The sequence below is a fragment of the Lontra canadensis genome, unplaced genomic scaffold, assembly GCF_010015895.1.
Source record: "Lontra canadensis isolate GAN:19392208 unplaced genomic scaffold, GSC_riverotter_1.0 scaffold101, whole genome shotgun sequence".
Classification (NCBI taxonomy): Eukaryota; Metazoa; Chordata; class Mammalia; order Carnivora; family Mustelidae; genus Lontra; species Lontra canadensis.
The window spans coordinates 5914191-6057390 of NW_022631095.1; the positions used below are offsets into that span (position 1 = coordinate 5914191).

The following is a 143200-nucleotide window of genomic DNA, read 5'->3' on the forward strand; positions in this document are numbered from 1 at the left end:
GGGGGCCTTATAGGAGTTTGGGCATTGCTCTGAGGACAGAGAAGGACGGTTAGTTGATTTTAAGCAAGGAGTGATCGGATTTGTGCTTTAGAAAGATCACCCTGTGTATGCCAGCGAGACACTTCCCACACGTGCAGAAGGAGGTGTGTACAAAACCCGCTTTGCTGGTGGTATAGTTAAACAAGTGAAAATGGCAAACTCGAGTTGGATGTACCCTCATGGATAAACCTCGTAAACCTAATGTTGGGCGTTTTTTTTTTTTTTTTTAAGATTTTATTTATTTATTTGACAGACAGGGATCACAAGTAGGCAGAGAGGCAGGCAGAGAGAGAGGGAGAAGCAGGCTCCCTACTGAGCAGAGAGCCCAATGTGGGGCTTGATCCAGGACCCTGAGATCATGACCTGAGCCGAAGGCAGAGGCTTTAACCCACTGAGCCACCCAGGCGCCCTTTTTTAAGATTTTATTTATTTATTTGACAGAGAGAGATCACAAGTAGGCAGAGAGGCAGGCAGAGAGGTGGGGGGGCGGGAAGCAGGCTCCCTACTGAGCAGAGAGCCCAATGTGGGGCTTGATCCCAGGACCCTGAGATCACGACCTGAGCCGAAGGCAGAGACTTTAACCCACTGAGCCACCCAGGCGCCCCTAAAGTTGGGCTTTTAAAAAAGCAAGTTACGAAGAATGGATACAGTACAGCTACTTGTATACAGTGTGTAAACATCGATACGTTATGCGTTGTTATTTATAGGCACAAACTGGTGGTGAAAATAAAAAGTGTGTGTGGAAATTCTATACACCAGTGGTTCTTGGGCTTTAGTGTGCATCCGAATCCACTAGAAGACTTGTTAAAACAGAGATTTCTGGGTTCAGGAGATTTGGAGAGAGGATTTCACCTGAGAGTTTCTGGTTCAGGAGATTTGGAGAGAGGATTCCAGAACTCAGATTTCTCAGAAGTTCTTAGATGCTGCTGCTGCTGCAGGTCCTGGGACATCAGCTTGTGGATGGTGGTTCCTTCTTGGGAGGGAGCAGAATAGGACCTGGAGGGGTCCAAAGGGGCTTCAACTATATATATAATATTTTATTTCTTTATTCTTTATTTCTTTCTTTATTTCTTTAAGAAAGATCTTGTGATGCACCGTTACTTGACAAAGCTGGAGGGGTGTTCATGATCTTACTTTTTAGTTTTTTCTGTGCTTGAAACATTTCAGGAAGGAATAAAGTATCTATTTGCTGTGTGGAGAATGGACTGGAAAAGAGAAGGAAGTGGGTGTTCCTGCAGGAAGCTTTGCAGAAGCCCGGGTAAGAGTTGCTGGAGACTTAGACCAGGGGTGGCAGGGGAAGGGGAAAAGTGAGCAGAGCTGGGAGAGGTTTGAGTGAAAGAATTGACTGTGCATGGTGATTGGTCGGTTTGGAGGTTGGGGGAGGGTGGAACCTGTTTTGTGACTTGAGCAAGTGGGCATTGTATGCTTGTGACAGTGAGGGAACCCTGGAGGAGGGGCAGAGGACAGAGTTAAGTTCTGGACATCCCAGGCCTTGACAAACCAGCTGAGTGAAGTGTAGGAGAAATACCCAGGCCACTGTAGAGACTTGGAGACCAGTGCCATCTCCATGCACGTGAGCAAGATTATACAGAGGGAAGGCGCAGGATGGAAGGCTAGTCTGCAACAGACCCACAAGAATAGCACCACCCAGTGCGGGACTCAGCCAGCCTCTGCCTGCCACCTGCGTTTGTATGACCTGTGAGCTAAGAATGCTTTGTACCTTTTGAAACGCTGGGGGGGGAATCAGAAGAGAAATAATCTTATGTGACACATGAAAACTTTCTGAAATTCAAATTTCATTGTCCGTATGTAAAGTTTTATTCAAACACAGCCACGCTCATTGTTTCTGTAATGTAGGGGGCGGCTTTCACACCCAGGTGACAGACCTGAATGACAGTGACAGAGAGTTTGTGGCCTGTCATGGCTTTACACTGCCTCTTGGTGCCCCACAAGTCACGTGATGCAGTTGTCACTGGATTTCACCTTTTGCCCCTAACCCTAATATTTACCATCTGGCCCTTTACAGAAAAAAGTGCTGTTTCTTGACCTGAGGTCTGAGTTGAGACACACTTGGTCTTTTTGAATGTTGTAGAAGAGAGATGACGGTGGTTTTATTCATTTCTGTAAGAGCACCTTCTAAGAATCAGGTACCAATAGAGGAATCCCATGAGACCGTGAGGGCTGAATGGGAAAATTCATCATAGTTTTAGTCAAAGGCCCTGAAGACAGGAGGGAATGGGCCAGAGAGAAAGACACGGGCCCTGAGTCTTTGTGGGAAAGGTGAGCGAACAGCCATCACAGCCCCAACAGGCACAGCTGGGAAAACTGAGGGGCAGGTGAGCAGGTGGCACTAGGTCAAGAAAAGGCGGAGACTTGAGTGAGGCTGGAACAGTGCGGTAGAGCCAGGGTTTGGTGGACAGCTCGTAATCACAATGGGGATTTGCACAGCAGCATTTTAAAAAAATTAATTAGGAAGAACTATATGGGGGTTTGGAACCATCCATTACTTCTAAAATGTCTTGCTCAGAGAAAGCAGTGTTGCTCTGCTGACCCTTGGTGGGGGTCACTGGGGCTGGGTCACTGGAAGAACAGAGCAGTCGAGTGTTGAGGGTCTGAACGCTGAAAACAGCAGATTTGTAGGGAGGGGGCAGACATTGTGTTTGGGAAGCATTTTAGTTATCTGTTCACGTTGAGATAAAATTCACATACCATTAAGTTTGCTCTTTAAAGTGTACCATTCATTGATTTTTAGTATATTCACAAGGTTGTGCAATCTCCACTAATTCCAGAACGTTTTCATCCAAAAAGAAATCCTGTGCCATTAGCGGCCACTCCCCATTTCCCCTTTCACTCAGCCCCTAGCAGTCACTAACCTGCTTTCTGTTTGTATGGATGTGCCTGTACGTACATTTCATATAATACAGTCCTACAATACAGGACCTCTTGTATCTGCCTTAATCTCACTTAGCATCAAGTTTTCGAGTTTCATCCATGTTACAGCAGGTATTAGTGCTTTATTTCTTTTTGTGGGTGATTAATACTCCATGTCTAGTTATGGCAATTTTATTTGACCATGTATGGACTTCAGGTTATTTCTACTATTTGGCTGTTAGGAGTAGTGCTGCTGTGAACATTCATGTACTAGTGACTAGGGTTCATGCGAATGTACGTTGTCAGTTCCCTTGGGCATATACCGAGCGATGGATTTGTATGGCTAACTCCATATTCAACCTTTCGAGGAATTTCGAGACTCTCTTTTCCACAGAGGCTGCATCATTTTATATTGCCACCAGCAATGTATAAGGGTTCTATTTTCACATCTTCGTCTACACTCGTTCTTGCCTGACTCTTTGGCGACAGCCATCCTGTTGGGGATGAGGCGGGATCTCATTGTGTTTTGATTTGCATTTTCCTGATGACTAATAAAGTCAACGTGCCTGTTGGCTATCTGCCTGTCTTTTCTAGATAAATGTCTGTTCAAGTCCTTTGCCCATTTCCAAATTGAGTTATTTGTCATTTTACTGTCGAGAAGAAGTAGTATTTTGAATTGTCCGTTGGGACATCCTAGTAGAGATGTCAAGTTAGCGGGACTGGGGCTGTCAGCAGGTGGGGACAGGGAGCCCGAGTCTGGATAAGAGCACCCAGGGCATGAGTGCAGAAGTCTGTCCAAACCTCGGGCTCTCCAGCAGTCTGTAGACAAAGGCAAGAAGAGCCACCAGAGTGCACCTCCCTGGGAACCAGGTCACAAAGGCATTTCAAGGAGAAGGGAGTCATCAGTCATGCCAGATGCCACTGAGCGGTCAAGCCCGTGAACTGACTGCTGTGTTCAGCAGTAGTGAGGTCCTGGCGATTTGGTCACTGTGGGTGGAGTAGCCTTGGGTTCTAGAGGAAGAGGGGGAGTGTTGGAGATAGTAAGCATAGATAGTCCTTAAAGCTTTAAAGTCTTTATAGCTGCAGTGTGAACTTAGGAGAAATGCTGTTTTCTGTGAACCTTGCACCCGGCTTGATGGGTGTGTTGTCCCAGTGCTGTGAATGGTGGGTGGCCTGACTCTCTCCAGGAGAAGGTATGAAAGAGCTGTCTTCAGATTTTCTTCATGGCTGTCGCCTGTCAGGCCTCTGGTCTCGGTGCGAATCCTCGGAGAGGTGTTCTAGGACTGCTTCATCCAGGGATTTCCTCTCTGCTAGTCTCTATCCTTAAAAGCTCATCACAGTATACAAGGAGAAGATTTTTTGTTTCTTATTTATTGTCTCTCTCCTCCACTGGTTTCTCCCTAAGGTCCAAGAGGACAGGAACCATATCTGTGTATTTACTCACAGATCCCCAGGGCCTAGAGTGGGGTTGAGCATGGGGAAACGGCTTCATGAACGTGGAGTGAATAAGTGGTTGGAGTTTGGTGATGGAGGTTAAGGGAGCGCAGGGGTGGGGGGGGTAGGGGGGTGGGGACGGGGCGGTGGGGACGGGGCGGTGCGGACTCTGAACTCAGACCAGCTGGCAGGGTGCCACGATGGCCACCAGGCTGTCAGAGGACTTCCTGCGGCTGCTCTCCATCCTGGGGCTGGAGGGGGACGCCCAGACCCTAGGAGGGCCCCAGGAGAAGACCATCTGAACTGTTGCCGTTTGTCTCTGTGCAGAGTTGCAGTTTTCCTTCAGCAAACCTCCTTTTTGGTACTTCGTGGCAGAGTGTTTTCAAACCCATGCCTGGGACCAGTCAGGACACTGAGTGACCCAGGTGTCTGGGTGGAGGCCTGAGCTGGGAGAACGAAGGCGCTCCTGGAAGGTAACCCTTCATGTCACAGTCATTTCAGACACAGGAAGCACAGGGTCAGTTCTGTCACTAGTGTCCCCAACACATCCCAGTACTGACACTAAGAGAGCACACCGTTATGCCTGCCCATCATCCTAATCAAAATATCGACACGCTTCCACTCTGGTTCACACGTAGCTTCTGCCTCAGGCACCCTGAGTGTCAAGCACCTGACCTCCAGGGTCCTTCCGGCCCTCTCCCGTCCTAGCCCCTCCGCCACCGCACAACTCGGCAGGAATGCCCACCTCCACCGTAAGCCTCCCACCGGCACCAGCGCTAGAGCTGAGCCACTGAGTGTCCAGCCTTCTCGGTGGTGCCTGGTGCAAGGGTCACCTGCGCGTCGCCCTCACTCCGTTCTCACGACTGTTACTCCAGCTCGCATGCTTCTCAGCTCAGACCCCACACGACTGCCGGAGCCCTTGACCCAGTCTCCCCACCACCATCTCTTCCACCCCGACACATCTGTCACGCCTGCTGAAGAGGAGCCTTGCTTCTTACAAATGTTAGGGAGCTTTTTAGTATCTTCCACGGATTATCCCAATTCCTTAGCTGGTTCAGGAGGCTGTCAGCATTCTTGCCCTCACCCCCACCGTATCTGATCTTGGCTGCTCTCCTCTGTCCATCTGTCCTGGCCCCACTGGACTAACAAGTGCGGCTTGCTTTCATTTTGCTCACTCCTGTGGGAGGGACACAAAGTCAGACACACACAAACACCTTCCTCCTGGTGGAATCCAGACGAGCTGATACTAAGACACTGATTGTGCGAACAGCTGACACTGAGCATTTAGAATGAACCTAGTACGGGATACCTTCTTTAATCCTCCCAAGGACCCGAAGGCATGCAGGATCCTTGGGCATAAGAGGACTAAGAGGCTGTGCCTTCTTTTAACCCCTTGTCACTCAGACACCTTCATGATTACTTCTTGTTTGGTGTCACATCGCAGGAACCTGCAGAGGTTAGCAGCATGGACGGGAAAGCCCAGGACAGCAGCAGAGGCCTTCCCCGCAGAGCGGTGCCCCCAGCCGTGGGGCTGCTGCTCTCCATGGCTCTCATGAATGCTCTTCTCTACCTCTGCCTTGACTGGTTTTTCATCGCCCCTCCCCACTCCACTCCGGGCTCCACCCACTGTCCCCACGGACATTTCAGAATGGGACAGATGAAAAACTGTTCACCGTGGCTGTCCTGCGAGGAGCTGAGGACAGAAGTGAGGCAGCTGAAGCGTGTCGGGGAAGGAGCCGTGAAGAGAGTGAGTGCTGGCTTACATCTGAGTGTTAATGGGGTGACCTTTCAGGATGGCAAATTGGCATTATGTGTGAAGGGTCCTCAAAATATTTCTGCCTTTGAGCTCAGTGATCTCACATCTGGGACTTTATCCTAATCCAATGGAAGGGAAAAAAGCTAAATGCATCAAGGAGTATTTTGCTTTGTTATTTATAGCAATAGAAAACCAGTAATAAAAACTATTGGATATAGTTAATTATGGGCTAGCCACTTGATAGAATATTCTGCAGCCATTAAGTGTGTTTAGGAACCCTGTGTAGCAGCAGGAAAAAAAATCTTATGAGGATAAGTGAAAAAAGCAAAATGCAAAACTGCATAATACATGATTTTCAACTGCAAAATTAATGTGCTTATGTAGAAAAATACAGAAACGATAGAAATTGTGCTATGGTAAAAAGATTATGGGCAGTTTTTTTTAATTCTTATTTTTCAAGCCCTGGCATGGGATTATATTGACTTTTTAAAAGTTTTTTTATTAAAAATTTTTTTTTTATGTTAAAAAGAGAAACCAAAGGGGTGAATTCAGATGCCTCAAAAGCTGTTGTCTGTAGGCAACCAGTGTGTTGCCTGGCTGCACCTGGTGCCTTATTGGTTCTGTGGGAGCTAAGGCCCACTGATGCCTCTAGAGGTCAGAGAAGGATTGTTGCACAGAGCTCCTTTGTGAGGATATATTGAGGGACTGGCAGGAGGGAGAGGGAACAGAAAATGCATCCACATGGACAGCTGGCTTTTGTTTGGGGAGACCAGTGCACCATGAATGTGGAAAGGAGACTTTTTTTTAAAGATTTTATTTACTTACCTGAGAGAATAGTGATAGCAAGAGAGATCACAAGTGGGGAGGAGAGGGAGAAGCAGGCTCCCCACTGAGCCGAGAGCCCAGTGAGGGGCTGGGCTTGATCCCAGGCCCTGGGATCATGGGTAGACCCTTAAGCAACTGAGCCACCCTGGTGCCCCAGAAAGGAGACCTCTTGAAGGAAGAAGTCCGGGAAAAGGGAATGGAATTTATGCAAAGTAAAACCATAGAACAAGGTAACTTTTTAAAAAAGATTTATTAAAAAAAAAAAAAAGATTTATTCATTTATTGTAGGTGCTGGAGCTGTGGCAATGAATAAAACAGAGCCTGTTGAAGCTTTCTAGTTGGGGGATGAGACAATGAATAAGAAATAGATGCTCAATAAAATATGTTAATGACATGTGCTGGGAAGACAGCAGGGTGAGGAAGGAGCCACGGCTCACTACTCTAGGTGGTCAGAATGATCTGAGAGTGAGCCCTGTGGCTATCTGGGGAAAATATGTTCTAGTAAGAAAGATGGGTACCAGCAGAGTCCGAAGATGGAACATGCCTGGTTGTTCAGGGACCTGGAATGAGCCAGTGTCACCAGAGGGCAGGATGAGAAGGGAGGTAGCACATAAAGTCAGAGGAAAGCCAAGTGGTGGCCAGAGCATGTGAGGTTTGGTGGGACCAGGAGAGCCACTGGAGCAATTTGAGTAGAGGTAGAATGTGTTGTATGTGTGGAAAGGAGGCTGAGGTGTTGGTGAGGATGGAAGACTGGATGGGTCTTGCAGGGGAGAGATGGTCACAGCTGGACAAGGGTGTTAGCAGTGAACCTAGTAAGAAATCAATGGATTCTGGTCATGTCTTAAAGGCAGAGCCAGTAGGATTTCCTTTTTTTTTTTTGTTTTTTAAGATTTTATTTATTTGACAGAGAGATCACAAGGCAGAGCAGCAGGCAGGGGGTTGGGAAGCAGGCTCCCCACTGAGCAGAGAGCCCGTGGCGAGGCTCGATCCCAGGACCCTGGGATCATGACCTGAAGCCAAAGGCAGAGGCTTAACCCATTGAGCCACCCAGGCACCCCCAGTAGAGTTTCCTATTAGATCACTTCTGGGGTGTAAGTGAGGGAGAGGGTGACCACAAGGTTCTAGGTCCAGGCAACAAGAAGAGTAGTGCTGTCATTACCTGAGCAGGGAAGAATGGAAGAACAGATTTTGTGTGTATGAGGTGAACATGTTAAGGCAGTGAGTGAATGTGAAGGTTGGATATACAAGTCTAGCATTAGGGTCTGGGGCAATGGGTGGGAATATATATCTGGGATGATGCTGAAAGCATTAGGATGTGAAGAACACACCAGGGGGCGATGTGGGTAGAGAAGAGGACTTAGGCCCGGTTGATTTCTGTCTTCTTCATGACCTGGAGGGGCTGGCCGCCCACTTGTTTCCAGGTTACTGCTCAGGTCATTTTTGGACTTCTTTTTCAGAATTGCTCTTTACCTTGAAGGATATATTTTTGGGTAGATAGCTTTTTTTTTTCCTTCTTAAACTATTTATTTATTTACTTGAGAGAGGAATAGCAGGGGGAGGAGCAGAAAGAGGGAGAGAGAGAGAGTCTTTTAAGCAGACTCCGTATTGAGTGTGGAGCCCAACACAGGGCTCAATCCCATGACCCTGAGATCATGATCTGAGTTAAAACCAAGAGTCCAATGCTTAACCTACTGCCCTATCCAGGCACCCCTTCAGTAGGTAGCTTTGATGGTGGCGAATTGTTGTTGTTTGAGGACAGATTGGATTTGGGGGATGCCCTACAAATCATGCCCATGCGAATATGAGGTTTAGAAATGTGGATAATAACTCTGAGTAATGTAGCTTTGTTTATTAAAGTGAAATAGGACTGTAAGGCCATTACATTGATTTTCTTTTGTCTTTGGTTGAAATTTGCCCTCAGGGCAAGAGTATTTTGTGCACTGGATATTTGCATCATCAGTGATGAGTCTCGTCCGTCCCCCCACCTTGAGCCCTGGGGCCCGGGACACATGGGGATCCCAGCACAGGGAAGCCTCTTATTCCTTTGCATAGTCACTTATTGGAACAACTCGCTGCATGTAACGTGTTTCCCATCACTGGAACCAGCTCCTCCACGCGGGCAACACTCCGCACCCTAAGCTGAAGGCATAAGCTTCCTCAGTAGGAATTTCTGTAACCAGAGTTCTTGGCATCCTGCTCACTGACCACCTCCTCTCCCAGCGCCCTTGCTTCAGTAATTTCCTCAGTTTATTGGGACCTGTGTGTTGATCCCATGGTGGTTGCACTGGGTCTCACACTGACCCAACAGCAGGGACTCTGTGGCTCTTAGCCTCAAAGTCAGTCTTGTGCAAACATATCGTGCCTGGCTGGGGAGCCCCGAACCTGGTTGACCCCAGCTGTGCATCTGCATTCGAGCAGTTGCCCTGGAGGTAGAGAGGTCCCACAGCCCTGTGGTTTCATGCGCGACCACAAACCTCAGCCCTGCTCTCACCACAGCCCAGCGGTCCTATCATGTTCCTTCTACGAGTTTTCCTTCCCCCTTGCCTTAGTTCATGGTCTTGTTGCATAAGTTGTTATGGAAACAGGAGCTTCCCAAACAAAATTTCTTCATCTTCAGTCACCTGACCTGTAAGCCCTCCAGCTCAGGTGTCATGACTTCTCATGATGTCTCTCCCGGAAGCTGTCCACTCTCTCCTGCACCCTCAGTCTTCCCTACTCTGAGGGTCATTCTGACTGGCACACAAACACACACCCTTTCTCACAGAAATCCCTTTCCCCAATTCCCTCTTCCTCGGAAGCTCTATGCACGTTCTCTTTCCTCTGTAATGAAATTGCCAGAGCTCTGTCCCTACTTCTCTCCTCCCATTCACTTGTCTTCTGCCGGGATGGCTTCCAAACACCCTCCTGCAGAGAAACTGCCCTTATCCAGAGACCTGCAAACCCTGGGTTGGTCATTTCTCTGTCTTCCTTGATCTTTTCTGCAGCCTTTGATACAGTTGGCTCCTCTGTCCTTGTGCCTCTGGCTCTCTGTGCCGCCACCTCTTTATAGTTTTCCTACTCCCTCACGGGCCATTCCTAATTATCCCTCTTGCTGCCTTCTGTTCCCTATCTTGCCCCTAAGTCAGCAGTTCTCCACCAGAAGTGATTTTGCTCCTAGGGGGAGCGTGTGGCCAATGCTCTCTTTCCCCAGACTCTATTTGTGGTTTGTGTTTGCGATTGCCTGGAGCAATCCCAGTTTGACTGAAAGGTAGATTGACCCATTCTTTTTCTTTAATTTTCTTTCATTGTAAAAACAGTACATTCAATTCAAATTTACAGAAGGAGGTGAAGTACAAAGTAAACTGTTCCCTTCTACCTCTTGTCCTCCCCATCTCTGATCTTATTCTCTGAGGATAACAGTGGGAGATTTATCCCTTTTAGATTTTTTTTTCCAGTGAATTTTATTTCATGTGTATCTTTTTTTTTTTTTTACATTTTTAAAATTAACATATAATGTATTATTTGCTCCAGGGGTACAGGTGTGTGAATTCTCAGACTTACACATTTCACGGCACTCACCATAGCACATACCCTCCCCAATGTCCATGTCATGTGTATCTTTTTATTAAGTTTTATTTATTTATTTATTTATTTAAAAAGTTTTTTAGATTTCTTTTCTTTTTTTTTTTTTTTTAATTTGACAGAGCGCAAGCGCGCACAGGCAGACAGAGTGGCAGGCAGAGGCAGAGGGAGAAGCAGGCTCCCCACCGAGCAAGGAGCCCGATGTGGGACTCGATCCCAGGACGCTGGGATCATGACCTGAGCCGAAGGCAGAGGCTTTAACCCACTGAGCCACCCAGACACCCCCATTTGGAAGGATCTTACATGATCTATGTTTAATGCTCTGGGCTGTCTGGAAAACAGATGTTACCTGAATTGTGTATATATATATTTATTTATTTTTATTTAGAGAGAGGGCACATTGGAGTGTGCCCACAAGTGAGGTGGGGGCAGGACAGAGGGAGAGAGAGAATCTTTTTTTTTTTTTTTAAAGATTTTATTTATTTATTTTACAGAGAGAGATCACAAGTAGACAGAGAGGCAGGCAGAGAGAGAGAGGGAAGCAGGCTCCCTGCTGAGCAGAGAGCCCGATGTGGGACTCGATCCCAGCACTCTGAGATCATGACCTGAGCCGAAGGCAGCGGCTTAACCCACTGAGCCACCCAGGCACCCGGAGAGAGAGAATCTTAAGCAGGCTCCACACTGACCCACAAGGGGCTCAGTCCCACAACCCTGAGATCATGACCTGAGCCAAAGTCAAGAGTCAGACCCTCAAGCGACTGAGCCACCCAGGTGCCCCTGAGTTGTATATTTAGAGTATGAAATAATAGTGTTCACTTCTCAGTTCCTTTTGCAAGGTCTGCCTCCTCATCCCTTTTAACCTTGGGTCATTCATGTATGCTCACTCCTTCCCTGGATGTCTTCAGCCTCTTGCCTTTATCTATAGCTAAGACCTCTGCCCTGAACTCCCCAGACTCTTTTTTACAGCTGCCTACCCCACATCTCCACTTGGATGTCAGAAAGGCTTTCACACTGAATGTGTCCCAGACCATCCCCTCATCCTCCTTTTCATTTATTCTTCCCTGTTGAGGTTAATGATAGCTCTGTGGGCCCAGGTGCCAGGCCCCTGACCTGGGAAGAAGCATCCTGACTTCTCTCTTTTTTTCACATCCATGTTGAATCCATTAGCAAGTTCTATTGTCTCTGCACTCAGTGGAGATCCAGGATTTGACCATTCCTCAGACTTCTACCCATCTCCCGTCCTCCCTCCGCCCATCCAAGCTTCGTAGCTGGATTATTTCGGTAGCTTCCCAGGTGGGCTCTCTGCTTCCACGCTAGTCCCCTCCCATCTCTTCAGTCTGTTTACAGAACAACAGCCAGAATACTGCTATTAAATTCTAAGTCAAAGAGCATCTCTCCTCTGTCCAAAATCCTCCAGTGGCTCTCTGTGTCTCTTAAGTAAAAGCCAGAGTCCTTTTACCAGCTTACAGGCTTTAGAAGGTCTGTACCCTCTTCCAGCCTTATTCCTGCTCCATTCCCCTTTGCTCATTCCACTCCAGCCACCCTGGCCTTACTGACCTGGCAGTCTATGGTCATTCTGTCACCCCAGGGCCTTTGCCCTTGCTATTCTTTCTGCCTGGGATGTAGTTCCGCGCAGGTAGCGTGTGGCTCATTCCTCTACCTCTTTCAGGTTCTTGCTCAAATGTTACCCCAGTGAGAGCCTTCTCTAACCCTATTTAAAATTTAAACCCTTCCCTGCTTAATTTTTCTTCAAAGCACATTTATGTATACTTTATATATATCCTGTTTATTTTCTTTATTGTCTGCCTCTTGCACTACAATGTAAATTCATAGGGGCAGGGATTTATTTCATTTTTTGGGTTTTTTGTTGTTGTTGTTCTTTTAAGGTTTTATTTATTTCAGAGAGAGAGTGCATGAGCAGAAAAAAGAGGGAGAGGGAGACACAGACTCCCTGCTGAGCAGAGAGCCTGATTGGGACTTGATCCCAGGATGTTGGCATCATGACCTGAGCCAAAGGCAGATGTTTAACTGACTGAGACACCCAGGTGCCTCCCTGTTTTGTTTTTTAAAGATTTTATATTAAAGTAATCTTTACACCCAACATGGGACTTGAACCTACAACCCCAAGATCAACAGCTGCACACTCTACCAACTGAGCCAGTCAGGTGCCCCAATTTCTTTTTTTTTATTATCATAAATACTTATTAAATTTATGAGGACAGATTTGACTACATAACAGTTAATTTTTTTACTACAAAAGACCACATAAACTATTTTCTAAAATGTATCCTTTACATTTATATAATAAAACGTCACATGGATAATACATAAGGAGTGCCCAGAAATTAATAAGCGTAAAACAGCCCTACAGAAAATTGGATAAAGGCAACGAACATACTTTCCACAGAAGACCTACAGAAATGCCAACAAAGACGAAAAGTGCTCAGTGTCAGAAAATACAAATGAGCTGGAACAGTAAAATGTTTTCATCATCAGGTTGGTACAGAGTACAAAGATTGATAACATCTAGTGCGGTTAAGGCTGTAGAACCTAGGATTCGTTCATGTAAGAGTGGAGAGAGTGCACGGTGGCACAGACTTTGGAGGGTTGTGATAGAGTCCGTATTCTTCAGTTACCCGTCTACTTACCCAGCTTGTAGAAATGCTTGCCGACATGCAGAGTTGTGAATATAAGGTTATTTATTGTAGCACTGTTGTTAATAAGAAAAGAAGGGGAAATAATTTAAATGTTCATCAGGTAACAGTTCACATAAAATCATACTAAATATTATAGACCTGCATATAATTTCTCTATTATAGAGAAAGAGCCTCATGATCTGATTCCTTCCATGACAAATCTCATGAATTTTTATTGTATTATACTTTAAAGAAAGAAATGATCATCTGCAAAACCTCACTAGCATGAGTAATATACCCAAACTGTGAAATGTTATGCAGCTTTAAACAAAGGACTTATACCTGTATATATACAGACAGGAAAGTCTGAGGTACCAGTTAAATGAAAAAAAAGTTGCAGTGTGATATGTATGTTATAATCTTACTTTATGTCACCCCAGTCTCAAATGCTATTTGTAAAGCATACATTAACATGTATGAGAGCACACAGAAAGGTCTGGGAGATTACACACCACTTAACAGCTTTCTTTGGGTTGGGGAGTAAAAGCAGGGGAAGGAAATCTCCTCCTGCATTTGAATTTTTGCCAAGAAGAATATTCTTTTTTTTTTTTTTTAGAAGTGTTTCTTGTTTCTTTTTTCTTTTTTTTTTTTAAGATTTTATTTATTTGAGAGAGAGGCAGTGAGAGAGAGCATGAGCGAGGAGAAGGTCAGAGGGAGAAGCAGACTCCCCGTGGAGCTGGGAGCCCGATGCGGGACTCGATCCCGGGACTCCGGGATCATGACCTGAGCCGAAAGCAGTCGTCCAACGAACTGAGCCACCCAGGCGTCCCCCAAGAAGAATATTCTTGATTAATTTTATAATTTTCTTAAAAAAGGTAAAACTGGTCTAAGAGTTTTAGAAAGTGTTACAAAGCAACTGAGTTAGAGATGCTGAGAAATGATTCTTAAGCAATACCTGACTTGCAAATATTTAACTTTGAAAGTTTCAGGTATTTGAGAGTGATCCCAAAGACTAATACTATTTAATAATAAATAGTATTTAATAATCTTTCATTTATCTGAGGCACAAAAATTCAACATAAACAGGAGTTCAGGAGGATTCATGAGGCCTGTTGTTGAGCTTCTCCCACCACTTCTTGTTGAATAAATGTATGTATCAATAAATTGTAGCAGCTTCCCTAGAGTGATCACTTGTTTTTATGTGAAAAATGGGCCTATGATACCAAAGCCACCTGCCATTGCTGGTGGGCACCATGAGGAGGTGGGTCTAAGGAAGTGATGGCTTTCAACAAAAAACACAATTTTTGTGTTGAAGTCCAGTGTCAGATTCAGTGTTAACTCAGGTCTATGGGGAAAATGTGTTCCACAAAAGGGGCACCTGGGTGGCTCAGTGGGTTAAAGCCTCTGCCTTCGGCTCAGGTCATGATCCTAGGGTCCTGGGATCGAGCCCTGTGTCAGGCTCTTTGCTCAGCAGGGAGCCTGCTTCCCCATCGCTCTCTCTCTGCCTATTTGTGATCTCTGTCTGTCAAATAAATAAATAAAATCTTTAAAAAAAATTTTTCAAATATAACTAACACAGTATTATATTAGTTTTAGACATACAAGCAAAAGGACTTTTTTATTGCTATTTTTTAAAATTTTACTTTATTATGTATGTCACCATACAGTATATCATTAGTTTTTGATGTGGTCTTCCATGATTCATTGTTTGTGTAGAACACCCAGTGCTCCCTGCAATCTGTGCCCTCCTTAATACCCACCACCAGGCTCACCCATCCCCCCCACCCCTCTCCCCTCTAAAACCCTCAGTTTGTTTCCCAGAGTCCACAGTCTCTCATGGTTGCAAAATGACTTTTTAATAGAAATTATGATCCAGGGCGCCTGGGTGGCTCAGTGGGTTAGGCCGTTGCCTTCGGCTCAGGTCATGATCTCAGGGTCCTGGGATCGAGTCCCACATCCGGCTCTCTGCTCAGCAGGGAGCCTACTTCCCTCTCTCTCTCTCTGCCTGCCTCTCCGTCTACTTGTGATCTCTCTCTGTCAAATAAATAAATAAAAATCTTAAAAAAAAAAAAAAAAGAAATTATGATCCAGGGGCACCTGGGTGGCTCAGTGGGTTAATCGTCTGCCTTTCGGCTCAGGTGATGATCTCGGGGGCCTTGGATTGAGCCCCGTGCCACACATTGCATGTCGCTCGTGGGTCATCTGCTTCTTCCTCTCCCTCTGCCCTGCCCCCTCCGCTTGTGCTCTGTCCCTTGCTTTCTCTTTCTCTCAAATAAATAAAATCTTTTTAAAAATAATAAACTATAATCCATAGTGAAATTTCTCAATTTGGGGTTTTTGAAAAGGTCTTAAAAGATTTCTCTTTTAAATATTAAAGGTCAACTGTGGGTATCTGGGTTTTTCCACTAATGAATTTCCCCTGTCAGATCCCAAAGAAATCTCACAGGTCTTTAACTTACCTCAATTTGATATATTTTTGAGTTCTTTTAAAAAGTGTTTTTAGGGGCACCTGGGTGGCTCAGTGGGTTAAAGCCTCTGCCTTCAGCTCGGGTCATGATCCTGGGGTCTTGGGATCAAGCCCCGTGTTGGGCTCTCTGCTTGGCGGGGAGCCTGCTTTCTCTTCTCTCTCTGTGCCTGCCTCTCTGCCTACTTGTGATCTCTGTCTGTCAAATAAATAAATAAAATTTAAAAAAAAATTGTTTTTAAATGTGAAATCATATACATTGATTCTGGAAAAGTTGGAAAATACTGAAAGGCATAAAGAAAAAAAATCACCTAGAATCTTACCATATGAAGAGAATATATGAAGAGAAACATTAGCCTGTTTCCTTTGATTTCCATGTAATTTTGTCTTGTTATATGCAGTTAGAACAGTAACATAAAGGAAATTTTATATCCTTTTTCATTTGTGACATTACTGTTATCTGTGAAGACTCTGTGAAAACTCGGTCAATATATGCATTTTTGTTGACCACATTGCACTATTCTGAGTGATCTTGCCATTCTTGCCCTCCATTCTGATGGATGGGTAAGTTCCAGTTTATGCTTTTGTAAGTAGTGCCAGATTTTTATTCCTGGAGCTTTTTATCTCTTTCAGATTATTGCCTTAATAGATCTTGGATTTGATGTTACAGGCACTTGATAAATACTCCACATTGGTTCCAAAAACCATAAGCTATGTTTTAGCAGTGAGTAAGTAGCAGCACAGAGAAACAGCCCGCAGGCGGCACACGCAGCCTAGGGCAGCCAGTCCTCCCTACCCTCACTTCTGAGCCTGTCTTCTCTTCCGCAGTCTTAATGCCTTCCCTTTGGAGATTGAAGCAGGAGGTCAGAAGTTCTTCATTACAGTCCTTCCTGCAACCCTTTCCTAGCTAGCAGAAATGGGGAGTTTAAGGTGTCCTGTTCAGGCACTCGGTGGGGGGTCTGGTCTAGAGTCTGCGGGGCACTTTTGCTTCTGCTCTTACAGCTGAAGGAATACAGAACCACACCCCACTTAAAACTGTTGTCCTGGGGCGCCTTGGTGGCTCAGTTGGTTAAGCAGCTGCCTTTGGCTCAGGTCATGATTCCAGGGTTATGGGGTCGGGCCCTGCATGGGGCTCCCTGCTGAGCAAAGAGCCTGTTTCTCTCTCTCCCACTGCCTGCTGCTCTGCTTACTTGTGCTCTCTCTCTCTGTCAAATAAATAAATAAAATCTTAAAAATAAAAAGATTTTATTTATTTATTTGACAGATGGAGATCACAAGTAGGCAGAGAGGGAGACAGAGAGAGGGGTAAGCAGGCTCCCTGCTGAGCAGAGTCCGATGTGGGACTCGATCCCAGAACCCTGGGATCATGTCCTGAGCCAAAGGCAGAGGCTTTAACCCACTGAGCCACCCAGGCACCCCAAATAAATAAAATCTTAAAAACAAAAACAAAAACTCTTGTCCTGACCGAGAACGACTCCTGTTTGTGATGTACTTTGCTACCTTTGAGCTAAGCAGGTGGTGGTGTGATGTGTGATGGGCTGGCTGGGCTTGACTTACCACTTTTCTAGTCGTCTCCCCTCCCCCCCATCCATTTGTGCTGCAGGTGTTTGGAGCTTCCGGTCAGTTTTTCACTCCATGCCTTTATCCTCCAGGCCCCTCTCCCAGGGATGCACTTCCCATTCTCCACATCTGCCGGGCCAACCCCAGTCATCCTCTAGACCAACTCCCAGGAGCCTTCCGGCACCCTCACCCGAGTCCATCCCGGGCCTATCCTGCCTTCTGCACTGGGTGCCCGTGTTTGCTCATCGGTGAGCCTTCGTAACCAGACTGAGCGCTTCTCCGGGACTGGGTCTCTGTCTCCTTGTTTCTGCATTCTCTGTACCACCTCTGGCGCTCGTTGGGGGTTTCTGGCTCTCTGATACAGGTGACGGTTTTCAGGGTTGATGGTTTTCTGTGGCTTTGTTTCAGGTCTTTCTGTCTGAGTGGAAGGAGCGTAAAGTGGCGCTCTCCCAGCTCTCCCGGCTGGAGATGAAAGAGGATTTCCTGCATGGGCTGGAGATGCTGAAAGGTCTGCAGAGTAAACACGTGGTCACCCTGCTCGGCTTCTGTGAGGACGACAACACTATCCTTACCGAATATCACCCCTTGGGCTCCTTGAGCAATCTGGAAGCAACACTGAACCTTTCCAAGTACCAGAACCTGAACACGTGGCAGCGCAGGCTGCAGCTGGCCGTGGACTACGTCAGCATCATCAACTATTTGCACGACAGCCCCCTGGGCACACGCGTCATGTGCGACTCCAACGACCTGCCCAAGACGCTGTCACAGTATCTGCTGACCAGTAACTTCAGCCTCGTGGTGAACGACCTGGACGCCTTGCCCCTGGTGAACCACAGCTCCGGGACGTTGGTGAAGTGTGGCCACCGGGAGCTGCATGGGGACTTCGTGGCTCCAGAGCAACTGTGGCCCTATGGGGAAGACACACCTTTTGACGATGACCTCATGCCCTCCTATGATGAGAAGATCGACATCTGGAAGATTCCAGACGTCTCTAGCTTCCTTTTGGGGCATGTTGAAGGGAGTGATATGGTCCGGTTTCATTTGTTTGATATTCATAAAGCCTGTAAGAGCCAGACGCCGGCGGAACGACCAACAGCTCAGGATATTCTCGACACTTACAAGAAGGTTTTGAATTTACTCAGAGATACCATGGTGTCCCAGACAAGAGAAATGCTCTAGAAACCCGTCCTATCAGTGAAGGATGGGCTTTAGGGAACAAATGGAAGAGATGCAGCAAATCTTGCTCTGATGGTGAGGTTTTTGCTGTTCAGCTGTGTGGTCCTTCCTCTGCGTCCACGTGCACCCGTGAGTGGTGTTCACCCCCCGGGGACAGGGGCAGAAGTTGCTGCAGGCACACTGGGTTTGGCTGAAGTCCAGCCTCCCTCTCTCATGCGATCACTCCCAGCCCAGCGGAAGAGGAGAGAAGCAGGAATCTAGCCACAGCTGAAGGAAGTAACAAAAATTAGCTACAAAGAGGCTTCTCTTGCCCTAATTACTGAATCTGGAGGCGTGTAAGAAATGTATATAGAAAAGGTTTTTAAATGGATATGAAAGAAACATGCAGTAGTTTTCCAAAGAATTGTTTTCCTCATGTTTTTAGGTGGTGGTCAACATGACCAGACATAATTCAGTTCCCAAATTCAGGGTCACAGGAGTATTTGTGATGTTTCACATGGTGTTGATGAGGCCGTCTTTAGTATTTTAAATGATTGTTTAAATGTTTATTTTAATGAATGTGAAATTCTTATGCCATCCTCTTTCCAAAAACCTAAAGGAGAACTGTGATAGCAGGCTCCTTGAAGTTTTGAATGGACAAGGAATATTTAGGACAGCAAGTACGAGGGAAATTATATCCGTGTTCCTGCCTTGGATGGTGCTTATGAAATTCCTGTTTACCTTCCAGCTCAGTTTTCTGTGTCCAAAGTTAATTATTAGAACAATTTATATCAAAAATATCACTCATGGGGCGCCTGGGTGGCTCAGTGGGTTAAAGCCTCTGCCTTCGGCTCAGGTCATGATCCCAGGGTCCTGGGATTGAGCCCCGCATCGGGCTCTCTGCTCAGTGCAGAGCCTGCTTCTCTCTCTCTCTCTCTGCCTGCCTCTCTGCCTACTTGTGTTCTTTGTCTGTCAAATAAATAAAATCTTAAAAAAAAAAAAATCACTCGTTACTGGAAAGTGTCAAACCCTTCCACTTGAGTTGCATAATGGAATCCTTTAGAAAGTTCTTTCTTGGTCACTATCATCCTCATTTGCAGAGGATGATGGACTTGGTGTGTATTAATTACCACCAATAAGGTGGTTAAAGCTGACATTGAGGGGCAGAGGTGCCCGGCAATAGACGCTGCCTTCCCTTAAACTTGAGCAGGTGTCGGAATCACCAGAAGCAAGAGCTGGGCCCCACCCCAGAGGCTCTGACTCAGTAGGTCTGGGACAGAATCTGAGACTTTGCATTTCTGACTGGTGCTGCTGGTCTTGGGACTACATTTTGAGAGCCACTCTCCTTAACTGTTAGGGAGGGTACCACGGGCAGTAGGATAGGGCAGCAAAATTAGTATTATGTCCTAGTCTACCACTTTTGGGGCTGATTGGGTCATATGGCTGAGCAGAGAATATAATTCCCTAGAGTATTTTAAAGGTCAGTTTTTGCTATTAAAAACTTTCCCACATGGGGGCGCCTGGGTGGCTCAGTGGGTTAAGCCGCTGCCTTTGGCTCAGGCCATGATCTCAGGGTCCTGGGATCGAGTCCCGCGTCGGGCTCTCTGCTCAGCAGGGAGCCTGCTTCCCTCTCTCTTTCTCTCTGCCTGCCTCTCTGTCTACTTGTGATCTCTCTCTGTCAAATAAATAAATAAAATCTTTAAAAAAATTAAAAAAAAAAAAAACTTTCCCACAGCAGTCAGGATGCTGGAATCAAGAGGATGGATGATAACAAGGGTTGTCGAGGATGTGGAGAATTGGAACACTCTGGTAGAAATGTCTTCTGGTGCAGTTGCTTTGGGAAACAGTCTGGCACTTCCTCAAAAAGTTAAAAAAATATAGCCTGGTGGTGGGTATTATGGAGGGCACGTATCGCATGGAGCACTGGGTGTGGTGCATAAACTATGAATTCTGGAACACTGAAAAGAAATTTAAAAAATAAAAATTAAATAAAAGTTAAAAATAGAATTGCCATGACCCAGGAATTCACTCCAAGTATTCACCCAAGACAGCTGAAAACATGTCTACACAAAATCTTGTACATGATCATTCATAATAGACGAAAGATGGAAATAACCCAAATGTTCATCATCCGGTGAATGCATAAAGAAAATGTGGTATATCCATACAGTAAGGTCTTACTCAGCCGTAAAGCAGAATGGCGTACTGATACATGCTCACTCCCACATGGTTGGAGTTTGGGAACATTCTAATTGAAGGAAGCCAGTCACAGAGGACCACACGTTGTATGCTTCCATTTCTAGGAAATGTCCAGAACAGACAAATGCATACAAATAGAAAGTAGATGAGTGGTTGCCAGGGGCTGGCAGGGGGTTAGGGGGGAGGAATGGGGAGTACTTGCTAATGAGTACAGAGTTTCTTTTGGGGGCAATGAAAATGTTTTGAAATTATATAGTGATGGTTGTAGAACTCAATATATTAAGTAACTGAATTGTATAATAGGACAAACTTTATGCTATGTGAATTTGTATCTCAATAAAGCTGAGGGGAAAAAACCCATGTCTGTGCCAAGGCTGTGTATCCGTTATGACTCTTCACTTGATGTAGGTGGTTATTGTGTAGAGTTATTGGTTTTATTACCCTATCCAGGATATAATTCTTGTTTGAGGGATTTTCTTAGCTTTTGGACTTTGCATTGGAGCAAAACCATCAGTTTAAACAAATTTGTTTTGAAATATTGACAGTAGAGCTAAAATAAACAGCACGGTGTGTGTTAGGGCCAGAAGACCAGGGTTCTAATCCCAGCCCTGCCTCTGATTCGTTGTGTGCCCTCAGACTACCTGATCTCTAAAATGAGAGAGTTGGTGGGAACCATTTCCTCCACATACTTCTCTTAAGTTCTCTCAGATGCTTCATCATGCCGGGGCCAGATGCCAACCAGAACCTGGTCTGTCAGGGTTCAGTCATTAGCTTGTGCTCAGACATAATTCAGTACCCAAAGAACTGCAAAATCCTAAGAGCAAGCCTAGCTAAAGCCTCGATGGGAGTTCATGGCCCAGTCAGCTTGCTGCCTGGCGCTCCACAGACGTGTGACCAGGAGAGGAGGTTGCTGAAGTGAGCCATTCTCAAAGCGCAGCCAAGGATTCAGTGCTCTCTCCCTGCTTACCTGTTGCAATCACCACCACCCTGTGGTTTATAATGGGCTTTCTCATGTCATGTGAGGCCACGAACATTCCAAACATCTGGTGGCATGCAGTGACTGTTAGTGATTCGGCAGAGACAGAACGCGGGGCTGTTTTCAAGGGAGGCACGTGGGGATGGGAGCGAGGTGGAAATCTCTGCAGCTCTCTGCAGAAAGGTCCTGGTGGTTTCCCCCCGACCTTTATTTTAAAAACAAACATCACTCAATTTCAGTAGTCACTATTCTCGCCCGAGTTTTGATCATTTAAGAGTAATTTAAAATGTGAAACCATGCTTTCCTACCCCTTTGTAATCTTCTGCGAGGGTCAACAAAATGAAGGAAATAACTTGGATTTTTTGGAGCGCGACAATGTTGTTTGGAATCAGAACTCCGAAGAAGGAAGTCAGCAAGAACACTGCGTCCAAGTGTAGTGTTTTTATTTATACCGTAAGCACGAGTCAGAGTTTTGCTACCTGAAATTAACTCCTCTGGAAAGAAAATTTGATTCATTCACTCCCAAGTCCATGTGATCGATTATGGAGTATCTCGCATGGGTAAGGCACAGTACTCACTTTCACCTCTGAAAGGGACCTAGTGCCTACGAAAACAGCACTGTGTTTCCAGTTTGTTGTTGTCGTTGCTGTTCTCTTCTATCATGAGTGGACAGGACTAGCCTGTGACTGTGGAGATCCCCCAGAGTGTTCTTGGGCTCCAGGATCACCTCTGACCCTCGAGATTCTTCAAGGCAGTGCCAGCAACCAGAAGTTCTTATACCTGCAGGGTCATTGCCAAGGTTGGATTCAGAAATTTGGAAATAGGCAGCTGAAGAGAACTGGAACTCTGGACCTCAACTGTGAAGCTCAAGATAAACCCTTTATCTTGGGTTTATTTTTTTTCCTTAAAGCGTAAAAACCATATGTGTAATATGTAAACTGTAGCCTATGCTAGACTGTGTTCTTTCCTTTTTTTTCCCTTTAGCCTGACAATTGTTATTAACCTTTTAAATGGATTCTTAGAGACTGAAGAAAGTCATCATAAATTGTCAAAAATCAAATCCAACTGTTTCAGGTGCTAGAATTTTCTTATGAGTAAATTTTTGAGGCTTAATTTTGACTTATTTTGTTGTCAGAATAGGCTTTTATCAGGCATTCATCAGGTCCCTCCAATAGGGATTTCATAATTTCTTTTCCTGGATTATTTAAGGACTAGTATTTACAGAATTATGTCAGGATTCACTCCATCACTACTGGGTTAATAGAGTTCAATTACATAAAGGGACCATATATTATGGATCATAAAACACAGGCATACAGTATGTGTGTGGTATATTCCCCTAAAAGCAAATAAATTGACTTTGTCCTTGCAGATTATCATTTAAAACTTTCAGGTGGGGCACAGCTCTATTCCGACATCTAGATGGTTCTTGATTTGGGTTCAGGTCATGATCTCAGGGTTGTGAGATTAAGTCCCACATTGGGCTCCATGCTCAGCAGGGAGTCTGCTTGTGCTTCTGCCCCCACCCCAACCTGCTTGTGCTCTCCCTCTCTCTCTCTCTCAAATAAATGAAATCTTTTTTTTTTTTTTTTTGACAGAGAGAGATCACAAATATGCAGGCAGGCAGAGAGAGGGGTAAGCAGGCTCCCTGCTGAGCAAAGAGCCTGATGCAGGGCTTGATCCCAGGACCCTGAGATTGTGACCTGAGCTGAAGGCAGAGGCTTAACCCACTGAGCCACCCAGCGACCCCTAAATAAATAAAATCTTAAAAAAAAAAAAAGACCGTTGGGGGTGCCTGGCTGACTCAGTTGTTAGAGCATGTAACTATTGATCTTGGGGTTGTGAGGTTAAGCCCCACATCGGGTGTAGAGATTACTTTAAAAAAAAAAGTAGACCATTGGGTTTTATCATGTTTATCATGTGTTTAACCATCGATGGATCACACACATTTATCTCTGCTTCCTTCTGAAACCAAGTTAGAATGGCAGAAAAGAAATAAAAAGATATAAACATTAAGCCAAACATGAAGCAAGACCATTTGTTACTCAGAATTCTGTAAAGCTCTAAAATTGGAGAGGCCAAGTTCCTTGGAAGGTGAGAGTAAGGAGTGGGCTGAGAGCCACAAGGTTTGGTTGAAAGTTCCTATACAGAAGAGTTAGACTCCCGACTGCCTTCACAAACCTGATGTATAGTCAGGATACCGCCTCTCTATGTTCCACAGGAAAAAAAGACAATTTGTAGGAGAAGGAACTAAAGAGCTAAATGGGAACCCCAGATGTAACATATGTTGGGGGTAAGATTCAATCATGAAAATGGAGGGATTTCCTGAAACTCTACAGAAAGAATGGTAAGAGGCCTCAACCCGCATTTTCCACTCCACCCCACAAAGTCCTTCCCTGCCATGCTCACAGCCAGGCCTATTACTGTGACACCAATCAGGAGACTGGAAGATTTCTTTCTAGGGAAACTGTACCCCAAAGAAGAAGCTTACCTCCCACTGAAATTTCTGGCTCTGCACCCAAAACTCCACGAGTTAACAGCACACCTTCTTGCAAGCATACCCACATTTTCCATTTTGCTTTTCGGGCTAGTTTGCTATTAGGTAGTCTACTCTAGATAATTCCCACTAACTGCAATATGATGCTTCATGTTCATTTTGGCATTCAAGATTCATTTCATTTTAATATATGCTACTCTGAACTTTATTATAAGTAAATCCTGGATGAAAGTTTTATAATCATTCAAATATCATATACAATTTATACTGTCCATGTATAAATTTTGCATATTTTCTATAGGCTATTCCAAGTTCGTCATTAGGATTTAGCAGTGTTGAGTTTGGTTTTATTTTGTTTTGTTTTTGTTCTTTGTAAAAGGCTTAAAGTCAAAATTTGGCCAGAATTCCATTTTTCAAACTGATTTTAATATAGTAATCAGTTTATTGTCATCTGTGTTGTATAAATCCATATCAAAATGTAAGTCATTTTCATTTCTTCTGCAATTTCTTCTGTGATTGGAATGTACATTATTTTCAATATGTTTTGCCTGCCTTCCTTCCTTCCTTCCTTCCTCCCTCCCTCCCTCCCTTCCTCCCTCCTTTCCTTCCTTCCTTCCTTTCTCCTTTCTTCCTTTTCTGTAAGCTCTACATTCCACATTGGCCTTGAACTCATGAACCCGAGATCAAGAATCGCATGCTCTACCAACTGAGCCAGCCAGGTGCCCCCTTTCTGTTTCTTTATTAAACAGATTAACAGTGTCTTCTTTTTTTACACATTTTACACAACCTTCACGTTCACAGGCACATGGTCTACATGTTATAACAGTACTTCACTGTCTTTTGTAAACATTTAACACATTTTTAAGGCTTAAAAATGGCTTGTATTTGCTGTGTTTTGCACATCATTCAAGAACTTCTTTATAGTGTTGACATACTGCATTATGAAGGTTTGCCTTAATTTTCTTGGTCTGGACACTTATCCAACTTATCATTTTTTTTTAAAGATTTTATTTATTTATTTGATAGAGAGAGATCACAAGCAGGCAGAGAGGCTGGAAGAGAGAGAGGAGGAAGCAGGCTCCCTGCTGAGCAGAGAGCCCGATGCGGGGCTCGATCCCAGGACCCCGAGATCATGACCTGAGCTGAAGGCAGCGGCTTAACCCACTGAGCCACCCAGGCACCCCCAACTTATCATTTTTGAAGCTAAAATTATCCTGGGGCCTGAAGCCTGGAACAGACTATGCTCCTTCATGGGAGCTCATCACAGAAACCACAGTAACCTCATGGGAGGGAAAGAAACATGCAGGGAAGACCAAGATGCCAGCAACTGTCCTTCACAGAGTTGATGCTTCTGTCACTCTCAGTCGCACTTCTACACACTAACAAATTCAGAAGGGAAAATTAAGAAAATAATCCCTTTTACGATAGCATCAAAACCAAAGAGATACTTAGAAACAAATTTAACCCAGGAGGTGAAAATAATAAGGCTGATGAAAGAAATTGAGGAAGACACAACTGAAAGATACCCTGTGTTCATGGAGTGAAAGAATGAAGATTGTTAAAATGTCCAAAGTGATCCAGAGATTCAGTGCAATTCTTATAAAAAGTCCAATGGCAGTCTTCACAGAAATAGAAAAAAAAAAATCCTAAAACTCATATGCAATCACAAAGGACCCCAAATAGCTAAAGCAATCTTGAGAAATAAAGGAGGAGGCATCACAATTCCTGATTTCAAACTCTGTGTAAAATTTGTTTAAAAAAGTACGGTACTGGCATAAAAATAGACGTGTAGATCAATGGAGCAGAATAGAAAGACCAGATAGAAACCAAAGCCTATATGGTCAACTAATCTTTGACAAGGGCACCAAGAATACATAGTGGGGAAAGGAGAGTCTCGTCAATAAAGTGTTGGGAAAACCAGACAGGCACATGCTAAAGAATGGAAATTGCCCCCCGTCTTACATCACTCTTGAAAATGAGCTCAAAGCGAATTTAAGATTTAAATGTAAGACTTGAAATCATAAGACTCCGAGGGGAAGACAGGGGCAAAGCTCCTTGACATTGGTCTTGGCAGTGATTTTTAAAATATTATGTCAAAAGCACAGGCAAGAAAAACAAAAATGAGTGGAACTACATCAGACTGAAAAGTTTCTGTGCAGCAAAGGAAACAAAATGTAAAGGCAACCTACAGAATGGGCAAAAATATTTGCAAACCATATATTTAATAAAGGGTTAATGGGGCGCCTGGGTGGCTGAGTGGGTTAAAGCCTCTGCCTTCCGCTCAGGTCATGATCCCAGGGTCCTGGGATCCAGCCCCGCATCAGGCTCTCTGCTCAGCGGGGAGCCTGCTTCCTCCTCTCTCTCTCTCTCTGCCTGCCTCTTTTCCTACTTGTGATCTTTGTCTGTCAAATAAATAAATAAAATCTTTAAAAAAATAAATAAAGGGTTAATATCCAAAATATATGAACAAAAAATTAAATAATCAGATTTTTAAATGGGCAGAGGACTTGAATAGACATTTCTCCAAAGAAGACTTACAAAACAACCAAGGGCTACATAAAAAGGTGCTTAATATCACTCATCATCAGGGAAATGCAAATCAAGACCACAATGAGATTATCACTTTATACTGTTAGGATGGTTTGTTTGTTTTTTTTAAAGATTTTATTTATTTATTTGACAGACAGAGATCACAAGCAGGCAGAAAGGCAGGCAGTGAGAGGGGTGGGGGAAGCAGGCTCCCTGCTGAGCAGAGATTTCCCCCCCGCAATGCGGGACTCGATCCCAGAACCCTGGGATCATGACCTGAGCCGAAGGCAGAGTCTTTAACCCACTGAGCCACCCAGGCACCCCAGGATGGTTTTTATAAAACAGACAGTAGAAATAAATAAAATGTGTTGGTGAGGATGTGGAAGAAAGGGGACTCTTGTACACTGTTGGTGGGAATGTAAATTGGTGCTGCCACTATGGAAAACAGTACATGGGTTCTTCAGAAAATTAAAAATAGAGGGGCACCTGGGTGGCTCAGTCAGTTAAGTGTCAGACTCTTGATTTCTGCTCAGGTGTGGAGCTCAGGGTCATGGGATTGAGCCCCATGTTTGTTCCTGTCCTGAGCATAGAGCCTGCTAAAGATTCTTTCCTTCTGCCCCTCCCTGCCCCTGCACTCTCTCTCAATTAAATAAATAAATAAATAAAATCAAAACAGAAATACCGTATGACCCAGGGATCCCACTTCTGGGTTTATAGCTGAAGGAAACAAAAACAGTATCTCAAAGAGATACCTGTACTCCCATGTTTACTGCAATGTTACAATAGCCAAGATATGGAAACAATCTAGCTGCCCATCCATGGACAGATTAATGGTTAAAAAAGATATGTGTATGTGTGAATATTTATATATGTATGACCATACAGGACTATATATAACTATAACTGTAACAAATTATATGTAATATATGTATATTATATTTAATGTAACATTATTCAACCTGTGAGAAGAAGGAAATCCTACCATCAGTAACAACAGGGATGAAACTAGAGGACATTATGCCAAGTGAAATCAGCCAGCAGAGAACAACGAATACTGCATGATCTCACTTGTATGTGGCTGGGGTTGACATGGGAGGAGATGGAAGATGTTAGTCAAAAGGTACAAGCCTTCAGGTCCAAGAAGAGTAAGCCCTGGGGATGGGATATATGGCATGATGACTATAATTAATACTATGTGGTGTACTTGAAGCTTTTTTCTAAAAATTTTTATTTATTTATTTGAAAGTGAGAGAGAGAGCACGAGCAGCGGGAAGGGGTAGAGGGAGAAGCAGGCTCCCCACTGAGCAGGGAGCCCAATGTGGGACTCGATCCCAGAACCCTGGGATAACGACCTGAGCTGAAGTCAGACACTTAACTGACTGAGCCACCCAGGCGCCCCATATTTGAAGCTTTATAAGGGAGTAGACCTTAAATGTTGTCACTACAAAGGGGGAAAAAAGGGTACGTATGTAAGGTGATGAATGTATTAACTAACCTGTTTATATCACTTCACAAAGTATACTTATGTCCAGTCATCATGTTGTGCAATTCAAACATATACACTTTTATTTTCAATTATTTGTCAGTTTCCCTCAAAGCTGAAAAAGAATCGGAACATTTTCATCACCTAAAAAAGAAACCCCGCACTCATTACCTGTAGTCCCCTATCCTCCCATTCCTCCCAACCTCTACGTTTAAGCGACCACTAATTGATTTTCCATGTCTATGAGTTTCTTTATTCTGGACTTCATACGACTGGAATAATATACTATGTGGACTTGTGTGTCTGGCTTGTTTCACTCAGCATGTTTTTGTTTTTTTTTTTTCACTCAGCTTGTTTTCAAGGTTTATCCAAGTTGTTGTATGTATCATTATTTCATTCTTTTCTATGGTCAAGTGATAGTGTATTGCATGGATAGAACCCATTTTGTTTATCCTTAATCCACTGAGAGACATTTGGGTTGTTTCCACTTTGGGCTATTATAAATAATGCTGGTAAAGCATTTGTGTTCAAATCTTGTTTTTATTTCTTTTTTAAAAAATATTTTATTTATTTATTCGATAGATAGAGCACAAGTAGGCAGAGAGCCAGGCAGAGGGAGAGGGAGAAGCAGACTTTCTGAGCAGGGAGCCCGACGTGGGGCTCGATTCCAGGACCCTGGGATCATGAACTGAGCCGAAGGCAGCCACTTAACCAACTGAGTCACCCAGGTGCCCCCTTTTTATCTCTCTTGCTATACAACCAGGAGTGGAATTACTAGGTCATATGGTAATTCTACGTTTAATCATCTGAGGAACTGCCATTAAACAGACCATTTTCCAAAGAAGCTATACCATTTTACATTCCCTTCAGCAACATGTGGGAGTTCAGATTTCTCTACATTAGCTGACTTTTTGATTATAGCCAACCTAATGGGTATGGTGTGGGCATCTTACTGCGGTCTTTTTGGAGTGGGCTTTATTTAATATATTTTTAGATTTGGTTTCTGAAACTTGCAAATTTGAATGTCCTTAACTGTGAAAATTTTCTCACGGATCCTCAGTTCTTTCTTTACTTTTTTTTTTTTTTAAGATTTTATTTATTTACTTCAGAGAGGGAGAGAGAGAAAGAGAGAGTGCGTGAACGCAAGCACGTGTGTGGGGGAGGAGAGGAAAAATCAGATTCCCTGTTGAGCAGGGAGCCAGATGTGGCACTTGGTCCCAGGACCCCAGGATCATGACCTGAGCAGGAGGCAGACGCTTCACTGACTGAACCACCCACGTGTCCCAAGATCCTCATTTCTTTTCTTTCTTTCTTTCTTTTTTTTTTTTAAAGATTTTATTTATTTATTTGACAGACAGAGATCACAAGTAGTCAGAGAGGCAGGCAGAGAGAGGAGGAAGCAGACTCCCTGCTGAGCAGAGAGCCTGATGCGGGGCTCGATCCCAGGACTCTGGGATCATGACCTGAGCCGAAGGCAGAGGCTGTAACCCACTGAGGCATCCAGGCACCCCCAAATCCTCATTTCTTAAATGTAAAATAGAAATAGCTTTCTTCCAGGATGGTTCACCCCTTCCTTTTTGTAGTAAAGTGTACAAAAAATGTATCATTTTAACCATTTTTTTAAAAGATTTTATTTATTTATTTGACAGAGAGAGATCACAAGTAGTTGGAGAGGCAGGCAGAGAGAGAGAGAGAGAGGGAAGCAGGCTTCCTGTGGAGCAGAGAGCCCGATGCGGGACTCGATCCCAGGACCCTGAGATCATGACCTGAGCCGAAGGCAGTGGCTTAACCCACTGAGCCACCCAGGCGCCCCCATTTTAACCATTTTTAAATATGTAGTTTTGTAGCATTAAATATACTCACATTGTTGTTCAGGCATCACCACCATCCATCTTCAGAACCTGATTTCATCTTCCTCAACTGAAACTCTGTACTCGACAAACACCAACTCATCAACCCCCTCTCCACCCCCATGAGTCCCTGCACCAACATAACGCTATTATAAACACAAGTGTACATATATTTGTTTTGATTCCCTGCTTTAATTTTTTGGGGGTATTTTCCCAAAAGTGGAATTCTGGGTCATATGGTAATTCTATGTTTAGGAACATATTCCATAGGTGATTCCATCTCACATTCCCACCAGCGATATGCACAAGGATTCCAATTTCTCTACATCTACATCGACACTTGTTATTTCCTGGCCTTTTTTTTTTTCCTTTTAAAGATTTTATTTCTTTATTTGACAGAGAGAGAGAGATCACAAGTAGGCAGAGCAGCAGGCAGAGAGAGAGGGGAAAGCAGGTTCCCGACAGAGCATAGAGCGGGATGTGGGGCTCGATCCTAAGACCCTGAGATCATGACCCAAGCCGAAGGCAGAGGCTTAACCACTGAGCCACCCAGGCACCCCTCATGGGCCTTTTGTTGTTTGTTTTGTTAGCTACCATAATGCATATGAAGTGGTATCTCGTGGTTTTCATTTGCATTTCCCTAATGATTAGTGATGTTGAACATCTTTTCATGTACTTATTGTCCATTTGTATATCTTCTTTGGAGAAATGCTTATTCAAGTTTTTAGCCCATTTTAAAATTGGATTGCTTGTTTTGTTGTTGTTGAGTTGTAGGAGTTCTTTATATATACTGGATATCAATCCTTTATCAGACATATGATGTGCAAATATTTTCTCCCGTTCTGTGGTTGCCTTTTCACTACTGATCATGTCCCTTGATGCCAAAAGGTTTTTAATTTTGATGAAGTCCAATTTATCTTTTCTTTTGTTGCCTTTGTTCTTGGTGTCATACTTGGAACTGACTGCTAAACTTAGTGTCATAAAGCTATTCCCATATACTTTCTTCTAAGAATTTTATAGTTTTAGCTCTTATGTTTAGGTCTTGGATCCATTTTGAGTTAACTTTTGTACACAGTGTAAGAAAGGGTCCAACTTCTGTTTTTGTTTTTGTTTTTGTTTTTGCATGTAGATATCCAATTTCCCCAACATCATTTGCTGAAAACATTGTTCTTTCCCATGTTGAAAATTATTTGAGTATATATGTAAGTTGATTCTGGGCTTTATATTCCATTTGATTGGTCTATATCTCTGTCTTTATGCCAGTACCACACTGTTTTGATTACACAGCTTTTTTTTTTTTTTTAAGATTTTATTTATTTATTTGACAGACCGAGATCACAAGTAGGCAGAAAAGCAGGCAGAGAGAGAGGAGGAAGCAGGCTCCCCACTCGATCCCAGGACCCTGGGATCATGACCTGAGCTGAAGGCAGAGGCTTTAACCTACTGAGCCACCCAGACGCCCCTGATTACACAGCTTTGTAGTTTTGGAATCCAGAAATATGAAACCATCTACTGGGAGAAGCAGACACCCTGCTGAGCAGGGCTCCCAACTCAGGGCTCAATCCGAGGATTCTGGGAACATGACCTGAGCCAAAGGCAGAGTAATAACCCTGACTGAGCCACCCAAGCATCCCTTAATGAGTTTGGATATATTTATGTACTCATGTCACCTCCCTTATAGATGAAACACAAAACATTTCTCTCTCTTGGAATTTCCTATGTGTCCCATCACTTTCAGTCCTTCCCCCACTGCTGGCTCCAGGACAGAACCCTGCTTTCTTCCTAGAAAGATTAGAATTTCTTTTCCAGAGTTTCATATAAATGGAAACAGGCAATATAGTATATACCTTTCTTTTTTAAAGATTTTTCTTTCAAAAATTTTATTTATTTACTTGAAAGAGAGAAAGCAGGAGTTGGGGGAGGGGTACTCCTACTGAGCAGGGAGCCAGACCTGAGGCCTGATGTGGGACTGGATCCCTGGACCCTAACATCATGACCTGAGCCGAAGGCAGATACTAAATTGATGAAACCAGCCAGGTGCCCCTTTGCGCATTTTTAGAGTCATTTGCTTATTACTGAATTGTAAATGTTCATTACATATTCTGGAATTAAGAGCCTCTTATTAAATATGTTTTCCAAATCTTATCTCATACAGTCAGTGGGTTTCCTTTTCTTTTTTAAAGATTTTATTTATTTTTTTTATTTTGATAGAGAGAGATCAGTAGGTAGAGAAAGAGGAGGAGGAGGCAGGCTCCCTGCTGAGCAGAGAGCCCGATGCGGGACTCGATCCCAGGATCCTGAGATCATGACCTGAGCCGAAGGCAGAGGCTTTAACCACTGAGCCACCCAGGCGTCCCTTCCTTTTCTTTTTTAAAAGATTTTATTTATTTATTTGAGACAGAGAGAGAGAGAGCATGTGCACAAGTGGGGAGGGGTTGAGGAGCTGAGGGAGAAGGAGACGCAGACTCCTTTTGAGGAGGGACTCTGGCTGAGCAGGGAGCCAGATGCAGGACTCAATCCCAGGACCCTGGGATCATGACCTGAGCTGAAGGCAGATGCTTAACCAACTGAGCCACCCAGGTGCCCCTTCTTTTCTTTTCTCTTTTTTTTTTTTAAATTTTTTTTTTTTTAAGATTTTATTTACTTATTTGACAGACAGAGATCACAAGTAGGCAGAGAGGCAGGCAGAGAGAGACAGGAGGAGGAGGAGGCAGACTCCCTGCTGAGCAGAGAGCTCTATGCGGGACTCGATCCCAGGACCCTGAGATCATGACCTGAGCCGAAGGCAGCGGCTTAACCCACTGAGCCATCCAGGCGCCCTTCTTTTCTTTTTCTTAACAGTGTCTTTAGTTTTTTATTTTTTAGGGATTTTTAATTTAAAAAGAAAAAAGGTTTATATACTATTTAAGAAATCTTTCACCCAATACCTAACTGGTTCTTCTTTTAATACATGCTATGAAAAAAAGAAAGGAAAAAAGAAATCTTTGCCTAATCCATGGTCATAAATATTTTCTCCTATATTTTCTTCCAGAAGTTTTATAGTTTAAGCTTTTATGTTTAGGTCTTCAATCTATTTTTTTGTTTGTTTGGTTTGTGGGTTGTTGTTTTCTTGTTTTGTTTTGTTTTGGTGTGTGGTATGAGGTAAGGGTCACAGCGAATCATTTAATTGTAGCATCATTTGTTGAAAAGAATATCCTTTCCCCTATTAAATTCTTTTGGAAATGTGGTGAAAACCCAGTTGTGTGTGTTTATATCTAGGCTTGCTATGCTATTCCACTGATATGTATTATCTTTACACCAAAGACACACTATCTTTTTTTCTTTTTTTAAGATTTTATTTGTTGGGGCACCTGGGTGGCTCAGTGGGTTGGGGCCTCTGGCTTCGGCTTGGGTCGTGGTCCCGGGGTCCTGGGATCGAGCCCCGCATCGGGCTCTCTGCTCAGCGGGGAGCCTGCTTCCTCCTCTTTCTCTGCCTGCTTGTGATCTCTGTCTGTCAAATAAATAAATAAAATCTTAAAAAAAAAAGATTTTATTTGTTTATTTGTCACAAGCAGGGGGTATGACAGAGAGGGAGAGGGAGAAGCAGGCCTCCAGTTGAGCTAGGAGCCTAATGTGGGGCTTGATCCCAGGACCCTGGGATCATGACCTGAGCTGAAGGCAGATGCTTAACCAGCTGAGCCACACAGGTGTCCCCAAAACACTCTGTCTTGATTACTATAGCTTTATAATTAATCTTGAAACCAGATAATGCAATTTTTGTAACTTTTTCTTTTTCAGAATGATTTTGGCTATTCTAGGCCCTTGGCATTTCCATATACATCTTGGAATCATTTCTCAATTTCTTCACATGTGCAAAAAAAAAAAAAAAAAACCACCAAAAAAACCAACCAAAATAACCTGCTGGAATTTTGATTGGGATTGATTGATTTGGAGGGAATTGGCATTTTTTTTTTTTTTTTTTTTTTTTTTGTCATAGAGAAGCGAGAGCGAGCACAAGCAGACAGAGTAGAGTGGCAGGAAGAGGCAGAGGGAGAAGCAGGCTCCCCGCCAAGCAAGGAGCCCGATGTGGGACTCGATCCCAGAACGCTGGGATCATGACCTGAGCCGAAGGCAGCCGCTTAACCAGCTGAGCCACCCAGGCGTCCTGGGAATTGGCATCTTAACAGCAATGATTCTTTTAATGTATGAAGATGGTATTTCTCTCCAACTAGTTAGGTCTTCTTTAACTTTCCTCATCAATGTTTTATAGTTTTCTATGTTCAAATCTTAAGTTTTATTAAATTTGCTGCTATATATTCATTTTAAAAACTCTTTTGTAAATGCTATTTAAAAATGTCAAGTTCCAATTGTTTATGTCTGGAATATAAAAGTAGAGTTCTGTATATTGACTTTGAGTTCTGTGACCTTGCTAAATTCACTTTGGATTTCTAGTAGCTTTTTTGGGGTAGATTCCTTGAGATTTTCTACAAATTCAATCATACCATCTCTGAATAAATACAATGTGTAAGCTTTTAATTTCTTTTTCTTGCCTTTTTGCACTCATCAGGACCTCCAGAACAATGTTTAGTAGAAATGGCGAGGACAGACAATCTTGCCTTGTTCCTGATTCTAGGAGGAAAGCATTCAGTCCTCCAAATGTCATGTTAGCGCTAAGGTTTTCATAGATGCTCCTTATCACATTGAAGAAATTCCCTTCTATTCTATTCCCTTCCATTAGCTGAGGGTTGAATGGATATTGAATTTCCTTCAGTGTCCCCCCCCCCCGCCCCCCACATATGTTCATTGCCTGCGGCCATGTGACTTGATCTGGATGCTAAAATGTGAATTCAAGTCACAGGCATCTCTTTAGAGAAGGAGTTTAAGAGCCAGTGTGGGGTTTGCTACATTATCTCCCCACTGCTGCAAGAGTGGTAGAAGCTCCTGTTGCAATGAAGCGTTGGGCATAAGTGTGAGCAAGAAGTAAACTGTTGAGATAAGCTAAGAGATTTGGGGGTTGTTCATTAGTGCAGCATAGCCTAACAGAGGAGGTTCTTGTCCTCAAGACAAACTATTTGCCTTCATGGAGCTTACACTCTAGTGCCAGAGAAACAGATAAACAAATACATACTATAATGTCAGGTGGAGATGAATACAAGGAAGAAAACAAAGCAGATACAGTGAGGCACAGGGATAGAGGATGTTTTAGCTTTAGATAAGGGTAATGGGGAAAGCCTCCTTGAAAAGCTAATAGTTGAGCTGAGACCTGAGTGAAGTGAGGGAGGGAGCCAGGAGGTATCTGGTGGAAGGGCACTCTAGGTAGACAGCCAAGCACTGCTCTAAGACAGGAACTGCAGGCTCTCCTGGCCATGGGGAGAAAGCTGAAAGAGCTGTCCTCAAGGAGAGAAGGGAAAGGGATACATCTACCCAGTGGTCCCTGTAGCCCATTCTGGTTCTGTGGAGACCAGAAGCAGCTGTTGGACAGCAGACAACAGTAGACAACTGCTTCCCCTGCTTGTGATCTCTCTCTGACAAATAAACAAAATCTTTAAAAAAAAGTAATATGGGTATCACCCATATGCCTATCACCGTAGCCCATACCGTAGCCCGTATCACCCTGTAGCCCATTCTGGTTCTGTGGAGACCAGAAGCAGCTGTTGGACAGTAGACAACTTGGTGGCAGTGGACTTGCCAGATGGCCTAGACACCACTGTCCCTTGAGTCTTGAGATTCTGAACTGTGGGGCAAAGAAGAAAGAGGGAGTAACTGAACTTTTTCTGACATTCAGGCATAGAGGCTTGTTTTCTCTGAGAAAAATAATGTGACGACCTCTGTGAGACAGTCCATGACCATCATTTTCCTGAAAGTTATTCTCCACCTTACAACTCATCAACAGCTTGCTATGGTCCTTAGGAAGAAGCCCAAACTCAATTACTTTTTTAAAAAATTTTATTTATTTTTGCAAGAGAGAGACAGAAAGAGATGGAACAATTGGGGAAGGGAAAGGGGCAGGGGCAGAGGGAGAAGCAGGCTTCCCGCTGAGCACAAAGCCGGATGTGGGACTTGATCCGCAGACCCTGGGATCACAACCTGAGCCAAAGGCAGATGCTTAACCAACTAAACCACCCAGGCACCTGCACAAACCTCATTCTGTTGACTAGCTCTGTCGCAGAATTCTGCTTCAGTTAACACTGGGTTCCTGCTTTCGGAGCCTGTGCAAGGGCTGTTCTTTCTGTTAGGAACACTTCCTCCTTTGCCCTGGCTAACATCCCTCAAACTTGGTTTAAATGTCAGTCTTCCTGGGAGTCTTCCCAGACTAGCTTGCGTGCTTCTGTCAAATGCTATCTTAGCATCTTGTTCTTCTACCAGTTCAGCACTCATCATACTGCGCTATCGCTTTAAAAAATTGTCAGGTAGGGTGCCTGGGTGGCTCAGTGGGTTGGGCCGCTGCCTTCGGCTCAGGTCGTGATCTCAGGGTCCTGGGATCGAGTCCCGCATCGGGCTCTCTGCTCAGCGGGGAGCCTGCTTCCCTCTCTCTCTCTCTGCCTGCCTCTCTGTCTACTTGTGATCTCTCTCTGTCAAATCAATAAATAAAATCTTTAAAAAAATTGTCAGGTAATTCAAACATACAGAGAAGTATGAAAAATAATATGGGGAGGCACCTGGGTGGCTCAGTCAGTTAAGCATCTGCCTTTGGCTCAGGTCATGATCCCAGGGTTCTGGGATGAATCACCGCATGGGCCTCCTTGCTCCCTCTCCCTCCTGCTTCCCCTGCTTGTGATCTCTCTCTCTGACAAATAAACAAAATTTTTAAAAAAAAGTAATATAGGGATCACCCATATGGCTATCACCGTAGTTAAGTAACGAAACATTGCCAGCCCAAGCCCAGGGTAATGACATTTTGCTCCCTCCCTACTCCCAACCATTCCTTGAATTGAGTGTTTATCTTTCCATAGGTCTCTATACTTTTATTACATGTGCATATATATCTAAACAATACATAGTATTGTTTTTCTTGGCTCTACACTTTACATATAAGTTATTCCAAAGGTATTTGTGCAACTTGCATTTTGCCCTCAGCTTTATTTTTGTGCCTCATCCATGTTGATACCCGAAACTCGAGAACATTTCTACAGCTGTATATATTATACCGCAGTTTACCCATTTTCTCCACTGACAGACGTTTAGAGTGTTCGCAGGTTTCTGAAATTCCCAAGCACTCTGCTACAAGCATTACCGAACGTGTCTCAAACGTGTGACAGTTTCGCGGGTGCACAGGAGCGCACCTGCGGCGTTAGCGTGCCCGCGCGTCTCTAACTGCACCGGAGACCGACACAGAGCTTCAGGGTGGGGGCACCTTACGGTGGCTTTGGAGGCGCATCTTTGCCTCTGGAGGGTGAACTCCCTGGGAGCTGGGGTTCTGCCTGTCTTGCTTACCAAGGCACTTCCAGAACCGGGGGCAGAGGACACTAACGCCCGTTTGCACCCGGCGCTGGGGCAGAAAGTTGCTCAGGGGAGTGGCCAGAGACTGGAGAGCCGAGGCTCCTGGCCTTCAGGCGGCCAGTGTCCGCGGGACAAAGTGCCCGGCGCGCTGGGAGAGGCTCTGGGCTCCTCACTGCGCTCGCTGCCCCGCCCGACGCCCGGCCGGGTCCCCGGAGCCGCCCGCGCGCCCGCGCGCCCCGCCCCCGACTCCCGCTTCGCCCCGCCCCCGCGGGTGAGTCAGGCGGCGGCGGTGACGGCAGCTGGGAGGGAGGCGATGACGGGCGCGCGGCCGTGCGCCGCGGAGAAGCGCAGGGCCCGGGAGCGCGGCGGCGGCGGCGGAGGAACGGCGTCCGAGGCGGCGGCGGGCGGCATGAGCGGGGCGCGGGGCGCGGGCCCGGCGCTGGCCGCGCTGCTGCTGGCCGCGTCGGTGCTGAGCGCCGCACTGCTGGCCCCCGGCGGCTCCCCGGACCGCGATGCCGAGGCCGCCCCGCCGCGAGGTGAGTGCGCGCCGCGGATCCCGCCCGGGCTGCTCGGCGGACCCCGGGCCGCTGCGCCCCTCCCGCCGCCCGTTCCGCTGGGGCCGCGCGACTGTCCCCTCCCCCGGGACGACGCGCTGCCCCCTCCCGGCTGGGCAGCGCCGCGGCCGAGAGCTCTGGAGAACCGGCTCCGGAACTAGTTTCTGTTCGCTGTGTGCCGTAGGGCGCGCCCCCCCGGGCCGGGGGTCTCGGCACGTTTGGCCGCTGTCGCAGACACCGCGCGCGTTAGCCTCGCGGGCTTGGGGGCTGGTGCCGCTGAGGGGCCCGGCCGCAGCGTCCCCAGAGCGCCACCCGCACGGGAAACACGCGGGAGGGCCGCGGGCAGCCGGGAGAGCCGCGGAGCGGGGCAGCCCCGCGCCCCCTCGCCCGCGCGCGCGCCCCGAGGCTGCCGGGCACCCAGGTCTCCAGGCGACTTTCGTCTTAGCTTCTGATGGTGAGACCTGTTAGTCCCCACACGCACAGCTAAGTAAGAGGCGGACCGGCCCGGAAAGGGGTGTGCGCGACGTCCCGCCCTCCGCCAGCTTCTGTCTTCGGGGCCCCTGCGCCGGCGAAGCCCGCTCCGCGAAGGGACAGAGGACGTGGCTCGTGCCCGCCCTGGGCGGGGAAAGTTGGAGTTAAAAACTCCGCCGGCGGCGCGGGGAGGGCGTCGGTCCCAGGCACTAGCGAAACTCGAACGCCCGTCGCGAGCGCCCGCAGCCACATTTTCCGGCTGAGGTGATTCGAGGGACAGTCGCGGCCTGGCTTCGCTGGGAAGCCACGGAACGAGGTTCTTGGCCTGGGAGGGGCCGCGCGGGATGTTTTTACCGGGGGTGAGTCTCCTGCGCGGCTGGGAGTGTCGGCACTCAGCGCCGCTCGTGTTTTCCTGATCTGCCTGGTTTCCCGGTTCTCCGGGGGGTATGGTGAAAAGTACTCCCCTAGAGCCCCCGAAACGGGCATCCCAGGGCCCCGTTGGGACCGGATGGCCCCGATGATAGCCCCCAGCTCCTCCCCGGGGGATGCTTTGTTCAGCGATTGTGGGACCCGTCAAATGCAGCAAACCCTACCTACTTGGTCAGGGTTTGGGGAAAGGTCTGCCTGTCCCCCGCTGCCTCTCTTCCCCCCCTCCTCCCATTCCCCTTTCTGTTTCAGAATGGGGGGTTTGGCGTCGGTGCGTGTAGTTCAGACGGCCCCTCCTCCCCAACCAGAATCTTGTAGGGCAAAGACAAAGTGAATTTTGGGAAACCATCTTAGCTGATAACATTTTGTATTAACTGCCTCCCCCACCCCTGACTCTGTCTCCTCTACTCCCCTTTTATATTGGAGGAAACGGACCCTAAGAGGTTATGTAATCACGCCAGTCCTAAGTTGTCAGGAGGCAGACCTCGTGCAATGCTTTTTCTTTATACTTTAGCACCAGTTAATAGCAGGAATTATTTTAGGATTTATTTTAGGAATTATTTTAGCAGGAATTATTTTAGGAAAATTATTTTATTATTGTAGAAATGGTTTGTATATAGTAATTCAGTGGAGTGAGGGAGAACATATTAATATTCTTAAGTGATACACTCCAGAACCTTCATGAAGCTGTGTTGAGAGGACAGCTAAGCTTTTAGTGCCACCTGGAGTTCAGGTTTGGGCTGGACAACTTCCTCCTAAGAACTCCCATCTCTGCTTGATTTGAGGACTCCAGTTTAGTAGAAAGAAAAAAATAATAGTAAATAGACAATGTCTTTAAAAATTTGTCCTGCAAAGAAACTCATGAACAGAGAGCTAGAACCAGAAATTAACTATTTGGAAACAAAATTCTAATATATAAACAGCACAGTTACTCAGGCACAGGACACTGTAGACAGAGGAGGAGAGAATTGTTTTGGATATAATACTCATTGAGTGTTGCCCTGGTATTTCTAAGGTCATCAGTATCAGAAGTTGGCAGCTTTTTCTTGAAACTGAGCATCAAGTTCAATTTAGATATCATAGTGGATGGCTTGGGAGTTGCATCCTTATGACCTGTTAAAGTCTAGGAGCACCTGTGTGGCTCAGTTGTTAAGCATCTGCCTTCGGCTTGGGTCATGATCCCAGGGCTCTAGGATTGAGCCCCACATCGGGCTCCCTGCTCGGTGGGAAGCCTGTTTCTCCCTCCCCCACTCTCCCTGCTTGTGTTCCCTCTCGTGCTGTCTCTCTCTCTGTGTCAGATTAATAAATAAAATCTTAAATTGTTAAAGTCTGAAATTCCTATGGAAATTGAAGTATAAAACAAGAACCTTACTCCACCCACTACCAAAGAATCAAGAATATGGATAAAAGCATTAGTTATTCCAACTATGAAGGGGTGATATTATGTAAAAGAATTACAGAGGAAAAGCTCAATGGATAGTGACTATAAATTTGAAAATGAAAACTATCAAAACTGAACAAGGGAAACTAAAAACTATTTGAAAACATGGTATGACACATATCTTTGACAAAAGATTTGACATCTGTGCTATGTAAAGAAATGATACAATCCCCAGAGCCTGAAGATGGAAGGGGTGTTAAATAACAAAACTCAGCTGGGTAAATGTAAAGATCAAATTGGCTTTATTCAGTAATTCATGAATTGGCCAGTATCCCATCTAGCAAATGGAAGGAAGCTCCCTCCAGCAGCAGAGAAGGGAACGTTTTAAAAGGCAGAGAGAGAAAGGAAAAAAGAAAATTATTAGCAGGAAAGGAAAAAAGGAAATTATTAGCAAAGGATGCATTTTAGGCCAGGATGTTCTTCTAGGGTAATGGAAGGGGTCCATCAGTGGATTACCTTCCAGTGCTGACCGGGAAGTTCCAGGTTGGCTGCTTGAAGGTCACTTTTCTGAGAGGTGAAGGTGCAGTTAGGTATTAAGTCTTGGTGGGGTGTACCATAAGTGACTGCATTTGGGGACCGCTGTCTCCTTGTTAACAATTTCCACCTTTCGATCAGATTTTCGGCGTAACTGAGAGGTGTGATTTAAGTATAAGGCTGTAATGGCACTCTCGGCTCCAAATCTGAACAAAATCTGAAATTTTGTTGATTTTTTTGTGTGGTATGCATAGGTCATGTTGTTTTTTGTTTTGCTTTTTAGATTTTTTAAAATTTATTTACTTGACAGAGAGCACAAGCGGGGGAGTGGCAGAAGGAGAGGGAGAAGGCTCTCCACTGAGCAGGGAGCCGATGATGCACAGGGCTCGATCCCAGAACCCCAGTATCCTGACCTGACCGAAGGCAGACACCTCACCAACTGAGTCACCCAGGCGCCCTTGTTTTAATCTTCATGAGATTCATAGGCCACAATTTCAAGGTTTACGGTCTTTTAAGTTGGTCTTTTTCTTCGTTTCTTTCTGATGTTCATGTATTAAGGAGATCATTTGCGTGGTGGTTAGTGGCTGTAAACGTGTATTGAGAGCTTTTGAGAGGCTAGAACTACTGTGATTATTACAAGCAGGGTAATTCCCAGTGCATTTCAGAGCCATATGGGTCCCCAGGTCCCAAACTAATCAAAATCAAGGTCAACTGAGTCAAAGAAAGACCCCGGTGAAGGGGTGAGCCAGGAGTAAGCCAGGTGGTTTGCTCCATGATCATATGTCCGCGTTTCAACTTCCCCAGAAGTGTGAATGCATGAATGCAGATGCAGCCGGTGGTTTTAGCCATAGTTCAGACATCGCTTTTTTTTGGCTAAAATATAACCAAGGGCTATCCCGTTATTAAGAATACAACTTTCTATAGGATCTTTATTGGGCAGCTGTTGTCATTAGCACTGGATTTTGCACTATCTTTAAGAGTTTAGGAGAGGTTTCTGATCATATTCTCGTTGACCTGTACTCCTAACCAGTGAAGTGTGGTCCTGCCAAAGGACGTGAGTTGGAGTCGTGAATGCCTTCTGGTAATTCCTTTCTAACTGGACAGTGTCAGTCCTGGAGGGTGGACCGGTGAGCTGTCTTAGTTCATTTGGCCTTAGTTCTTAGGCCCACAGTTAGACAAAGCAGCATTCATAGTGATAACCACCACAGATAAAGACAAACTCTTTTGGGGTCCAAGGCACTTCCTCCTACGGGGGCGTGGTGAATGGATTCATTCACAGGGATTGTTTGTATTTGCCCGTTCAAGCCAAAGGGTCAGCTAGGTTTCCTCTTAGCCTAACATAAAAAGTTGTTGTAAATTCTAGAAGTTACCCACCTTAGCAGTGGCCTGGGAGATACAGATGATGGCGTGATCTTTCCAGGCCAGTGCCAGAGTAAAGGACAGAAAAGGAGGAAGAAAGAGTTTCACTTTTGAAGTATGAAGTGTTGATGTGGCATCTTGGGAGGAAGCACTTTGCTTTGCTGTCAGCTCCTTCCCGTCCTGTTCAGTTGAATCTGGAAGTCTCCAGGGCTTGTATAGGACCCCATGTCAGGTAGAGCCCTTTTCAGCAGTAAGATGCATTTCCAGGCTTTAAGTCCCTGAAGTCTGGCTGCCATCTGGGTGGTGACAAGGACCTGGAGTACCTCCCAAGGAGATCCAAGGGCAGTCTTTGTTCTTGGTGATTCCAAATCAGAAGGCTGGGAGAAAATTGGAAACATTCGTTTCGAGAGTCAGAGCCAAATTTTTGAAGAAACTAGAATAATTCAGGAGCCAGTCCAACTTAGAACAGAACCTCAAAGACAGTTAAGAGGATTAGAATCTAATACAGACAAAAGGGTAAACATTTCTTCCCTCTACAGTTATACCCTTGTTTTAAAGAGTAAAACTAATTTCTTTGCTTTAAGCTTTGCCAACAATAGTGATTGACCATATAAGCTCTTTCTTTTAGAAATTGGTTATAGGTTTTTTTCTCTTTTTTTAAATTTATTTTTAAATAAGCTCCGTGCCCAGTGTTGGGCTTGAGCTTATGACCCCAAGATCAACAGTGCATACACTCCATCAACTGAGCCAGCCAGGTACCCTCCCCTCTTTTATTTTTTAATTTTTAAAAAATATTTATTTATTTATGGGGGGGAGGAGAGGCAGAGAGAGTCCCAAGTAGATGCTGCACTGAGTGTGGAGGCCAGTATGGGGCCTAATCCCATGACCCCAAGATCACAACCCGAGCCAGAACCAGGAGTCCATGCTGAACTGACTGCACTATCCAGGCATCCCCTCCCTCTTTAAAAAAAAAAAATATGTACATATATAAAATTTGGATTATATAAGCTCTTTTTTAAAAAAATTAAAATTATTTTTTATTTTAAGTAGGCTTCACACCCAGTGTGGAGCCCAGTGCGGAGCTTGAACTCATGACCCTGAGATCAAGACCTGGGCTGAGTTCAAGAGTCCCATGCTTAACTGACTGAGCCACTCAGGTGCCCCAATATAAGCTCTTTTTAATACTACTTTGCTGGAATCTTGTAAGCAAGGTGTTAGGTCAGTTTTGCCAAGAGGCTTTTTATTGGCTCTGCAAAGTCAACCTTGATGTAGAGAACAAAGTCAAAAGAAATATAGGGGGAAAAAATTAAACTTTTTATAACTTATAGCCCATAGATAAATACTTGGGACAGGCAGAGTGACCTTCCTCCAGGAACTCAACTGCCTAAATGTTAATACTTTGCTACAGGCAAAAGACAACCTTAGCTTGACAGTAGCCAACCTCCCTAGATCCTATAAGTCTTTAACATAATGTAAATCCCTTTAGAAGCTTACTTTAGCTCCACCCACCCTCCCAAGGTGTATGTTAACAATCTTCCTCTAAACATGTGGCCCACAGATACCATCTGAAGGGTCTCATGACTAAGGTTTTACTAGACAGTAGTAAACAACCTTTTCCTGACAACAGCTAGACCCTCAAGGTCCTGGAAGCCTTGCTTCCAGATTCCTTAGGGACTTAGGCTATCCCTAACTAACTCCCAACTTGAAAGGATGTAATCAGTCACTCCTCACAACCCCAGTGTAGCTCTTTCTTCCTGTGTGTCCTGTCCCCATGCTTTAATAAAACCATTCTTTTTGCACCAAAGATGTCTCAAGAATTCTATCTTGACTACTCTCAGATCGCAACAGTTCACATCAACCTTAGTTCTTTAAAGAACTGTTTGGTCATAGCTGAGTGTATGCGTCTCTCTCTCAAATATGATGTGCTGGTCAGAGCTTTAGTAGTCTAGCCAAGGTTTCCAGTGGTGTCTGGTTACAACAATCAGACTCACTGAATCTCTGTAAATATGGCCATGAAAGGAGTACCCAAGAGGTTTCCAATTCTGGAGGAATTAGGGAGAAAAAGTAAATATTTCATCTTTGTTCCCAAAGGTATATCTTCTCAATTTGTTGATACCTTTAGAGAAAAGAGAAGGTGGTTTTTTAAAATCTGGAAAAGCAAAATGTTAGAGAACCATGGGCACGCGCGCGGGCGTGTGTGTGTATGTTTTAAGATTTTATTTATTTATTTGAGAGAGTGTGAGAGAGAGTAAGAGAGGGGAGGAGGTGAGAGGGAGAAGAGACTCCCCATGGACCTGGGAGCCCGAGGCAGGACTCCATGTGGGGATTCCCGGGTCATGACTTGAGCTGAAGGCGGTTCCTTAACCACCTGAGCCAGCCAGGCACCCACCAGCAGCATTTTAAACAAGAAGTCACAAAAATTTTATAATCCTCCTGCTTGGTTCATTCAGTCCCATGTTATTAATTTTTGTCCTACTTGAATACTGTTTTCCTAGTTCTGGAATTTTTTTTTTTTTTTTAAGATTTTTTTATTTTTAGAGAGAGTGTGAGTGAGTGGGGGAGGGGCAGAGGGAAAGGGAGAGAGTTCCAAGCAGACTCCCGACCGAGCACAGAGCCTGATGTGGGCTCAGTCTTATGACCCTGAGATCATGACTTGAGCCAAAACTAAGAGTCGGATGCTCAACGAGCTGGGCGCCCCAGGTGCCCCCCCTTTTGTTTAAAAGATTTATTTGTTTTAGAGAAGAGTGCATGCATGTGCTTGTGAGTTGGGGGAGGGGCAGAAGGAGGGATTCTCAAGCAGATTCACAGAGCCCAGTGAGGGTCTCAATCCCATGACCAAGAGGTCATGACCTGAGGTGAGCTAACACTGAGTGTGATGCTTAACTGAGCCACCCAGCTCATAGTTCTGGAAATTTTTACCCAGTTCAGTTGCATGATCTGAAAGTGATCAGAAACCTGTATTCTAGAGTACTTGTCAGATTCTTTTTTTTTTTTTTTTAAAGATTTTATTTATTTATTTGACAGAGAGAGATCACAAGTAGGCAGAGAGGCAGGCAGAGAGAGAGGAAGGGAAGCAGGCTCCCTGCTGAGCAGAGAGCCCGATGCGGGACTCGATCCCAGGACCCTGAGATCATGACCTGAGCCGAAGGCAGTGGCTTAACCCACTGAGCCACCCAGGTGCCCTACTTGTCAGATTCTTTCCATGAATTTCCTCTAAGATAAAAGACATTTTTTTTATTTGACAGAGATCACAAGCAGGCAGAGAGGGGTGCGGGGAAAGCAGGCTCCCCGCTGAGCAGAGAGCCCGAACCTGGGATCACCTGAGCTGAAGGCAGACGTTTTAACCCACTGAGCCACCCAGGTGCCCCTAAGATAAAACACATTTGCAATAAGCTTTTGTAAAAGCATCTGAGTAAAACAACTCTCTGTAAATGACAAAGGACTTAATGCGCATTAAGGATCTGATAAAAGTTCATTACAGTAGAATTGACAAGGAAGTTTGGTTATTTTTGTGATTACATTTTCAGACAATAACTAGAATTACAAGTGTTAACATATCAGTGCCTATTCTATCTTCAGGAATTTTATACAGTTTCTGAAACACTTATATTAATAACATATATCATGCAGGTATAATCCAAGAAGGTTTAGCATCATCTGTTTGATGGTGCTTCCCATGTAATGTAACATACCAGATAAGCCTGTTAACATCTTCCCTTTTATAAAGAGAACAAATCCTTTGAGGTATTCCAAGGGACTGTCTGGAAAACCCAAAGCTAGTTAAAGGTCAAGAAGACTTCATTTAGAGTTTGATTTTGGGGACCTTTGTTAAGGTATCAAAAGGTTTGGGATCATAGGTCACTGTGAAACAATACTTAGTTTCCATTTCACCAAGTTACAGAGACTTCACAGGCAAATACAGAAAGTCAAATAGTTGTACAAAGCCATGGCTATTTTAATATTGAAAAGACCCTGTTTTTTTTCTAACTAATTAAAGACCTGATAAAGACAAAACAATTTTTGTCTTTCTAGGCAGATTACATTAAAGATGAAGAAGAACCTTTGCTTATAATTTATTAAGAGCAGACCAATAACCCAAAACAACTTTGTCCTTTTAATGGAGAGAAAAACCAAATTCTGACTTTGCAGTAGGGTACTCCTGATATTTAAACTCATTTTTAGGGGCTCCTGACTGGTGTAGTCGGTGGAGCATGTGACTCTTGATCTTGGGGTCCTGAGTTGGAGCGCCATGTTGGCATAGAGATAATGTTAAAAAAACAAAAAACCTCACTACATTTGATACTAATGATGTACTGTATGTTGGCTAATTGAATTAAAAAAAAAACAACCCTTACTTTTAAATAGATTCATTTTAATTGTAGCCAGCCTGACCACACATTAAACTCCTTTCAAAGATTCCTTTTTCACAAGTCTTCGACATCTTTCTTTCTTTCTTTTTTTTTTTTTTTTAAAGATTTTATTTATTTATTTGACAGACAAAGATCACAAGTAGGCAGAGAGGCAAGCAGAGAGAGAAGAGGAAGCAGGCTCCCCGCAGAGCAGACAGCCCGATGTGGGGCTCCATCCCAGGACCCTGGGATCATGACCTGAGCCGAAGGCAAAGGCCCTAACCCACTGAGCCACCCAGGTGCCCCATATATCTTTCTTTTTTACTATCAGATTTTGTCCCCCACTGTCTTAGAGTCAATCCAGGGTGGTATGTTGCTGGCTCTGGGCAGTCGTTATTGCTTGAGAGGGATATTGCAGAGGATGCTTTGCCCTCAGGGTCTTCCCCTTGACCCAAGAGACATGCTGGAAAGAAGAACCCAAGAGAAAGTCTGAGGTCAAAATGGAGGCAGCTGAAGTCCTCTTTCAGGCAGACTTATAAATGTTATGACTTCTAGAAACAGGTGCTTTTTTCATAGAAAATTTCTCAGGGTGGCATGAGGCATGTTTACTAATAGACTCAAAGATCTTCAGTTCTTCTGTAAAAGGAAGCAAAAAGTGGTCAAGCCTATATTCAGTACTTAATGTTCCAGCATTTTATCTTCGTTGGAAATGATCTGGATACTCAGTGAATTAAACTTGATTTAGCAAAACTTTAAGGTTTCGGTGTTACCAAAAAGATTTGGGAAAACTACTTAAAAAGTTCACATAAAAAGTTTTTATCTACCTATTCAGTTTACTTGTTCTTTTTTTTTTTTTTTTAAAGATTTTATTTATTTATTTGACAGAGAGAGATCACAAGTAGACGGAGAGGCAGGCAGAGAGAGAGAGAGAGAGAGGGAAGCAGGCTCCCTGCTGAGCAGAGAGCCCGATGCGGGACTCAATCCCAGGAACCTGAGATCATGACCTGAGCCGAAGGCAGCGGCCTAACCCACTGAGCCACCCAGGCGCCCCAGTTTACTTGTTCTTAACAGTGGTTAGAATACCCACAAAACAGCACAACTCAGATATGATATTAGACAGCCACTGTTTCTTGTTGACAAATTTAGTAACAGATAATATGAACATACTTGATGAGTAAACCTTGCTATAATAAACGTGTCCTACTTAATGTTGAAAACTCTTTAAAGACATATGTATTTTAATTAAACCAACAAACATAAACCATGTTTAATAATGAATGTCTTCCCAGATCATATGAACCTGAAAAAGCACTTGAATTAGTTTCTATTCTATTTCTGAAATTTAGAAATACTTAATTTATAAGCCAATTAAGTAGACCTCTTTACAAGTTAATTTTAGCAATTTAGCATTTTTCAGAGGTAGAAAATGCCACCCATCTACACCTACACGTAGATAGATAGATACATAGACAGATAGACAGACGTTAACATATAAACAGAAACCTGGGAGTTATTATTTTTAAATTTGTACCATAAGACAGGTAGGATAATACAGAACTCACTAGTTTACAAAAGAACAGTTGGTTCCTAACTTTTTCTGGCAGATGGACTAAGTTAAGGTTACAGGCTCCTTGACTAAAGTTTTTTTCTGTTAATATTTGCAAAGGAGATACATGATTTTTCATTTATCTAAGTTTTGGATGACTTTTACTCCTTTCATTCTACTTTTTTTTTAAATTTAATTTATTATATATTATATATTATATATATTATATATATTATATATAATATATATAATATATATATAAATAAATAAAATTTAATTTAAAAATTTAATTAAATTTAATTATTATTATTTATTTATTAGACACACACAGAGAGAAATCACAAGTAGGCAGAGAGGCAGGCAGAGAGAAAGGGGAAAGCAGGCTCCCTGCTGAGCAGAGAGCCCGATGTGGGACTCGATCCCAGGACCCTGAGATCATGACCTGAGCCGAAGGCAGAGGCTTAACCCACTGAGCCACCCAGGCGCCCCCTTTCATTCTACTTCTGATAAGAATTACCCCACTGAAGTTTGTCCTTTTGGTATTTTCATCTCAAAATCACAGGGAAAGAATGCAAGTTCCTCTAAGAAGGACTTTGGTTTCCTTTCTTTCTAAGATTTTATTTATTTATTTGACAGAGAGAGATCACAAGTAGGCAGAGAGGCAGGCAGAGAGAGAGGGGGAAGCAGGCTCCCCACTGAGCAGAGAGCCTGATGCGGGACTCCGGACTTTGGTTTTCTAATGACAATAATTTACAAGTCTTCTGAGATAAATGGGGAAGCTTGGAGATCAGTGAAATAAACAGGTTAGCTTTTTTTTTTTTTTTTAAGATTTTATTTATTTATTTGACAGAGAGAGATCACAAGTAGGCAGAGAGGCAGGCAGAGAGGGAGAGGAGGAAGCAGGCTCCCCGCCGAGCAGAGAGCCTGATGCGGGACTCGATCCCAGGACCCTGAGATCATGACCTGAGCCGAAGGCAGAGGCTTAACCCACTGAACCACCCAGGTGCCCTAAACAGGTTAACTTTGAATTGTCTCTCCATGTGCATTTCTAGTTTTGTAAAGATTTTTAAGATAAGGAGAGTTGCTTTTAATTCCTCAAAGATTCAGGTTATAGTCTGGATGTGAAAGGACTGACCTATCCATCCACCTATGTGGGAATGCTTCTCTTTCCCACATTTAGCTTAGAGAAGGACTTAGCCAGCTTCCATCTGTTTTTCCAGGATCCCATCTGTAGCCTGGGAATGGGGTTTAAAGCAGAGAGTTAGTAGGTCTGAAGTTTGCTAGAATTTGGGAAGCTTTTCTGTTTTGTCTTGTCTTTTTTTTTTCCTTCCTTTTTTCCTTTTTTTTTTTTTTTTTTGAGAGAGAGAGAGAGTGCACATAAGCGTGGGGGTGAAGCAGTGGGAGAGGAAGGGAGAGAATCTTAAGCAGCCTCCATGCCTGATGTGGGGCTGCATCCCAGGACCCTGGGATCATGACCTGAGCCGAAGGCAGATGCTCAACCAACTGAGCCACCCAGGTGCTCCTCTTGTTTTATTTCTTAATTTTAGTTTTCCCTTGGCTGTTAAAGGGAATAATGTAGCAGTTTATCAGGAAATCCCTGAGTCTTGTCAACTCTGAGAGGAGCACATAAGGGGAACCCTCCTTTGACAGTAGATGCGGGGATGCCTGTAAGATCATTGACTTGGTGACTCTGTTCATGGTTAAGTTAAGTTACTTCAGAGAGAGGATATGAGGAATGAGCACTCAGATAAAGGAGGCTGGTAGAGCAGCAGGAATTATATCAGTACTGTAGCCTTTTGCTTTAGGTATCTCTTTTTAAAATTTTCATTAGTCTTTTGCAATAAATAATTCAGTGGAGTTCTTTTGCCATTTGGAACCTTTTGGAGGCTTCTGTATACCAGTTAAAATTGTGTATCACATTCTCTTTGTGTAATTTGGGAATCTCTTTTTTTTTTTTTTTTTAAGATTTATGTATTTTTTTTTGTTATTTGACACAAAGAGAGAGATCACAAGCAGGCAGAGAGAGACGGGGAAGCAAGCTCCTAGCAGAGAGCCCAATTTGGGGCTCGATCCCAGGACCCTGAGATCATGACCTGAGCCAAAGGCAGAGGCTTAACCCACTGAGCCATCCAGGTGCTCCTGGGAATCCTTGCTTTTAAGAACATTTCTTTTCTTTTTTTTTTTTTTTTAATTTTTATTTATTTATTTGACAGACAAGAGATCACAAGTAGGCAGAGAGGCAGGCAGAGAGAGGGGTGGGGGAAGCAGGCTCCCCACTGAGCAGAGAGCCCGATGCAGGGCTCGATCTCAGGACCCTGAGATCATGAGCTGGGCCAAAGGCAGAGGCCTAATCCACTGAGCCACCCGGGCACCCCTTTAAGAACATTTCTTAAATGAGCTGATCTAATTGGAACATTACTCAAAATGGCCACTGTAATTGTAGCTTGTCGTTAGTAAGATTTTGCCATTTTTGTAGATATTTATAGCTTTTGGACCACAATTCTTAGACATAAAATAAGCAAGTATGCCAGATGGTGGCACACTTCACTCTTTGGAAATTAAGGATCCTATCTTTATCTTTATTATTATGTATTATTTATTTTTTAGCTTAGCCTTTGAGTTGCTCAGAGCCAGATTAATACCTAAGAGGGATGAGCTGTGGGGTTGGGGTTGTGTGGTGTTTCACGGTGTACCTCATTGCACAGAATTTTTCTTGAGGTTGGCAGGTTACCTACTGTCAACCCTCCTGGTTCTGTGACTAGCTTGTCCTAACACAGGTGTCTTTGGTCTAAGTGGTGAGCACTCCAACAGTTCTTAAATGCTTGACTCCTGCTTACCAATTTTTGTGGCTTTTTTGGCCTCCCCGATTCCCATGAGCAGTTAACCTTTCCATCATGTGCACATTTGCAGAAACCAGTAGTAGTATCTGAGGAACTGAAACTGTGGACATGAGCCGTAACCAAAGAACTGGGGGCGGGGGAAAGTGTTGAACCAGCAAACCTCAAATCAGGCCTATAGACTGATTCCAAACAAATGGGAACTGCAGCTGCTCCCCACAGGCATGGAATCTGGGGAAGGATTCCCAACAGAGAACAGTGGACTAAAATGTCAGCACTTGCCGGAGTGGAATCTGAGACAGAATTGAAATCCTGGGTTTGGCAGTTTCTGTGGAGTGGCCAGTAGAAGGCCCTGTGTGCACCACCAGCAGTCCCTGTGGAGCCTTGGCCTGGGGAAAGGGTTGAACCAGCAGAGCCCAGCAGATGGGGATTGCAGCCTGGAGGCTCCCCATGGTGGGGAACTACATACCGCTATCAATAGTTCCCACACAGAACTTGGGACAGGATTAGGGGATGGGGTTTTCCACTCAAAAAGCCTGGGATTGTGGACTGCAGAGGCAGTTACTTTGAGGGCTTGATGCAGAGAGTGGAGCACAGAACCAAGAGAGAACTTACCCCGGCATTTGGACATGATGAGCAAGACCATGAGCTCAGAGTGATTGTGGGGTACCATGCCTGTGTTTCCCATTTTCCCCGGAGTCATCGGAAGGCTCCTTCAATCCCACCACTGCCACCAAATGTGTTAAATAACAGACAACTGAGTAAATTTAAAGATCAAATTGGCTTTATTCAACAACTCATGAATTGGGCAGCATCCCATCTAGCAAGTACTGCAGAAAGGAACTTCATTGAGCTTCAGAAAAGGAAAGGTTTTTAAAGGCAGAGAGGGAGAGGAAAAAGGAAATATTCACAAAAATTTGCATTGTTTTAGGCAAGGTGACCTTTCTGGGAGGGGAACAGAAAAGGGTCTGCCAAAGATTACCTCCTGATGCTGACCAGGAAGTTCCAGATTGCCTAGTTGAAGGCCCCATTTCTGGCAGAAGCTGAAGCTGCATTTGGGGTAAGTCTTAAATCTAGGTGGGGTTTAGCCTATGTGACTCCATTCTGGGCCTACTGGCTCCTTTTTAATGGGAGTTAAGTAGTTAAATAAAAGAACATTCCAACAATTCCCATGAAAGGAAGATACTGATGGGAAACATCTGGAAAACATTTCAAACTTGTCAAGCATTATTTCAAAACTAAAACAATAAGGAAATTATATCTTCTATACATCAGTCTCAAAATGAAAAAATTAAAAGGCTAAAAATTACTGGCACAGCTTCTAGGCAACAGATCTGTTTACCTGACTCAGGAAACTCAGGTCACAAAGGTCAGGTACTGGTCATACTGCCCACAGCCTAAGTCCTTAAGGCTGATGGGAGACTTGAGGCAAGTTGTTTGACCTCTCCAGGCCTCACATCCCTCATCTGGAAAATGGAGACATCAGTAGCTATTTCATAGGGCTGTTGGGGCCTGGTGCACATTCAGGTGTGTAATTTGTATCACCTGGGAGCACAAGTGACACAATTGTCATAAATTGCAGCTAAATTAGAGAGGGATTTGGCAGTGGCCTAGCAAACGCTATTTAAAAGGCTATAAAATTTCCCTCCTGGAAGTTAAGGAACTATGTCAACAGGAGCCCATGTTAATTTTCATCTGTCTATGGCATCATTTCTTACATTAGGAAGAAAGAGGAAATGGGAAGAAATTGGAAATGAAGTTACATGGAAAGAGCAGAAACAACTGTGGAGAATATTTAACCATACAGTCCTAACGCTGATTCTGCATTGGTTGGCTGTGGCCTGGACGTTACCATTATCCTGTGTTGAACAGTTACTTAGTTTCAGATTCTACACTGACCAGATTACTTATATTGTCAGCCGTAGCCTTCCCAACAGTCCTATGAAGTACACAGTATTACAACTTGTGATACTGTGGCTTATATGAAGAAATAGGTATTTGGTCTTCATCCCCATTTCTTGTGAATTTCCTCAGCGAGGAGAGCAGGGCCAAGGTGTCTTTGTTATGTTAATGAGGTAACCTTTGTGCTGCACCTGAGGATGGGGCTGGTTGCCAGGAGAACCAACCCTGTGATGAGAGGGCTGGAGCTCAGTCCCCGCAGCCAGCTTCCGGGGAGGAGAGGAGGGGCTGGAGGTTGAATCAGTCACTAATGACCAATGATTTAATCAATTGCCTGTGTAATGAAGCCTCCATAAAAATTCAGAGACTGGGGTTCAGAGAACAACTGGGTTGGAGAACAATTGGAGATTTGGGGAGAGTGGTGGCCTAGGAGAGTACATGGCAGCTCTGTGCTCTTTCCCCTCATCTTGCCTTATGTATCTCTACCATCTGACTGTTCCTGAGTTATGTAGTTTTATAATATACCAATAGTGTCCTAGTAAAATGTTTCCCTGAGTTCTGTGAGCCACTCTAGCAAATTAATCAAAACTGAGGAGGGGGCTGTGGGAACCTCCAGTCTCTCACTGGATGGTCAGAGGCATGGGTGGTAACCTGCACCACCCACGTCTGAAGGTGGTGGCGGTCTTGTGGGACTGAGCCCCTGTCTATGGGACCTGACACTGTCTCCAGGTAAAGAGTGTCAAAATTGAGTTGAATTGTAGGACGCCCAGTTGGTGTCTGAGAATTGCTTGTGGTGTGGGAAGCTTTGCCCCACAATAGAAATTGAGTGCAGAACCTCTAGACTCTTAATTTATTGGTGAGGAAGCTGAGACAGGGTGGGATTCAAATTCATGTTGGTGTAACTTGGGGTCCAGACGCTTAACCCACCATGTTTTATCCCTGGTCGTAACCACTGCTCCTACTAGAAGAAGCTCTTCAGAAGGTTAACAAAGAAAAGAAAAAGTGATGGGTATAACTTTATTTAGTCTAGAGAGGGAAAAAATTTTCAATAGATTATTAAGAGTTATATATTGTTGGGGTGCCTGGGTGGTAAAGTGGTTAAGTGTCCGGCTCTTGGTTTTGGCTCAGGTCATGATTGCAGAGTCCTGGGTTTGAGTCCCATGTCTGGCTCCCTGTGCTTAGTGTGGGGTCTGCTTGAGATTCTCTTTCCCTCTGCCCCTTCAGCTCGTGCTCTCTTTCTCTCTCTCAGATAAATTAAAAAAAAAAAAGAAAGAAAATGATATATTGTGGGTTTTGTATTTACGGAGAGCTAAATAAGGGTAAACACAGGTAAATTTTAAAATGAGTGATTTAGAAAAATTTCCTGAATTAACCAATTAACTGTTCACATGAGTTTCCGGGGAGCCCAGAAGGAAGATTCCATATTGCAAAATAAAAGAGGCTAGATTAGGGGCACCTCGGTGGCTCAGTCAGTTAAGCATCTATCTTCAGCTCAGGTCATGATCCCAGGGTTCTGGAATCGAGCCCTGCATCAGGTTCTCTGTTCAGTGGAAATCTGCTTCTCCCTCTTAGAAAAAAAGAGTCTAGGGGCACCTGGGTGGCTCAGTAGGTTGAATGTCTGTCTTTGGCTCAGGTCATGATCCCAGGGTCCTGGGATCGAGCCCCACATTGGACTCCTTGTCCTGCTTGTTCCTCTCCCTACCCCACCTGTGCTCTCTTTCACAAGTAAATAAAGAAAATCTTAAAAAAAAAAAAAAAAAGAGGCTAGATTATTACCTTTCTCATTGTGTTATTAAATAGTTTTTTGGCCTACAAGCTAGAGGGCAAATTAATTTCTCTTTTCATATAATAGTATAAATGGGTAGGTGGGTCTAAATGAAACATTTTGCTTTCACTTTAGCCAATAGTAGTTTTCTTTGTTTGCCTACCAAGTTGGCAGGTGAAATTTAGACTGTTCATGATGGTGGTCTTTAGGTCATCCTATGAGCATCTAGTAGATTGCTGAGCTCTAAGCATAGGGAATACAGAGCAGTGGGTCTTTCTTCCTTCAGACTGAGGCTCATCCTCTGTTCTTACTTCAAATCTGCCGTGGAAACCAGAAGGAGATTCAGAAGTCAAACCCAAGTGATATAAGGCAGAGCTTCGCAACTTTAAAGTTTATGCACATCCCTGTAGAGCCCTGCTGACCAGGCATCCTGACTTCTGAGTTGCATTCAGAGTGGAGTAACAAGGTCCAGGAAAGTCTGGGCTCTGGAACTACACAGACTGGGTTCACACAGTGATTTTGCAGAACTCTGGCCATGCGCAGTGATCAAATCCTTGCAAGCCTTAATTTCTTCATCGGCAAAATGGAGAAAATACCAGCTCATGAGATTGGCATATTGTCAGATAGAAGATCTGTGAAACTAGTAAATTCAGTACCCCTCACACTTTAGCAGTCGATGAACTTGGTCCCACATGGTCCGTTTACACACAGGATGTGAATGGTGTTAACCGAATCCTCATCTATAGTGGTGGCATGTGTGCAAAAGTGTACCTGTGTGTGTGTGCACATGCCCATGTGTGCAGAATCATTCAGTTGTGTGTCCACAAAGTAAGGGACGAGAGACCCCAGAGCCCCTGAGCGCAAGCCTTCCAGAAGCATGCCTGTGAAGCCACACTGTTCACACAGGTGCACTCTGTCTCTAATGTGTCTTTCAGATGCTTTTTCTTTTTTTTTTTCTAAACTTTCTTTTCCTAATTCTTACCAGACTTAGATAAAAAAAAGCATGTAGAGCTGAAGATGGATCAGGCTTTGCTGCTCATCCACAATGAACTGCGTGGAACAAACCTGACTGTGTTCTGGAATTCCGAACGCTGTTACCACGTAGGTATTATGTTCATGCTCACAGTGTTGTTTGCTTTGGGGCTGTTTGAAGTGATCCCCAGTGCTCTCCTGCCTGAAGCCCTTCACGTGTTCACTTCAGTTTTATAGGTAAGGACACAAATAGAAAGAATCAGGAGACAGATCATCAGGGGGAATGCCAGCAGTGAACAACGTCAGTCTCTTACCTTTCCCCCTCCCCATCTTTTAAAAACTCAGTTCTTGGTGATGAGTGAAAGTGATAGACAGACCATGTTTTATTTTACTCCTCTGCCTGATGCATAACTCCTTGGCTAAACCAGAGAAGGAAGAAATGAGAACCTTGGTATTCTCCAAGGGCAGAGGTAGTGATGACAACTGGGAGGCGTAGGTTGAAGTATGACACTTATTCCAGGGATCTGCCCTCCTGATGATAAAGGCTTTATTTGTTTTTATTAAGTTTTTAATTTTAATTCCAGTACAATTAACCTGCAGTGTTACTATTGGTTTCAGGTTTACAATGTGGTGGTTCAGCAGTTCTGTACATTACTCAGTGCCCTGTCCCCCCACTCATCTGCCCTCTGGTAACCATCGGTTTGTTCTCTATAGTTAAAGAGTCTGTTTCCTGGTTTTTGCTTCTCTCTCCTTTTTTGCTTTTTCCCTCCTTTGCTTGGTTGTTGATAAAGGATATATGGAAGGACACTTATGAGCCTGTAAAGGTTGAACAACCAGAAAATGCTATCGAGACATAACCTTTTAAAAATTATGAACATTAATGATAATTTACAAATCTTTAACCAAATATAGAGACAGACGTTCAAAGGAATGCAAATTATAATAATTTGTATTTTGTAAACCAAATAATAAATATCTGGGAACTATGGACTAACAGGTGAAGGAAATCAGCTATCTGGTTAAATTGAGAATTTTCTTTCCTCTTTATCTCTCTTAAAGTAGAAACACTTAAGATACAAACACGTTGAAAAACACATAAACATATTGAAAAAATGTGTAGATTTCATAGCTTCAAGAAGCTAAAGGTACCTGAATGTGTCAGCAAGTGCTTTTCAAAAGAGAACCAAAATTGGAGGAAGGTTTGTATTGTAATGTTAACTATGAGTAATCACTACAACTGACTAAATAAATCTAAGATGTAAATGAGAAAAAAAGAAAAGAAAAAGAAAATTGCTTTTTAGCATCCTAAACAGTATTCCTTGGGAGATCTGGAGGTGGCATAAAGAAGGGAGAAGCAGTGAGTGGGAGACAGAAATCTGGGCTTTCATTGCAGTGAAGGTGATCTGTTAATTTTGACTGTTAATTATTTTCAGATATAAATTAGAATAAACAAGGCCATTTCATTTTTTAAAGTAGACATGTATGTATGTAATATAAGTAGACATGTAAGTATGATAATATAATAGTTAATGTATCTTTAAAATATTATCAGAAAAGAATATGCAATATGGGAAATATATAAATGACAAAAGAAGACAATAAAAGTAGAGGAAGGAATTCAGGGTGAGCAAGTCTAGGCTAATTGCAACAAATACAATTGGATTAACTTGCATAAAAATAAGATTCATTTGTATTAAAATATTGGGAGTAATTTCAAATTCCTTTTGGAAAAAGGAAAATTATACATAAATACATTGACTAATAACATATTAAAGACATATTGTACTTAAAATATAACATATTGTACATAACATATTATGCTTAAAAAGAATACATTAAGAACAAAAGACATATGCATTGTTACTTTCATGAGGTAGATGTGGGAATAAAGGGGGCCGGTCAGTCTTTAGTATTTGCATACTTGATAAATGAAATGTTAATATTAAAATAGAAGCACACCAAATGAAAAGGCTTGGAATTGAGATGGGCCTCTGCAAAACATGGAAAGTCATGGTAGGGGGCACCTGGGTGGCTCAGTCGGTTAAGCATCCGACTCTTCAGGTCGGGATCTCAGGGTGGTGAGATCAAGCCCTACATTGTGCTTTGCACTCAGTGTGAAGTCTGCTTGAGATTCTCTCTGTCTCTTCCTCTGTCCCTCCTGCTCATGCTCTTTGTCTCTCTCTAAAATAAGTAGAGTGTCTGGGTGCTCATTTGGTTAAGTGGCTGACTCTTGATTTTGGCTCAGATCATGATCTCAGGATCCTGGGATTGAGCCCCATATCAGGCTCCCTGCTCAGCTGGGGAGTTTGCTTGTGGATTCTCTCACTCCTCTCCCTCTGTCTCTCCCTGTGCTCGTTCTGTCTCAAAAATAAATAAATCAATCTTTAAAATCAATAAATCTTTTAAAAAAAAAAGTGATGTTAGAAACTACAGAGCAAAACTGTGGTGAGAAATAAGCATTCACTATTATCAGACTCAGTGGGGTTTAGGGATTAAACTGGTGAATGGAACCAGACCAGAAAGTGGTAGAATGGAGTGGTTTAGAGCATGGATTCTGCCAGCCAGAGCACCTGGTTTGAATCCTGCCTCTGGCACTTCCTGCTTGTGAAAATGAGAGAAAAATTAACATGAGTCGAGAGATGATTTTATTTTGTTTTAAGTAGGCTCCATGGCCAGTGTGGAGCCCAGTGTGGGGCTTGAACTCACAACCCTGAGCTCAAGACCTGAGCTGAGATTAAGAGTCAGATATGTAAATAACTGAGCCACCCAGGGGCCCCAAGAGATTTTTTTTTAAGATTGTATGTATTTATTTATTTATTTATTTATTTATTTATTTATTTATCAGAAAGAGAGGGAGAGATCACAAGCAGGGGGAGCCGGGGGCAGAGGAAGAGGGAGAAGCAGGCTCCCAGGGAGCCTGATGCAGGACTCAATCCCAGGACCCTTGGGGTTAAGCAGATGCCTAACTAAAATAAGCAACTCTGGTACCTCCCCCCCCTTTTTTTGAGAGAGGGAGAGAGAGTGAGTGGAGTAGGGGGTAGAGGGACAGAGGAAGAGGGAGAATCTTTAGCAGGCTCCACGCCAACACAGAGCCCAGTGTGGGAGCTCAGTCTCACAACCCTGAGATCATGACCTGAACCAAATCAAAAGTCTGATGCTTGGGCGCCTGGGTGGCTCAGTGGGTTAAGCTGCTGCCTTCGGCTCGGGTCACGATCTCGGAGTTCTGGGATCGAGCCCCGCATCGGGCTCTCTGCTCAGCGGGGAGCCTGCTTCCTCCTCTCTCTCTGCCTGCCTCTCTGCCTGCTTGTGATCTCTCTGTCAAATAAATAAATAAAATCTTTAAAAAAAAAAAAAAAAAGTCTGATGCTTAACTGACTGAGCCACTCAGGCACCCCAAGAGATGATTTTTTAAAAATAAAAGTTGTATAATTGACAAATTATTGATAAATAGAAATGAATAAAATTAGAAATTAGGATATGGATAACCGCTATAATTAAAATAATTATGGTCAAATGAATAGTTTATAAGCTGATATATTCAAAATTCAAGAATTGATTTCCTTCAAAAAATATGATATGAAGATTGATTCAAGAAATTGAGAACCTAAGTAGATGAGTCACTGATTAAGAAATCTGGAAAGTTGGGGCACCTGGGTGGCTCAGTGGGTTAAGCCTCTGCCTTCGGCTCAGGTCATGATCTCAGGGTCCTGGGATCGAGCCCCGCATCGGGTTCTCTGCTCGGCAGTGAGCCTGCTTCCCCCTCTCTCTGCCTGCCTCTCTGTCTACTTGTGCTCTCTCTCTCTCTCTCTGTCAAATAAATAAATAAATAAAATCTTAAAAAAAAAGAAAAAGAAATCTGGAAAGTTATAATGAATTTCTCCACCTAGAAATACAGTATTTTTTCTACATTTTCAAATAATAAAGAATTATCAGTTTATATAAACTAACCTAAATATAAGCTCTCTCCCCCCTGTAATGATAGCTCAATATCTGATTTATTCTGCGGTATAGATAGGATGTTAAAGTCTGGCAAAGACAGGAAAAGAAATGCAGGTCAGACTTTTTAATCAGTGTGGGTACAACAGTCTTAAATAAAATTCTGTCAAGTAGAATAAGTTAGCATTTTGAAAGATTTATTTATGATGACTTATATTTTTATCCCTGAGGATAAAGTTCATGAACAGAGTTCATACATAAAGACCATAAGGAAATTTTAGGACAAAAATACAGGTTAAATGGAGAGATAGCCAATATGATATGAAGACTAAACATAGAAAAAATGGTGGTAATTCATACTTTTAACACAGTTGCCGTTAACATAGCAATGGCTACTTTATAGAGTCTATATAAGTCATTCCCACATTGATAGGAAAAAGTAAATGAGCAAGAGGATCAAAAGATGGCCCAAAAGAACAGGCAGTGTGGAAACTTGCTATACCAGATAAGATAGATTACCAAGTCACAACCACTTGTGTAGCCAAAAAAGAGAAAGGAAAACCAGTGGACCAACGTAAATATAAGAAGTGAAATCTAATTTACTCTGAGAATTTAACATAACATGTTAAAACTGAAACCATGAGGAAGGTATCTAGAATTATTATATACCATCTGTCAAATACTCCAAGTGGATTCAAGTTAAAATAATCTCCATAAATGTAAAAAATAATTAAGAGACAAAATACGTTTTTAAACTAATGAAAGAAGAAACAGCAAGCCAGATTAGTATGACTGTATAAAATATTAAAAACTTATATTTAAAAATAAGAGGATATAACAAGATGAAAAGGAAAGCAGTAGAGTGGGGAAATGTTTGAGACAGTTAAAAGTTTAATGTTGCAGTATGAGGACATATTTCTAAGATTATGTTCAAGGGGATTTGTGTCTAAGAATGGTTCATACCATAAGAAATATAAAATAACAAAAGAATATTGAATTACTTAATTTACTGATAATTTAAAATGTAATCTTAAATGCTGTGATATCATAAGTATTTAGTACATGAACAAAAAAGATGATCTTTAAATCCTCTTAAAGCTAATGAGAAACAAATATACTGTAATTTTTCTTATTTGAGTACTGTTTGGCCACATAAAACAAGAACCATTAAAATGATTTTTTTTAAAGATTTTATTTATTTATTTGAGAGAGAGAGAGCGTGAGAAGGGTGAAGGTCAGAGAGAGAGGCAGACTCCCCATGGTGCTGGGAGCCTGATGTGGGACTTGATCCCAGGACTCTGGGATCATGACCTGAGCTGAAGGCAGCTACTCAACCAACTGAGCCACACAGGTACCCTAAAATGATTTTTTTTTTAAAGATATATTTATTTATTTGGAGGGGAGAGGCTGAGGGAGAGGGAGAGAGAAACCCAATGGGCTAATCCCACTATCCTGAGATCATGACCTGAACTGAAAACAAGAGGCCCTTACCTGACCACATTACCCAGGTGTCCCAAAACAATTATTTTTTATTCAGTAACCTCATTGTTGGAAATTTATTTCAGGGCAAGAATTTAAAAGAATAAGAACATCATTGGGGTGCCTGGGTGGCTCAGTCATTAAGTGTCTGCCTTTGACTCAGGTCATGATCCCAGGGTTGTGGGATCGAGCCTTGCATCCGGCTCCCTGCTTGGTGGGAAACCTGCTTCTTCCTCTCCCACTCCCCCTACTTGTATTCCTGCTCTTGCTGTCTGTCTCTCTGTCAAATAAATGAAACCTTCAAACAAACAAACAAACAAAAAACGTGTAGATCTTTGAAAACAAGCTAATTTATATAAATTATATTTAATATAAATTATAATTATGTATGGTATATCTTTAAAAAACACAATTTATATAAATGTTACACAAAAAGATAAAACAAAAGCTTTGAAAGCAGCCTAAACACTCAAAATTCTAGCATTTAAAGGATTATAATGCAACCATTAAAAGTTTGAATATGCAAATTAGGCAGAATCATGGAAATTTACATGTATGTAATATGTAAAACAGTGGAATGCAAGACAGTATATGATGTATTTGTTAATTAGGTGAAGAATTTACACATAGTGATACAGGCTAATTTTATCTAAGTTAATGGAATTTATAAGGACTTCAGGTGGATACTCATCTGTGCCAACAACCGGTGGCCTTTCAGACACCTCTAACAGGTTGTGTTTCTGTTGCACAGTGCTTATTTCAGGTTCTGGTCAATGTTTCCTGGAGTGGGAAACCCGGGAAGCCTAGCATTGCCGTGGTGGCGGTGAGCACCCAGCATGGATCTCTCCTGCAGCTTAATGACACCTTGGAAGAGAAAGAAGTTTGTAGGTTTGTACCTGCTTTGATTTGACCCTACTGGCATGACGCCTGCAGTTTCTGTCTAGTTTTTGTCCCGTATTTGGTTTTTAGCTTTTACTTCCATCAAAATATTTTTTTATATCTTTCCCGGTCTGCACTCAGGAATGCCTGTCACTCTGCCTTGATGACATTACCATAATCCAACTCCTTATGTTCTGCTCTAACCATTTTTCTTAATTTTACCACATCTTCGTAGGCTGGAATATAAATTTGGAGAATTTGGAAATTACTCACTCGTGGTAAAGCACTCCCATAATGGAGTCGGTGAAAATGCTTGTGACATAGTTGTCAACAAGAAGCCAGTCGACAGTAACCTTCGTACGTATAGGCTCTTCGTTGATTTTTTTTTAAAATTTGTGTTTTACAGGTTTTAGTTTTTGAATAATTTTTGCAACACTCTGTGTACTCTAAAACTTGGATTAAAGGTTATCTATCTTATTTAGTTGTGGTATATTTATAATGTATTGATTGTGTCATGGGTGTATACCAAAAAATTATGTGATACATAAGAAAATTATATAATCAACATCTTCTCATAGATGTTCTCTAGTGTAATGATGAAGCATAAATAAGCCAAAAAAAGTTAGTGCAATAGAAAGAAACTAGAAGGGACGCCTGGGTGGCTCAGTTGGTTAAGCAGCTGCCTTCGGCTCAGGTCATGATCCCAGTGTCCTGGGATCGAGTCCCACATCGGGCTCCTTGCTCGTCAGGGAGCCTGCTTCTCCCTCTGCCTGCCATTCTGTCTGCCTGTGCTCGCTCTCTCTCCCTCTCTCTCTCTGACAAATAAATAAATAAAGTCTTTAAAAAAAAAAAAAAGAGGGGCGCCTGGGTGGCTCAGTGGGTTAAAGCCTCTGCCTTCGGCTCAGGTCATGATCCCAGGGTCCTGGGATCGAGCCCCGCATCGGGCTCTCTGCTCAGCAGGGAGCCTGCTTCCTCCTCTCTCTCTCTCTGCCTCTCTGCCTGCTTGTGATCTCTCTCTGTCAAAGAAATAAATACAATCTTTAAAAAAAAAAAAAGAAAGAAAGAAAGAAAGAAAGAAACTAGAAATAGGGCAAATGACTGTCAAGTATCTTTCGTCGTTTTAGGATAGAGGGCACAGTATTCCCTGTGTGGGTCTTATAGGGACAGTTCAGAAGTCCCTGAGATTAAGGAGGGACTGTTTATTCTCTAATAACTCCACTGAAGAAAATCTGTCAGTCCTTCAGCTCAGGTCACGATCCTGGTGTCCTGGAATTGAGCCCCGCATCAGGCTCCCTGGTCAGTGGGGCGTCTGCTTCTCCTCCCTCTACCTGTCCCTCGCTGCTCGTGCTTTCTCTTGCTTTCAAATAGATAAATAAAATCTTGAAAAAGAAAAAGAAAATCTGTTGGTCTGAGCCCCCCCCATTAGATAATCCCTGTGGCATTAATAAGTACTGTGTACAGCGAAGCTTTTGAAGACCATAGGGTCATGTCAAAAGAATGGAAGAACCAACATGAAAGGGCCAACATGAGCCAGTTCAAGCATTTGAAAGAATAATGAATGTAATGGATGGAAACACATTGAATCTACAAAAACCAGTGAGTCCCTTCTGAAACTTAAAAGAACAGAGCCACTTGCCTAAACAAAGGCAATATTTCAGTTGCCTTTGGAGGTAACAAGGACACCTGATAACCGGAGTGACTTAAAATCATTAATTGAAAGGGAGGATCTAAGCATTTATCCTGCATTTCCTATTTTAATTGTATTTTAGGATAACTAAGTAGGCTGAGATGTTGAGGGTAAATTCTTCAAGGAGTAATCCAGCTATTACATGTGGCAGAATGGCACACTGTTTTGTAACCCTTAATGAAGGAATTGATGTAGATGAAAATCGTGAGTGGATGAAACCATCGTATGAAAGAGGAACTGGGACAGGAGGGCCAGGCTTTCCCCATCTGACACGGGCATTGAGCATATGGTCAACCACCCCAGGTGCGCCTGATGTGGGGAGTGGGAAGGACACAGCACCATCTGTGAAGTATTCTTCCCCCCAAAAGTTGAACTTTGTTAGTCAAGCCTCTACAGCTAATTGCCCATATGCAGAACATTGGATGAATAGAACGAGTTCAGTGACACCATGAGGAAGCAGACCGACAGATCTAGAACATGAGACATCCTCATAGATAACTTGTTTCGAACAAGTCAATGTCTGCTTTTGTCTAAACACAACTAAAGAGACATAAAGAGCAAATAGAAAATGTGAACCTTGTTTGTATCCTGACCTGAACACACTAACTACAAATAGCATTTTTGAAATAATTAGAAAAATTGAAATATGGACTCTGTTAGAGAGGAGTTGTTAATGATATGGTAGATGTAAATATGTATATAACAAAAGGTCCATTTTTAAGAATATTTTAATTTTTTTTTTAAGATTTCATTTATTTATTTGACAGAGAGAGACACAGTGAGAGAGGGAACACAAACAGGGGGAGTGGGAGAGGGAGAAGCAGACTCTCCTGTTGAGCAGGGAGCCTGATGCGGGGCTCGATCCTAGGACCCTGGGACCATGACTTGAGCCGAAGGCAGATGCTTAACGACAGCCACCCAGATGCCATAAGAATCTTTTAATTTTGAAATTATTTTAGACTTAAAAGAAACATGGGAAAAAAGCGTTCCCATAAACCCTTTTCCCAGCCCTAACCCTAACCCTAACTCTAACCCTAAAGCCCTAAACTATATAATCATAGTATAGTACATAGTATAGTTACCCATATATAATGCTTGAAACCAGGACGCTAACATTAATATAGCGCTGTTAACTGATGAAGGCTTTTCAGATTTCTCCCATTGTTCCTTCAAGGCCCATTCTTTGGTCCAGGATGCAGTCCAGGATCCCACAGTCCTTTTAGTTGTTAGGTTTCTGCAGCCTTTCTTTGTCTTTTTTGACCTTGACACTTTGGAAGAGGACTGGCCAGTTATTTTGTTATTTGCACTTGCATGCTGTTTTCTCTCAGCTAGGTAGAAGGCATGCATTTTCCATAGATGTCTCCAGAAGCCGCCTCAGTGGGCCACGTCAGGGGTTGCACGATGCCAACACGTCTTTTGTGAGGCCTGTGCTTTAGAGCTACGTACTGAAGGTGGACGGAGAAAATGACGTCATGTCTGGGATTTGCTTAAAAATACTTCCAGCAAAAAACCAGAGGCAGAGTAGCAACAGATGAAGCAAGAGTGACAGTATCTTGATAATTCTAGAATCTGGATAATGGGTATTTGGGGGTTTATTATGCAAGTCTCTGTTCTTTTGTCTATATTTGATATTTTTCATAATGAAAATGAGTGCTCCTCTAATGATGAATGTTCTCAAGTGTTTTTAGGAAAGTTAGCAGAAGAATATAGGCTTTTCCCTTGTTTTGTGTGCATTTTTTAATTTATAGATTAAACTTAATGACCTGACAGCTTCCATGCTTAGGATGACACTTTGGTGATATGGTGTTTTCTTTGATTTTTTTTATAGCTGTGTGTATCGCGTTCCTTATTGGTGTGGCACTCATCATTGCAGTATCCTTTCTGAGGTTTTTGTTGAGGTAAGCAAATGTTAGGGGAGGGCACAGTTGGGGAAGGTAGAATATAGAAAAAAATAAATTCAGGAAGGCTAGTTTGGCCCCTTCAGTGACCATTATCCTTTGATTAAATGAATACTTAACTGGGTCTACCATGCCCAGTCCAGCCTGGGGTATGAGGGATCAATGTAGAATAAGAGGTGGTCCCTGACTTCAGGGTCATGATAACCTAGTTCGAATGGATCTTTGCCTTCCGTCCTCCCAGATGGCTGAAAAGAGAGAAGAAAATGCTTGAGTCATTATTCCCCAAAGCATCTCACAGCCTGCTTTGGTAGTGAGTAGGAGTTGGCCTGGGCTGATCTCAGGAGGCAGATGCTGCCTTACACTTCTCCTGTCCTACCCTGAGCCACGAGGCCACCCCTCTGGTCCAGCTTCCCAGCTCCTGCCCTCTGGGCATCAGGCAGCAGAGATGGAGACTGGGGCGCTGGATCTCCGGACCTTGGTGTGGACTCGCTTTTCCCTGCTTGAGACTGGCAGCTTGGCGAGGGGTTCCTTCTCTGTCTGCCTGGTTAACAGCGAGTCCACACGAGATGAGAGAGTGAAAGTGAGTGAATGGACTGGGAAAGAAAAAGTCACATAAATATAGGCCAGCAGGTCACCTTTTAAAGGAAAGTTCTTTCATATTTTTAAAGATGTAAGATTGATGGAATTTTCCTATGCTCAGCCTGTTAGGGTCAGGAAGGATCGCAAGATTTTATTTATGGGTGAGCCGAATTCAGACTGGAAGGGAGAAAACCTAGTATTTCAAATCTGCTGCCTTGAGGAAACCTAGCAGCTTGGGGTAGTTCAGACACCCTTGACTTTCTTCCTTTGTGCATCCTAGAAATACAAGGGTCTGTAAGGGTAAAAGGACTACTTCTTGCTCAGAAGCAGATTTTTAACCTGACTGCGTTTTAGGGGCAGAGTTGTTTATTTGAATTAAGATATTATCTAGTCAATCTTTTGGTAAGATGCAGATACTACTCCAGTTCATTAATGTTTTCATTTGGTCCCTTTAATATGAATGGATCTTTGACATCACTTTTTAAAGTAATTGGTAGCTGATCTTGAGCTCTTGGAAAGGGAACAAACCCCACCTCATTCCACTGTGGAATTGAAACTCCTCGTAGCTTGTGGTTCACCTCTTCAGCCTTGCGGGCAGAAGGCTCTGATGGCAAAGCGGGAGTCCCTTGTCCCTTGCCCCAGCACTTTGCAACGGGCCCCTGGAAGTCCAGGGATGTTCAGGTGTGTCGCAGGAACCAGAACAAAATCTGAGTTGGTAGTAAGAATACAGGTTCTCTCTCCTTTCACTGGGAGGACAAGCATGGAAAAGGAAGTCAAGCGTGTTTCTAAAATTTTAATTTTTAAATACCTTACCTTCTCCTTTCCCCCTTCTTAGATGTCTTGATTTTAATAGTTTTCATGTGATGGTGATGTTACCAGTGCTGAATAAAGTAGAAATAGGAGTGAGTTGTGGGGAATAAAGAGAAAAAATAAGAATATATGTCTTAGATATGTGGGTCATGTTTAGAGGCTGATTTGAGTAATTAAGAAAAACTTACGAGACAGAAATTGAACTGGATCTTTTATGATAATAATTACTGATAATAAAATTATTGATAATAAAACCAAGGAATTATTGATAATATTTTAAAACTGAATAATGGAACTGCAGTTCTGTTAAAAAAAAGAGGGGTCGTTTATTTTTTAGATCTACAAACTGCAGTATTTATGGATTAAATGACACCATGTTTGGGATTCTTTAATAGTCAATCCTAAGGCAAGGGGGTAAGAGGTGGGAGTGTGGATGAAGTAAGACCCACCACACTTAAAGACACTTTAAAATGTTTAATTCTTTGACTTGTATAGAGTATGAATTTAGTGAATTTTTTTCAGTACAGTACACAATCATTTTGAAAATTCTGCCAAAGAAAATAAATTAACTGAGCTTTTTATTTATTTATAGTTTAGACGACTTTCATAATTGGATTTCTAAAGCAATAAATTCCCGGGAAACTGATCGCCTCATCAATTCTGTGAGTTATTAGAATGCAATACGTGTGGTGGTTTTCTCTATTTGGAATTTATAATTCCCTATTTAATAATCTTTATTATCTGGCTTAATTAATCTTATTTATATTGTGGAAGGCCAGGTCAGTCGTGTGTTCTGTAGCCTTCATAAAGAGAGGCAGCCTTATCTGCAGCTCTGGTGAAGGGCACCATCCCCTTCTCTTTCCTGGTGAAGCTGGAACTTTGGGTTGCATTATATGCATGGTGTGGAGACATTTTTCTCTCTGCAGGCTGCACTGTTGAATCGATCCAGTTAAATAGAGAATATCAAGATGAAAACAATAGAGCTATCAATATGAAATCTAAAAATCGATGGCTTCCTGTGGTAATTAAATATATTATTTATTTTAATAAATTCATTATGGACATAGATATGTCCATAAATGGGCATATTTGCTTGTCCTCTTGTACCAGATGTGCTTAGGGACCAGGTCTTTGTGGTGGTTCATCAGCATGGCTTGGCAGACAGCACAGAAATCAACTGTGAAAAACTAAACCTCTGGGTGGGACCTTTACAAAAGCAAATTAAAGGATTATTTGGACAATGGTTTTTAGCTCTCCCATCTGTTAATCTCTTCCCTAAAAAACCAGAAAACTGAAATTAACTCACTATATTATCAACTGGCATGTTTCTCTCCCCGTTTTTCTGAAGGAGCTGGGGTCTCCAAGCAGGGCAGCCTCCATCGGTGGCGATGCTCAACCGGAAGCATGGCGTCCGCCCGCTGCAACGCCACGCCTCCGCTGTATAGACACATTCAGGGGGTATGTGGGGCTTCCATGGGGCATGGTGGGCACAGGCAGTCTAGAATTACATGTTTACACATAAACACGCTTTTAACTATTTTACATAACTTTTACTTCGTAGGATAGGCAGGACTTCTTGGTGTGAGAATAAAATCAGTGGCCTCTCTTTACTCAAAAACTGTCATGATAGCAAGTATAAAGTTGCTGGAGAAGAATCAAGGGATGAGGCCAGAGCCAGTTTGCGCTAGTACGGAGATTCTGCTGAGTTAAGGTCATGTGGGCAGGCAGTGGCACGTCCATCTGCACCCCCCTGTCCCATCAGACAAATGAAACACCAGCGTGCGCCAGCCCCAGCCCTTCCCCACTGCTAGCAAAACAGCTTGAATATCAAGCCCTCTGGGAGACAAATCCAGCGTCCTGCAGCAACTTGTTATTTTAGAGTTTGGGTAGAAGTGTGAGGGCCAGGACCCAACTCTGGAAATAAAGTTTAGAACCATATAGCTGAAAATAAACATGTAGGTGTTAGGCCTTCCATTTCTACCCATGGAGGGCTTTCATTTTTTATTTTTTTTTATTAAGATTATTTATTTATTTGATAGAGAGAGTAGGAGATAGAGGAGAAAGAGTAGGAGAAGCAGACTCCTCACTCAGTGAGGAGACAGACCCTGTGGAGCTTGATTCCAGGACCCTGGGATCATGACTTGAGCCAAAAGCAGACACTTACCTGACTGAGCCACCATGTGCCCCTTATGGAGGGCTTTGAAACTCTGGTGATAATTACAGTTCTGTCCCAGCCTCCTCAGACACTGAGTGCTCTGGGGTGCATGTTGGAAGCCAGGCAGTAATAAGAATTAAAACCATTGCAAAGGATTCTTGAATTCTCACCCTGTGCCAGGTACTGTTCTTACTTGTCATAGTTTATTCAATCTCTTAACAATCCCATGAGGCATGTCCTTTTAAGATGTCTGTTGTACAGGTGAAGAGACTGGGCCACAGAGTTAAGTAACATGTCTGAGGTCACTTGGGGATGATGTGGGATGGCTGGGATCTGACTCCAGGAGTTTGGCTCCAGAGTCCCCACAGATAACTGCAGTGACACACTCAAGTCTTCATTCTTCAGTATCTTACAGAATCAGCATTAAACAGTAGCATATTTAGAGTCTGTTTTATCATATTCCTCTTTCTTTTTTTTTTTTTTTTTTTAGGAGAGGGACAGGGAGAGGGGCAGAGGGAGAGAGAGAATCTTTTTTTTTTTTTTTAAGATTTTATTTATTTATTTGACAGAGATCACAAGTAGGCAGAGAGGCAGGCAGAGAGAGAGAGAGAGAGAGAGAGAGGAGGAAGCAGGCTCCCTGCTGAGCAGAGAGCCCTACGTGAGGCTCGAACCCAAGACCCTGGAATCATGACCTGAGCTGAAGGCAGAGGCTTTAACCCACTGAGCCACCCAGGCGCCCCGAGAGAGAGAATCTTAAACAGACTCCACACCCTTCATGGAGCCCAACGTGGGGCTCGATCTCACAACCTGAGATCATGACCTGAGCTGCAAGAGTCAGAAGCTTAAAACAGCCACCCAGGAGCCCCTATTCCTCTTTTTTTCTGATTCTCATTGCCACTTTTAGAGATGAGATGTTAGCTGGTAGATAGGAACTAACATTTGTTAAGTGCCTAAAATGTGCCAAGCGCTGGTTAGGTGCCATGATATACATCATTTTCCTCAGTGGTTCCAGGGGTCCCTGTGGGTATGTTCCCTGTCTTACAGAGGAGCACACTGAGGTAACTGATGAGAGTTTTGCCCTAATAAGAGTTGAGGGCCCATGATTCGAGCCTTCAGCTCTAATGACTATATGCCTTCTACTACAGTTCTTTAAACCTGCAACATCTAAGTAATTAGCACAGAGTGGAGTGATGGGAAATGTTCTGCTTTGTTTTCAAGTTATACAGTTCAGTGTCAGTGTAATTTTCTCTTAAGAAATCATGTTGGTGGGGCGCCTGGGTGGCTCAGTGGGTTAAGCCGCTGCCTTCAGCTCAGGTCATGATCTCAGGGTCCTGGGATCGAGTCCCGCATCAGGCTCTCTGCTCAGTAGGGAGCCTGCTTCCCTTCCTCTCTCTCTGCCTGCCTCTCTGCCTACTTGTGATCTCTCTCTGTCAAAGAAATAAATAAAATCTTTAAAAAAAAAAAAAAAGAAATCATGTTGGAGGGGCACCTGGGTGGCTCAGAGGGTTGAGCCTCTGTCTTTGGCTCAGGTCATGGTCTCAGGGTCCTGGGATCAAGCCCCGCATCGGGCTCTCTGCTCGGCGGGAAGCCTGCTTCCTTCTCCCTCTCTGCCTGCCTCTCTGCCTACTTTTGACCTCTCTCTGTCAAATAAATAAATAAAATCTATTAAAAAAAAAAAAAAAGAAAAAGAAATCATGTTGGAGGGGCGCCTCTGTGGCTTAATCAGTTGAGTGTCTGACTCTTGATCTCAGCTCAGGTCTTGATCAGGGTCATGAGTTCGAGCCCCGCATGGAGCCTAGTTAAAAAAGATCAGGGGGCGCCTGGGTGGCTCAGAGGGTTAAGCCTCTGCCTTCGGCTCAGGTCATGATTCAGGGTCTTGGGATCGAGCCCCACATCGGGCTCTCTGCTCATCAGGGAGCCTGCTTCCTCCTTTCTCTCTGCCTATCTCTCTGCCTACTTGTGATCTCTGTATGTCAAATAAATAAATAAAAATCTTAAAAAAAAATTTTTTTTAAAAATCAGGTTGGAAATGTTGGCAACAGAAGGGCTTTGTGTAGGGCCCAAATTGTAGTAATTAGAAATAATAGTTTCCTGCTCTTTAAGTGTATCTGTGTTGTGACTGCCCCTGTGAGTGTAAGTGTGTCTCTTGCAGTTGGGCCATTCCCTGTCACATGGGCAAGCCCTGAAAGTGTGCTCCTTGCTGCTTTACAGGATAGCTCTCATCCTCATGGTCTTCGTCAATTATGGAGGAGGAAAATATTGGTACTTCAAACACTCAAGTTGGAATGGTAAGATATTTCCTCAAAGTGGTATTGTTTGCGTAGGACCCTCAGAGAAGTGTGGTCAAGAGAACCTCTCAGCATCCTCTCAGGAGCTCAGAGACAAGGCCCCACCAGCCTCCTCTGAGTGCTGATCTCCTGCCCCCATACGATGACCTTTAGATGATGCTGTTAACCCTTTTGTTTTGTTCTTGGCTTTCCTGTGCTGTGGCTTTGTAATGCTTCACTGTGATAACACGCGGATGCCCAAGACTCTGCTGCAGGGCTATGGGACTCTGCAGAAGCTGTTAAGAATTTAGTTGTAAATGGTTCTTGTCATCTTCTAGATGCACCTTTTATTACAGCCACACGGGAGTTCTACCTTCTAAGACTCATGGTCCTCCTCAGGGTGCCATTGAACTCAGGTTGGTCTGAGTGGTGTTGAGTAATGGCTGTAAACCTGGCTCAGTAGTTGGTTTAAGAATGGATTTTGAATAACACAGCTTGAAGATAACAGACTTGTCCACAGACTTCTACTCTGGTTTTCCCCTGCTCAGTCATGTTCTTAGGAAATGCACCAGGCCTGGTGACTGGGTCGAGGGTCCCCAAGGTCTGTATGTTACCTCACAGTGTTTTCCTGCAAACTCCCAGTGTGAGTTTACTTTCCATATATATCAGTATGTAAAGGAGCCATTCTAGTTTTAGGAAGTATTTACATTCTAGAGTCTTTTTCCTTACTCTTGTGCTTGTGTTATTCTCCAGGACTGACGGTGGCTGACCTCGTATTCCCATGGTGAGTTGCAGTCTACCACCAGCTCTTCCATAGGTCATCCAAGTGTCCAGCTCATGCTGGAGCCTTTCTCTGAGACCATCCTTGAGTTCTGGGCCACAGGTCTATGTTGCTTACAGGTCCTTCCAAAAGTTATGTTACTGGATAGTTCATATGCTTGGTAAGAGGGCGTATCTGAAACCTGCATATAAAAGATGAATGATTTCACAGGGAACATTTTGTTTTTGTAGATATGGTATATAAGATCTTGGGATCTTATAGGAAATCATAAAATCTGAATATGTGGTTAAATTCCACTAATACTGAAAATAAGTATAAAAGTCATATTTCCTAAAAGAAATTATAGTATATTGGCATCAGGAAATTCTGATAAGTATGTAACAGGGCAATGATAGTATTAAATTAAAATTAAAAGTAATACAGGAATGACCTACTCTGTCTCTGACCTTGTTAAGGGACCCCGACTTCTTGTATAATGTGGGATTTGTGTCATTGCCTCTGACGCTTTGAGTGACTTTGTCCCATTTGTAGGAAGTAGTACTAGCTATTGGTTTATGTCTTTGGTCCCTTGTGTTTCATCACAATATGAACTCAGGGTTTCTTGTGGGGGAGCTGCGGTTCTTGCTTGAGGTGGTTTTGGGTTTGAGGAAGTTTTACATGCCTGAAGACCTGTAATTATTTATGTACATTTTTTTAAAGATTTTATTTATTAGAGCATGTGCATGAACAAGGGGCAAAGGCAGAGGGAGACGCAGACTCCCTGCTGAGCAGGGAGCCCAGTGCATGGCTCAATCCCAGGAAACTGGGATCATGAATTGAGCTGAAGGCAGACGCTTAATGGACTGAACCACCCAGAGTTCCCATTTATGTACATTCTTTATGAGATTCCCTGTAGGAAATGTGTTCCCATTTCTGTTAATAGACACTTTTTATCCAATTAGGTGACCCCAAGAAGGGAAGCCAGGGGATATCAAGAAATGTGGCAAGGGCAAATTCTCACCTCTGTTAGACCTCACACTCAATCATTGGAAAGATTGCTATTCCAACTTTTTTTTTCAAAGAGTTAATTTAGTAAAAGGGAAGAAAAGAGGTATGTGGCTCAGACAAAATTAGGAAAAGAAATAGCTTTCATTTTTCTTTTAGGAGAAAGAGTGAATTTAGAAATGATTGATGTGTGTTTGTTTCTCAGGGACTTTGAGGGTGTGATGAATGTCTAGTTGTTTCGATTCTAGCATCTTCATCATTGTTTCTCTCTCTCTTTTTTTAATTTAATTTAAAAATTTTATTAACATATAATGTATTATTAGCCCCAGGCGTACAGGTCTGTGAATCGCCGGGTTTATACACTTCACAGCACTCACCATAGCACATACTCTCCCCAATGTCCATAACCCAGCCACCTTCTCCCTACCCCCCCACCCCACAACCCTCAGTTTGTTTTGTGAGATTAAGAGTTTCTTATTGTTTCTCTTTAATAATAAATGGGAAACTTGTCCTTGGAAATTGTACTCAGCCCTGAAGAATTTTCCTTCTAGGATATGACTTGATGGTGTACAAACCTTATAGTCCAACATGGTTTTGTTCTGATTCTTTCTCCAGTGTTACTTTCATAATTGGCCACTTTAGAAAAATAATATATCGCTGCTTTTATGTAGTAGATTATAAAATATTAATGATATATAGACAAAAAAAACCCCACCCTAGAAATGATCACCTCTTAATAGCTGTCTTTTTTTCTAGGTTTGTATTTATTATGGGATCTTCAGTTTTTCTATCAATGACTTCCATACTGCAACGAGGATGTTCAAAATTCAGATTGCTAGGGAAAATTGCATGGAGGAGTTTCCTGTTAATCTGTATCGGAGTGGTCATTGTGAACCCCAATTATTGCCTTGGTCCATGTAAGTATTTTTTCACCTCTTGTTAGCATATATTGTGGTTGAAATATGGAAGCTACGTGTCATAATTTTAAAAGAAATATAACTCCTCCATCTCAGATACCCGCAAGTGTATACCTGCTTGTATAACTTCAGCCATTATTGTTACTGTCTTTGGACTTCAGACCTGGGAAGAGCTTCTAAGACCAGTCAGACCCTTCTGCTGTACAGAGGAATACTCGGAGTCCTAGAGAGATTGAAGTGCTTTCTGTGGGTCTTCTGAGGCAGGAACAGAGTAGTAGGGCCAGATCAGGTCACCTCGTTCTGGACCCTGCCTTCCTGCCACTTTGGATTCATCAGCTTCCATAAGGAGATTGTATGGTAGTTCAAGAATCCACCTTTGTCATCACTTGTATGCCCGCTGGGTTGCTGGGAAGGAATATCTTTGTTATTGTTTTAGCAGTGAGTGAGATGGGAAGGCCAAGGGAAGGACGCATACCCCGTGCTTGCGACCTGCATCAGGGTCAGGAAAGGCAGTAGTTAGCTGTACTCAAGGGTCATACAATGGCATTAGCAAAACAGGACACAGTTATCTGGACAGTAGCCAGATCGTCCCTATGGACAAGAAGCACTAAGAGTAGCCATTAGGGGGAGATAGAGGTCGCTTCCAGTTGGGGTCAGAAGGGAAGGTATCATTGAATAGTTGATTCGATGCATCTCAAAAAAATGAGCCACTGCTCCCAGGAGAATATATGGTAGGATTCCTTACATGGTCCCACTCTTCCAGTGATGTAGCCATGAAGCTTGTAAGACAGGGAGAGTCTGTTGGTGGCCTGTGCTGGCTCTGCAAGTTGCTGGTGGATGTGAGAGTCGATTGAATCCATACCCAGAATGACAAAGGGCCAGGAGAGGAACTTCAGGGCCCAGGTAGTCCTTGCTTTATCTCATACTGAAGGAACATGTGTTCTTTTTTTTTTTTTTTTTTAAAGATTTTTATTTATTTATTTGACAGACCGAGATCACAAGTAGGCAGAGAGGCAGGCAGAGAGAGAGGAGGAAGCAGGCTCCCTGCTAAGCAGAGAGCCCGATGCGGGGCTCGATCCCAGGACCCCGGGATCATGACCCGAGCCGAAGGCAGAGGCTTTAACCCACTGAGCCACCCAGGTGGCCCCCCCCTTTTTTAAAGATTTTATTTATTTATTAGAGAGAGTGAGAGAGAGCCTGAGAGGGGAGAATGTCAGAGGGAGAAGCAGATTCCCCATGGAGCTGGGAGCCCGATGTGGGACTCGATCCGGGGACTCTGGGATCATGACCTGAGCCGAAGGCAGTCGTCCAACCAACTCAGACACCCAGGCACCCGAACACATGTGTTCTTATCCCTGTGTCCCAGCTGGCCACTTCCTACTATGAGTTTGAGCCAAGTCCCCTATGTATTCCTATCTCCAAGGGCCGAGACAACAACTTAAGTGCAATAGAGGTATGCTTTCCCCCCCTAGAGAACAGTTATGTTGGCTAGGGCAGGAGGAGGAATGCTGGCTAACACTTCACCAAATTTGTGCCTTCTGCAGTGTCTTGGGATAAGGTACGAATTCCTGGTGTGCTCCAGAGGCTGGGGGTGACCTACTTTGTGGTTGCTGTGTTAGAGCTCATCTTTGCTAAACCTGTGCCTGAAAGTTGTGCCTCGGTAAGAAATCCTACTTTTAAACATGGGGTGGTGAGGGGGGGATGGTGGGAATCACTGTATGATTTTCAGAATCTTCTTTAGTTCTGGGCAGAATAGTGTATCTCAGTAGACTCCTTAACTCTGTTAGTCAAGTGCATTCTTTTTTCCTTCAATTAGTTATTTTCCTTTAGTCTTTACATCAATCCTTTTTTCTCTGTTGTGGGGAAGAAAACCACATACCATGAGATCTACCCTCTTAATACTTTTTTTTTTTTTTTTTTTTTTTTTTTGGCCAGAGAGAGTGAGCACAGGCAGACAGAGTGGCAGACAGAGGCAGAGGGAGAAGCAGGCTTCCTGCTGAGCAAGGAGCCTGATGTGGGACTCGATCCCAGAACGCTGGGATCATGACCTGGGCCGAAGGCAGCCGCTTAACCAACTGAGCCACTCAGGCGTCCCTCTTAATACATTTTTAAGTGCCCAGTAATCAAATGCATTTTGATGGCATTAAATAATATCAGCTAGTTCGCTAGTTCAGTCTTTGGGGGCATTACTGCCAGTTTTTCCATTTTGTCGTAGTACAGGATATTTAGAAAACTCACAAAACATTTCAGTATCTATATGGATGCTGTGAAGATTAGAGGAAAAATGCCAAAGTAGGGTAGAGGAGAATGACAGTATTATCCTTGGCTGTTTGGCTACTTCATATTTCTTTTTTGTGGGAAGTATGAGAGCCTCACTTCTTTCACGATTGCTTTTTATCTTACTATAAATTACTGCAGATGGAGCTTTTTTTTTTTTCCCTGCTAGAGACAAATATTCAGGAAGAAATGTTTAAATTTTTTTTTTTTTGGTTTGTTTATTTATTTAACAGAGATCACAAGTAGGCAGAGAGAGAGGAGGAAACAGGCTCCCTGCTGAGCAGAGAGCCCAATGCGGGGCTCGATCCCAGGACTCTGGGATCATGACCTGAGCCAAAGGCAGAGGCTTTAACCCACTGAGCCACCCAGGCGCCCCAGAAGTGTTTAAATTCTTCCACTTGGGGTCCTTCTTAATAAATTAATAAAGCTGTATTTGTTTTCTGGCTCATTTCCATATATGTAACTAGCAAATTCATTACTAAACTGATTTTCTTGGCTCTTCCTGTAATGATTGCTTGGTCATATATCCTTGGAGTGCATTGGATCATTATTCATTTACCTGCTCTCCCTGCTGTGTCATTGTTTGTGTACCCTCTGCTGTGGATTTTCTTGAGATGGAGCGAGATGAGACATGAATATGGGCTTGGTTAGTCATGTGGGACCCAAGGTCTGTGGAGGCTCATCTGCCACCCCCACAATGGAGCGAGGGTTTGGGTGAGATACCAGGAATAGGTAGGCTGTACTCCTTCCTTCAGTCAGGACAGCTCCAAAAGTTTAAATTTCATTTTCCTTTCTTAAAGTGTGTTTTTTATAATAGCTTTTTAAATGGCAGCTTTATTGAGATATATTTCACATACCATAAAACTCACAAGTTTGAAGTGTGTAATTCAATGATACTTAGTATATTCACAGAGTCGTGCAGTCATCACCACTGCCCAATTCTAGAATGTTTTCTTTACCTCACAAGAAACCCTGTATTCACTACCAGCCACTTGCTGTTCCCCGTGACTCTCCCAGCCCCAGGCAACCCCTCCTCCACTTTCTGTCTCTGTAGATTTACCTGTTTTGGACATTTCATATAAATGGAATTATATAACATGTGCCTTTCTGTTTGGTTTCTTTCACTTAGCATATTTTTCAAGGACCATGTATTGGTGCTTTATTCCTTTTTATTGCTGAATAATACTCCATTTTATGAATGTACTACTTTCTTGATACATTCATCAGTTGATAGGCATTTGACTTATTTTCATTCTTTGGCAAGTATGAATAAAGATTCCATGTATATTTGTATATAAGTTTTTGTGTGAACATCTGTTTTCAATTCTCTTGGATGTAAGAGTAGAATTGTCCAGTTAATTTTTTTTAAGATTTTATTTTTTTATTTAGAGAGTGAGCATGAGTGGGGGAGGGGTAGAGGGAGAGGGAGAGAGCAAATCCCAAACAGACTCCATGCTAAGTGCAGAGCTGGATGCAGGGCTTGATCTTACCTGAGCCAAAATCAAGAGTTGGGCACTTAACTGACTGAGCCATCCCGGTGTCCCATCCAGTGATTTCTTCTTAACTAATGTTTTACTATATTTCATGGAGAGGGGCAGGTAGACCACATAATGTATATGAAATAAACATGCATCTGTTTTTGTATTACTACCATAAAGGCCAACAGAAGAATCACCAGGAATTTCCCAAATATGTTTACTGCATATTTTTTCCTCTTCAACTTAAATGTAGTTCATTTTTGTTTTTTTAATAACTCCTCACTCAGGAGAGAAGCTGCTTTTCCCTTCGAGACATCATCTTCAGCTGGCCCCAGTGGCTCTTCATTCTGATGCTGGAAAGCATTTGGCTGGCTTTGACATTCTTCTTGCCTGTTCCTGGATGTCCTACGTAAGTGAGCCCATGTAGGTAATCCCTTTTTGCATGTCCTTTTCTGCCAAGTCAGAGCTTCTGGGGTGAGAACTTGCAGATTTCCAGAGGAAGAGGAACTTGCTTTCTCTCTCTCTTCTCCTTTGAGCCATCATGTGTATTGGGAGAGGAGTTTGGTGTACGTCCAGAGGACTGTCTCCATGAGGCTTTTTCGGGGTCTGTTTGAAGGGAAGTTGGGCTGTCCGCCTTAGCTTGTGGGGAGTAGTCAAGTCAGAAGAGCATCCATGAGGAGTGCGTGGTACCAAGGAGTCTCAGTGTTTGAGGCTTCTTGTTGGGCTGTGACCGTTGCCAGGATAAGCCTTATTCGCACTGAAGTCTTGTCAATTAAGTACATGTTTTCACTTTCCCAGTGGTTATCTCGGCCCTGGTGGCATTGGAGATTTGGGGAAGTATCCAAATTGTACTGGAGGAGCTGCTGGCTACATTGACCGCCTGCTTTTGGGAGATGACCACATTTACCAGCATCCTTCTTCCGCCGTGAGTGAGCCGACCTTGCACTTTCAGTGAGACCCTTGGGAGCTCTGAAGTGAAGGAAAACAGAAAGGGCCAGACAACTGGAGACTCTGTCCATTTAACAAACTATCATGGGAACTAATTTTTATTTGAAAAGTTCACTGATGTAGGAAATGGAGTGTTTATTATGGGTCTGTGTATCTCAGTAACTTTGGATTTGAAAGTGCAGATGCAGTGGATCAGGCATGTGGTGGCTCAGCTCAGACTTCCTGGCAGCAGACTCTGAGGCCCAGATTGGTGTGTAGGAAGCTTACAGGTCATCCTTTCGGAATCAGCCCCTGCTCAGGATCAGAGGAAGCAGGAACGAGCAGAAGGGGAAGTTGGACTGGCTGGTAGTCACACAAGGCCTTAGCTAATCTCCTGCGGGCCTAGACTGGTGCTTTAGAGTGATTCTGAGTGAGTCAGGGATCGGGCCATTGGACGTGGACCTCCCCCAGCAAGGGAGTGTGGCTCCTGGAGAGGCAGCTCTCTTCAGTCAAGGACAGATCCAGAAAAGGGACTTGGCTGAGAGCTTTTGACCAGTGATATTTCTACCAGCTTAGGGAATGAATACTTCAGTCCTAAGAGGCATGGGCAGGGGGATATCTGAGGGATGCACTGTGGCAGCCATCGCACTGTTTCCAAATTTCTGCAGTAAAATAGTACAGATATATATTAAAAAAATTTTTTTTTTAAGATTTTATTTATTTACTTGAGAGAAAGAGAGCACAAGTAGGCAGAGCAACAGGGAGAGGGAGAGGGAGAAGCAGGCTCTGCTGAGCAGGGAGCTGGATGTGGGTCACGATCCAAGGACCCTCAGGCAAAGGCAGATGCTTAACCGACTGAACCACCCTGGCGCTCCCCCCCTCCCCAGATAGATAGATATAGATATAGATATAGATATATATGTATTTTTTTTTAAAGATTTTATTTATTTTATTTGACAGACAGAGATTACAAGTAGGCAGAGAGGCAGGCAGAGAGAGTCGAGGAAGCAGGCTCCCGGCCGAGCAGAGAGCCCGATGCGGGGCTCGATCCCAGGACCCTGGGATCATGACCTGAGCCGAAGGCAGAGGCTTTAACCCACTGAGCCACCCAGGCGCCCCCCCAGATATATTTTTTAATGTTATTTGCCGTAAAGGAAGTTAGGAAGGAACAGCCTTTTTTTTTTTTTTTAAGATTTTATTTGAGAGAGAGCACAAAGGGAGTGGGGTGGGTTCGGGCAGAGGGAGAGGGAGAAGCAGGCTCCCCACTGAGCAGGAAGCTGAAGGCAGCCACTTAACCAACTGAGCCAGTTCCAGGTGTCTCAGGAACAGCTTTTTGATGTTATAGTAGTGTTGACTAAAGGGAATAAACCTGACAGTGATGAAGGTATTCTGCACAGTGTTGGAACCAGTTAGGGATGCGTCAAATCACTGGCCCCTGAAGTTGAAGTGGCTGCTCTGGGTCATGGCTCATCCCTGGGCTCTGAGGTCCCTTCTGGTATCACACACCCCACACTTTATTGATCAGAAGTATTCTGCCTATAATCCCCACAAGCTGGCCATGAATTTCTGCAGCAAAAATGAAAACAATTGAATTCTGGAGTGTCTTCAAGTTTGTGTTTGATCTCTGAATTGTTTGTGTGCATTTTGTGGTCTGAGTCCTGCCTTCTTTTTCTGTTTTGTTAAGGTGCTTTATCATACCCAGGTGGCCTACGATCCAGAGGGAATTTTAGGGACCATCAACTCCATTGTGATGGCATTTTTAGGCGTTCAGGTATTTGTTCATTTCATTAGGGTGTACATCTTTCTGACCGTTCATGATTATTCATCACTAATTCAAAAACTGTTTAATTAAAACAAGTAATTGGAAGCATACCTTCTATGGTCTAATAAATTCTGTTATGTGTGACAGATTGTCAAAATCAGAAGTTGCTAAAATTCAGCACATGGAAATAATTAGGTATAATTCCTATATTCCCTCACCCCCAAATTCTCATTGTTTATATGGCTTATCTTAGGAATGGATGCATAGCAGTTTCTGGGTAAAAGGTCTCCCTGTTGGAGGGTGCAGAATGTTTGGGTGCTGGTGGTGTTGGGAAGTCCCTGTGTCCCCTCTTGTCACATTTATTTCTTTTGTGCACACTCTGTATGGTTTCAGGTTATGCATATTGTATACCAGAGTCAAATACAGGTTGTTCTTGGTTTATCTCACATGCAATTTTTTAAAAATTCTGAGCAGTCTACATTTTTTCCCCCCTAAAGTTCTCCTTATTGGTGTTTGAAACTCTTTTTTGAGCAGAGCTATTTTGGGGGAGGGAAAAGTCTGTAAAGCAGCAGATGGAAGGCTCTGTTGAAAATATTCATGTCCATGTGGCTTTTGAGTACTTGAAATGTGGCTAGTATGACCAAGGAACAAAATTTTAAATTTCAATTAATTTAAATTTAACTTCAAATAGTCTCCAATATGGCTAGTAGCTGCCATATTGGATAGTGTGGATCTAAAGCATATACGTTTTGGCGATTCATATTTAGAAATACTGCTCTATACTCACCTCTCTAGCACACTACAGTTCACAGTGGGTGCTTTCACATATATTCATTTCATTCCTGCATCTGCAGATCTGCAGGGATGAATTTGCGCCAGTGAGAGCAGCCTGGGGCCACACTGTCTGGGCTTGAACCTGCTCTACCACTTTCCAACTGGGTAGCCTCGGGCATGTTCATCCCTCTGTGTGGAGAGGACTGAGTAATTCCTGTGAAATTCTAAGAACTGGCACATAGAAAACATTCATAAATTTTAGTTTTAGTCACAAGTTATTACGAACATTTTCTTATCCTTTGATGTTTTTCAGAAATTAATTCCTAATTTCAGGCGAAGTCCAGTTCGTACTGTTTCTGTTTCTGCCTCTAGTACCACCCTCTCCTTTACTGTCGCCAAACTGGGCTGTACAGCAAGCCAGTCTGAGCTGGTCCCCGTGTTACTGGTGTTTTTTTGGGGTGGAGGAGAAGTGACTTTCCTCAGCTCCCTCTTATGCACGGGAGAAAGCCTGTGCCTCACCAGTGAGACCCACAAACTCACACGCCTCCCACCTTCCCCTCACCGTCCCAACCCTCTAGCCCTTCTCAGTGACCTGCAGCTCAGGGACGCGTGCTCTTTCAGCCATTTGACCTGTTTCTGTGCATGCTTTTCCATTCTGCCCAGATGCCCTTCCTGCTTTGCACTCGTAGCCTCAACCGGATGGCACTTCCTCCCTGGCATCTCCTCCCATCTTCCCGAGGAGTCCCCCGTGCCTCCGTGGCCAGTCATCAAGGGCAGGGGTGACGTTCCATTCCTCTCGGTAATCCCCACATCTAGCATCATGCCTGGCAGATGAGTCTGTCTGTTGAGTGATTAGGATGTAGATGAACACAAAACACGAATATACCTTAAGTAGTTCTCATAGTCATCTGTGTTTTCTTCTCCAGGCAGGAAAAATACTCTTGTATTACAAGGATCAGACCAAAGACGTTCTGATCAGATTTACTGCCTGGTGTTGTTTTCTAGTAAGTAACTGGCATTCCTCACTAAAATCCCATCTATACATGTTTCGAAGAAAGAAAATGTTTAGCAGCACTGGACAGCAGCTGCCACCACAGCATAGGGTTACATTCTTCACCAGAACAGCGGAGAGGAACACGTCTTTACACCTGAACTCTCAGTTTTATTTTCTTAGGCAAATGTCTTTATAACTAAGAGTGTTTGCTGTCGAACAGGCCAGCTGGAGTCGTGAAGAAATTGTGTGGGTTCCGGTGGGGAACCAGACCAGGAAGAGCAGGGTAATAGCTATCAGAGGTCCACTTCCAGATCTCCCAGTGACGGAGAGTTAAAAGTTGGGCTGTTCATTTTATCCTTCACATTTCCTCTCTAATTTATTTATTAGTTTACCTTTGACTCAAGAGAATGCTTTGGAGATTTTTTGTTTTGGAGAATATTTTTAGTTATGCATCTTGAAAATAGTTTTCCAGTTGAAAGAATAAAATGTAAGACACAATTTTCAGTCCTCCCTAAGTAATTAAATAACATATTTTCCAGTTTTGAAGCATAATTGTTTTTTGAGATAATATTTTAAAAAACTAACATCCTTCTCCCCCTGTTATAGGGGCTTATTTCTGTTGCTTTGACGAAAATTTCTGAAAATGAAGGCTTTATTCCAATAAACAAAAATCTGTGGTAGGTATAACAGTGCCATTTAATGTTGGGTTGATCTTGCTGATGCTGGATGTGCTCCTCAGGAGCCCTGAAACACCTCATTCATCTTGTAGGTCCATTTCATATGTCACCACACTGAGCTCCTTTGCCTTCTTCCTCCTGCTTATCCTGTACCCCATTGTGGATGTGAAGGGACTGTGGACGGGAACCCCGTTCTTCTACCCAGGTAAACCTCTAATTCGGAGTTGATGATGGTGACCTAGGGGGCGGGCCCAGAGACAGCTGAGCGTGCCCAGTGCTGTGACCTGAGGCCATGGCCCCTAGTGGCAGGTTTCCAAGATGCAGACTGAGGGAGCAAGCCGCTGGGGCCACATGCAGGACATGCCTGGCCTGTTCCAAAGGAGTCCACCCATTTTATCTGTTTAGATTGTGGGGTCACACCAAGTACCACTTGTTTCTTCAGGCAGTCCTGAGTTGTAGAGCATCAAAAACAATCCAGGGGATATCATCCAGTTTCTAACGCTTTAGCAATGAGGCCATGCCTTCTTTCTGAATACAAATGTACTGCCTTATAGATGATGCATAAGAAATATCAAGAGATACTGGAGATAAATGGTATCAAGAGATAAATGGAATGGTTTTGATGCAAATCTGCCTGAAGACTGAGAGACGCAATCACTTTTTTTAAAGATTAATTTATTTGAGAGAGAGAACATATGCATGCAGGGTGGAGAGTGGCAGAAGGAGAGAGAGAGCGAGAGAAAAATCTCAACCGGTCTCTGCCATGAGTGCAGATCCCATGTTGGGGCCTGACCCCAGGACCTTGTGATCATGACCTGAGCTGAAACCAAGAGTCAGATGCTTAACCGACTGAGCCACCTAGGTGCCCTAGACCCAGTCATTTCAGTGACTCACTGACAGATTTTTCTGACCTCAAGTTTCCGGTCCAGAAAAGATAAGTTAATGATTTTGGCTCTCCTTATAGATTTAGCATTCAAGAATTACATCATTATAAATATTTTCTAATTTTTGATTTAGCTTACAGTTAAGTATTTAAGAAATGCATTATTTATTAAGTGTGTGCATTTTGCTTTTTTCTCTGGACTAAAATCAAATTTCAAGAATTAAACAGATGATCAGATGTGACTCAGGAAAATATTATTTTCTGTATTTCTTCTCTAGGAATGAACTCTATTCTGGTGTACGTTGGCCACGAGGTGTTTGAGAACTACTTCCCCTTTCAGTGGAAGCTACAGGATAATCAGTCACACAAAGAGCACCTAACTCAGAACATAGTCGCCACTGCAGTTTGGGTGCTCATTGCCTACATTCTTTATAAAAAGAAGGTTTTTTGGAAAATCTGACAGCTCCAGCTGAAATGCATTGCTAGCAGACTCTAGTGGGCCTGCGGGAGTGTTGAAGCAGCCTTTGTTAAAGGGAACCATGAATTACAGAATCAGTAGGATGTGTATTTCCCAGTGATTGGGGAAGCTGCTGATGTGCTCTGGCTGGTTTACTATGATGCGGCTGTTTATCAGAACTCTGTATATTTGAGACTTATATGTTTGGAATATAATTGTCGTTTTTCTCCATCTTCTATGTAAAGGGATGAATTTAGAATTTCATTTAAAGGATTTGTCATTTAAGTCTTCAAAAGGAAATTGCCATGGGCATTTTGTGTCTGTGACAGATAAAACAATCTAAAGTCTAATTTTTATTATCTTGTTTTCCTGTAGACTGCCTTTCCAGGTACACACATGCCAGCCAAGAGTACCTTCATTTCTGTTGTGGCTGACTAGAAGTCTTATCGAATGGGATGGGTAGTGATGTGGCCCGATATTTTTTGTGGTTAAGAGCAGTTTAATATTTTAAGAAAGTCAGTAATTTCCTTTTCAGATCTGCAAGGCATTGGTGGGTTCAAAAAATGCCTTTCTGTCCGGAGGGATTCTCTCCTTTTCCCTACTTGGAAAAGGATGTTAAAATATAGATGTGTTATTCCAGCCACTCTTGCTTATAGTTATAATACTTACTATTTGGCTGTCTGTCTACCTACTTGTCTGTCTTTCTCACCGTGTGTCTAGATGGTGGGTGGCACCCAGGGTTCTAGTGTGGCATTGAAAAGCACACTGCTGTGCTTGTAGTGCCAGCCTTCCATCCTTGCCGTGTGAGATGCCAGCAAGTTCCATGGCCTCCCTGGGCGCGTGTTCCCTCATCTGTGAAATGAGGGAGCAGGGATGACCTCTCTGGTTCCTTCCAGCTCTTAGGCTCACTGAGGTGGGATACATCAGTAGCTTTTCTGAAATCCTTAGGAAAATAATTTTATTACAGAGAACGCTTCAAAATAAATAATGAAAAGTTAAACAAACAAAACAAAACTCTCATTGGAGTAAATCTTTTCAGAACGACCCTCCACAGTGGAGGCACTTTCCTGGGTGGAATCACGAAACTGAAGAAATAGTGTCTCAGGAGTGAAGACAGGAGACATTTTGAAAACAACACTTTTCATATGATGCATCATCATGCTTAACGACTTTTCTGTGAGAATTCTGTGTGGAGGAAAATGTGGAATAGGTTGTGCTTGAGCCCGCTCTTCCGCGGTGGACGGGGCCACCTCCACGTCGCTCCAGCCGTTACCACATTAGGACGACTCTCTGGCCTGCGTTCCGCCGCGGACCTCCACCCCAAACCCTTAGCCCCCTCGTCACTGCCCGCGGGTCACTCCGCCCTGGACACACGCCAGCACCCCGTCTTCCCGCTTCTCTCCCCAAATCCAGACTTTCCCTCGGGATTTTCCCAGCTCCCTGAATGGCTCCTTCTCTGTCTCCAGCTGCGAAACTCCGTCACCTCTCACTCACCTTACCTCTTCCATGCCCGCTTTTCCATACTTCGTCATTCCTGTCTTCCACCCGACACCCGCTTTCTCGCTGCGTGCGCCGTGTCACTCCGGCCCAGGCCTCCCTCAGTTCTTCCTCTGTCAGGTCACTATCTGATGCCTCCACATGAAGCTTTATGCAGCAGAGCTCGGTTCGGGGAAGATCGCTCTTCAGAAGCTCCCCTCAAAAGTTGGAACCGCTTTGTCTGGCGTGTGTGGTTAGAGAACCACCCTCTGCGGAGCCCGACGCATCTCCCGGTTGCTTGCCCCGCCCATCCGCCCGGGCCCCGCCCCCTGCTCGGGCCCTGCCCAAGAGGCCTGGGCCCCGCCCGCCCCGCGTTCGCCCCCCAGCTGGGCTCCTCCCTCCGCAGCTCTTAGCCCTTCCTGCTTCGTCTTTAACGGGTTTTCCTGCTTTAATTTTCCCCTTAATTTTCTCTAGACCACCTACTTCTGAAACACCTTCTCTAATCTTGTATTCTCATCCGAAGGTGATATTTTTTCCCTCATAATACCTACTGGGATCAGTCTCATGGCATTTATTGCTTTCTGCCTGGTATGATGTAGTTATTTGTGTACATGTCTCATTTCCCGCACCAGTCCCTGAGCTTGTTAAGGGCAAGAATTACGTCTTGTTCATCTGTGTATTCCTCATGGTGCACACACAGTGCCTGGTACTTAGCAGGCGTTAAATAAACATCTATCAAAGCAAAGCAATGGTGGTTTTTGTTTTTAATATTTAAGTGCTGATAAAATTACTATGCCCGGAGTGCCCCATGAAAATGTTCCATTTGCTAATGTGTAAGGGGACAGTCGGTGAGGAAACCTGCTGCTATGCTTCTCTCGCAGCGAGTCATCGTGGACGGTCACATTGATCCCAAGTCCTGGCATGTCAGGCTGAGTTGGGCCTCTCCAGATGAGTTATCCAGAAGCATTTCTTGAATTGGGGAGGAATATATCGGGGTGTATTGAGCCGTAGGGACCAGGGAATCCTGATTCAGCTGGGTTTTAAGGAAAACTTGGCTCACATAGGAAGGCCCGAGGTGGGCTGGCTCTAGCTTACGTGCCTGTGAGGCCAGGGCACCCTGACAGCTACAGACACTTGACTGCGACACTCACCCAAAGGAAAGGGCTTCCCCTCTGTGCATCCCATGACATCGTTAGAAAACCCTTCCCAGAAGCCTCTCAGCAGTCCTCCCCTCGTGTCTCACTGGCTGCAAGCCTCCTATCTGACTTATGAGACCAGCAGTGACAAGGGACCATGGACTGACAAGCCCATGGCATGACTACATTGATGACCTGCTTTGGGAGGGAACGAGTGTGCCCAAGTGGCACAGTTGGGAGAGTGTCCGACATGGAAGTTGGGAGTTGAGTTCTTTTTTTTTTTTTAAGATTTTATTTATTTATTTGACAGAGATCACAAGAAGGCAGAGAGGCAGACAGAGAGAGAGGAGGAAGCAGACTCCCCGCTGAGCAGAGAGCATGATGCGATGTGGGGCTCTATCCCAAGACCCTGGGATCATGACCTGAGCCAAAGGCAGAGGCTTGAATCCACTGAGCCACCCACGTGCCCCGGGAGTTGAGTTCTTAAAGGGATAAAGCAAAACACTGTTCTAGAGTAGGGATGTAGTAATTAAATGTTGTTTATTCATTTTTTGGTACTTACATTACTCATATCTATTCATAATTAAGTGAATAAATTGTTGCCTTTACACTTCTTGTCTTTTCAGTCTAGCCAATAAAGGGCATCTTTTATAAATGTGCAATAATCCAGGATGTATTAAAGGGCGTCAGCTTAAATGAAATTCCAACATAATAGTTTTTATTTGTCCTTTTAATGTAATTGTTTTCCTAATAAATGGGGGAGACAAATGGATTTTTGAGAAAGTTCCTCGACATATCGAACTCCTTTTTGGGTAGAGATCTCTATCAATTGTAAAAAATTAGGGGTAGGCTCCCAAAGAACAAATAATCCAATCAAGAAATGGGCAGAAGACATGAACAGACATTTCTGCAAAGAAGACATCCAGATGGCCAACAGACACATGAAAAAGTGCTCCATATCACTCGGCATCAGGGAAATACAAATCAAAACCACAATGAGATACCACCTCACACCGTCAGAATGGCTAAAATTAACAAGTCAGGAAATGACAGATGCTGGCGAGGATGCAGAGAAAGGGGAACGCTCCTACACTGTTGGTGGGAATGCAAGCTGGTGCAACCACTCTGGAAAACAGCATGGAGGTTCCTCAAAATGTTGAAAATAGAACTACCGGGGCACCTGGGTGCCTCAGTGGGTTAAAGCCTCTGCCTTCGGCTCAGGTCATGATCCCAGGGTCCTGGGATCGAGCCCCACATCGGGCTCTCTGCTGGGCGGGGAGCCTGCTTCCCTTCCTCTCTCTCTGCCTACTTGTGATCTCTCTCTCTCTCTCTGTCAAATAAATAAACAAAATTAAAAAAAAAAAAATAGAACTACCCTATGACCCAGCAATTGCACTGCTGGGTATTTACCCTAAAGATACAAACGTAGTGATCCGAAGGGGCACATGCACCCGAATGTTTATAGCAGCAATGTCTACAATAGCCAAACTATGGAAAGAACCTAGATGTCCATCAACAGACGAATGGATAAAGAAGATGTGGTATATATACACAATCAAAAGAAATATACACATCAAAAAAAATGAAATCTTGCCATTTGCGACGACGTGGATGGAACTAGAAGGTATCATGCTTAGCGAAATAAGTCAATCGGAGAAAGACAACTATCATATGATCTCCCTGATATGAGGGAGAGGAGATGCAACATGGGGGTTAAGGGGGTAGGAGAAGAGTAAATGAAGCAAGATGGGATTGGGAGGGAGATAAACCATAAGTGACTCTTAATCTCACAAAACAAACTGAGGGTTGCTGGGGGGAGGGGGGTTGGGGGGTGGGGTTATTATGGACATTGGGGAGGGTATGTGCTATGGTGAGTGCTGTGAAGTGTGTAAACCTGGCGATTCACAGACCTGTACCCCTGGGGGAAAAAATATATGTTTATAAAAAATAAAAAAAAAATTAGGGGTAGGCTTTTGAAAACACTAAACAGTACACGGTGGGATCCATGACCCTATTAATAGTGCATCTTCTGGTATAGTTTCAGCTTTTGAGATTTTTTTTTTTTTTTTTAAGATTTTATTTATTTGTCAGAGAGAGAGGGAGAGAGAGCAAGCACAGGCAGACAGAATGGCAGGCAGAGGCAGAAGCAGGCTCCCTGCAGAGCAAGGAGCCCGATGTGGGACTCGATCCCAGGACGCTGGGATCACGACCTGAGCCGAAGGCAGCTGCTTAACCAACTGAGCCACCCAGGCGTCCCTCAGCTTTTGAGATTTTTAACACTTCTTTTGTTTGAACTTTGAAATGAGGTGCGAGAGCACATCGCTAGTGTTTGTCTTTAGTTGCATATCTGTGTAAGCTGTTTTCACCAGCGTGTAGTGAGCCAACATTTTTCTCTTGGTAATCAGTATCTGTTGGGCGTTAGTTGCAAAACATGGTGGGTTTTTGTTTGTTTTTAGGCTAAATGCATCTCCAAATCTAAAGTTGTTGGAAGTCCTAGTTTGCCCTATGTCATAACATACCTCAGCCCTCATAAACCCCTTATCTAATTGTGTATGTCAGAACACTGCCACTGACAAAAGATGCCATTATTTTGCTGGCTTTCCTCTGTTGAATTCCATCCCAAGTGCTAGCCTAGCAGACAGCTGGCCTTGCTCCCTGCAGTGTGGAGCGCGGGGCTTCCCACAGTAATCATTTTGGGTTCTGGTGGAATTGTCCGGACTCCTGGAGCTGGACAGAAAATGAGGTCTTGGGGTGCCTGGGTGGCTCAGTGGGTTAAAGCCTCTGCCTTTGGCTCAGGTCATGGTCCCCAGGTCCTCGGATCGAGACCCGCATCGGGCTCTCTTGTCAGCGGGAAGCCTGCTTCCTCCTCTCTCTCTGCCTGCTTCTGTGTCAAATAAATAAATAAAATCTAAAAAAAAAAAAAAAAAATCAGGTCTTTGCTTTTCCCACCTTTTATGACAGTTCATTCTTGTCTTTGATGGTTTGTAGTCATGCACATTTACTTCAATACAGAATAGTTTTCCTGCTGATATTAAACTCCAAATGTCGTTTAGCTTGTAGACTGGTACCTCCATCTAGCCAAATCCTGCCCGTGACACAGCTTTGCCCAGGAGACCGTTGTGTCCGTTTAACCAACCCCAGGTGATGCCTGTCCCCATGTCAAAGAGAAACAGCCATTTTGATGAAGGGGTGAGGGCAGACTTGACTGCACTGGGTCTGGTGTGAACTGAGCCAGTCTCCTGGAAAAAAAAAGGCTGGAGACTTTTAAAAAAGGCTGGGTGCGCTAAGGGAAAGGCAGGGAGGGATGTGATGGGCTTGGTCTGTGTGACAAAGCCATTAGATTTGTGAGTTGGCGCTTCTCCCCCATCTTTATGATGGCAGGTGGTGGGGCACACTGAAGCAAGGTGCCCACCTGAACGAGGCTCTTCTGGTATTCACTCTTCAGAGACAGCTTGGGTTGCTCCAATATTTTCTGGCGGTAGTTTCACATCTCAAAGGGCAGCGGAAGGATTTATGATTGCCGGTTTTCTAAAAGTAACTGCTCTAAGAGGGGGTTCAGGGACCTATCTGCTCATCGCCATGCTTTGGCCGGATCAAATAGATTCTGTGAGCGTGCAGCTTTCACAGGCAGGCATTTTAAGGGCGTCTAGGGTCATCCTGGGTACGCGGCCTGACGCTGCCAGAAGCTGCGCTGGAGTTCTGTCACGTTTCAGTGCAAAGGGCATGGATGGGTTCTCAGGAGCCAGCGATCAGCAGTCCCGCCCTGCCCCTGCCTTGTCTGCAAACTTTGTATGATTTCCGATTTTACTCTATGGCATTTCCCCTGCAATTCTTCACACAAGAGTGGCATTACTGAATTAAAAAAAAAAAAAGTGATTGGTTCTTTTTTATCTGGTGCCTACACATTTTAGTATCAGAAAGTCCTGTTTTGATGTATGCTGCCCCCAAATACTGAGCTGAGAAAGGCATAAAACCAAAAATGTGTTTAATTTGAAAGCTGTTAGGGGCCAACACACTCGATCAAAGTAACAGAATGGTTTATATATTGTAATCAACTCAAATTGCTAATTTTAAAACGAGCTAGGTGGAATATTTCCTGAGATCAGCTGTCTACTACTTAAACTACTGATTTTAATAGTTGACCCTTGAACAACACAGGTTTGAAAAGAATGGGTCCATTTATACATAGATTTTTTTACAGTACAGTACTATAAATGTATTTTATGATTTTAACATTTTCTTTTCTATCTTAAAGAATACAGGGCACCTGGGTGGCTCAGTGGGTTGAAACCTCTTCCTTCGCCTGGGGTCATGATCCCAGGGTTCTGGGATCGAGCCCCACATGGGTCTTTCTGCTCAGCAGGGAGCCCGCTTCCCCCCTCTCTCTCTGCCTGCCTCTCTGCCTACTTGTGATCTCTGTCAAATAAATAAATAAAATCTTAAAAAAAAATACAGTAGATAAATCATATAATATACAAAATACATGCCAATCAACAGTTTATCCAGTCAATAGTAGGCTATTAGTAAACACATTTTTGGGATTTTCAACTGTGCAGTGGTGGGGGGCATGCTGGTGCCCTCAGAAGCCCCCACACACTGTTCAAGGTTCAACTGTAGATCTAAAACTTTAATTTTTTTTTTTAAGATGTATTATTTTTTTTTATTTGACAGACGGAGATCACAAGCAGGCAGAGAGAGAGAAGGAAGCAGGCTCCCCGCTGAGCAGAGAGCCCGATGTGGGGCTCGATCCCAGGACCCTGGGATCATGACATGAGCCAAAGGCAGAGGCTTTAACCCACAGAACCACCCAGGCACCCCAAGATCTAAAACTTTTAATGCAAAGTAACTAACGTCTTGGCCCTCTCTTTCTCAAGTAGCCCTTAGAAATAAGTATTTGACGTTTATCTGATATATTTCAGGACAGGAAAAGAAGAAAATAAACCTAAGAGCTAACACTGGCCCAGTTGGACACACGAGGCAACCTTCCACAGATGTCACGTGAGGGAACACTCAGTCTTCACAGCCTGTGAAGGAAGTGCCATCATCTCTTGGGTTTCAAGGTTGAGCCTGAGGCACAGAGGAGTTAACCTGTTCCCTTACAGAGCAGTAGGATGCTGGGCAGAGCCAGGGCTGGGAGCCAGGCCACAGGGCTCCTGGGGCTTGGCGGGAGGGAGGAGGCGCCTTCCCCGGGCTGGTGCACAGACCCCCACAGACCCCCCACCCACAGCTCCCTCATTGAAGTTCACTCAAGTTCATTCTGGCATGAAGGTTTTCGGTATTAAAACTTACTGCATGAAGGGTGCCTGGGTGGCTCAGTGGGTTAAGCCTCTGCCTTCGGCTCAGGTCATGATCTCAGGGTCTTGGGATTGAGTCCCGCATCGGGCTCTCTGCTCACCAGGGAGCCTGCTTCCCTCTATCTCTCTGCCTGCCTCTCTGTCTACTTGTGATCTTTCTCTGTCAAATAAATAAATAAAACCTTTAAAAAAAAAAACCAAAAACTTCCTGCATGAAAAGGTGTGAAAGTATGTTGATACGTAATACCTACCGAAGCCTAACTATGTTTCCATAAGACCTTGAGATTATGAAAAATATTCATTTACATAAAGTGAAGTCTTGTTCAGAAACTCGTAAGAATTGAAATACATTCTTAAAAGCCCCAAACTTAGGATGATTTTTATTTACAAAACAGGTTCTTTTGTTTTACAAAAATTACAAAAAATGACTCTGAAAAATAGAGATAGCTTCTCAGACTCTTGGGAACTATTTTTAAGCAACCAAGGAGTTGAACTCAGAAGGTTTTCTTCTAAGAGTTGTAACGGCAACATTTACGGATGTTTTATGTCTTCACAAAAAATCCCACGGCTCTGAGCTGCCCTTCCTCTGGCGGAAAGGGTTCCCCGGTCAGGCTAGAGTCTGAAGGAGCAAGATCTTCTCGTTGATGCAGAACCTGTGCAGCACGACCATCAAGTTCTCGCCACAGCGTGACACCTGGCGCTCCATGGCCAGGCGGAAGTCCTCCTTCACACCCTTGGTGATGCCCCGAGTGACTGTGTGGTGCCTGAGGGCAGTGACAGGGAAACAGAGGGGACACCACAGTTAGCGCCGGCATCCCCGGTCAGTGTTTCTGGGGCAGGTATAAACCTGACTGAAATCTAAGTATAAGTAAAAAAATTCAAAAAGGAAGAAAGGCCTAACCAAACAATCCCCCTGCCCATTCCTTCTCAGAAAGACATAAAACTAGAGAGATGCGTTTCCCACTCAATAAAAGGCTATTTTAAGCATCTAAATGTCTGGTCAAATGCCACTTGCTTTGCTTCTGAACTCTTGCAGCTCTGACACTATGCATCCCTGTGCTGACTTGTGCACGGTTCTGTCACTTTGGGCCAAATGGGCCCAGTCCACATGGCCACACAGTTCATGTCTGGACAAGCCAGCCGAGCGTGAGCACAGAGGCAGCAGCAGGGAGGAGGGAAGCCAGAACGAGCCCGTCACCACACCGAGCTGGGGCCTGGGGCTCTGCGGTAAGGCTCAGAAAGGCCTGGGGCTTGTGCTCAGCCACTGGGGTTCCTTCCAAGTGCGTCTCTCTCCTGGTGATGCCAGAACAGGACAGCTCTGCTAAGCTCATCCAGACTCACATCTGTTTGAGAAGCTGGAGGAGTTGCAGGTTCCAAGACGAGAGTCTGGCAGAGGTGGGGAGAGAGAAGCAGACTCACTGAAGAATAGCCAGTGTCCCGCAAAAGCCTGCTGGGCCCAGAGCCGGTCCCCGTGCTTAGGAGAAGGGTCAGTGGGAGCACAAGAAAAGTTCTAGCTATACCCAGAAGCTGTGCTGTGGAGAAGGAGCTCACAAAGGAAATCCCAGAAAACTGAAGATGTTAAATTGAAGAAAGGAAAAATCTAGCAAAATTTGCTGGGTTGTTGAAAGGAGTTTTAACTACAGGGTCAGTACTTCAGTAGGTTTAGACCATTAGAAGGCACCTCCATTCCCCACCTCGACTGCCTAACTTCCCTCAGACACAATGACAGGGATTTCAAATGAAATTTTTATGTATTGGCCAAAACAAAATTGTTGAAACCACTCTAAAATGTTCCTTTTTTTTTTTTTTTTAAACTTGTGTACTGTTGTATAAAATAAGTACAACAGAAGTCAAAAAGTTGCCACGCAACAGGAGGAAAAACAAAACTAGGCTCTGCCAGACTAGTAAAGATACTACAGGACAGTCTGCAATGCCCACAGGCATTAGAGAGAACTATGCCAACAGCAGCAGTGCCAGGGAGAAAACACAGTTCTTTGTGGATGTTTCTAGAGAAGTCGGCTGGTTAATTCCATAATTAGGACATGGTGTCAGTGAGGCTGAGGCTATGAGGCCCACTGGGAATGGGCGTAGACCCATTTAGGCTGTCCTGAGATACTGTTCTTCTGGGTCCCAGACTGCAACCCCTGATGGGAGCCAACCCTTGAACGACCAAGAGTTACTGGTATTTGCAGACAACAAGCTAAAGGGCTTTGAAAGCTCAAAGCAAACTCTTTCCTTCATGCTAGTAAAAATACAATAAAATGTTGCGTCCTGCTCAATGATACTGTTTCTACAGATAAAGCAATACAACTCCATTCTATCAGTCTCTATCCCTCTGGTGAGTGTGGCTGAAGAAGAGAATTAGTCAGCTTTTGTGGTTTAAGGACAGGAGAAATCAGCTAATAAATGCAGCATACCAAGGATTTTCAGTTTAGAAAGGGAAGGTCTGGAAAATCAGTGAATGCTGTGCTAAGGCCCGGTTACACCAGAACATCGACACTGGTCACTAATACGGAAATCCACGAATAAAAATTTCCTTAAAATGAGCTTTGGCATCCTTAAATATTTATGACTGAATGCCTTATGTTTTATCAAGAGTATCACAGCCTAACGCCTAACCTAACGTGCGCTTAATCTAACACAGTTTTATATAACTTTTTTTTTCCTTCCAGATCCATAATGATTTTTAAATCGAACACAAAAACATTGGCAACTTATGGAAAAAAAATAAGAAATGTTACAATATTACAATCAGGTGGTTTGCCAAGGAATGCAGAACAAATTAAAAAAATAAATAAAGCATGAAAAAGAGCACTGAGGAACAGAGAGCTGGAAACCATGGGCAGTACGACATGTTGACAAACGGCACACTATGAGCAGTGTTTTTCCACGTGGTACCTGTCAGCAGTCTGTATGCTGGGCTGAAGCACAGGTAAGAATTCCTGCTGCAGTAACCCCATGGGAGGACTAGAAGGCCTTTAAAAAACAGCAAACAGCAGCATTCAAACACCCACACCGACTCACCCTGCACTGCAAAAACAACACGCCAGAGAAAATGCACAAGACTGGAACAGACTATGCAGAAACCCTTGAACCTCCACGGCCCCCCCGGGACACAGCGGTGTCTTTAGGAGGATGGGAGAAGCTAGCAGTCCTCTCCCTGCACCTGCTGCTGGGGCATGTCCAGAGCATCTTGTGCCTGGGCCCCGAGCTCAGCCCACTCGAGGTCTGGTGTAAAAGCAGCCACCGAGAAAGAGGATGATGAGACTCAATGAAACGGCAGTGCGGAGAGGGGGTCACACTTGAGAAGACATGTTTTTGAATCCAGCCTCCTTCACTCTCCACTCTGCTCAAGCCCCCACCAATCCCAGAGATGGACTGGGGGGCTTCTGGTAACCATCTTTGCCAGGTCTGAAGCCCCAGACTGAAGAGGCCTTTCTGGGATGACTAGAGGGCCTGGCCATGTTTTTGACCAAGAAAGGCTGAGCCTTAATTTCAGAAAGTATCAAGTAAAGGAACAGATGCGGGGAATAAAATGTCTGGGACCCGTGGCCTTGCTGAATTCGAAACAAAGATTTAGTGCACAGGACACGGTTTTTTCCATTTTCACCCAGTCTAATACAACTAAGATACTGCAAATATTGGTAAAGAACTAGTTCTCTATTTTAAAATATGTTAAGGACAAAGTGTCTTTGTTCTGTTGGTCAGGCTCCGGGTGCCCTCAGCATTGGTACTGTACCGCTAGCGTCGAGCAGAGCAGGACAGACTCACAACCTTACCCAAGGGAGGGGGTGCTGTACACTTCTCCCAACACCTCTGCCCCTCAGCTGGGGGTGCTGCCCAAAGGTCTGCAATGGTTTCAGAGAATTTGTTTGGAACCCAAAGGGAAAGGAATATAGATAGTTTTGCTCAAGATTCTAATCCTTTCCTCCTTAGTAAGAGCTCTCTGGCTTTATGCAGCTTGCTTCTTCCACTGGTTAGGCAGAACTGATCTGAAACGCAGGCTTCCAATGAACTTTGAGACTTGCACAGTGAAGACTGGGCAAGTTTCTAGAATGTGAGCTCACTAAGTAACAATCCCTATTCTTGCTTCCAAACAGAACAGCAGGATTCCTAAGAGGCTTAGTGGTCTTCTCCAGGGTGTTAGAAGGCATTAAAGTTTATATTGACCAAGGTGGGGGAGCATGGAATTCTCTCTCAAAGCCTAGAAATGCAGGCTGTGTCTCCCTGCCTTGCCCTAAACGACTCTTTACAGTGATATTATCTGGGTGTCCAAGAGCGCCTGCTTTCATTCCTTGTCCTAGGGGTTGTCTGCACATAACCATGTCACTGTTCAGCTCGACAGAAACTGGCTACAGAAGAAAGGGTTCAGTATAAGATCCAACTGCTGATCTGGTAAAAGTCCATTCACTCACATTTCCAGTTAAGCACTATCTGAAGCGAGAGATCATCTATACGTTTAACCCTTAGTAAATGCAGGTGATTTGAAGGCTGTTCCTATATCATGACAATTTGTACTGTGAGTGTTAATGTGGATTAACTAAAAGGCTATTAATATCAGGCATGTTTTATATATCCAGCCTCAAAACCTAGAAATCTTTCATTTTCAAGCCCACAGAAGCGGCTACCTAAGCTCCCATAGCAACAAATCATCTTTGTTCTTGAACACTGTTAAGAATATTTTTACCATGCAATTATTTCCCCCCTAGTTCTTATTTGCAGTCTTAGGGAAGGGAATGGAGATGGGAAGATGAGCATGTCCAGCGCATCTTGCCTAAGCAACCTCATGCATAAAGGTCTCATGTTTTCAAAAAAGAGCATTTGTTCTTTTATTTTAGATGTTTAAAATATCTATTAATCATATTTACAAGGTGAAGGACAAAAACCCCTTTAATCTTCCCATTCCTCTGAATGGATTCTGTAAGACCCTCTTCTCAATAGGAGTAATGTCTGCGGTCATACATATCCCCAGTGCACATTTCGAGCTTCCCCCTCAACATTTCTAAGGCTCTACAAAGATAGAAAAAGATTGGATTTTTGCTCTCAACAACTGAAAACTCATTCATTTTGCAACTGAGAGAAAAAGGACAGCTTTTCAGCCTTAGCAATGCTCCCTTCTCACTCGGGACTCAGTCTCTTGCAGTGACTCTGACATGGACTCCTGGCCATGTTGAGTCTGCAGGACGCAAAAGAGGAAGTAGGAAAATAAAGCTATACGTGACATTTACAGCACAGAGGATCTATTATCCAAACTACAATGAGTACTGAAGGATAGAAGCAAGATTTATGAGCTATTTAAAAATCATAAATGGGGGCGCCTGGGTGGCTCAGTGGGTTAAGCCGCTGCCTTCGGCTCGGGTCGTGATCTCAGGGTCCTGGGATCGAGCCCTGCATCGGGCTCTCTGCTCGGCGGGGAGCCTGCTTCCTCCTCTCTCTCTGCCTGCCTCTCTGCCTGTTTGTGATCTCTCTCTGTAAAATAAATAAATAAAATCTTTAAAAAAAAAATAAAAAAAAATAAAAATCATAAATGGTCACTAACTTCATCTAGATGTGGGAGGGCATGCCTGAGACCAGGCACCCCATCGTTATTTCTCGGGCAGGTGTGTTCTTCTTAGAGACACTAGACTCTGCTAGTTTCCCTTGCGCTATGCAAACAAAGACAACTGCTTGGGAAGGCTTCTGATAAATACTGAAATCCAATTTCTAGATAAAGTCTGTAGCTTTTCCTAATCCACTACAACTTTAATTAAGCATGGCTCTTTCTTAATTAAAAGCCTTCTCTATCTAACCAGAAATTTATAGGATTAGCCTGTACATTTTGGAAAGGAAAAGATATCAGGAATGAGGCTTTCGTTTAGAGGGAAGGTTTCCAAAGTGACAGAAATATCCCAGTTTAAACAATGTTTTATCAGAAATGTAGTTAAGGAAACACCAAATTGCAAAAGGTACCCAGAATCAAATCTACTCTCTCAAAAACGGAGACCAGGTTTGGATTCTTTTTTTTTTTTTTTGAGATTTCTCAAAGCTACAGAAACTTACAAATATTTCCTACAAGCACACGAAAGGTGAGCATGTAGTGTGGGAGAGCGAGACAGTATGCTTACTTGATCAGCATCCCTTGATTGGGCAGTAATTCCAGATGAATTTTCCCACCTTCCTGAGTTCTTAAGTAGGCGAATTCCTCCAGCATATCGATATCTGCAGGCCAGGTTCAGGTTAACCACGTTCAGAAACAAGGTGCCCTATCTCTCAGAGGAGGACCAGGCGGGCAGTGACCAAGTAAATTGCCCACGGCCACCCAGCCAACCAGAGTCAGTACTGGAACCCAGGGTGATCTGATTCCCAAACGAACAATTCTTGTACCAACCAGACTACCTCATAACAGTAAGTAGGTTCCTCCTACAGATGCTAATTGAACAGATTCTGGATGGACCTAACAGAAAACTCTTTTGTTTTCTTTATAAGAAATGAAAGGGGCAGTGGGGGTGTTGAATCCCTGGAGACAGTTAAGTATCTTCCTAGGCACTTGGACAAGACAGCATGTTCCTCACAACTCGAAGGTAGTCTTTCCGTACCAACAGTATGAAACCCAACACTCCCTACAGCCGAAAGCCGCTGATGGGCTGGGAGCGCGTGTGGCGAGTTCTCAGTGGCTGCTGTGACGCCTGTGACATGGAGAGGCCCCAGGAGGCCCTGTACTGACAGATGAAGGCCAATGAACATTCTATTCTGTGGCCTCACCAGCCACTCTGGGCCTCTCAGGAACTGGAAGGCTCTTCATGTAGGCATCCTGGGTACCTGCCTAGAAGTCGCCGGAGGTGGAAAGTGGAATTGAGCTACTCATGTTCCTGATTCGGTGCACCACCTCTGTGAAGCCTTTTAGGACTCTTATGAGGGACCAACTGCCACAGGCCCATTTTTACTTGTCATTCTCTCTCTCCTCTGCCAAAGTAGAGTGAAAACCAGTATTTCTACCTGGAATGATTCATTCACTTCTGTAACATGCATTTATTCTTAAAAAAAAAAAAAAAGTAAGAATTTCTTATGCTTACACAGGAAAAAGGATACTTGTAACATAGTTGAAAAAGTTCTCGTATTGGAAATTTCCTTGTTGGCAAATCTTATTGACAGCTTTCAAGAAAAGATTCTCTCCCCGCGGCCACTCTTGCTGAAGCAAGACGATCACATGGCCCAGCGCCATGTCGTCCCTGCTGTCCGTGAAAGCCCGGAGCTGCAAGACAAGGATTTGTGCAGACACGGAATGGAAAGGAAATCATGGGGTGATCGTAAATATACCAAATATCACTTCCTGAAAAAAACGCTGCTATGTGAAAATATGTGATCTAGGGAACAGAGCAGAACACACACCTGCCGTGCAAACAGCATAAGGGCTTCTGAAGGGCAGTGAGTCCTAACCCAGAAGCCTGGGTCCCCCTGCTGGGAACAAGGTCACTAGTAGTGTGTTCACTGAGCATCCTGATGGGAGCGGGCCGTGCCTGGCAGGCCTGATGCTCTGGCTTTGGGAAAAGGGCGACAGAAGCTGAGTGGCTCTGTGTGGCAAAGACAAGAATCTGGGGATTTCTTTGAAGGGGGCAGGGTGGGTAAAGGGTGGGCCAGAAGGCTGGGGAGAGAGAAAGGTTTGGGAGAACATGGACTGGGGAGCAGAAAGCAGTGAGCAACAAGGAAGGAAGTGGCAGTGAAATGCAGAACCGGCCCAAGGACTCAGTGAGCAGCTAGGCCCCAAATCACACTTTAAATAGTTTCTGTTGCCCCAAGGGATTCTGACCATGAGTGAAGTCTGGGAATTACAGCCCTAAAGCAGAGACCGGATGCTGCTGTTCTCTTGCTCACACACCTTGGTGAAATGCACACTAAGGCTTGGCTCTACCTGTAGCCAAGGGCCTGGCATTCTTCCAACAGCCTGGAAACCTTCCTGGCTCTGCTGGTGTTCATCCTAAAGCCTGAAATGCTTCCACCTGCTATGTCTTTAGGATAACAAACTTGCCATCCCTCTATGAACCCAATGGCATTTTCAATTTTTCTTCTAGCTAAGATATTCTGACATACATAAATTCATAAAATATTTACTGACCATCACTAGAGGCAGATTATTTGGATAACTGTCCCAAGCCTAATTGAAAACTGCTCTAGGATGGGGATCATTTCCTACTCATTTGTACCTAATGCCTCCCACAGTTACTATTTGTTCATTGCTAGCCCCTGTGCTCTCTCAATGCCACCAAGTCACTCCAGATCATCAGAACAGTGTTTCAAATTAAATTTTGCTCATGCTAATCAGTTTCCAGCTTACCTTAAAGCAAGCCAGCATTAGATGCAGGCAGTATGGCATGATAGCCTTGCTGGTACAAGGCAGCAACTTCAGATCTGAACCTGTGGACAAAAGGACACAATAGGTCTGTTATTAGTGACGAAAAGGGCTTTGAAAAGTATATATTTAAGATACTTTCCAAAAAAAAAATATAAGCAACAGTCATATGATTTCAAATATAGTTAAACCATGACTGTATTTCATGATAGTGAAACTGGTTTTTGAATGATCTCTGGATTTCATTTATCAATCTTCTTTCCTAACCTTGCTTAAATACTTTTTATTATAAAACATTTCAAATGTAGAGAAACAAACACAGGTGTTTGTAATACTGTGCTCAACACTCAGCTTATAAAATGTTAATGTTTTCCTTTTTTTTTTTAAATTTTTTTAAAGGTTTTATTTATTTATTTGACAGAGAGACACAGTGAGAGAGAGAACAAAAGCAGGGGGAGTGGGAGAGGGAGGAGCAGGCTTCCTGCTGAGCAGGGAGCAGATATGGGGCTTGATCCTAGGATCATGACCTCAGCCAAAGGCAGATGCTTAACAACTAAGCCACCCAGGTGCCCATTAACGTTAACATAAAGCATCACAAATTTAGTTGAAGCCTCTTGTGCACCTTTTCAGCTGTCCTCTTCCCGTCTCCCTAAAGTATTATTCTGAATGCACTGTTTTTCATTCCTCAGCAACAGAGGAGTTTTGCAAGTTTTCAGTTTACGATATAAATGGTGTCATACTGTATGCATCCTTCTGCAAACCGTTTTTGATATGAATACCAATAGCTCTAGTTCATTGATTTTCAATGTTTATACAGTATTCTATTTACATGACACAATTCATTTACCCATTCTTTTATGGTAGACAGTGAGATTTCCATTTTTTCACTATTACAAACAATGTTAAAATAAACATTCTTATATATATTTTCTTGTGCACTTGTGGGAAAAAAAAAACCTTAGGCAACAGTTTTCAAACCAAGACCTTAATCTTTTCCTTTCTGGCATGTGTTCTTTATATCCTAAATCCTTCTCTACCCTAAGGATGAAAGTAGCAAGAAATCATGGAGATCCTGTACACACATAATTTTACACATGTTCATGTGTCTAAAACAGAAGGTTCATGAAATACAATTTGCCCCTTTCACAGGAGAACTCATTTTAATAATAACATTATATTCTATCTCATTAAAAAAAGAGAACAGTTGAAATTCATGACCTGGGAGGTGAGGACCCAAGTTTGAAAAGCACTGATCTAAGGGATTTAACTAGAAGACATATGTAACTAGGTAATGAGATGTTTGACCTGGAATGGTTAAACTGGTCTCCATAGTGATGGTATGAGTTTATATACCCTCCAGAAGGAGATGGACAATGTGTGTCTTCACATCCGATAGTCAGTATTAACACCCTGCATTCTGACCTGATATGGTAGCTTACTGTTTTTTAACCCAAATTTCCCACATTGTTAATGGGTTGAGAGTCCTTTCAAATGGTTTCTGGTCATTTGGATTTCTCCTTGTGTGAATCTGTTGTTTGTATTCTTTGCCTGTTTTTCTATGACAGGTTGTCTAGTTGTTTCTTATTGGTTTGAAAGAGCTCTTTCAAAATCCTGGATAGAAAGTTCTTGTTGATTCTCCATGCTGTGTAAATTTCTTGCAGGCTATGGCTTATCCTGTCACTTTGTCACAGTATCTTTTGTTGCTATTTTAATTTTTTAAAAAAAGATTTTATTTATTTATTTGACAGAGAGAAAGAAATCATAAGCAGACAGGCAGACAGTGAGGGAGAAACAGGCTCCCCGCTGAGCAGAGCACCTGCCGCAGGGCTCGATCCCAGGACCCTGAGATGATGACCTGAGCTAAAGGCAGAGGCTTAACCCTCTGAGCCACCCAGGCGCCCCATTGTTGCTATTTTAATTTAATGGGACTTAAATTTACTTACCTTTTCCTTTCTGTTGTGTGGTTTTTGTAGCCTAATCATTCTCTACCTAGAAGGCCCAAAGAATCCTTTCTTCTAAAAGCTTCAAAGTTTTACTTTTCATTTTAAATCTTAAAATTGAAATAATTTTTGTGTAGTGTGAAGGCGAGATCACATTTTTATTATTTTTATATTTGGATCAATTGCCTCACTACCACTTATTGGATAAACTCATTCTTGGCCCACTGAATTATAATACCACCTGTTTCTTAGTTCTCTATTGTGTTCCATTAGTCAGTCTCTATGCCAACACTATACTATCTCTATTAAAATAAGTCTCGAAGTCAGCGAGGTCCAGTCTTAAGCCACCTGACCTGCTTCTGTTTCAGAGACACACTTTCTCAAGGGGTCTGGGCTCTATCTTCTTCTTCTTTTTTTTAAGTCAGTAATAATCAAGACTGTCATGCTTTTGTCTTTTAGGAAAATTTTAGTGTCCTAATAAATCTACCTACCAGTCACAAAGACCTTTTCTTCTTTTTTCAAAAATGAAAATAAATGTTTACTTAAAGTTATGTATTATACCATATTGTTTGCTTTTCTGTTACATATTATTTTTTAAGTTCAACTAGCCAACATGTACATTAGTTTCAGATGTACTGTTCAATAATTCATCAGTTGCATATCCAGTGCTCATCACATCACGTGCCCTCCTTAATGCCCATCACCCAATTACCCCATTCCCTCACTCACCTCCAATCCAGCAACCCTCAATGTGTTTCCTATACTTAAGAGTCTCTCATGGTTTTTCTCCCTCTCTGATGAATTCGCATTCAGTTTTCCCTCCCTTCCCCCATGATCCTCTGTACTGTTTCTTATATTCCACTTAAGAGTGAAACCATATGTTAATTGTCTTTCTTTTCTTCTGCTCAGTATAATACCCTCCAGTTCCAGGTCTATGTAAATGGTAAGTATTCATCCTTTCTGAAGGCTGAGTAATAATCCATTATATATATACATATACTGTTTTCTTTACCCGTTCATCTGCTGATGGACATCTTGGCTCTTTCCATAGTTTGGCTATTGTGGACATTGCTGCTATAAACACTGGGGTGCAGGTGCCCCTTTGGATCACTATGTTTGTATCTTTGGGTTAAATACCCAGTACTGTAATTGCTGGTCATAGGGTAGCTTTATTTTTAACTTAAGGAACCTCTGTACCTTTTTCCAGAGTGGCTACATCAGCTTGTGTTCCCACCAACAGTATAGGAGGGTTCCCCTTTCTCTGCATCCTCGCCAATACCTGTTGTTTCCTGAGTTGTTAATTTTAGCCATTCTGACTGGTGTGAAGTGGTATCTCCTTGTGGTTTTGATTTGTATTTCCCTGATGCCCAGGGATATGGAGCATTTTTTCATGTGTCTGTCGCCCATTTGTATGTCTTCTTTGGAGAAATGTCTGTTCACATCTTCTGCCCATTTCTTGACTGGATTGTTTTTTGGGTGTTGAGCTTGGTAAGTTCTTTATAGATCTTGGATACTGGCCCTTTATCTGATAATGTCATTTGCAAATATCTTCTCTGTAGCTGTCTTTTGGTTTTCCTGTTTCCTTTGCTGTGCAGAAGATTTTTAATCTTGATGAAGTCCCAACAGTTCATTTTTGCTTTTGTTTCACTTGCTTTTGAAGACATGTCAAGCAAGAAGTTGCTGTGGCCAGTGTCAAAGAGGTTACTGCCTACGTTCTCCTCTAGGATTTTGATGGATTCCTGTCTCACACTGAGGTCTTTCATCCATTTTGAGTCTAATATTTTTGAGTGTGGTGTAAGAAAATAGTGCAGTTTCATTCTTCTGCATGTGGCTATCCAATTTTCCCAACACCATTTGTTGAAGAGACTGTCCTTTTTCCATTGGATATTCTTTCCTGCTTTGCCAAAGATTAGTTGACCAGAGAGTTGAGGGTCAATTTCTGGGTTCTCTATTCTGGTTCATTGATCCATGTGTCTGTTTTTGTGCCAGTACCACACTGTCTTGATGATGACAGCTTTGTAATAGAGCTTGGAAGTCTGAAATTGTGAAGCCATCAGCTTTAGTTTTCTTTTGCAATATTCCTCTGGCTATTTGGGGTCTTTTCTGGTTCCATACAAATTTTAGGATTGTTTGTTCCAGCTTTGTGAAAAATGTCAATGTATTTTGACAGGGACGGCATTGAATGTGTAGGTTGCTCTGGGTAGCATAGACATTTTAACAGTATTTATTCTTCCAGTCCATGAGAATAGAATGTTTTTCCCTATCTTTGTGTCTTCCTCAATTTCTTTCATAAATGTATTGTAGTTTTTAGAATATAGATCCTTTACCTCTTTGGTTAAGTTTATTCCTAGGTATCTTACGGTTTTTGGCACAATGGTAAATGGGGTCAATTCCTTAAATTCTCTCTTGTTAGTGTATAGAAATGCAACTGACTTCTGTGCATTGATTTTATATCCTGCCATGTTGCTGAATTCCTGTGAGTTCTAGAAATTTTGGTATGAAGTCTTTTGGGTTTTCCACATGAACTATCATGTCATCTGCAAAACAGAGAATTTGACTTCTTTGAAAATCTGAATGCCTTTTATTTCTTCTTCTTGTCTGATTGTGGAGGCTGGGACTTCTAGTACTATGTTAAACAGCAGTGATGAGAATGGGCATCCCTGTCGTATTCCTGTCTTTAAGGGAAAAGCTCTCAGTTTCTCTCCATTGAGAATGATATTCACTACGGGCTTTTTGTAAATGGCTTTTATGATACTGAGGTATGTTTCCTTTATCCCTACGCTGTGGAGAATTTTAATCAAGAAATGATGCCGTATTTTGTCAAATGCTGTTTCTGCATCAATTGAAAGGATCATACGGTTCTTGTCCTTTCTTTTATGAATGTGATATATCATGCTGTTGATTTGCAAATGTTGAACCAGGCTTGCAGCCTAGGAATAAATCCCACTTGGTCATGGTGAATAATCCTTTTAATGTACTGCTGGATCCTACTGGCTAGGATCTTGGTGAGAATTTTGGCATCCATGTTCATCAGGGAAATTGGTCTGTAATTCTCCTTTTCGGTGGGATCTTTGTCTGGCTTTGGGATCAAGGCAATGCTGGCCTCCCAAAGAATGAGTTTGGAAGTTTTCCTTACTTTATTTTTTTTTTTTATTTTTTTTTTTTTAAAAACAGCTTCAGAAGAATAGGTATTAGTTCTTCCTTCAATGTCTGGTAGAATTCCCCTGGGAAGCCATCTAGCCCTTGACTCTTGTTTTTGGGAGATTTTTGATTACTGCTTCAATTTCCTTGTTGGTTATGGGTCTCTTCAGGTTTCCTATTTCTTCCTGTCTTGGTAGTTTGTAAGTTTCCAGGAATGCATCCATTTCTTCCACATTGCCTAAACTGCTGGCATATAGTTGCTCATAATATGTTCTTTTTTTTTGGTTAAAGATTTTATTTATTTGACAGACAGAGATCACAAGTAGGCAGAGAGGCAGGTGGGGGCAGGCGGGGGTGGGTAGGAAGCAGGCTCCCCGTGGAGCAGATAGCCTGATGCAGGGCTTGATCCCAGGACCTGGGATCATAACCTGAGCTGAAGGCAGAGGCTTTAACCCACTGAGCCACCCAGGCACCTGCTCATAATATGTTCTTAAAATTATTTGTATTTCCTTGGTGTTGTTGTGATCTCTCCTCTTTCATTCATGATTAATTTGAGTCCTTTCTCTTTTTTTTTTGGGTAAGTCTTAGAGATATTTTTTTTTAAAGACAATTTTCAGTCATTTTTTTAAAGTCATTTTTTAATTTAGATCTTTTTAATTCTTCCAAAAACTAGCTTTTAATTTCATTGATCTATTCTACTATTCTTTTGGTTTCTATCTCATTGATTTCTGCTCTAATCTTTATTATTTCTCTTCTCCTGCTTAGTTTAGACTTTGTTGTTCTTTCTCCAGGTCTTTTAAGTGTAAGATTAGTGTGTTTATTTGAGACTTTCCTAATTTTCTTTTTTTTTAAAGATTCTATTTATTTATTTGACAGAGATCACAAGTAGGCAGAGAGGCAGGCAGAGAGAGAGGGGAGCAGGCACCCCGCTGAGCAGAGAGCCCAATGCGGGGCTCAACCCCAGGACCCTGGGATCATGACATGAGCTGAAGGCAGAGGCTTTAACCCACTGAGCCACCCAGGCGCCCGAGACTTTCCTAATTTTCTGAGAAAGGTTTGTATTGCTATGTATTTCCCTCTTAGGACGACCTTTGCTGTATCCCAAAGGTTTTCAACAGTTGTGTTTTCATTTTCATTTGTTTCCATGAGTTTTAAAAATTCTTCTTGTATTTTCTGGTTGACCCTTCCATTCTTTAGTAGGATGTTCTTTAACCTCCAAGTGTTTGAATTATTTCCAAATTTCCTATTGTGATTGAGTTCAAGTTTCAAAGAACTGTGGTCTGAAAATTTGTAGGGAATAATCCCAATCTTCTGGTACCAGTTGAGACCTGATTTGTGACCCAGTATGTGAACCATTCTGGAGAATGCTCCATGTGTACTTGAGAAGAATGTGCATTTTCTTGCTTTAGGAAGAAATGCTCTGTTTATTATCTGTGAAGTCCATCTGGTCCAATGTGTCATTCAAAGCCCTTGTTTTCTTCTTCTTTTTTTTTTTTTTTTAAGATTTTATCTATTTATTTGACAGAGATCACAAGTAGGCAGAGAGGGAGACAGAGAGAGAGAGAAGCAGGCTCCCTGCTGAGCAGAGAGCCCGATGCGGGGCTCGATCCCAGGACTCTGGGATCATGACCTGAGCTGAAGGCAGAGGCTTAACCCACTGAGCCACCCAGGTGCCCCCCTTGTTTTCTTCTTGATATTCTGCTTAGATGATCTGTCCATTGCTGAGTGGGGTGTTGAACTCTCTTACTATTACTGTTATCAATGTGTTTAATTTGGTTATTAATTGGTTTATATAATTGTCTGCTCCCAAGGTAGGAGAATATTTATAATCGTTTTATCTTCTTGTTGGATAGGCAGTTTAAGTGTGATATAGAGTCCTTCTTCATCTCTTTGGTTTAAAATCTAATTTGTCTGATATGAGGACTGCTACCCCAGCTTTCTTTCGAAGTCCATTAGCATGATAAATGGTTCTCCATCCTCTCATTATCAATTGGGAAGTGTCTTTAGGTCTAAAATGAGTCTCTTGTAGATAGCATATGGATGGCTCTTGCTTTTTTTTTTTTTTTTAAAGATTTTATTTATTTATTTGACAGAGATCACAAGTAGGCAAAGAGGCAGGCAGAGAGAGAGGAGGAGGCAGGCTCTCCACTGAGCAGAGAGCCCGATGCGGGACTCGATCCCAGGACCCTGGGATCATGACCTGAGCTGAAGGCAGAGGCTTTAACCCACTGAGCCACCCAGGTGCCCCGGCTCTTGCTTTTTTTAATTCAATCTGATATAATGTGTCTTTTGTTCACAGCATTTAGCCCAATTACATTCAGTAACTATCAAAAGATAATGAATTCAGTGCCATTGTATTACCTGTAAAGTCCCTGTTTCTGTAGATTGTCTCTGTTTGTTTCTGGTCCATGTTACTTTTGGGCTCTCTCTTTGCTTACAGGATCCCTTTTAATATTTCTTGCAGGGCTGGTTTAGTAATCACAAATTCTTTTAGTTTGTTTGTCCTAAAAGCTCTTTATCTCTCCTTCCATTCTGAATGACCACCTTGCTGGATAAAGTATTCCTGGCTGCATGTTTTTCTCATTTAGTACCCTGAATGTATCATGCCAACCCCTTCTGGCCTGCCAGGTCTCTGTGGGTAGGTCTGCTGCCAGTTTAATATTCCTACTCCTGTAGGTTAAGAAACTCTTGTCTGGAGCTGCTTTCAAGATTTTCTCTTTATCGCTGAATTTTGCAAGCTTCACTAATGCATGTTGGGATGATGATCTATTTTTATTAATTTTGGAGGGGTTTTCTACCTCTTAGATTTGAATGCCTGTTTCCTTCCCCATATTAGCTAAGTTCTCAGCTACAATTTACTCAAATATACTTTCTGTCTCTCTCTATTCTTCCTCTGGGACCCCAATAATCCTAATATTGTTTTGCTTTATGGTTTTGCTGATTTCTCAAAGCCTCCCCTCATGGTCCATTAGTTGTTTTTCTCTTCTGCTCAGCTTCCTTACTTTCCATCATCTTGTTTTCTATGTCACTGACTCTCTCTTCTGCCTCATTTACCCAAACTGTTAGAGCATCCATTTTTAGACTGCATCTCAGTTAAAGCATTTTTAAAAAAAGATTTTATTTATTTATTTGACACAGAGAGAGAGAGACAGTGAGAGAGGGGATACAAGCAGGGGAAGCGGGAGAGGGGGAAGCAGGCTTCCCGCTGAGCAGGTAGCCTGAGGCGGGGCTTGAGTCCAGGACGCTGGGATCACGACCTGAGCTGAAGGCAGATGCTTAACGACTGAGTTACCCAGGTGCCCCTCAGTTAAAGTATTTTTAATTTCAACCTGATTAGATCTCAGTTCTGCACTAAGAGATTCTCTAGAGCTTTTTATGCTTTTTTCAAGCCTAGCTATTAACTTTATAATTGATATCCTGAATTTCATCTCTGGTATCTTATATCAATACTGCTTAGATCTGTGGCGGAGTATTACCTCTGGTTCTTTCTTTTGTTGTGAATTTCTCCTTCTAGTCATTTTACCCAGAGAAGAATGAATGAGAGAACAAAATCAAAAATATCAACCCAAGACAAATACACACTAGAAAAAGTCTGAAAAGGTCAGAAACCAAAAAAGAAAAGAAAAAGGAAAAAAAAGAAAAAAAGAGAAAAAGGAGAGAATATAATCTCTCAGGTGGACAAAACAGAGCAATCCACTTGGTTCTGGGTGTATTTTGTCTGTTTGTTAGAAGACACTAAATCCCAAAATTGTAAAGAATGCAAAACATATATATATACAAAAATAAAACTTAATACAGTGAAAGGAAGCAAAAAAGGAAGACTATATTTATAAAAGGTAAATGTAAAAATTAAAAAAAAAAAAGACTTAAAAACAAAGAGTTGCTCCAATAAGAAACTAGTTGAGAAGGAAAAAAAAGAAAAGGAAAATTTTAAACTGAAAAATAAACGAATCATGAGGAAAGAAACCCTTGAATTCTATATACTATTTTCCCCATCCCTGGAGTTTGGCAGTTCTGTGTGCTCTGTAAACTTGGCATCTGCATGATGTTCCATCTGATCTTCTGGGGGAAGGGCCTGCCGCCCAGATTCTCAGGTATCTTTGCCTGGGGAGAGTTGCACTGCCCCTTGCCAGGGCGTGGGCTCTGAATAAGCTGTTTCCAGTTGCTCTATGTGGTTTTTGTTCCCGAAAGGCTTTCTGTGCCACTCTAGATGAGAAAAAAAAAGGGTCGATCTCCAGCACTGGAGCTGAAAGACTGTAGTCCCTCTCCCTTTAAGGAAACCCTAAGGGAAGAGCAGTCTACATTTTTGTGTGTACCAAACTCTGCAGGCTCTTGCGGCTTGCACACCCACCAATTCTCCCAGGGAGGGAGGAAGGTTGCTCTAAGCCTGCTGCATGCAGGGCCCCTACATGGGCAGCAATACTTTTTTTTCCTAAAAAATGTTATCATTTTAGCTTTTCCATTTAGTCTCAGCTCCATCTCAAATTGGTTTTAGTGAATAATGTGACATAAAGCTTGAGGATCCTTTTTCTTTCTACACCAGAGGGCCTTTGTTCCAGTACCAATTGGCTGAAAAGGCCTTCCTTTCTCCAAAGAATTGGTCTGGTGCCTTCACTGAAAATCATTTGACCATATCTGTATGGGTCCCTTTCTGGATTTTCCACTCTTATGCCAATACTGTCTGGATAACTGTGGCTTTCTATTAAAAGTCTTGCTATCAGGTGGGTAAGTTGCCCAGTTTTGTTATCTTTTTCAAAACTGTTTTAGCTAGATTATACTTCCCTACAGATTTTAGAATCAAATCTGTCAGTTTCTACCAAAAAAAAAAAAAAAAAAAGTCTGTTGGGATTCTGATTGGGATTGCACTGAGTCTATAGGTACTTTTGGGGAGAACTGGAACCCTAACATGAGTATCCTAATATGAGTCTTTCAACCTATGAACATGATTTTGCACACTTTTCAATAAATCTTTCCCAAAGTACTTCATGGTTTTCTATGTTATTCTATTTGGAGATTCTGTAGGTTTTTCTAATATAGCCACATATGCAGCTGCAGTCATACCTGTGAACGAAGATAGCAGTCTTCAAACTTTATGCCTCCTTTTTCTTCCCTATTGTGCTGGCTACGAGGTCCAGCATGCTGAATTGAAGTGGTAAAAGCAAACACTCTTGTATCATTGCTGATTTGGGGGAAAGTATTTGCTATTTCATAGTTAAGGATGATGCTGAGAACAACTATTTCTAGCTTGCTGAGATTTTTTTTAAAAACCATGAATGATAAATGCAAACATAATGGAACCTATCTGCATCTATTAAGAGAATCATGATTTTTTGCCTTTACTGTGCTAAAGTGGTGATATTACAGTGACTGATTTTTCTACGTTAAACCCACTCTGCATTCCCACTCTACTTGATCATAAGTGTTACCCTTCTTATATGCTGCTTTCTGTAATTTGCTAAGATTTTTTGAGGACTTTGGGAATCTGTGTTTATGATGGATATTGGCCTTTAATGTCCTTTTCCGGCAATGCTCTTATTTGGTTTTGCTGTTAGGGTTATGTTTGCCTTAAAAACTGATTTGGGAAGCATTCCCTCTTTCTCTGTTTTCTCCAAGAGTATGTGTAGGATTGGTGTTATTTCTTCCTAAGCGCTAGAGAGAATTCACCAATGAAGCCATTTCAATCTGGAGTTCTGTGGGAAAGTTTCTGATAATAATTTAATTTCTTTGATAGATGTAGGAACATTCATATATTCTATTTCCTTCTGTTTCAGTTTTGGCAAGTTGTGTTTCTCAAGGAATTTTTCCATTTCCTCTAAATTGTTGAATTTATTGGTATAGAGTTATGAGTAATTTATTCTCTTAGTGTCCTTTTGATTGCAGTAGGATCTGCAGTGACAATTCTTCTTTCATTCCTGCTATTGGTAACTTGTGCTCACTTTCTTCCTGATCAATCTTGTTAGGAATTTATCTATCTTCTTTTGTTTTTCTTTCAAAAAAACAACTTTTAGCTTTATTAATTTCCTTGATTTCATTTTCTATTGCATTGATTTCTGCATTTATTATTTCCTGTCTTCTACTTTCTTTAGGTTTCATTTGCTTACCTTTTTCTAACTTCTAATGTAGAAACTTAGGACCCTGACAGTGAATCTCTCTTCCTTTCTTATATAAGCATTACAACTAAATTTATGTAGGTTTTCAAGCAATGTGTTCCTTGAGGTGAAGCTCAAAATAGCCTGAGAGGGAAATGACAGGAGATACTTCTTAACTAATCATTGCCAAGTTTTCCGAGAATTGGTAGAGATAAGAAAAGGAGTTCAGGATATTCCTCAGAGATAACAAACTTGGGAAATGAAGACAACTTTGGAAGAAAGATTTACAGCTGCTTATGAAATCGGTGCCAAGGACAAGCTTGGCAAGAGATTAACGTTTTTTACAGTTTGTCAAACCCCTCAGATCACATAGTATTATTTCATCAGGAATTGTAAAGAATTTCCCAGCCTTGGGTCCTAGAGCCATATTACAAAATAAGAATAAAACTTGCACTGTACCTTTTCTAAATTTGGGCTTTATTTTTGAGGGTTCTTCCTGTGATTTGCCTCCATCTTGAATGGGGAGTACCATGTAGCACATCAAATCAAGGACTTTTTCACATGTCATCTAAAGAAGATCAGATGAAAAGGTACCAATCTGAAATTTTCTCATTGAAAGCAAATCAACAGAACACTAATGTATGTGTAGCAGACGACTGGGCAATGTGTGCATATGGAGATCTGAAGCACTATCTCAAGACTCTGCGAGACCATTACTGTTTGCTCAACAGCAAAAATGTAGAAAAAGTAATTGAGATTGAATCGAGGTACTAGACTTTTGGGGGAATAATAACTCCTTCCTTGCTGTTAAAACAAAAAAACAAAAATGAAAAATCAGTCAAGTATTAACTAAACCCCCAATGCGTTTAATAGCACAGTGGCATCCAAAAGAAGTAGGCCCATCTTAAAGACATTTACTAACTCACTGAATAGAAAAATCAACAAAATGGGACACAGAGTATTGAAATACTCTGTATTAGATATAGAGCATAATGTAAAATGAAGGAGAAACCAGGTAGGAAGATTTTCCTTATCTCAGCCTTAAAGGGAGGGAAGAATTTGGAATGTGGAAAAGAGAAAAAAGGGTTTTAGTGGAGGAGAGAAAGATGTGGGGAAGGGCTAGGTATTGTTTAGGTGATTAGGTGAGGGGAAGGAGGGCGTGGTTTAGGAAATAACACAGACAAAACCAGTATGATGTAGTGCTGGTGGCTGAGGGAGGCCTCAAGTGCCACACTGGCATTGGGGTGGGGGGTATTACTCTCGATCTATAGTGAGTGAGCCATCATCTATGGTCTACCTGTTCTAATAACAGCTAGATTCCATTTGGGGAACATGTTCTATGCATTTAGCACAACCTTCTTATTATCCCCATTTTACAGATGAGGAAGTGGAGTGTTAAACCCATGCTTCCCAACCTTTTCCATGTCTTGACGCATCCAGAAATATTTGTAAGGCTGCTCAGAGCTGGCAGCACTAAACTGGGGGCTCTGGCTGCCTCAAGCCACATCTAACTGAGAGGGTTGGTAATCTTGGCACATCTAGAACCCACCCAGGGCCACAGGGTTGTGAATCTCCAGCCTGAAGAGCTCGACAGTTTGGTAGTTCAGAACTTGAATGCTGGAGTTAGACAGTTTGGTGAAGTAACTTGACCCAGGTCATAGAGCTAAGAGGTGGTGGGACCATGATGTGGACTACAGAGTCATATGTCCACCTCCAGCCAATATCTTCCATAAATCCTTCCTTGACTACATGGACCCCAGTGAAAACACCCTTTCCCGAATGCCTACTGTGCATATGTCAGGGCATACCACTTAGTATTTGATTTTTCACTGTCTTCAATAGATACTTGCACTTTTCTCTATAACTCAAATTATATGTCCTGAATCAGGGATCCCCCATTCCCCATACCCTGCTTATATGCCCACCCCCAGCACATAGTTCAACTCTGGACACTGAGGAAGTTAGTATTTCTGTTAAGGGGAACAATGACAACAATCTCTTGAAAGCAATGACCAAAGATGGAAGAAGAACTGGGGCAAAAAACTCAGTTCAGAGCAATGGATTAGAGTGGTGGCCAAGGAAACAAAAGGCACTATACCAAAGATATTAGCTTCATGCTGGAAGAATCAAAATGATTAGGCAGAGTAAGAGCCAACCATGACCTGAGAGTTTTATACCTAATGACCGGAGAACGAAGGAAACTCACATCTGGATATGCTGGGTCTGAGCTGAAGACAGACAGCTGAAGGCAGCCGAGATCCAGGAGGCAGGTTAAGTTAGAAACCAAGGATATAGGCCTAACAGTGATCAGCTTTGACTGAAGCCCTCAAAGAGAATGCATTTGCCCAGCTTATTTAAATCTGTTTATTTTATATTCCCTAATATGATGCTGAATAGCAGTGCCTTGTGTAATTCTAATTCTACATGATATATGGATATCTGAGTGGGTAAATATGTATTCTCTTTCAAGTTCTCAGGGAATTCACTGAAACTTAGAATTAGTACCTGATAATTACATAATGATGGAAGAAAAATATTTTCAATTTTCAGTGCACATACTTAAGATGCTGTTTCCTCCTAATTATCATCATGGCAAATTATAAATCATATTTCAAAGTTCAAGTTCAAAAACTTTATTCAGGGTTACTAATCACAAAGTAATCAACTTAACACATAGAAAGATGAGAAAGAAATCAGAGTTTGTGTGTTCAGTTGTGGCCTTGAATTTATACAGTATAAAGAATAAAGGATGTGCTTATTATTTTAATTGAATTCAAACATTTATTAATAATTGAATTCAAAGCTGTGCCGACCTCTGTGGTCAGTGCTATGAGAGATTCAAAGGTAAAGCACATGGTCTGCGTCCTGCGGTAGGAGGGGCTCACAATCACAAGGAAGCAGACTTGTGTATGTAGCTGCTCCGCAGCACCATGAGGTGGACTGCAGAGTCGTATGTCTCTGCATGCTTCGAGAGCAGCAGGAAGGCACAGAGGGAGAGAGAGTCTTACCCAGACTCTGTGCTGAACACAGTCCCGGTGCAGAGCTTGACCTCACAACCTAGAGATCATGACCTGAGCTGAAACCAAGAGTCAAGACACCCCAACTCTGGAGACTCAGGGCATCTGATGCTCAGAGAAGCTAATGGCACTCCTCCATTTCCCACTCAGTAAATGCCTCTTCTGTCCAAGTACAATAGCACTGATTCTGCTCTGAAGGGATTCCAGGTAAAAAAGTAAAGAAAAATAGAAGCCATCCTCCAACAAAATGGAAAAAGGAACAGGAAATCTGAAAAGTAGCGCAGCCTAACTTCAGGGAAGCTGTAACTAAAGAGAAAACTAAGTAAAACAAAATTATCAAGACTTTTACTAGCAGATTAGGTGACAAAATCTAGGCAGAAAAAAATCCGATCTCAAATAAACATGCACTGAATTAAAAGGCCACTCTAGGAAAAGAGGAAGCCCTGTGCACACTACTCACTCTGTACTCCCCCAGAGCAAAGTGGCAGGTTGCGAGCTGGATGAGCGCCCTCTGATGTTCCAGGGTCCCCTGTCCCGTGATCTGCGGCTGCGGAAGCGATCCCTGGAGAGCTGCGAGATGATGCAGGCTCGCTATTGCTTTTTTATATTGACCCTAAGAAAGACGTAACAACAAAGAAGTGAAAAACATTGCCGTTAAAAAAGGTCTCCAGGGCATGCTGGGCTGGCTCAGTCATTAAGTGTCTGACTTCAGCTCAGGTCATGATCCTGGGGTGCTGGGATTGAGCCCCAGATCAGGCTCCCTGCTCAGTTGGAAGCTTGCCTCACCCTCTCCCACTCCCCCTGCTTGTGTTCCCTCTTTTGTGCTCTATCAAAAAAATAATTAAAATCTTTACAAAAAAAGTGTCTCCAGAGTTGGGGTGCCACAGTCAGTTAAGTGTCTGACTCTTGGTTTCAGCTCAGGTTGTGATCTCTGGGTTGTGAGGTCAAGCTCTGCACTGGGACTGTGTTCAGCACAGAGTGTGCTTAAGACTCTCTCTCCCTCTCCCCCTTCCCACCACTCTCTCTCAAATTAGTAAATAAATAAAAATCACCAGAGTTAATTAAGCATACAGATAAGGTAGCTCTGTTTGATCATCTGAGGAAAAAGGAGACTTAGCAATAATCAAACCCACTTATTTAAAGCTAGGTGGAGGGTTCTCTATACAGGTACTTTATATGTACAAAGATTTTTCTTTCCAGTCTTAATTTTTTTTTTTTTTAAGTTTATTTATTTTTTGGTCATCTCTACACCCAATATGGGGCTTGAACTCCTGACCCTGAGATGAAGAGTCACGTGTTCTACCGACAGGTCTAGCCAGGCACCCTGGGTCTTAAGTCCTAAGACTAAAGAAAATAATAAGCTTTTGGATAAAATACAATTTTGGATATACCACTTCTTACAAATATTTTACTAATAATACCCATTCTCCTTTATGTAGGATGGAAGCAGCAACCTATGTGTTCTGACAACAGAGGTTAGAAGCTCTCCATCTTCTTAGGGAATTATTAACTCTCTCCATTCCAGGCCTAAGTGGTTCGAGAACAGGAGAGCAGAGCAGAAGGACTTCACCACAGTGGAGAGAACGACGGGTGAGAAGTATGCATCTCTTTTTTTTTTTTTTTTTTTTTTTAAAGATTTTATTTATTTATTTGACAGACAGATCACAAGTAGGCAGAGAGGCAGGCAGAGAGAGAGGAGGAAGCAGGCTCCCTGCTGAGCAGAGAGCCCGATGCGGGGCTCGATCCCAGGACCCTGAGATCATGACCTGAGCCGAAGGCAGCGGCTTAACCCACTGAGCCACCCAGGCGCCCCAGAAGTATGCATCTCTTATTGGAAAGTAAAAAGCTTACTTTTACAGAGGAGTATGGCTGGACATAGTGAAAGTAACAAGAAGATGCGGCCTTTTCATTTTCTTTTTTTTTTTGAGATGAAAGGGGACCATCATCCCTCTGCCACTGAAGACAGAACACGTCTTCAGGGTATGACTAGTCTACAGAAGGAACATACACATCTTGCACGCTATGGTTGGTTCATGAAAATCATCATCCTATACACACTCAGGAACTTAAAATATACATTACCTACCTGATAGATGATCATGTCAGTGAGGAAGATTCTTAACCAAAGCCAAGTATCTGTCTTCCACGCCAAACAAATTCTTGTAAATTCTGAGAATTCAAAAGTAAATTTACCAAAAAACATGTTAACAGAAGCAGAAAAAAAACAAACCCAGCAAAACAATGGAGAGAAACTTCCAAAAAATGGACAGTAACTATCGACCTTTAGATCATTTCTAAAACAATGATCTAGAATTTCAATCAGATAGTAAAGTGAGAATATAATACTTTTCAGTAACCCACAAGCAGTATTTTTATTAGGCCTCAACATTTACGAAGCACATACCATATCCCGAGAGCTGTTCAAAATGTTTTCCCCATATTACCTCATTTATCTTGTAAGTTACTTTACTCTCCTCAGAAAAAGATAGTTTTATTTTCAGCCAGCTCGGAAAACAAAGATAAAAAGCTAAGAGTTTTACTCATTTTTTTAAAAAGCCAAGTTATAACTAAAGGAAAACTACCCCTCACCCCGAAAGGTCACATACATGTTTACAATTCTAGATGTGACTGGGACAGAGGGAGTGAGGCTCTTTCTACCTAGAAAAAATGACATGACACACATGACCGAGGGTTGTGCATAGGTACGTGATGGCAGGCCAAGGGATGAAGGCCCACTGGCCAGAAGTACAGTAAAAAATACACTGTTGATTCAAAGTAGAGTAAAAATCCACAGCTTAGCAACGCACTAGTGATTTCTAAGTAATGAAGAAATACTTAATAGTTGTATTCTCAAAGGAAAACAGGCTTTGGGTAGGGTGAGTTTTTCAGACAATGGAGTTAATGCAGATAAAAATAGCATTACCTTTTGTAAGATTAGCTACACAGAACCTAAGAAAGATACAAGGCAGGACAGAACCACTAACAGCACAAAACAAACCCAGCAAGAAAAAGAAAGGAGGCCAGCAATACGAATGTTAAAAGACCAAAAATCTCTCCCTCAAATTCCACCCCAAGTCTAATTATAATAAACACTCAAGGGTAGGGGCACCTGGGTGCCTCAGATGGTTGGGCATCTGCTTTCGGCTCAGGCCATGATCCTGGGGTTCTGGGATCAAGTCCCGCGTCAGGCTCCCTCCTCACTGGGGAGCCTGCTTCTCCCTCTGACTGACTGACTCTCTCTCTCTCTCCTGCTCTCTCTCTGCCTCTCATGAATAAATAAATATTAAGAAAAAAAATAAACACTCAAGGGTAGAAGCTAAGACGTAAATGATCATTTGAATATTTTTTGATCATTTCACAATATTAATAATGCCAAGAGTTACTCATTTTTTAAAAAAGTCAAAAAAGTCTACTCAAAAAAGAATCCTATTAACTGTGTGAACTACTATAAGCAATTAAGCTCTAAGTGTCTTGATGTTCCAAGAGGAACAACGCTTTCTTAAGCACAATGATTTTATATAACACATGAAATAGCACTAATGTGACAAGTATGTTCTTACCCTTGTCAAGGAATTCTAGGGAGTAGAGCAACTCCCAGCTCTCCCTGGCTAGCTTAAAGCTCTCGAGCACTTCAATGGAGTTAGCAAGCTCCGCTTTATTGACTACGATGTGACGATTTCTCCCTTTTGCTGAACAGTCTTCGTCATCTGAACTCTGCTTAGAAGGTGAACAAGGTGATTAACTTAAAGTCATATACAAGTGACACTTCAACAACATAGGTTAGAACTACACAGATCCGTTGACACATGGATTTTTTACAGTCCAGCACTGTAAATGTATTTCTCTTCCTTAAGATTTTCTTAATAACATTTTCTTTTCTCCAGCTTACTGTGTTATAAGAATACAGCATATAATACACAGAACATACCAAATATAGGCTCATCAACTATTAACGTTATAGGTAAGGCTTCTGGTCAAAAGGAGGCTACTAGTAGTTAAGTTTTAGGGGAATCAAAGTTATACAGAGATTTATGACTGTGCAGGATTGGGGGGGTTGGCACCCTACCCCCATGTTGTTCAAGGGTAAACTACTCGGAAATTATGTTTATTATCACCAATTCTGATTACTGTATGGATTTTATATCAAAGGATACTATCATGAGGATGATTTTTTGAACTTAACAATTTGGCTTTAAAAATTAATGCATAAATTTTGTATCTTTTTACTCTCACACATTCAATTTTTACCTTAAAAACTAAGCTTATGTTTTTCTGATGATAAATTCTAAGCTTATGTTGGTTTCTAAGTAAAGCTATGGAGTTAAAACTTCCAATAGTTTAAAAAATATACGTGTTATTAAAAACCCCAAGTTAGAGTTTTACATTCAGAGATACAGCTTACGTGGCATATATTTTATAGTTTTTTTTTCAATATGTGAAATAATTTAATTTGCTTCCAAATAAGTTTATCATGTAGAGGAATAAAATTAAAGCCCAAATGCCCTAAGAATTGGAGAAATGACTCTTACTAATCTTTTGTTCCCTATACATCCCTCCTCCCACGGCCACCCTCTCTAGCTCCACTCCCCCATTGCACGGTGGTGGCCAGGAACTATGTTTGCCTGCACTTACCTAGTAATGCCTTCTGTATTTACAATAAAGAGCCCTACTTTTCTTGCTCTTCATTTCAAGAAATATAAAGCCAAAGAGAGGTCTCAGAGAACTGCAACCATGTAAGTGCCAGTGAGCATGGTCAGACGTTTTGCCAAAAAACAGTCAAGGTAAAACAGCTCCATTTAATTTTACTTTGCTGAGAATTTCTTGACCCTTTTATTCTACCTAGGCTATTTGACTAACTTAATGACCCCAATTAAATTCTCCCTGAAGATTTTCACCCCACTACGCTCATTTGAAAATATGTACAAATATTTCAGCTAAAAGCTCCATTCCTCAAGCTGACCTCAGAAAAAATAAGCACCTCCCTCCCACTACCCAGCAGAATTTCTCCCCCCACTTTCAGAGCCTGGTATTCACCTGCTAGTCCTTGATGCCTGGGACTCCTCCCTGCCCACTCTACTTAGCTGCCCTATTCTTACCCTCCTACAGTAATGACAGATACCCAGATCCCTTTCACAATCAAAACCTATTAGGTATCCTACTTCATCAGGGTCAAGTTCCTTGCCACATCTTGCCAATCTAATAGGATATACTGATATGAATGGGGTATTCTCTGTTCCAATTTTATAGAAAACATTCCTGCCTCAAAACAAGGTTGGGAGTTTATGGAAGGGACCTCAGATGTGAGAATAGTTTCCAAAGAGTTTCTAAAATTTAGAGAAACTGATTTTGAAATGCAGAAGTACACTGTGGAGTTCTGGGCGGATGCTGTAAGCAAGAACCCTGACTACAGGGAACATACACCAAGTTTAGGCGGGTGGAGAATGCGTGGCCCACAGGAAAGGACAGTCCCCCAGCTCCAGCCATCTGGCACGTCACATGAGCCAGGCAATCAGGCTGGGTGGAGAACATATGCCCGTCTGAAGTGGGCAGCCTCCATCTGGCCCCAGCTGTGAGCCAGCATCAGGGGCCAGTGTATCAAATATTCCAATTATTAAGGAAGTCAGACATCTCAACTGTTGTGAGAAATCTCCCAATCTCCAGATGTTCGGTTATTAAAAGAAGCAGAACACCATGGGTAAAATAAGATGTATCTCTAAGCTGAGCTTGACGTCCTCTGCTGTGATGGCTCAAACAGACAGGGCTGGACTTGCAGCAGGTTGGGGGCAGACTGTGGGACACAGGGAAAATCAGTTAATAGAGTGAAAACTAAAATGGATGGAAACCCAGGTTGGGCCAGAGTTTGAGAACAGGGCCTGTTAGATGACCCATGAGAGATGAGACACAGGAGGAACCGGGGAGCCGGAGGGTTTAAACAGCTATGCCATGGCCTGGTTGCCGAGGCTGAGAGGGAAGAGTGGGAATTCACTCATTCACCAGCTGCAGCTCAGGCACCGTCCAGATGTCCAGGGTACAAGACGGACAGTGTCCTTGGCCCCACAGAGCTTGTACAGAGCTCATCAGGAGACGCAGACCGTAAACCAGCCAAAGAAGAAACAGGAAAACAGACAACAATAAGGGCGATGCAGAATTAGAGTAACAGAAAGAGAAAAGAAAACTGGATGGCTATTTCGAGGAGGCCTCAGAGGGAGAAATGTCCGGGCTGAGAGCTGTGACAAGGACATAGCCTGGCAGAGAGATGTACTCCAACCTTAGGGCACAGCTTGGGGGTAGAGATCCAGGGGCAGAAAGGGGCTCAGAGCACTGGAGGTGCACAGAGAGGCTAGCACATCTGCGGCGCACAAAGGTTTGCTCAGTAACGGGTTTGAAGCCACGGTGAAGAGTTTGGATTTCATTCTCAGAACGATGGGAAGCCACTAGAGGTGGTAAAGCAGGGGAGTGAGTCTGACTCAGGTTTTAAAAACATCACTACAGCTGCTGGGTAGAGAAGAGACGGTAGGGAGCAAGAGTGCATGAAGGGAGACAAGAGGACACCCCCGATGACGTATGTAAGACTGGAGTGGCTTGGACAGGGAGCAGGTGGCGGGGACGGAGAGAAACTGAGGAAGCCATGTTATTTATACTGACTTATATGGGACATGGCACTGTTTTTAGTTAAAACTAGTATCAGACGACTCACTATCCACATGGCAGGAAGGATGACTGTGGTCTTAGTGTGAAGTGCCCGGTTAAACCACACACTCACAGAAACCAGAAGGGAGAGCTAACGAGTGACCCCACCAGGACAGTCAGGAGAGAAGGAGAGAGTAGCTACCTAGCAGCCTTAGTGATCTTTTTAAAAAATGAATCAGAGGGCATCTGGGAAAGCCTGGTTAGCAGAATTCTGAACCTAGGGCTCATGGCCGGATTTCAAAGCATCTTTCAACCTTGGAAATGATTTCCGAAATTGTGCATGTGTGGGTTTTTCTTTGGGAGGAAACAAATGAGTTTATCAGAAGGTTTAATAACCTTACAAGCCTTCAGAAAGGCTTTGTCGTCCCTGCTCCATTCTTTATCATACAGTCCAGTTTACAGAGACATCAGATTGAACTGATTTTAAGGCACATCTCTCCTCATGCCCGGGGCTAGTGAGTATAACTCAGGGTCTGAAGAAGTGGTAGGAGAGGAGAAGGGACAGAAGGAAGGTGAGACTCTAGGCTCCCCTGCAGTATTTCACCTGGAGCATGGGTTAGCAAACTACGATCTGCAGACCAGATCCTATTTTCATAAATAAAGTTTTATTGGAACATGGACACCTCATTTATTATTGTCTATGGTTTGTTTGTTTGTTTTGTATTGTAACAGCAGAGCTGAGTAGCTGCAACAGAGACTGTTGGGCCTGTAGAGTCTACACTATTTATTTCCTGGCCCTTCAAAGAAAAAGTTTGCTGACTCCTGACCTAGAGCACCTCCGCTGTCATATTGTTACAAACTGGGCCTCCATGAAAGCATTCACTGAAAGGTTCTTCTGCTTTAAAATAAGTTTAGAAATCACTATTCTGCCCAGACCCGCTGCCTGGCCCCCTCAGAAGACCAACAGGTCTTCACATTCTCTGGCCTCCCACATCTTTGTGCAGACTGTCTTCTCTTCACAAAATCCACCCTCCAACTCTAAATGACAAAACCCTCTCCTCTATCTAGATACTTCAAAGCTGATTTCAAATGCTGACCTCCTTCATGAAACCTCTGCAACGTCTCCCCTTGGCTTGTAACAACTTCCCAGCCGGATCACCTCACCCTTTCCATTCTGAGGCCAGGACTCAGCACAGCACCCTGTCTAGATGTTCAGTGTAGTTCTTCTAGCTTTGCTTTTTACCTGTAATTGATGCCATTCAGTCACAACAGGTAAGACTAATTTATACCAGGGTTTCTCAACATTGGCTTTTTGAACCAGACAGCCACTTTGTGGTGGGACTGTCCCGTGCCTTGTAGCACTATTTGCAGCACCCCGCCTCTACAGGGGAGGTGCTCACAGCAACTCCTCCCCACCAAGCCGTGGAAATCAAAAAGTGTCCTCAGACATTGCCATGTGTCCCTGGGTTGAGGGGTGAGGGGGCAAAATCACTTCCAGTTGAGAACCGCTGATTTACACAGTAATTGTAATTAAAAGACCTAAGCTTTATCAATTTAGCTCCAAAGCTGTCTTTTACATTCATTTCCAGCAAACCACAAACATATAATCTGTTAATAATCATATCTGAAAGGATTACCATGGTTTTTTCTCTTCCCTCAGCTAGTTTCCTCTTTTTATGTATATGTTTGTTACGATCAATTTCTACATCACCATACACATTTGATACATCCTCAAGAAGAACCAGTGGAACTTGGCTTGGGGCATTAGGACCTATGGATGGGGGGAAAACACCAACACTTAGAAATGCGGCAAGGAAAAGAAAACTTAGTATCAGGTGGAAGTTTACTCAGCTGTTGTTTGAAAATACAGGTGTAAAAAGTATGTTCGGAGTGATCCCAGTTAGGTAGACAAACAAATATACAGGAATAGGGGCTATACAGATATACAACACATTATTAATAAAGGTTCTCTCTCAATGACAGATTACAAATGCTCTTATGTGTCTACAAATTTTTCATAGTAATCATGAATCATAAAATTAGCCAAAAACTCAAGACTATGAAGTTATGTGTAATACCTGATAGCTACAAATTCCAAACAAAATCTAAATATATGAGACAATAAGGTAATACACAAAAATGAGAGCTGTATTATATTGGATGGGTGGGTGATTTCATTCTCTTACTTTTCTATTTTTCACATTTTTTAGAATTTATATGCAAAATGCAAAAATGTTATTTAAAAAATTTCTGTCTACATTGGGGAGGATATGTGCTATGGTGAGTGCTGTGAAGTGTGTAAACCTGGCGATAAAATGTACCCCTGGGGATAAAAATACATTTTATGTTTATAAAAACAATTTAAAAAAAAATCTCTGTCTATTGCAAAGCCTTTGTGATATCTACTTCAGTACTTTGCTACATCTGCTTTTTCAAAACAGAGGCACTGAATATCCGTATTTAGTTTCACAGTACCACTATATCCTTTAATGTAGAAATTTAATTAATTAATTAATCAAATGGGCTCCATGTCCAGTGTGGAGCCCAAACATGGGGCTCAGTCTCACAAATGTGAGATTAAGACCTGAGTGGAGATCAAGAGTCAGACACTTGACCGATAGAGTCACCCAGGTACCCCGATATAGAAATTTCAAAGTAAAATGTACTTACATAAAAAGTACCAGCAACTTAAAAAAAAGCACTCGTGTCACCCCACAATGATTTCGATCCAAGAACAATGTTAAGGTAAACATTTTCATCATCTTCATCACCCAACTGAAGCCAGTTTTGGGAGACTAGAATTCTTCTACTAACCTTGGAATAGAGATGGTTGTATGCTGTTGACATACTGGAATGCATTCTTGAAGAAGACCAGCACAGTGGAATAAACCACTTGGTTTTTATATTTTGCATGAGCTTCATTATCAAAGTTGTTCATGTATCTGCAGAGATCTTTCATTCTATGCAAAATATCACCATAGCTTCTGAAAGATGAAGGATGATAAAAATTATTTAATTACCCTGGGCTTGTCAGCAAAAGGTCTAGAGAAAAGCCCCAACAGAAGCGTGACATTTACCAAATGTGGCTGGAGGCATGTGTAATTCCCCCTCTGAATTAGAGCAGTGATCAGAACACTCTCTCAGGACACAGACATGACAGAGTAGCTACTCTTTCCTCTGAATGCCAAAGAGTGCTTCAAGCTCAACAGCATCTTACAAGTTCATACTTCTGTTGGGAATCTTTAAATAAAGTGAAAACCACCCTCTTTTGCACAGATACCAAGGTTACAAGAGTTGCCCAAAGAAAACTGTATCTATACATTATATGCTTTTTAAGAAAGTGTTTTTGTTTTTAAAAATCCTGAGATTACAGTATCAGAAGGCTTGCTAAGCAATTCTAGAAATGAACAATTTTTTACCGTCTTCCTTTATCCATCTGCCATTCACATCTCATTCCAACAACATTTAAAATCTTAAACAACCTCTCCCAAGGGTCCACAATCTGGGATGATTTTTCAGTCAGCCCTTCTATTATGTACTTCTGAGAGCTCCGTTTGCTGGGTGACATTAAATCAGCCGCTTCTTGGGCACCTGGGAAATGAGAAAAAAGAGGCCTACAATTAATCTTACTATTTACTATGTATGCAGTACTGGAGAGAGAAAGAGAGTCTGAATCCCTATTCAAGAGGCAAGAGCACAGAATCCCAACACATCGTGTGTTTTGTTGAAGGACCCACAGCCAGCCACTGGAACAGCAAAAAATGCCCTTTGAGCTTTGGTACGTGTATGAAGCTCAGGACATTAACATTATGATTCAGCAAGTTGACTGTTTCAGTCAAAGCGCAAAACTTACTCCAGAAAAGTCTCATTTCTTACCTGTGGTACTTTTTTCCAGGAACCATCTTTTAGAACACTATCACACTGGTACGCATCCAGAGAATAATCACAATGATGAGGGATTTTTGAGTTTGCAACTTACTAACATCTGTATAAATAAAACTGCAGCATATTCTCACTTACCTTGATGCTGACTCTCTGTTTGAGTAGATCTAGTGACATAATTGATATAAAATTCAGCTGCTTTGTTCAAGTACTTATATAATAAATTGGCAGGCAATCGGACATCATGGTTGTTAATTATTAGAGGAAGGACATCGCAAACTGTCGAAGCGGAAAAATAAGAAAAAAAATTCAGTTGTCGTCTACCCTACAATTCTGATAGAAATGAAATTTATTTTAGGGGCGCCTGGGTGGCTCAGTGGGTTAAGCCGCTGCCTTCGGCTCGGGTCGTGATCTCAGGGTCCTGGGATCGAGTCCCGCATCGGGCTCTCTGCTCGGCGGGGAGCCTGCTTCTCTCTCTCTCTCTCTCTCTCTGCCTGCCTCTCTGTCTACTTGTGATCTCTCTGTCAAATAAATAAATAAAATCTTTAAAAAAAAAAAAATCTTCATTCTTAAAAAAAAAAAAAAGAAATGAAATTTATTTTAGAGTTCATTTAATGTAGTATCTAAAATATATAGGGAAAAAACCCACATTTATGGCACATTTATTTAAAAATTGCAGTGCACAGGGACACTAGTGGATGGAGTGAGCAAGGAACTACACAAGCAGATTTTACATTACGGTTGAGGGTCTAGTTCTTACACTGGGTGACAATTCAGATGTTTATTATTATGCCGCATACTTGAATATATTCTTTCAGGGGTATCAAATGTTATTTATTTGCCAGAGAGAGAGAGAGAGCCCACAAGCACCGGGGAGGGGCAGAGGTGGCAGTCTCCCTGCTGAGCAAGGAGCCTGATGTGGGAATTGATCCCAGGACTCTGGGATCATGACCTGAGCCGAAGGTAAACGCTTAACTGACTGAGTCACCCAGGAGTCCCTGGAAGTTGTTTAAATGCTTTTTGGACTAAAAAAATAAAGAAGGATTTAAATTTCATAATATGAAAAGTTCCTTTGCTTTCCACGAATGATCTTACCCCCAAAATGATACTTACTCAGCATATTCCTACATAAGGACTTAATACAAAATACAATTTTTCTTACCAAATAATTTTCTAAAGCAGTTTACAGGAGATTCTTGCTCTTCTATAGTTTCAGCCTCTAATAATGCTTCCCCAAGGCCAACCTGTTTCAAAATAGAGTAAATCATTTAAATGTGTTACAGTTTAAGATGTCAGAATTACATAAAGAATGGCTTTCTATATTTACCAAACAGTGTGTATATGCAAACTTCCCCAAAAAACAAATATTCTCATTTTAAGGACTAGAAAACAAAATACATCAGCAACACAGCCCAGAAGGAAACCCCAATTTAACCTGACCACTGACGACTTTGTCTTGGTTATTCTCCTCTGAACTAGCAAAATTAAAATGCTATCAAAATGTCTACAGAAACTTAAAGGAACCACTGGAACTAGTTAGAATGAAAAAGGAGAGGTAGAGATTTTCTACAAAATGTTGAAATTAACTGTATTCTCTACATCGAGATGTACTATGTTGACAAACCTTACCACTTTCAAGAGTTGTCAGGAGTAGCCAGTCATTCAGCCTATGCTAGGCTGGACACAACTGTGACTTTTAAGGCCACCTTTCCTTTCCTTTCTACCACGGATTCCCTAGCAGAGTAGAAAGTAGGCTTATCAAAGTCCACCCAGACATCCGCATTATCTTCCTTGGGATCATTTGGCCATGCACAGGGCAGGGGTAAAACAATGGAAAAGATGATATAACACAAAAAGCGAATAGCTGAGTAACGATCAAGGAATGTATTGGGTTGAAGAGCATCCTCCCAAAATTCACGTTCACTCAGGAGTCTCAGAATGTGACTCTACATATATTTGATCTTATAAAAAAAAAGTAAGGTCTTTTTAGATGCAATGAGTTAAAAAGAGGGCACAATGGGTTAGGGCAAACCCTAAATCCAATGACGACAATCCTTACAGGATCATGTAAAGACACAGGAACACAGACAGCCAGGGAAGAAAGCCATGTGACAGCAGAGGAGAAAACTGGAATGATGTAGCTGTTAAGCTGAAGAATGACAAAGATTGGTGGTGACCACCAGCAGCCAGGGAGAGGTAGAAAGGATTTTTCCCTAGAGCCTTTAGAGGGAGCATGGCTCTATGCACACCTTGCTTTTGGAATTTCAGCTTCCAGAACTGTGAGGGAATAAATTTTGGTTGTATTAAGCCACTCAGTTTTCTGGTACTTTGTTACAGCAGCCCTAGGAAACTAATCGAGGGAGGTACAGAACATGTCAACTGGGGCCAGAAGCTTGAAAGATAAGTGTGGGTAAGAATAAACAGTAGAGTTTGAATTAACAGAGTTAATGACAAATATTTAAGACTCAGTTTCCTCATCTGTGAAGTGGAATACTGTCTACCTCAAGGGGTCCAGGGAATATGGAAGGAGATGCCTGCCAATGCCTGCCAATAGCACTCAACAGTTATTACAGATAGAAGGAATAGGGGGAAAAGCACATGAAAAACATGCCTGTGAATACTACAGACTATGGCGCTCAGTTAAATTCAAACATTGTTGACCATAATGTAAGAGGATTTTTTAAAAAGATTTATTTATTTGAGAAGAAAGTATGCACAGGCAGGTGGGGGTGGGCGCAGATGGAGAGGAAGAAACAAAGAATCTCAAGAGGACTCCATGCTGAGCTGCGAGCCTGATGTGGGGCTCCGTCTCACCATACTGAGGTCACGACCTAAGCCAAAACCAAGAGTCGAACGCTCAACTGACTGTGCCACCCAGCCACTTCTGAAATAGGATTTTTTTAAAAAAATCTTACTGTACTTTACAGGTTGCAAATAAATAGCACAGTCAAACTTGGTCACTGTTACCTTACACTGACGGGACAACTTCTGGAAATTTACAAAGTCTGATGACAGTGAAATCCTTTTAGCTTTACTGATGAAGATTCCTTGATTCAAGTTCAATCTTACCTAGCGTTCTTCAGCTTTAGAATATTTAGATATTCTAAATATTTAGAAATTTAGAATTTCTGCTTTAGAGTAATACACACTAGAGCTTCTAACCGAACTGATGAATGTGTTGATCGATTTTATTTTCTCTTGAGAAAAAGGAAAGGGTCAAGTCATACCCCATGCTGCACCACTGTCTCAGGGAAGCGTCTCAAAAGTAGAAGCAACATTTCCGATCGTTCCAATGTGTTGAAGCATTGTTCCGTAACCTTTAGTAACATTTCGCACTGGACCCGACCAGGGAGAGTTTCAAACAAACCTGTACATAACACATTTTATTTTAAAAAATTTCTTTTGGAAAGAAAATCCTGAAGCTACAGTGGAAATAAGGCATTTTCATGTATAGAACAGTAAGTCTACATTTAGAATCATTGTTTGAGTTTTACCTACAACCTAGAAGAGGCTTTTGGCTCAGATGGTACTGGACACAGATGTTTGCTGAATGATCCTTTCAGGATCATTTGGAGGCCTGATTTGGGTCCGGAAGGTAAGAATGGCGTAGGTGAAGGGTCATAACAGTGCTTGCTGTTGGCTGAGATAAAGAGGATGCATTTGTTTAAGTTGAAATCACCTACTCTTTCATCCAGAATTTGAAATCTTTGATTGGCTATCACAACCAACACAGACTGAAGGTTAATGGAAAAGGTCATAAATCACTAAAAGTTTCTCTCCTGTTTTGTGGAGATCTGCCTAATCTACAGATGCTTTCTGATAACTATAAAATCTGTTAAAAATATATTTGATTTTCTGGGCTAACTGATAAATCTACACTCTTTAAGGGAGTTTAGAGGTTTCTAAGCAAATGCTCAAGGGACCAAGTGACATCATTTGTACAGACTTTGGGTACCAATACCACAGATGTTGAGTTTTCTATGAAATTGCTATATATAAATTAGTGTTCCAGAAACGGTAATTTATACACCATTATCATTCTATTCTTACTTCTTAAAAATTGGGTTTGTTTATCCTGTGAGTCGTTCCTTAACGCTGAAGTAATAATGCTGATTTCTCTCCACACCACCGGCTGATCTGGGAAATTCACAAACCTATTTTAAAATGAATGCATTAAATTAAAATGTCAGATTCTATATAGTATTACAAAAAGAAAAGAGCATTAGCATATGGAGAAATACACACTTTTCTTTATTACAAGTGAACATGTTGATGTACTGAAACGAGCCAAAATAAAGATATAAAAATAAAAACTAAGGAAAATGAGGTTAACCACAAAAGTTTTTAGAGTTTTTTGTAAGTGAAAAGACAAATGAGCATAATATATAAAGCACTCCTAAATATGAACAAGAAAAAAAAATCCTACCCAAAGAAAAGAATACAAACAGCCAAAGAGAACACTTGAAAAGATACTTAGTCTTACCAGTAATACAATGAACACAAATTTTTAAAAAATAGTAAGATACCACTTTCTATCACATTGGCAAAAATTAAAATCTGATAGACTGATAACATGAATGCTAGCACATATGTGGGAAAATGGGCACTCTTATACACGGCTAGTAGAAATGTAAATTGGAATAGTATTTTTTAGAGTAATTTGATAGTGTATTATGTAATATCCTTGACTGTCAAAATCAATGTTTAAGAATCTACTCTATAGAAAAATACTAAAATATGGGTACATATTTGCTTACTGATACTCTGAATATAATCTCAAATAATTGGAAATACCTCGATGTCTGCTAGTATTACGAAATGCTATGCAAATATGAAAGAGTTCCACATACTGAAAAAAAAAGTCATCCCTCCATGACAGAGGGTGAAGAAAGCAAGCTGCAGCGTGACGGATGTAGTATGATTTCACTTTTGTAACCCTTCCCCACAAAAACCAACCTATACGTATTGTACTGTGCATACATGTACACACAGACACACGAAACTCAACTCTGGTCGAGTCGGAGGGACTCGGACTTGTTATTTTCTATGCATCAGTACTGTCTGAACTGCAGGGGTACCGACTATTTCTAAAGTAAAATAAAATACCGGAAAGAAAAGTTTCAGCAGGCATCAAACACCGGGAGCCTTCTCTGCGGGAGGCCTGCCAGCCGTTAACGGAGGGCCCGGACGCAACAAAGTGAGCCGCAGATACCCGAGCTGCAGATGCACTGGGAGGTCCTCCCCGCTCCGCTTGCACACATACACACACAGAGCCTCGCGCGAGGCCCAGGGCCCGCGGGCCGCACTCACATGTCGTACAGCAGTCTCCCCGCGGTGGCGGTCCTCTCAGCGTTCCGCTCGATGGTGTACATCTCGTACTGCAACACAGATGGCCGCGAGGGTCACGACCTCCGCCCGGGGCGCAGCCTAGCTCACCGCCCGCCGCGCCAGCCGGCCTCTGCCGAGCTCCCCTAACCCGGGAGGGCCGGAGAGCCCAGCATCACCCGGGGGCCCGGAGCCGCGGGGCTCAGGAGTGCGACCCTCGGGCTCACTCACGATCCTTCGGTCCCCAAGACAGGGCGAATAACGTCTCCACAGCAGCAGGCACTAAACGAATGGCTGCCACGCTCATGAACGAGCGGAGAACCGCCTTTCCGCGGGGCGATGCGGCGCCGCCCGGCCACCGAGCAGCAGACACCCCCAGTCTCCAGCCGCCCGGACCTCAGGCGGGGTCCGCTGGGTCTCAGGGTGCCGGCCCCGCGGGGGAGAAGGCGTGCGAGGGGTGGCAGAGAGCGGGGCGCGGGAGGTGGGGAGACGTGGGAAGGACGGGTCGGGGTGGGCCGGACTGGAGGCGGCCGCCCCCAAGGCAGGAAGGGCTGGCGACCAGGGCGGCCCCAGAGCGGCGACGCGCACACACCTCCACGGAGGCAGCCGCGCGCGCGGGCCGGACCTCACCTGGATGTTAAAGTCGGTGGGGTAGAGGCTGCGGGCTGTAATCAGCCAAGCCTTGGCTGCCCACAGGTCCTGCTGCACCAGCTCTCGGGCTCGCTGCACCAGGAACTCGCAGTCACCCTGGGCCGACATGACCCGGGAGGCGTCCGGCCGCCGGCAGCGGAGGTCGTTTACCTTCCGGCTCTGGAGACGCCGCCGCCGCCGCTGCCGCGGGAGAGACTTCTGCGCATGTCGGGGTTGGCCGATCCTGCTAAGTGTTCCGTGTTTTGCGAGCAGCCTCCTCCGGTCAGCCCCCTGTAACCGTCCGGCCCCTTCCTCTTTGGAGGACCTAGTGTTTTGGTACAGACTTTTCCAGGTCACCTCCAAAATGTGGAGAAGTGGATTCCCACTCTTGCGGGCTCCAGCGTGAGCGTCGTCCAGTCAGGGAGCATGCGCGGGAGCCGGAACTCTCCGCGCTGCCTCTGCGGGTGCTTCCATCCTACTGGAGACCTGCGGGTGGATGGTCCGTGGGTGACCTCGAGGTCTGGTACCCCGGACCAGGCTGGGAAGAAGTTTGAGAGGAAAAAGCAGAGGGCGGCCTCGGTGGCGGTGGGAAGGAGCGCGCAGACCTCCCTCGGCCCGGCCGCAGTTGAGGAACCTGTCCCTGGGTCGTTGCCCAGAATTGGGTTTATGGGAAAAAGTCTGAGTCCAGATTAGGGGCCAAGGCTCAGAGGGCCATGATATATGCCTAGCGTTCGTTCTGGTGCATTTCATCTTTTCTAAGTATGTCCATATTATATTGTTGCTTCTTTATTTGTTGATTTCTGCAACAGACTTTGAGCTCTTGCAGTAATTAGCACGTGGAAAGTGCTTTGCTGCATGCAGTGGGAGCGCCAAAGGTGGTTCTGTCCCAGCAGGGTTTTACAATGATATGGACATGTGGCCTGCAGGAAAATAGGCCATTTTAATGATCTCTTCCCATCAATCAGTATCATTTTCACCAACACTCCAGATTTGTTTTCCATTTGAGAGAAGGAGAACAAAAGAGTCCCCCTGCTTTGGTGAAGGGGAGGCTGCATTTGAGAGCCGGAGTAGCAATACTTACCTGCCTACTAAAAAGAATGTACCAAAATGTGGATTCATTAGTTTTCAAGCCAAGTTCTATATACAGAAAGTTTTAGCAAGTTCTGTTTACCACGGGTATCTTCGATTTATTTGATTTAAAGCCAAGAGATTAAGGATTCAAAGCTGGTATGTTTTAAAAATAGAAATTACTAGGTACTTATATACATGAAAAACTATATTTTAAATAAGTATGAATATATACATTACTATTCATGGGCATATGTAAGGTCTAATATATTCTTACTAATTGTGATAATTTATAAATACATGATCTTCAAGTTAATGGTGAGTTAGTATGCTAACTTTAGACATTAAGTGCCAAGAAGGGCAGGCACAAAGAAGCAGAATAAAGCACCACTGCTATCAAATCCAAGCTCTTTTATTTTGCTATTTAGTTTATGGTACCATTCTAAAAATAGCACTTTTAATTATCTTCCCCTTTACTCAAAAATTTTAAGGGTTTTATTTATTTATTTGGGAGAAAGTGAGAGAGAGAGAGAGAGAGAGAGCAGGATATGGGGGAGGATCAGAGTGAGAAGCAGACCCCCAGCTAAGCAAGGAGCCCTATGTGGGGCTCTGTCCTGGGACTCTGGGATCATGACCTGGGCCAAAGGCAGATGCTTAACTGTCTGAGTCACCCAGGCACCCCTTTTACTCAAAATTTTTTTAAAATTTGATTTTGTTTCATTAGTCACCCAGAAGATATCTTAGAATGATATTTTACATTATTGTATCAGTTATTCTGTGATCTATTTGTTGTGTACTTGAGGAAGCATTCTCAAGTCATTTAGTATCAGTCATTCTGTGATCTATTTGTTTTGTACTTGAGGAAGCATTCTTGTTTCAAAGAGGCTGTTTAATGTCTCCTGATTGATTATGCACAGCAATAGCCTAACCGTGCCATCGCTTTGTAGGCCAGGATTGCCCAGTGACAGAATTCTTTTGGCTTTGTAGAAGGTAGAAAATTGAACTTTAACAACTCAGGGTAATTTTTATTTTATACAGGTCATAAAAACAGATAGCTGGCTTAAATTTTTTTCATTATTTAATTTTAATAAAGTGTTATGTAAGGATTTTTGGGTGGCAAAAATGACTAATTTGGTTTTTAAACTTTATGTTTTGGGTCTGGAGTTACCAAAACAAAATCCAAAGCGAAATTGTACACTTGTCCCTAAAGTATTTAGTTCTCTAGTGTTCCTTTAGGTAACAGTTGTAAATTAATATTTTCAATCTAGGGGCTAAATAAAGGAACTTTGGTTAGGTGCCAACCAGTTGAAATTGCCTCTTGCTTTTTGCTAGAATACCATGTAAGATTTGTAGCTATTTTCTTGCCAGCTTCTTAATTTTGAAAGGTGTCCAGCTAAACATTTCTCCTAGGATGTCACGCTGGCTGTCACGCTTCCTTTCTGGAAGTACAGAAAGGAGGTGGTACCACACAAAGGGAATTACCATCTTCTGGCCTCTTTACTGTGATCCTAAAGCCTAAGAATCTGAGCTCCTGACCCATGTTCTCCGCCACAACTTCTTTTTCTTTTTTTTTTAGAGAGCGAGCACAGGAGAATGAGAGGGAGAAGCAGACTCCGGCCGAACAGAGAGCCTGACATGGGACTCGATCCCAGGATCCTGGGATCATGACCTCAGCCGAAGGCAGACGCTTAACCCACTGAGCCACCCAGGCTCCCCTCTCTGCCACAACTACTAAACCATGCAAAATGCCCAGCATCCACCCTGAAGCTCCCTAAACTCAGGTCAGTGACTTGTATTAAACTCTATGTTGCTCTTTAAACTTCCATCTCGAAAACTTCAGATTCACAAATGCAACCTGGTAATTTGCCTGCACTTGGTTCTTTTCAGCAATTTCCTCATTTCTCCTCTGGACTCTAGCTCCACAAACTTCTATTTCCTTGACACCTACATTCTTCTAGTATATTTGACTCCTCCTGGACCTCCTCCTTTCCTGCTGTTAGAGCCTGTGCTCTGATACGCAGCACGTTCAAGGTCTGTGCATCCTTATCCCACCGCTGTAACCACTCTTCAAGTTACCGACCCTGGATCCAGCCCACGTGCATCTTCCTAGATGGTACAGCTTGAAATAGGTGCAATTAATGTATGTTTGGCGAATGCAGAGGATGCCGAGTTCTGCTGGTCACTAGCACACACAGGTGCAGATTGATGCTGCACCAAATTCCAGGGCTTAGTATCAGTTTGGGCCCTCAACTACTCCCACTTCCCATTCTTTCACCAGCTGTTTGAGGGCTTTGTCATTTTTCTCAAGCACTCATACTCTTCACCTTGAGCAGATGATTTTGCCTTTAATGGAGAAGATTGAGGCCACCAGGCCTTATTCAACCTCCTTCAGTTTTGGAACCATGGCCCTATTTATGGTTCAAGACCAAACAGGTCACAAGGTACATATTTTTAAAACCCTTTGATGGTTTCCAACTGTGCTGATACCTGACTTGTAGGCATGGCTCTGCCTTATCTTTTGCTGCCACCACCCCCCTCCCCACCACCAAAACTTCTTTCAGATCTTCCCTGTGTTGTGTTCTCCCTCATCTCTAGGCATTCACGTAGGCTGTCCTTTTTGCTCTGCTCAGAACACTCCCTACTGCTATCATGGTGGGAATTAATTCTTTGTGTCTCAGATAACACTTCCCTGACCCACCCCTCCTTGGTCATTGCCCTTACACTGTTTTATAACTGATGGTTTATCACACATTATGCTCCATTAGATCAGAGGCCAGTCTCATGCTATGACTGTCTCGGCCCCTAAGATATGCCAGACATGTATTAATAGTAGACTTTTAATAAAATTTAGGTGAGTTTTGAATTTTTTTCACCCTTTGCTTATCAGTTTGCCTAAACCTGAGATTTCATTCTCTCTGGTTTCAGAGGATAGAGGGTCCCCTTTGTTCAAGGCCAAAATCTTCACCTGTGCTCCAAATCCTGTAGGCTTGGCTTCCTCAGAAAAATCTGCCCAATCAGTTATCCTCACATCTACAGTGTACATCTGTTTCTACGGATTCCTGCCAGCAGAGGACGTGTTTTGGGGGGGCTGCTGCTGCAGCTTCCCCTTGTTCCTAGTAGATGCTGTACGCCCTGCACTGTTCCCCTCTCCCACTCCGCACACCTGTCCCCTACTGCTGTAAGGGTTGCTAACTGCCCATAGCCCTGCCCTTCTGTAGAGGATGCCTTCAGCTTCCTTCAAAAGTTGGCCATTCCCAAGGAGTGATACAGGGTATGCAAGGTAGTGCCCTTGCCTCAAAGGGAGGAAATCTATGGCATAGTTTATGTTCAGGGCAAGTTTGTCTGAGACCACATCTATGTTCAGCTCTTTCCCCTTCCCTATCCTGCTTCCTTCCCTTAAGGGCTTTTCTTGAAGGACACTCCCTAAATAAATCGAGCATTCCCAAATCCCTGTCTCGGGCATTTCTAGGTAACCCAGGTCAGGCAATAATTACTACTGGACATGGGAGCACTCTGAGGTACCTGATAAATCCTCTGGGTTCTAGATGTAGTCCCTTTGCATCATTTGTGTAGCGGCAACCATTTTCCCTTGGGAATTAGGGTCAATGATCTAATACAGTAGCCCCTTTCTTTTGTGCCTGTTGGTTCAGTGGGGCAAGGAGCACCAAATGGTCTTATTTCTGATTCAGTGGATCCCTGACTGTGTTCCCTGGTGGTTACCCTAAGATTTAAGGGGAACTGTTCGAAAAAATTCCACCAGTGGATTATTGGGTATATTTTGAGGGCCCACTCTCTTGTCCCACCCTTTCTTGGTTTAGAGCATATCCTGTGTCAATAGCACACTTCCCCAACCTCATAGGATGTGGTTTAGTTGACACCCTCAGTAAGCCTCCAGGAGACCATATTCCACCATTCTGTCAGGCCACCTACTTCTGGGTGATGGGAAGAGAGTAAGACCAGTGAATGCACTGGGTCTGTTCCCTCTGCCACATTTCTTTTGCCATCGAATGAGTTACTGGGCCTGAAGTGGTATTATATGGCATACAGTGGTGATGAATAAGGTGTTCTGTAAGTGCATGAATGGTGGAACGGGCAGAATGTTATGGGGGCAAATCCAAATAGTATGAATTCCCATGAGGACAAATCACTCCCTTCTCCATGAAGAATGGGTTCAGTGTTAAGTAATCAGCTTAGGTAGCTGGCTGCTCCCCTCAGCCTCCACCCCCAGGGAAATGGCACCGTATTGGGGGTCTTATTTTGGCTTCTGCCATTGGCCATTTGGGCACTCAGTGGTACCTCCAGTCATATCATCCTTGGTAAGGGGAAGTTTCTGTTGAGCTCACACATCACATCCCTGCTGCCATGGCCACTTTTTCCATGGATCCACAGCAAACACTGAGTGGCTGGGGAAAGACAGGCTGAGTCTTCTTGTTTCCACTGTTTTAGTGAGATTCCTTTTTGCCGTGGATGTCCTCTGGGAAGCACTTACGCAAAATACAACTGCCTTTACATTTTGTACCCATTCTGAGAGTCCACATTCCTACTTTCCCAGATCTGTTTGTCACTAATCTTCCAATTTTGCTCTTTCCAAGCCCTTGATCTGTCAGATAATCTGTCATTGACTTCCCATGTCAGCAGAGATTCCTACCTCAGGTCCAGAGTGGACCACTGGATGAACTGCCCAAAGTTCTACCTGCTGGAGATATTTCCTTTTATTATGTTTTAGGGCTAACCCTGAGTGTGGCTGTCTTTCGGTGGTCATCCACTGCCAGATGCCAGCATACTGTACACACCTTTGTGTCACCAGGTACTCTCATGAGGCCACAGATGTGAGCTCAGAGAGAGGTGGTAGGGCAGTAGACATATCTACATGGGACTCTGAACCATGCTCATGAAAATTTCTTGTGCTTTTCAGACCTGCTCAGGCTCTCTCTTATCTATTGCATTTCCACTAAATAGAAGAATGATTCTATACACTTCTAATTTTATGATGGGATCATGAATGATGTTCTAAATAATAGAAAGTTCATGATGGGCACCTCAGATCACAGGTCAGTGGATATCCTACAGGTCAGGGGTCAATGTCCACCAGGCTCCAGTAGCAATCTAGACACTGCTTTTTTTTTTTTTTCCTTAAGATTTTATTTTACTTATTTGAGAGAGAGGGAGAGAGAGAGAGAGAGAACAAGCAGGGGGAGTGGCAGGGAGAAGGAGAGGGAGAAGCAGGATCCCTGCTGAGCAGGGAGCCCAATGTGGGGCTCAATCCCAGGACCCTGGGATCATAACTTGAGCTGAAGGAGCCACTCAAGTGCCCCTAGGAACTGCTTTTCAAATGAAATTGCTTTGAGCTCGGACTGTGATTCTTCCGTTAGCCCTTGTCAGAGGCTCCACACAATATCTCTATGTCACAAGCATAGAATTCTATTGGAATCTCTGCTCCTTTGGGCCCCACTTGACTTGGTATTTGTTTACCAAGTATCAGAAGCTGTGCTAATTTGTTTTACTACAAAGTAAAGATATATCTGGAACAGCAGCTGAAGTTAACACTAATACCTGATTAAGTTCATGACAACTCATAGTCATTCTTCAAGATCCGTCTTGCTTTTTCAAGGATGAGCCATCAGTTGAACGTAATGGGAATCACCTACCATGCATCTTTCAGTAATAGAGACTTTTACTCTGCCTTTCCTACACAATGGCTCTTACTCCATGAGGAAACCAATTAGAAGGTTCTTTCTGTTAGTTTCTAAGCACGTCTGTGGGGAAATAATTACAGGATTATTTCCTGTGATTTTGTTGGACATGCTTTGAGATAGCCTTGGACCAAGACACCACTTATGACCTGACTGGTAGGCCGCTGTGGTGCTGTGGGCCTTCAGCAGTTAATGTTATTCAGGGGTCATGAACTAACTCAGAATTAGTTAATTCAACCTTAATTCATTATCTAATAACCCTGAGGAACCCAGGTTTTCTCTTCCCCAGTATCTATCATCCTGATAAATGGCTGCATGTCCTCTGTGGAAGCCTTTTAAGGAAGATATGAAATTGTGGCTAAGTGGCAAAGTCTTTTTTCTGTGTGTGGGTGTGTGTTTAAAGATTTATTTATTTGAGAGAGAGAGAGAGAGAGTACGTGCATGCACACATAGGTGGTGGGGGAGGGGGCAGAAGGAGAGAGAGTCCTAAGCAGACTCCGTGCTGAGCTTGGAGCCTGACATTGGGCTCAATTCCCTGACCCTGAGACCAAGACCCGGAGATCACCATCTGAGCCAAAATCAAGAGTTGGATGCTTAATTGACTGTACCACCCAGGTGCCCCTTGCAAAGTCCTTTTTCAAAGGGATGGAGCCTCTACCTCAGTTATGGAACCCTGGATCTGTGAACTGACTAGAGTCTGGGAATTGGGTACTTTCCACTTAGAGTCACTAAAGTCAGAATTCTGCTCACTTGGCTTAGACTTTCTGTGATTTCATAAATGAGTAGGCTCTCCATCTACCTTATTCCTGGGAAGTACGTGATGGATTTAGCACTGCCACAGATCCCTGGGGGCCAAAATGCTCTGATTGCCACTCTGTCCCCGAGGCTTATTATGGTCATCGTCACCACTTTGTCTCTAATGGTCAAGTGTTACCGCCTGACCTCTAGGACACAGGGATCCCGTTTTCTCTCTTGAAATCAGGAAGCCTGATTCTTTTATTTATTTATTTTTGAGGTATAACTGACATATAACCTTATGTTAGTCTTAGGTATACAACGTAGTGTTTCAACATTTGTATGTATTGTAAAATGATCACCACAATAAGTCTAGTTAACATCCGTCCACTCATATATATAGTTACCATTCACTGTTATAAAGAAACTTTTTTTCTTGTGGGGAAGCCTTTTAAAATTACTGTTTAGGCAACTTTCAAATATGCAAAACAGTTTTCTTTTTTTTTTTTTTTGAAGATTTTATTTATTTATTTGACAGACAGAGATCACAAGTAGGCAGAGAGGCAAGCAGAGAGAGAGGAAAGGAAGCAGGCTCCCCGCTGAGCAGAGAGCCCGATGCGGGGCTCGATCCCAGGATCCTGGAATCATGACCTGAGCTGAAGGCAGAGGCTTTAACCCACTGAGCCACCCAGGCGCCCCGACAAAACAGTTTTCTTAACTATAGTCACCATTCTATGCATTACATCCCTATGACTTATTCATTTTATAACTGAAATTTTGGAACTTTTCACCCCCTTTTCCATTTGGCAAGCCCCTCAGTGTCCTCCCCTCCAGCAACCACTAGTCTGTTCTCTGTATCTATGAGCTTGGTTTTTGTGATTTTAGTTAGTTAGTTTGTTTTGGTTTTTAGATTCCATATATAAGTGAGATCATGTGGTATTTCTCTTTGACTTACTTCACTTAGCATAATTCTCTCAAGGTCCATCTATGTTGTCATGAATGGCAAAATTTTTTTTATGGCTGAATAGTATCCCATTGTGTATGTGTGTGTATAAGCACACCATATCTTTATCCATTCATCTATCAATGATTAGGTTGTTTCCGTATCTTGGCTTTTATAAATAATGCTGCAATGAACATGGGGGTACAGTTATAATTTTAGAATTAGTGTTTTCATTTTCTCCAGATAAAAACCCAGAAGTGGAATTGCTGGAGCATATGGTAGTTCTACATATGATTTTTTGAGGAACCTCCATACCATTTCTTATAGTTGCTGCACCAATATACATTCCCATCAACAGTGCCCTTTTTCCCATAAACTCACCAACACTTGTTATTTCTTAACTTTTTGATGTTAGCCATTTTAACAGGGATAAGGTGATATCTCATTGTGGTTTTGATTTGCATTTCTCTGATGATTAGTGATGTTAAGTATCTTTCCCATGTGCCTGTTGGTCATCCGTATGTCTTCTTTGGAAAAATGTCTATTCAGATACTCTGCTCCTTTTTAAGTCAGATTGTTTGTTTGTTTGCTGTTAAGATATAAGTGTTCTTTGTATATTTTGGATATTAACCCTTTGTCAGACATGTCTCCCATTCAGCAGGTTGCCCTTTCATTTTGTTGATAATTTCCTTTGCTGTTCAGGGAACCCAATTCTATGGCAGCATCTCCCATCGGCATCTCTGGCCTACAGAGAACAGTTAATCTAGAGATTTTTCTGGCTGCTGGTACTCCCTTCACTAATGCATTTCTGAGCCATCCTGGGTTGTAGGGTAGGGGTTGGTTAAGCAGGCTGCACATAATAAATTAACTCTAACATTCCCATCTCATTAAGATATCATACCCATTCTCCGAAGTATGCTAGGAAAATTTAGCATCTCAGTCTAGGTCATCTCTGAATCAGGCTGTGCAAACAAACTCTTAGAGTCGTTTGGTACTCTCACAGCCACTTCAGGACCAAAGTGGAAGGAAGATATATCTGAAACTATTGCAACTGATCCAGTAGAATTCAAATATGATAGATAGTAATGATGTATGGAACCTCTAGCAAGGCCTGTTGGAACAAAAACATGCACATTTGAATAGTACCTAGATTTTTGCTGCTGGACATATTGAATCTAGAATAATTCTTCTTCCTCCTCCTCCTCCTCCTCTTCTTCTCCTCCTCCTCCTCCTCCTCCTCCTCCTCCTCCTTCTTCTTCTTCTCCTTCTTCTCCTTCTTCTCCTTCTTCTCCTTCTCCTTCTCCTCTTTTCTATCCTCTTCCCCTCCTCCTCCTCATCTAGAATAATTCTCCTCCCCCTCCTTCTTCTTTTTCTCCATCTCCTCCACCTCCTTTCTTTTTAACAAGCTTTAGTTCACTTTATTTTTCCTGTATAAAACTATGTATAAAACTCACAGCTGGGGCCTGAGTCCTTTGCACAGAGACTCTGGTGTGGATCTTTATAAGATGGTCAGTGAATTCCTGATAGGGAGACTTGGTGAACACTGTCTCTTTCCAGAGGTCAAGGGTGAGATAGCTGTGGGTCTTGCAGAGGGCATCCAAAGTAGCCTTAGCAAAGTTGCCCAGGGTGGCAGTGTCCCTGGCTGAGGTGTAGTGGTCGTCAATACTAGCCGTCATCAGGAGCTTCTTGGGCACAGCGCTGAGACAACGTCAGTGCCTCTGGGGGCAGCACAGAGCCACAGCGGCCGGTTACCTTGCATGGGACAGTGTGGGACTTGCCAATCTTGTTCCCCCCAGTAGCTTCACTGCATAGAGAGGATGGAAGCCTTGGCCAGGATGATGGCTCCACGGATAGCAGTGGCTACCTCCTTGGAGCACTTGACACCCAGACCCACATGTCCATTGTCATCTCCGATGGCAACAAATGCCTTGAACCTTGGTCCACTGGCCAGCATGGGTCTGCTTTTGCACAGGCATAATCTTCAAATCCTCATCCTTAAGGGATATGCCCAGGAAGAAGTCAGTGATCTCAGATTCCTTGATGGGCAGGGAGAAGAGATAGATCTCGTCTAGGGACTTCGTGTCTATGACCAGTCAGCCCAGCTTGGTTATGGGGATCCACTCCTCGTTGTCGGCCTTCACTCTCTGAGCTCTGTGGCCTCCCTCCAGTGGGGCCCTAATGCTGCTGTCACTGCCTGAACCTCCATGGTAACCACCCTGCCTCCCTTCCCAGGGCTCCCAGGCCCTCATGGCCCTCCTGTAGCACCCGCGTCATCTGCCATTTGGTGTTCTCTTGGAGAAGAAGCTGAATCTAAAATTCTTGGTGAGTGCACTCATGTTGATAAATTTGGTCCTACCTAATTTTACAATTTGTCCTTTCTGATCAATGTCTTTATTTTCCATTCCAAGGTTCTTGAGGATGTGAATTGGTAGAATTTTATGATTCCTTTGAGATATATTCCTTTGTCTATTCCTGGAATAGGTTTTGTAATTCATTCTTTAGGTTGTACAGGAATTTTTCTTTTTTTTTAAATTTTACTTATTTATTAGAGAGCACGAGTGGGGGAGAGACAGAGGGAGAAGGAGAAACAAACTCCCCATTGAGCAGGGAGCCTGACACGAGGCTCGATCCCTGAACTCCAAGATCGTGACCTGAGCTGAAGTCAGCTACTTAGCTGACTGAGCCACCCAGGCGCCTCAGGAATTTCTTATCCTTTTAGAAAAATGTTTTACTTGGAAATAATTTCAAACTAAAGAGAAAAGTTACAAAAATAAAAATACTATAGAAAGGGCACCTGGGTGTCTCAGTTGGTTGAGCGACTGCCTTTGGCTCAGGTCATGATCCCGGAGTCCTAGGATCAAGTCCTGCATTGGGATCCCAGCTCCTCGGGAGTCTGCTTCTCCCTCTGACTTTCTCCCCTCTCATGCTCTCTCTCACTGTCTCTCTCCCAGATAAATAAATAAAATCTTAAAAAAAATACTATAGAAATTATTTGTATATCTGTTATTGGTTGAATTGTGTCCACCAAAAATGGATCTGTGGAAGTCCTAACCCCTAGTATTGTAGAAGGTAACCTTACTTGGAAACAAGGTCTTTACAGAGGTAATCAAGCTTTAAACTGAAGGTTATTACATGAGCTTAGGCCCTGATCCAAGAGGACTAGTGCCTTATACAAAAGGGGAAATAGGAACACGGAGACATATGGGTACATGGGGAGAATGCCACATGACCGTGAAGGCAGAGATAGGGTACTGTAACTACAAGCCAAGGAATCACAAAGACTTTGAGCAAACTTCCAGAAGCCAGGAGACAGACCTGGAGCAGATTCTTTGTCACAGCGCTTAGAAGGAACCAACCCCTGCTGACACCTTGGTCTAGGACTTCTAGCCTCCAAACTGGGAGACAGTGCATTCTGTCGTTTAAGTCAGCGATAGTACTACTACCTAGTTTGTAACACTTTGTTTACAGCAGTTCTAGCAAATTAATATTTACCCTTTACCCAGTTTCACTTACTGTTAACTTCATATGCTATGTCATATGCATAGATTTCCTCCCCCTGCCTATACACACACACACCACACACACACACACACCCACATATATATGCATATATATGTATGTATACATAATATATGCTTCTACCAAACAATTTGAGACTACACTGCATGTCATGGCCCTTTACTCCTAAATATTTCAGTATGTATTTTCTGAGACTCTGGATATTCTCTCACATTAGCCCCTGTACAGTTATCAAGTTCAGCAGGTTTAAGCTTAATAAAATTGTTTTATCCAAGCTACCATCTCTACGCCAATTTTTAATGTTTTTTTGTAGCATTTCCCCCCTTGAGTGAAGAATCCAGTCTTGGATCGGGTATTGCATTTGCTTTTTTCACTTAGTGTTCTTCAATCTAGAATATTTCCACAGTC

At 43.1% G+C, this 143200-nt stretch overlaps 3 protein-coding genes and 1 pseudogene across 9 annotated transcripts; 2 read left to right on the forward strand and 2 right to left on the reverse strand.

Moving 5' to 3' along the window:
* Positions 1-1250: 1250 nt before the first annotated feature.
* POMK (protein O-mannose kinase) lies at positions 1251-18352 on the forward strand. The gene is made up of 4 exons (XM_032838018.1): positions 1251-1297; positions 4672-4817; positions 5789-6091; positions 17555-18352. The coding sequence occupies exons 3-4, from the start codon at positions 5810-5812 to the stop codon at positions 18323-18325; spliced, it is 1053 nt and encodes a 350-aa protein (XP_032693909.1). The 5' UTR covers positions 1251-1297; positions 4672-4817; positions 5789-5809; the 3' UTR covers positions 18326-18352.
* A 19209-nt stretch (positions 18353-37561) lies between these two features.
* HGSNAT (heparan-alpha-glucosaminide N-acetyltransferase) lies at positions 37562-84298 on the forward strand. 2 transcript variants are annotated; one of them, XM_032837940.1, is made up of 18 exons: positions 37562-37790; positions 55361-55476; positions 61514-61650; positions 61877-61998; positions 65157-65226; positions 67208-67277; positions 67964-68073; positions 70982-71058; positions 71791-71821; positions 73559-73719; positions 75264-75379; positions 77762-77883; positions 78273-78399; positions 80086-80172; positions 81864-81941; positions 82538-82608; positions 82701-82813; positions 83770-84298. In XM_032837940.1, the coding sequence occupies exons 1-18, from the start codon at positions 37568-37570 to the stop codon at positions 83949-83951; spliced, it is 2013 nt and encodes a 670-aa protein (XP_032693831.1). In that variant the 5' UTR covers positions 37562-37567; the 3' UTR covers positions 83952-84298. The 2 variants fall into 2 exon arrangements, with proteins under 2 accessions (XP_032693831.1, XP_032693832.1); XM_032837941.1 differs by lacking the exon at positions 37562-37790 and adding an exon at positions 49355-49390.
* A 7873-nt stretch (positions 84299-92171) lies between these two features.
* Positions 92172-131036, reverse strand: INTS10 (integrator complex subunit 10). Of its 6 annotated transcripts, none has more exons than XM_032838105.1 (18): positions 130835-131036; positions 130190-130257; positions 128930-129033; positions 128107-128246; positions 126042-126123; positions 125018-125158; positions 124417-124588; positions 123812-123981; positions 122635-122768; positions 117928-118084; positions 116454-116536; positions 114828-114980; positions 111810-111918; positions 100166-100245; positions 98923-99085; positions 97959-98052; positions 94753-94830; positions 92174-92618 (listed from the first exon to the last, which is right to left on the reverse strand). In XM_032838105.1, the coding sequence occupies exons 1-18, from the start codon at positions 130961-130963 to the stop codon at positions 92462-92464; spliced, it is 2214 nt and encodes a 737-aa protein (XP_032693996.1). In that variant the 5' UTR covers positions 130964-131036; the 3' UTR covers positions 92174-92461. The 6 variants fall into 6 exon arrangements, with proteins under 6 accessions (XP_032694000.1, XP_032693996.1, XP_032693997.1 ...); XM_032838106.1 differs by having other exon boundaries at positions 92176-92618; positions 117928-118081; XM_032838107.1 differs by lacking the exon at positions 94753-94830 and having other exon boundaries at positions 92183-92618.
* A 9655-nt stretch (positions 131037-140691) lies between these two features.
* Positions 140692-141554, reverse strand: LOC116855367 (annotated as a pseudogene).
* Between the last annotated feature and the right edge of the window lie 1646 nt (positions 141555-143200).

What these genes read in the sequence shown, in the direction of transcription:
- INTS10 (XM_032838105.1), bottom strand. Translation starts at nt 130,963, where the DNA reads ATGTCGGCCCAGGGTGACTGCGAGTTCCTGGTGCAGCGAGCCCGAGAG. An exon ending in CTGACATGATCATCTATCAG is followed by an intron (nt 114,981 to 116,453) that starts GTAGGTAATGTA and finishes CGTCTTTCTTAG; the next exon opens with GGTCAATATAAAAAAGCAAT. An exon ending in AGCATACAGACTGCTGACAG is followed by an intron (nt 92,619 to 94,752) that starts GTACCACGTGGA and finishes CACTGCCCTCAG; the next exon opens with GCACCACACAGTCACTCGGG.
- HGSNAT (XM_032837940.1), top strand. Translation starts at nt 37,568, where the DNA reads ATGACGGGCGCGCGGCCGTGCGCCGCGGAGAAGCGCAGGGCCCGGGAG. An exon ending in TTTCTGAGGTTTTTGTTGAG is followed by an intron (nt 65,227 to 67,207) that starts GTAAGCAAATGT and finishes ATTTATTTATAG; the next exon opens with TTTAGACGACTTTCATAATT. An exon ending in CTGATCGCCTCATCAATTCT is followed by an intron (nt 67,278 to 67,963) that starts GTGAGTTATTAG and finishes GTTTTTCTGAAG; the next exon opens with GAGCTGGGGTCTCCAAGCAG.
- POMK (XM_032838018.1), top strand. Translation starts at nt 5,810, where the DNA reads ATGGACGGGAAAGCCCAGGACAGCAGCAGAGGCCTTCCCCGCAGAGCG. An exon ending in GGGAAGGAGCCGTGAAGAGA is followed by an intron (nt 6,092 to 17,554) that starts GTGAGTGCTGGC and finishes GCTTTGTTTCAG; the next exon opens with GTCTTTCTGTCTGAGTGGAA.